The 104,629-nt window shown below is 41.7% G+C and overlaps 2 protein-coding genes and 4 long non-coding RNA genes across 6 annotated transcripts; all 6 read right to left on the minus strand.

Annotated features, from left to right (window-relative positions):
* Nucleotides 1–16,551: 16,551 nt before the first annotated feature.
* Nucleotides 16,552–33,086, minus strand: LOC124273743. Its single transcript, XR_006897727.1, has 4 exons — nt 33,042–33,086; nt 25,204–25,270; nt 17,474–17,752; nt 16,552–16,919 (listed from the first exon to the last, which is right to left on the minus strand). It is a non-coding gene; the product is annotated as an uncharacterized LOC124273743 (long non-coding RNA).
* Nucleotides 33,087–34,427: 1,341 nt separating this feature from the next.
* Nucleotides 34,428–36,435, minus strand: LOC124273745. Its single transcript, XR_006897728.1, has 3 exons — nt 36,327–36,435; nt 35,484–35,595; nt 34,428–34,896 (listed from the first exon to the last, which is right to left on the minus strand). It is a non-coding gene; the product is annotated as an uncharacterized LOC124273745 (long non-coding RNA).
* Nucleotides 36,436–45,257: 8,822 nt separating this feature from the next.
* Nucleotides 45,258–62,634, minus strand: LOC124273746 (multiple epidermal growth factor-like domains protein 11). Its single transcript, XM_046709047.1, has 5 exons — nt 62,453–62,634; nt 61,331–61,407; nt 46,881–47,885; nt 46,518–46,638; nt 45,258–45,426 (listed from the first exon to the last, which is right to left on the minus strand). The coding sequence occupies exons 1-5, from the start codon at nt 62,632–62,634 to the stop codon at nt 45,258–45,260; spliced, it is 1,554 nt and encodes a 517-aa protein (XP_046565003.1).
* Nucleotides 62,635–63,495: 861 nt separating this feature from the next.
* Nucleotides 63,496–63,947, minus strand: LOC124273748. The gene is made up of 2 exons (XR_006897729.1): nt 63,837–63,947; nt 63,496–63,529 (listed from the first exon to the last, which is right to left on the minus strand). It is a non-coding gene; the product is annotated as an uncharacterized LOC124273748 (long non-coding RNA).
* Nucleotides 63,948–78,548: 14,601 nt separating this feature from the next.
* Nucleotides 78,549–84,703, minus strand: LOC124273749. The gene is made up of 2 exons (XR_006897730.1): nt 84,476–84,703; nt 78,549–78,654 (listed from the first exon to the last, which is right to left on the minus strand). It is a non-coding gene; the product is annotated as an uncharacterized LOC124273749 (long non-coding RNA).
* Nucleotides 84,704–85,437: 734 nt separating this feature from the next.
* On the minus strand, nt 85,438–89,201 carry LOC124273747 (ankyrin repeat domain-containing protein 50-like). The gene is made up of 2 exons (XM_046709048.1): nt 89,096–89,201; nt 85,438–88,727 (listed from the first exon to the last, which is right to left on the minus strand). The coding sequence occupies exon 2, from the start codon at nt 88,645–88,647 to the stop codon at nt 87,853–87,855; it is 795 nt and encodes a 264-aa protein (XP_046565004.1). The 5' UTR covers nt 88,648–88,727; nt 89,096–89,201; the 3' UTR covers nt 85,438–87,852.
* Nucleotides 89,202–104,629: the final 15,428 nt, after the last annotated feature.

The raw sequence follows: 104,629 nt of genomic DNA on the forward strand, positions 1-104,629 counted from the left end.
GGTGTCTTCCTCACCAGTCTGATCAAATCCCTCCGTGTCCCTAAAGTCGTTAAAGCGTGGCGTTGAAGAGGTTAAACCAAGACATTGTTATAATACCATTACGATATAATTTCCAACTGGTTTTCTGATAATAGTTCAGGGTTCACTTCACCCCATGAAGTGTATGTTGTCGGGAATTTAGGAAGATCTTGATTAGTGATATCGTGTCTTCCACGATCGCGATGAAACCCTGCAGACTGGTTTTGGAGTCGACACCCACCCTTGCGTAAACGTTGCAAACGTGATACTGGTGTTGTTTCCCCACCGGAGTTTGACCCCCTTCACGATCTCGACATCATCCCGCGATGGTTCCCTAGGTAGACTTGGAGGATCAGTGTTGAGTTCGCCGGTAGACTCTCAGGATCTTGACAACGCCTTCGAATTCAGACACCAACTGCAATACCACGTTTTGCATGCCCGCTTTACTCGATAGCATGTGGGCTGCCATACTGACTAGTGGGCTGATGACTATGCTACGTCTCTGAGTCGGGATGTAAAGCCACGAGCAGGGTTCCGTTGTTCACGACTTTGTTTAGGTGGTTGTCTTTGTTATCCGTGAACACGTAGGGGAGCCGAGCCTAATGTTGAGAAACCAGTCGGCTTTATCGGGTAGCAACACCCACTTTGTCATCGTCAGTGAAGACGAGTGTATATGGCTTGTTTCGGGCGACGGTAGTGCTCTCAACATCGTCTAATTCGAACAGTTTGCCCCGAACGATGGGTATATTATCCAGTTATCATCACCGGTGTTGACAAGGGGTGTACTTAGTGTTGACTGCCGCTCTTGTGGTATCTACTATATCACTTAGGTTATAGTACCCACCGGAGGGGACTTCAACGCGTTTGTAAATGCTGTTTTCAGTTGCAAGGAGTACAATTTACCATCCACTCCGGGTCCTCGAATCCGCGTGTCCCCGAGGTCGGAGATCCCCACATTGATGCATTTTTCAACTTCATTCCAGGACCTTGTGCGTGGGTCATTTTATGTGCAGCATTATGCTGAGGTATCCTATATTCACGAGATTATGATTTATATCTAACACTGATATTATCAACTCAGGGATGTTGCCCTGGGTTAACCTCTCTTATACTGCCGCGGTGAAAACGACTCAGTTCTACTGTCGTTGTATTTCTCCGTTTTCACGGGTACGGCTCTCAGTATAGTGGAAGGGTGACCCCCTTGAATGTTGTCCGTTGTGATAACCTGGCTGAGATGAATGCACAGCTCTCGATACGGTACTAGGGTAACTTCGTGCCTGTGACGGTAGTCGTTGGTTTTATCTCGTCAGGCTGCATACCGAGTGTCCTCGTCAATGGTCGACTGAGCCTCAAGGAGTTTCTTCCGTTGTTGATTAACACCACTGTGCAGTTTGAGTCGTTCATCTTGAGTTCGGCTCCCAGGGTTTGAAGACCCGTCGCTTAGAGAGCGCACGCTGTAGTAGCCGTCAGTTATCTGGTTGCGAGTGGCACCCTACTGAACAGTTTATTGTTGCTAGCGTTGATGTTAGTCCATCGCGGTAGGTAGGTGATATCGCGCAGTGCGACTTCGAGTTGACCCGACGTGTTATCGATCGCGTGCGTCAGCTGAATGGCCTCGCCGCAAGTTATCCCTGGAAGTGTTATGTAGATGTTAGAGTATATAAACTCATTATATCATAGTTTTAAAATACGCCCCCACATGAAGATCGTGGTTGACGCTGCTGGGCGGTATTTCGACCCAGTTCATAGATGTGTTCGACCCGGAAGTTTTCAGTGACTAACGCTAAGGTAGTTCACGCTTGGTTCAACAACCCGATGCAGTTCTGGCAGAATCAACTCAACTTCGCCGTGTGGTGCGCTACAGCAGGGTGTGGTGTGACATTGACCGACACTTTCGGCGTGGACCGCTTGAGTCAGTCTGTGTTCACGTTTCACGGTAATGTACTACCAGGTCAGGCGTATCCTCAAAGAAATCAGCGCCCACTCCCACAGGAAAGGCGTGGAATGCAGTAAACAACCCAGTACGATAGACGGGCCTACGAACGTATTTGCAACGAATTCGAACTAAACACGAACACGGATTGGCGTTTGCCGGGACCGAACCACGGGTTGGGTATCCCCATCGTTCATAACATGCCCCTCGTGGATGCCAGCGAGAAGTTGAAAGAATGGGGATACGAGTCGTATCATCACCTCACAACCAACGAGTGGGATGACCGTTACATGGCATTCGATGACAGCAAGGATTACCGAGTCTGGAGGTTCGAGCAGGGGCAGCGGATGACTGGAAAAAGTTCATGCTGGACACGTCGAGAGGGTTCACTCGTGCTGGGGTAATCAGGTTAAACGACTCGATTAGAACGTACGTGTGGGCGCTGTTGGGTGCGCAGACGCAAACGCGTTCCAATATCCTAGGCAAGGGGACTGCTTACGACGCTCAGAAACAGTTCGTTGTTAACGTTGAGGATGCTATCAATGCTCCAGTTGATCTCCCGAGTGCCATCAAACACTACCAAGACGTGTTGGAATACGCCAGGTCGAAAGTCGACTACGTGTTCGACGTGGGGTTGTACATGGCTCCGAGCGATATGCAACTGAGAGTAAAAAAAGTGGTGGGCTACAACAACGAAATAGTCATAGCCACGGCGGACCAAAAGTTGGGTGTCAACCCCGATGTTAACATCCCCCACGTCCCACCACCCACGACTGGTGAAACGGGTATAGTGGCGCCACCCCCGAGCCTAGGGTTCAACCAACACCCCCTGTGGGGTCACCCCCACAGCCTGCACAGCAGCACATCGATCGTAAAACTGGCCATGGTGGTTGGTGGGATAGCTTTGGGACTTATTTGGTTAAAATTCCCTTAGCCACTACGTACACCAGACCCACCACACTGACGATGGCTGCCCACAGGTTTTGACTGAGCCCACGTGGCAGTTTTAGCCAGAGCGCTCAGCAACCACGAGACGATGCTACCCAGGATGCCGGGCAGGGCTTCGGCGGCCTTACCAGCCAGTTTAGCCAGGGCTTCCCCTAGTTTTTTTATCCAGTCTTTGACACCACCTGTTGGTGCAGGCATGGGGGTACCCCCACCGGCAGGCGTTAATGCCACCACCAGGGTTGATATGATGAAGCCCAATGCAGTCAGAATGCTGGCAATGGTGATCCCTTGCTCCCAGAACAGTATCCAAATCCTGTCAGCTAGCGTGGTGTCTTCATTTAGGACTCGATCGATGGTTTTCCGTGCACGCGGCTGATCTGTGATCGGAGGGCTTCCCTGATTGGAGGAAGCGGATTCCAACCGAGTCTGTCTCTCGTCTTCCAAGTTTTTATTCTCTCCTCGATACTGACGTTTCATATCATCGTCTTCAGTTTGGTGAGTTTTATTTTCTCGCGAGCGATGCGCTCGTCGACTTCGTTCAGTTTCCCCATGTTGTTCACTAGTTCTCAGCGTACACGTTTCAAGGCTTCGTCCTAGACCGTTACAGTTCCCTCATGGGAAATTCGAGCCTCGACAAAGGGTTTGTCATGGTACGTAGCCAATATTTTTCGATACTGTCTGATGTTTCTTTAGCATCCCCAGTATTGGCCCTGGCTGCTTGCAGATCTTGGACGACCTTCGGGGGAAGCTTAGATCGCGCGCCACCGTAATCTACGAAGCCTAGTTCATCACGGATCAGTTGGCCCCCACCAGGGCGACTGGTGAGTGTTGACAAAGCATATGGCTTCCCATCTTTTTTATGATATCGACCCCGGGTGAGCCTTCAATCGCAGCGTGCCCTTCTTATCGACTGGTAAACTTGGAATAGTCCCTCCCCACGGCTTGATCTTGTCTCTATTTTTCAGCTGCGTTGTAATAATCGTCGACAGCCAGCTGTATAAGTTCAGTACTTAAGGGGTTAGTGAATGAGGTCTCCTGCTCGTCGAATGCCTGGGCACTATCACCCCACATATCATCCATAGGGATGTACTCGGCCATTATTTAGTATTAAAATATATTTCATTTATATAACAATGTACGGTAGAAAACTAGATCCTTTCAGAAGATCGAGAGAGCCTCTAGGCATCAAAGCCGTGCGCCAGTCGGTGACCATCACCAACAATCCCAGCAAGATAGACCAGAATCAAACGCTGCTGGTTAGATTTCCAAACCTTGGCACTGTTCGACTGGCGTTCAACATCACGTTGACCTCCGACAATGACAAACGCGAGCTAGTGCGGAACGTAGGTCGAACCATCATCAAGAAAACCACCATCAAGATCACCGGCAATGAGGTGCTGAGCATCGACGACAGCGACGTCTTTCACTGCTACAGGGACCTCTGGAAAAGCGAGGGAGAACGCGTCAATGACGTGTACCAGGGCATCAGCAAATCGACCAGGTCGCGCATTGGGTATGCCTTCACGGCAGACCAGTTATCTAAGATCACGGACGGTGAAAAGGCCATCGCTCAAGCGTCACGGGAACAGGTTCTTCAGAGTTGCTCACGGAACCGCAGCGCCGTTTTACCAGGCCGCTGGGTGATGAAGGCTTGAATATCGAAGGCTAACGTTTAACGACTACAGCAAAGTAGGCGCGTCGCCCGAACGGCGATGAGGCTAGTTATACCATCGACAACATCTCTCTGAGTTCAACATGGTCACTAGCCCGGAGCTGGCAAGGCAGGTTCGAAGCCAGTACTCGGGGAATGTGGCCATCCTGTACGATCGCATACTGAGACATAGATCTATCGTGCGGGATAAGAGCGACACTGTGTGGAATATCAACCTGAACGTGCCGGCGCGATCCATGAAAGGCATCCTGGTCGTACCGTGTGGAGGATTACGAGCCGTTCAGGAGGGACAGCGAGAAGTTTTTCAACCCGAGATTGAAAGGTGGAAGTGACCATAGAGGGGCGTGCCCAACCAGCTGTTCAGTCATGGTATGAGGGCATACCAGCAGTGGTTGAAAGTTCTTCATGAGAAATTTAAAGGGGAGTCAGCACTGTTCATACTGGATGACTGCAGCACTAATCGCGAGATAACACACAAAAGAGAGACATGCTATCGTACCTGGCCTTCTCCGATTCGACGCGCCAAATCCAAAGCGTCTGGGTACTGACGCAGAAGTTCAACTCGGTGTTGAAAGACCTCAGGGAGCAGACGCGATGGGTGGCCTTATTTCACTGCAAGGACAGGGATTCGTTCGAGGAGTGTTTGAGAGAGAACGATGTGATGAGTAAATTAGAACGGGAACGTGTGAAGAAACAGCTCGCTGAAACTAAACACGCTAAGCTTGTGCTCAAGACCGACCAACCCGTGGTCTATAGGGTGTTTTAGCTTAGCAAAGCTTAGCAAATGCTTAGCAAATGCTTAGCATTTAGTTATAGCTATGGTATTTGAAGTGTTCGTCGTGTGCAACTTAACCTTCATTTCTCTGTGTTTCGCTTATATCGTATATTATATTGTTAAAACTAAAACTTACTTATCACATTATAAGATGGAGTGTGAGGAATTGCTAGAGCAACTGTTGGTACCCCAATCACCACAGGTGGACGATGATAAGCGAGAGAAACTGGTGGCGTTGGCTGTTGGTAGCAGAGCCAAACATTACTTTGGGGAGTACACTCGGATAAAATTCACAAAATGTCAGCCGAAGAAATTGATAAGCTGTACGCTAGATACGAGGCTAGACTAGGTGCAGAAATTACAAAACAATAGGATCGGCTATGACCCAGATATACACTCGGTATTGCGTCGTACTTCCTTCCCATTCCCCTGGAGCGTCGACTTTACCTGTGGGAAGACCTCGAAAGACCCTTTTATCGAACACGCCTTGAGCTCTATCAGCTGCGAAGCTGAGCTGTACCACAAATACAGTATGTTGTTAGCCCCGGTGACGGCAGCGATTATCCGCACAAAGCATTGTCAATTTGAGAGGAAAAATAATAATAATAGTATAAAGGATGGATGCTGCACAGGAGAGGAGACGGTGGAGACCCCAAAGTTGGGGAACCCCAACTGGAGTGAACCTCTCGAGGTGACAGTCACCAGGCAGAAGAATCCTAAAGAGTAGCTGCCGGTAAAAACGGTGGTGTAACCAACATAAAATTATCACGGTGACCCACCCGTCCTCGACTCTTGTTGGTTGTATGCGCAACTGCTGCCGTGGCTATCTCATGGTTATATACACGACACAGTGAGGGGAGACCCTCACAGGGAGCCCCACAATTAGAGGTCAACCCGCATAGCATGCAATAAAATATATATTTTTATATCATATACATAATGTCTGAGGGGAAAACGTTCGTCAACGATGCATACCACGCCACCGTGGTCGCCAGTCTAGCCGTAGGGTACGTTCGGTTGACCAAAATGGTGCTTAAACAACCTACTATCAAGCTAAGATTTCAACCTGCAGGATATGGGTATGCTCATAATGAACCTTGGTATGGCGATGGCCACAAAAGACATCCTAGTAAAACAAGGGATAATACCTGAAAATATTATGAAGTAAATATAGGATGGCCACGATAGCTATGATGGTCGGTGGTGCGTTAGTGAATGCCCTGGCATTTTTCGGGAATAATTTCCTCTTCTCGAAACTACGAGAGTCACACGCGGCTGAAATACAGGGAAGAAAGAAACGGCACGATCTCGCTATTGAGAAATTACAGGCCGCACAATCCGAGTACGCTAAAAACGCCTCCAGAGGATCGATTACATTAACGAACAACTCAGGCGTGAAAACCATGCTGTTCAAACATTCCACCGATGTCGACTGACGCAGCGAGAGAATACTACCTATTAACTGGTAAATGATTGGAACCACTCAATAAACCCTTACTCGCTCAGTACTACACACCATCCAAAGGGACAAATGGACCGTGAACTGGTCTTCATAGCGCTGGGTATAGCGGCGACTGCGTTGGTTGCAAAACAATTAGACTAAAGTACTAATATAAGTATGCTAAACATGAGACCTGCTCCATACCGATGCGAATACATACTTATGGGGAAGAAAGAACCCTGTGGTAAGAAATGTAGGACTGGGGATACTGTTGTTTCCACATGGGAAGCCCTAACTACTCGTGTTCTGTGTGTGGCATAGGGGTTAAAGGGCACTACTGTCTATGTAAAGCTCACGGAGCGAACGTAGTCAGACATCACCTCATCTACGAGAATAAAAAGGCCTACATAAAAGAACGTAGGCGACTTCTCAGGATAGACCCCAATTGAGGGGACATCACGACTCAACACCAGATACAGGAATACCTGCACAATTTCAAGGAATACTATATCCAACAGTGTAAGTACTGGATTGAAACAGCCTCACTATATTTTTTATCAAGGTTGGAGGAGTTACCTCCCTTTACTGTGGTCCAATTAGACATTGATTCTCTTAGGTGTGTACGCAATTATGACTACTATACGCGAGCTTAAGCATATCGCAAGACAGAGAGGTGTGATCGGGTATTCTCGAATGCGGAAGCCAGCCTTGTTGAGATTACTAGGTTTAGAAGCCCCTCCCACAGTAAAACAATTAAAAGCTCAAGCAAAACAGCTTGGGCTCACGGGTTATTCAAACCTGGGGAGAGCCGGGTTAGTCGCATTGTTATCACATGCCCCGTTCAGCTCCCCACTGTAAAACAATTGAAAGCCGAGGTTCGCGATTTGGGGTTAGGTGGGTATTCCCGTATGAGGAAACCACAGCTTGTAGAACTATTACAGCAGAATAGAGCTATCGACCTACAGTTCGTGCGCACTGAGCGCGCTGTAGGCAACTATTTGAGAGGCTTAAGCATGCATGTTGATAGGAACATAGACATTACAGATATCAAGCCTCTGATAGCTGATAAAATAAACCAGGAACTAAACAGTCTTGGAAGTATCAAGTTTCAGATCACAGTTAAAATGTCGCTCGATAAGAACGTGGGGAACCCCCACTGGGGTCACTGAGTACGTTCAGCCTTACTTCAGAGGTAAACAAGAAGTCGTGACCCATATAGAGACCATAGACGCATCAATCGATACCAGTTTTCAGCAGATACGAGAATACCTAGAACGCTACACACACTTGGGGTCCGGGTGGGCTGTAGATAAAATCGATAATGTCTATCTAGACATAGCTAACTACGATGCCGTTCAGAGGCGGGTCATACCTAGACTTGCCCCCCTACTATAGGAAAAAACAGGCCATGGTAAACGTTAAGAATAGAGGAGACGATTGCCTGAGGGTAGCTACCAGGTCAGCCTTGTTTCCAGCTGACACTCATTCAGACAGGCTTTCTAGCTATCCCCAAGATGATGGGCTCAACTGGGATGGTATAGATGAACCAACCCCCATATCCCAGATCACTAAAGTAGAAAAACAGAATAATCTAGCTTATAACGTCTTTGGGCATGAAGGCAACACAACAATAGTACACAGGGTCAGCCCAGTGTTGGGGGAGAAGGGTCGCCAAGTTATCAATATATTCATGATCCAACGAGGTGAAAAGTATCACTACACGTGGATAAAACATCTCAGCCGGTTGTTGCACGACCAGTCGAAACACGTTGGGAAAAAACACTTTTGTGTGCGATGCCTGCACGGTTTCAGCCGAGCTGATTTATTAGAATCCCACCGGGAGGATTGCCAAGGTGTGGGGCAGACGGCCATACGAGTTGACATGCCTAAGGAAGGTGACAATATCCTAAAATTCGACAACCACAAGAACCAAATGTCTGTGCCTTATGTCATCTACGCCGACTTTGAAGCCTTGGTCAAATCCCCAATGCTCTACCCACAGGTGAGAGCTGCACACTCAAAACACAGGAGCATGAAGCCTGTGGGTTTGGATACGTGGTCGTCCGATGTGACGGGGAAACGAAAGCTCCGGTAGTGTACAGGGGTCCCGACGCGGCTGAAAGGTTTCTTAAGTGTTTGCAGGAGGAAGAAAAAATTATTAGGAACGCACTGTATACAATCGCTCCCATGCGTATGACCCGAGCCGACCGGCTAGCTCACGCCTGTAGCACTAATTGTCACGTGTGCGACTCACCACTGAATGGTGATTCCGTGAGAGATCACTGTCACGTAACCGGTAAGTATAGAGGCGCCGCTCACAGCGCGTGTAACCTCAAGCTTAGAATCATCCCCAAGACAATAAACATCCCCGTTGTCTTTCACAACTTGAGAGGGTACGACTCTCACTTAATCATGCAGGCCATCGCGAAAATCGATGGCAATATAACGTGCATTCCCAACAACATGGAGAGATACATCTCCTTCAGCTTAAACGGCCTTAGGTTCATTGACTCGTTTCAATTTCTACTGTCGTCACTAGACAGTCTGGTCAAGGCCAACGATACCTTCCCTATTACCGATCGATACACAGACGCCGAGACTAGACCCCTGCTTATGAGGAAGGGTGTGTACCCCTATGAGTACATGGATAGTTGGCCCAAGTTCGCCGAGACCAGACTACCCCCCATCAGAGAATTTTACAGCAATCTGACCGACTCGGAAATATCCCAAGACGATTACTCGCACGCTATTAATGTATGGAATAAACTGGGTTGTGATAGTCACCCAGGTTCTTACGACCTGTACTTGAGGACAGATGTACTGCTGTTAGCCGACGTGTTTGAGACGTTTAGGCGGACATGTTTCAAGCAGTATAAACTCGACCCCGCATGGTATTACACCACCCCAGGTCTGTCGTGGGATGCCTTGCTTAAAAAGACCGGAGTTAAGTTGGAATTGCTTACGGATTATGACATGCACCTATTCATTGAGAAAGGCTTGCGAGGTGGGATCTCCATGGCAACCAAACGATACGCGAAGGCAAATAATCAATACGTGAAGGGCTACGACCCAAGCAAGCCAACCAATCACATTCTCTACCTCGACGCCAACAACCTGTACGGCTGGGCCATGAGCCAGTATCTACCCACAGGGGGATTCGAATGGGCGTCACAGGAGGTCGATGTTATGAGCATCGCACCAGATTCGAACAAAGGTTATATCCTCGAGGTTGACTTGGAGTACCCCAAGGCATTACACACATCACACAACAGTTACCCCCTGGCCCCCGAACGTATGAGGGTTAACCTAGACTGGATGTCTGAGTACCAACATAACTTGTTAGGTGGGCGTGTGACAGACGTTGAAAAACTCGTGCCCAACTTAATGAATAAGACCAAGTACATCGTTCACTATCGCAACCTACAGCTGTACCTGTCGTTGGGTATGAGGCTGACCAAAATACACAGGGTGCTCGTGTTCAACCAGAGCCCATGGATGGAGCCTTACATCAGAATGAACACAGACCTCCGAAAGCTTGCCACCAGTGACTTTGAGAAAAATCTCTACAAGCTCATGAACAACTCGGTGTTCGGTAAGACTATGGAGAACCTGAGGAAACGCGTGACCGTGAAGCTGGTTCGGTCGAATGAGGAAGACAAGCTCAGGAGACTGATAGCCAGTCCGGCATTCAACCGTAGCAAGATATTCACCGATGACCTAGTTGCCCTACACATGAAGAAAAGTCACATAAAATTCAACCGGCCTGTTTACGTGGGGATGAGCATCCTCGATTTATCCAAACACCTGATGTACGACTTTTACTACAACGAGCTCAAGAAACAGTACGACGACAGGTGTGAAGTGCTGTACACTGACACGGATTCCCTGCTGATGGAGATTCGAACCGAGGACGTGTACGATGACATGAAAAAACACCTCGATTTGTACGACACCAGCGACTACCCCAAGGACCATGCCATACACAGCACGGTAAATAAAAAGGTCCTAGGTAAGATGAAGGACGAGTGTGCTGGCACGCCCATAGCCGAGTACATAGGGTTGAGACCTAAGATGTACTCCATACTGAAAGCCGACAATAGTGAGATCCGGAAGGCTAAGGGTGTTAAGAAGTACGTGGTGAAACAACACATCAAACACGCCAGATTCAAGGAAGCCCTGTTCAAGACCCGTACCTTTAGACATAAAATGAACACACTTAGAAGTGATGGGCATAAGATATACGGACTGACTATAAACAAGACGTCCCTGTCGCCTATGGACACTAAACGTTGGATAGCTATTGATGGGATAAACACGTACGCGTATGGGCATGAGAAAATTGAACCAAGAACGGAACCAGAGAAAGTTTGAGGCTATTTACTATAGCCCGCGTGGGTACTGGAAAGGAGCTAGCGCTGTAGATAAGCTGGCTAAAATGGCGCGAGTACTGCTGCCGGAGGAGGCCAAAGCGTGGCTTGAAAACAAGCCCTATGGCAGATCTATTTGCCGCCACCACGCTACGTGCCTAGAAGGAAATTCGGTATTAACATACCTAATAGCGTTCACCAGGCAGACCTACTGTTCCTACCCACGACAAGAGGTACAAGTATGCCTTAACTGTCGTGGACGTAGCCAGTCGCTACAAGGAAGCCGAGCCCTTGACCGCGAAGATTCGGTCCAGGTAGCCAGAGGATTCGAACGCATATACAAACGCAGTCCGCTGACGTGGCCAACAGAGCTGCAAGTTGACCCCGGGCGGGAGTTCATGGGTGCCGTGTCACAACTGCTAGCCAAACACGATACAAAGGTCAGGCGTGGCACGGCCGGAGCCCATCGCAGCCAAGCCATAGTTGAGAGATTTAATAGGACTTTGGCTGAGCGCTTATTCGGCCATCAGTATGCGAGGGAGATGGCCAATCCGGGAAAACGATCGACTGAATGGGTCGTGAGGTTACCCAAGGTGGTCTCGGCAATCAACCATGAAGTCACCCGTCTCACCGGCAAGAAACCGGCAGACGCTATCAAACTAAAATCAATAGTGTCAGAGTCGGCTGCTCCATTGCGTGGGAAGGAGAAACAGATACCAGATAGGGCCCTAGTGAGGTATCTATACCAGCCTGGGGAACACGAGGGTGATAGTCGTAAGCGAGCCACCGATCCTATATGGTCAGTCAAAACTTACAACATAGATAAAGTGGACATCAAAGCAGACGAGCCGAACTTGTACTACTTGAGGGATGGGCCAGGCAGAGGGTTTGTAAGAGAAGAATTATTGATCGTACCGTACGGCACAGTGTTACCTCCTGTCAACACGGCATAGCGATGATGCAATGATGCAATACCCGTTAAACTGACCTACTTCAGCTAAGTCCGCAGTAGCTCAGTCGGTTGAGTGGTGCGACCCCATTATGTATAGTCTGCGCAAGCTGTACATGTGGGGTTCGTATCCCGCCGTCACAACTTTGTGTGATGTGAGGTTCTCTCACGGTGAGAGACACAATTCCCCTTGGGAGGAAGCGCAATACATTTCTATTTCTCCCTTTGGGGAATTGTGGCTGCCGGGGACATTTTACTACTTTTAAGTAGTAGGGGTAATGGTAGCAAGAGCTAAGGGTCCGACCAAAGCCTTATTTGGGGAATAAGGCTTTGTAGAGAACTTTGTTGGAACTGGTCCCGGACAATCATTATATCTACTACTCGTTTCGATTTATAATTAAATAAAAACGACAAAACCCTTCCACTTTCTTAAGAAAACTATGCTAAAATCAGAGTCTATTGTACAATTGTGACTATATCATGAGTATATCTAGTAGCGAGCAGAAAAATGCGACTTTTCACAAATGTAAATTTATAAATTGATGTGTTTATGAATTACTATGAAATAGTGCTGATACCAGTGGCCATATGCATATGTCGGGCGTAAATTCTAGTCCGGGTGTAAAGTAAAATGTGCGCCCGGGCGTAACGTTAAACCGGTATGCATATCATAGACGTAACTAAAGTTACGCCAGGCGTAGCGCTCTATATTTACGCCACCTACCCAGCAGGCGTAAGCCAGGCGTAGCCCTGTAATGGCGGCAGTCGTACACCGATATCGCAGACGACAGTTCTACAGAAACCGTATATTTAGAGATAGGTCAAACCCTTTAGAAATATACGACGACCTTGATCTGTACAGAAGATTTAGATTCAAGATAATTGACATTTTCAAGATAGTGGATACAATTAGAGGTGATCTACTTTCCCTACTACGAACTCGTAGCACTGAAAGACAGTTTTTACAATATGGCAGGGTTTCCAGGTGTAGTAGGGTGTGTGGACGGAACACATGTTAGGATCCAGGCTCCAAAAGAACAAGAATATAATTATGTCAACAGAAAAGGGTACCACTCTACAAATGTTCAAGGTGTATGTGATCCAAGCCTGAGAGTGTTAAACAGCGTTGTAAAGTGGCCCGGCTCTGTTCATGACTCTCGCAGATGCTAAGGGAGAGTCAAATGTTTGTTGATTTTGAAAACAGACAAAAGACGGCATCATTCTCGGGGACAGTGCCTACCCTCCTCGCACCCGGCTGATGACACCAGTCAGGAATCCAAGATCAAGACTTGAGGAACGTTATAACTATGCACAAGCATCAACAAGAAACTATATTGAGAGATGCTTCTGCGTGATAAAGCGTCGATTCCATTGCAACACTACACTGCAACACTATTGTTGAATATTACATAAAAGATATTTTACTGTAACTAACATTAATATACATAGTAATAACGTGACTGTAAAGTAAGGTATAAATGCAGTTGAAACATATCACTTTAAAGTTCAGTACAGTTGAGAATGCGCATGTTACTTAGTCTGCATATCTCAGTTCAACACTCAGGAAGAATAGGAAGAGTGTAAATGTCGGGCTGTTCAAGTCTTCTTTCCAGAAGCTTGATCTCCAGTTGAATCTTAATGGTCTCCGCCCTTGCTCTCTCAGTTTCAACATGTGCTCTCTTGGTCTGTGCTTTGGCCCTCTTGATCTCCTGAGCTAGCAGCTGCTGGTAGAGGTCATCATCAGTGGCCTTTCGCTTCGTGAGACGAGGCGTACTCTTGTCTAAAAGGACCGCCCCGTGGTGTAGTGGTTAGAGCGTCCGCCACAGCGGAAGGTCACAGGTTCGATCCCCGACCGCGTCATACCAAAAGCCGTTAAAATATGGTACTTGTTGGTCCCTGCCTGACGCTCGGCATTAATGGGTACAACAAGAACTGGTCGAGCTCGGAGTCAGTATACTGTGTCTGAGTGGGGTATTGATGCTTCACTGTGGCATTGTATCTCAGTGGGCTAGCACTATAAAACCAGCTTAAGTCTGGGCTAGTACAAGCAGCCGCACGTACACATACACACGCATGCACGTCGTCATATGAGCCAAATATTCTAAGCACGACGTTAAACCCAATTTCACCTCACCTCACCTTGTCTAAAAGGAGGGTGTTAAATTCATTAAAACATTCATGTCCTTGAAATTTATAGATCGACAAAATTTACGTTTTAAAACATATTACTACATAGTGTAAGTCAATGTAAAATTAATATCCAAAGAAGAAAATAAAATAGAAATGTTTGTTCTTCTGTAGGGTTTTGAACCAGGGTCACCAGTACAGAAGGCGACATAACTAACCGCTGGACCAATTATCTCCCTTGAATAGAGTGGACAAAGTTTATCTACAGTATTGTTGTTTTTTATATTTTATCGAGTTGTAACAATCTATATATTTGAGACAAACAAGGATATACTTTATGATGTAAAAACCCCATTCAACTAGACCTTTAGCCCTTGAGAAAATTTAATAAATCCAATAAATTTTACCATTTGAAGATATGATAGATATAAGTTTGCAATACTATGAACAAACTGGATTGATTAATGTTCCCCATACTGACAAGAGACGATGACTCTGTACCGATAATGTCTAAAACCCAGGACGTGTAAGCCGAGTCTTTGTGTTGAGGACCTCCTCCAGTTGTTTGGTTCTTATGAGTAGCAATGTCTTTCTTAGCTTTTTCAAAGATCCTTCCACTTTTTCTTTACTTCATCCAAATCCAGGTTATGCCAGACGATCTCGAGTTGATCAGATTTGTAATTTTTCCTAGAAACGTCTTGTTTACGCTGATTAGTTATATTGTTTGAAAGTTTGGAGCTGAGAAGACCCTTTTTGTCTCCGTACATCTCCAAAAGATATATCATTTCTCCATCTGCAAAGTTGGGTTTTCTCGGTTTTCTTTGTACTTCCATGATTACGACTGCAACGAATGTGCCGTGAAGTTGTTGTTTCGCGCCGTTTCCCGGCGGTGTAAAAACGTTCGAAAATCTAAGAATAGCACACTGCGCCTCGACGTAAATCCGTTCAGCCGGGCGAAGTAACGCCTGGGCTTAGACGATGTTGTGCATGACATGTAAGAGCATGGCGCTGCTAAGCCCGACGTAGTGTGTTACGCATGACGTTAGCTAAGCCCGACGTTAGCTACCCCGAAATGTGCATACGGCCACAGGGGTTCGCGAAAAGTTGGGCGTATCCTGCCCGTCGATAAAACAATACGTTTACCTAGAATGGTTGGTGTTACATGGTCGGTCGACCACATCTGATTAGGACATTTATTAACCCCTGCGTTTGACGAATCGTGTATAGATTCAACAACATCAGTCTGTCCATGACATGACTGCCTGGTTTCATGCAGCCGATGCATCGCGGGAATACACCCTATAGGAAGACAGTATGACAGGAAACACATACTAACCCTTTTAAAACACTGGGTGTCCTGTCCGCGAATGACCGCTATTTTACATTTCGCCTCGAGACGTTTCGTTTCATAGTATCAAGTGTTACAACCGTATGCTTTAATTGGAAAGTTTCACTATCAAAGAGTTCCGAAACAGCATCGTGCTTATTGATCTGACACATTAACAAGCAGGACGTTTCTAGGATACAAATGTCATTAATGTGACTAGAGTTTCTTACATAGAGCAAGAAAAGTGATCCAAGAATATCGTGTCTGTATCCTCTGACGGTGTTTGTAAACAAAAAGAGGAATATTTGTCATTCATATATATTCGTATCTCCAGAATATAACATTCATATAATGTTTTAGTGTCAGTGTGAATACTTTATCATGGGTTTTAATTCCGGACAGTGTGGTCACATTTGGCTTGAGGTTAGACAAATGAATAGACAAAAAGTAGTTAGCATTTACCTTCCAGGTTAAATAATATATCATTTAAACAAGTATTAATGTATGTCAATGTCACACTTACATTGTTTTGTCGACTGGAAAGGAAAGAAAAAAACTAATCAAACAAATTAAATACTTGTACTAGAAAATACTACATGCCACTGCACTATTCTGCTATTTTAAAGATAAGGTGAGTGAGTGAGTGAGTTTAGTTGTACGCCGCACTCAGCAATATTCCAGCTATATGGCGGCGGTCTGTAAATAATCGAGTCTGGAAAAGACAATCCAGTTATCAACAGCATGAGCAGAGATCTGCGCAATTGGGAACCGATGACATGTGTCAACCAAGTCAGCGAGCCTGACCACCCGATCCCGTTAGTCGCCTCTTACGACAAGCATAGTCGCCTTTTATGACAGGAATGGGTTGCTGAAGACCTATTCTACCCCGGATCTTCACAGGTCTTAAAGATAAGGAAATGTTTGCAATCATTTATATAAAAAGACCGATTTCCCAGAAAATACTTGAGACAGTCTAACACAATAATATTCGCTATTGCAACATATGTTTTGTTGACACATATTTCGGCACATGGTGTTTATAAAAAGCAATACGTTTGCAGATGCAGATGACGATTTGTGTTGTCTCTATACCAAATGCTAGACACCCAGCCTACACACAGGGTTTGACTTCAAAGGAACCCAGGCGCTCAGAGCATAAACTATTTTTGGCTAGGACTATCATTTGCCTGCTAATCAAACAGTCAGGAATATGTTAGTATATGCATTCTTACCGTTTATAACATACGCCCATTAGTATTGGTATTAATAATAGCAATACAACAGCAGTGACACCAGAACCAATTGTTGCCCAGTTTGGTGCTGAGCTGTCTTTTGCCTGTCTTGCGTGTCCATTCTCTGTAACTGTATACAGATAATCCTGGTAAAGTATTACTACTTTTGGCGGTTATTCTCAAAAATATAAAAAAGGTAGGTAATTTTCACAGTACTGAAAAAGACACTCATGTAGTTCGTTCAATTTATCTGAACTGCACTTCCCTTTTCGTTAATTCAACAATAAAAAGGATACTGACAAGCCTTTTCTGCACATCAACAAAACGTGCCAAGTCCATGACAGAGTGAGGTATAGATAAACAGATAAACTTTAACAGATTAACTTTTACATAACTACTCTATTTAAAGAAAAACGAACTGTAAATGGCAAGTGTATTGGCAAGTGTGTTGTACAGACAAATGAGTGAGTGAGTTTTGTTTTTACGCCGCCTCAGCGATATTCGAGCTTATATGGCGGCGGTCTATTAATAATCGAGTCTGGACCAGACAATCCAGTGATCTCTACAGAAAGAAAACAAAACAAAATGGATAACAAAAATATTCATACAGATACTTAGATATTTTGAGAATGGGGTACACATATTTCATATGTTCAGCTACATTTACCTTTGTTTTATTCATACCTTCACAAAGGTTCCTGTCTTGCCAGCTTTACATCCCAATGTGCACGCGCTCCATCTTGGTGATTACAGGTGTTGTTTACACAGTTCTTGCTGCACTGTTTGTTGCAAGTGTCACTCATACCAGCCTGGAATACATCCTTCAAGACAGTGTCCACTGGTCTTGCCACAGTATACAACGCCTTCAGCAGGATATATGTCGCAGTGTTTAGAAACAGTTTAAGTCACAATCGTCTCCGTATCTTCCCGGTGGACATAGTGGTTCACTTCCGGCACTCAGAACTGCAACATAGTATAAACAAATATGTAAGCCAGGAAACGTCATACATACGATCATTATTTTCCTCATTGATATTTCAAGAACTGGTGTAGTTATAATTACAAAAGTACATGTGTGGTGTTTTCAGAGTTTTATTCAGTTTTGGGAACTTCACAGAACCTCCGGAGAGGGTAATTTACTGTAAGAAACAAAAAATAAACATTAGAATGACTAGCAGCACACACATCCTCATGTTCCATGAACAATTTCTTTAAAAGGGGACATCTTTCTCAAATTTGGGATGTATTGGCAATTTTCTCAATATCCTGTCTTAGTTTCAACAGTTTATCACAATAGTACTGAACTCGAGCATCATATGCTGCCTGTCCCTTTTCTGTGAGCTTGACAAGATGTTTATTTGGCATAACTGCTGTATCTTCATTTGACTCTGTTTTGACATTGCTGGCCATGATTTCTGGCTTGTTTTCCAACAAAGCTTTTATCCTTAAATTACTGTGGAGTTTTATTCAGTTTTGGGAACTTCACAGAACCTCCGGAGAGGGTCATTTACTGTAAGAAACAAAATAAACATTAGAATGACTAGCAGCTCAAATGGTGAAAATATGGTTTATTGATAAAATAACAGATAATCTGACCTGATTTAGGCTTTAAATGATAGAAAATAACATTACATTGATGAGATGGGAAGAATAATTACTAACATGATAGTGATTGACTTGGATATAGCCAGATTGATGACCATGAAGAATTTCTGATGTTTTCACATGTGTTTTGTAAAGGGAGATAACTCTAAAACTACCAACTTGAGCTACCAGCTTGCTAAAACAAAGGGAAAGAGTGTGGGTTCAAATCTGCTGAACCCGCTTACTAGGAAAATATAGTTTTCTTTTCATTTTTTTAAAGTTTTGTTGTTTTTTTAAAGAGTTCCTTCACACTCCCCTCCTGATGTTGATGGATATCATCAAAATCACTATGGAACTTTACAGTTGTTGGATAACATCACAGGAGATTGAAGTGAGTATTACAGTCATTGGGTTGAAATGAGTAGCACGCAGTCTGTAATTGGTCTGATATACTTGATCCTCTTGCCCTTCGAGATGACGGCAACTTCGACCTTCCGCACCATACCATCGTCGCTTGGGAAAGTTTGATCAACCAATGCCATTGGCCAGGCGTATCTGGGGACTGGTTTCTTTCAACAAGACAAAGGTCTCCTTGCACGAGATTTGGTCTCTGTATTTGCCACTTTGGTCTTGTTTCGAGATTTAGAAGGAATTGTGATCTCCACTTACTCCAGAAGATTTCTGCCAGGTGCTGAACACATTTCCATTGGCTTCTGTAAGCTTCCTGGAGGGTCACCTCTGGCATAGGCATATGGAAGCTTGACGATTTCTGTGTGAGGAGTGCGGACGGAGTGAGGATTTCCGGTGCTACAGGGTCCGATGAAACTCCCTCGTTATTGGCCTGGAGTTAATTATTGCCGTGACTTCAGCCAGGAAGGTACTCAGGACCTCATGGGTGAGATGTTTGCTTGAAAGGTCCATCAACATTGAGTCCAAGATGCGTCGCGTGACTCCGATCATTCTTTGCCACACTCCACCCATGTGGCTGGGTGTGGCGCATTGAAAATCCAAGTTGACAAACTGTCACAAAGAAACGTTTTGAATGTAGGCTTTTCAACAAGCACTTCGTTGATTCCCAAGTTCGTTGCACTTCTCAAATAAAGTTGGTGCCGCGGTCAGATCTGTACTGAAGTACTGGTCCTCGCAATTAGATTAAATCTCCGCAGTGCATTGATGAATGAGGATGTGCTTAGTTCTTCCAAAATCTCAACATGTACCGCTCTGGAGACAAGACATGTGAACAGCACAGCCCATCGTTTGGCATTCGCAAGACCACCTCTTGTCCGTCGTGCAACTATCTCCCAGGGACCAAAGGCATCCACCCCAACGTACGAAAATGGTGGACAAACTTTCAGTCTGTCAGAGTGGCAAATTACTCATTTTCTGCCACTCAAGTTTTCCACGTAGTCTTCTACATGGTATGCATTTGCGAACAATAGAGGCTATCATCCTCTTGCCGCCTATGACCCAGAAACCTCCAGAACGGACTGCACCCTCTGTAAAGTGCCTACCTTGGTGTTTGACGTTGGCATGGTAGTGGCGAATGATGAGGGTTGTGACATGATGTCCTTTGGGCAGAGATGGTAGGGTTTGTCTCTGAAACATCCATCTTTAAGCATTTCCCGAGGCGTCCTCCAACGCGTAGCATATCATTCTCATCTAGTATTGGTGACAAGGCTCTGATCGGACTGGATTTTGGAAGATTCTTGCCAGCTTGGAGGCATTGGATTTCTGAAGCATGCATATCCATCTGTGCTTGACGAATAATAGTGTGTTCAGTTTCTTTGATGATTCCAGGGATTTGCCAGAGTTTACATGTGCCACCCACGACACTCTGTGGCACCAGAGAATGATCGTGCGACATGTTTGAGGTAGGCTACACTCCTAACGAGGCTGGTCCATGAGGAGAACTTCTCATAATGTTGAGAGAATGATGGATGGCTCACGGATGTGGAGAGCACAATGACCGGTTTTACCTCCTTGTCCTCCTCTGGCTGCACAAGTGGGTACTGTGATGTGTTCGTCAGTTTTACACTTTTTGGTCCATTTAACCACGCACTGCCTTGCATACTCCTTGGAATTACACCTCTGGTACCTTCATCAGCTGGGTTCATATCAGTTGAGACGTATGCCCACTGCCAGGGTTTTGTAAAGTCCATAATCTTGTCAACCCTGTTCGCCACGTAGACATAGAACCTTCGTGAATGATTATGGAGGTACCCAAGCACAACTTGACTGTCTGTGTAGAACCTCATGTCTGACGCAGGAATGTCTAACTCCTTCTCGATGATCTGTCCTATTTCTGTTGCCAATAAGGCGGCACAAAGTTCAAGTCTAGGTATCGTGTGTCCATGTTGCGGAGCTACCTTTGACTTTCCAAGAAGGAAAGTGTATCTGCTTTCACCAGCTACATTGTATATCTTGAGGTATGCCACAGCTGATATGGCACCTTTAGAGGCATCAGAGAAGATCTGTATCTCTCATTGGCTCTCCTGATGAGTCGAGATCTGCATACTTCCGTCCAATTGAGATGCTGTCTAGGGCTCTTAGTGAGTCTCTCCACTGCTCCCACTCCTGTCTTCGGTTTCGGGGAAGAGGATCATCCCATCCTGTTGTGGTAGTAAACAGGTCTCTGAGTAGAAGTCTACCCTTTCAGCAATGCAGGCGATGCAAAGCCAAATGGGTTGTACAAGCTGTTGATGGTGGAAAGTACCCCCCTCCGTGAGTATTGTCGGATTTCAGTATCTGCACGAAAAGTGAAAGAGTCTAAGCTGATGTCCCAGTATAGTCCAAGACTCTTCTGGAGAGGTGCTGATTCATTTTCCAGTTTGATATCCTTCAGATCCTGGGCCAGGTCTTCATTGTTGAATCGTTTGAGGAGTTCAGGTTTGTTTGATGCAATCTTGTGGAGTCGCAGATTCCTTCCTGTTTCAACTTCTGCTGAGTACGCTAGGAGAGAGGTCGCGGACTCAACATCTGGAAGAGACGTCAAACCATCGTCGACGTAAAGAGTTTGACAAACTGTTTGACGTCTGGCGCAGCATGCTCAACGGATTTTCTCAGACCATATGTGGCCACTGCAGGAGAGGGTGAATTCCCAAACACATGAGCAGTCATATGGTATTCGATGAGAGGTTTGGTAAAGTCGTTATCCTCATACCACAGAAACCTCAGGTACCTGCTATGTTCCTCGTCAATTTTGAAGGCGTAAAACATTTGTTCAATGTCTGCAGTGATTGCAACGTCATGGCGTAGAAACCTCATTAGGACTCCGAGGAGGTTGTTTGTTAAATCCGGGCCGGACATTAAGACGCTGTTCAACGATATGCCATCCTGTTTGGCAGAGGAGTCGAAAACACCTCGAATTTGGCCGGGTTTCCTCTGTATTGTACACGCCAAATAAGGGGAAGGTACCATGCCTCTTCACCTTTGACCCTAGATGGGGCTTTCTCAGCATGTCCACGTTTGATGATTTTCTCCATGAAGGTTAACATGTGTTCACGTTTTGTCTCATTCATCAACATGCTGTTGTGCAATGTCCTAGCTCTCCTCTCAGCTTGAGAGTGATTGTCAGGCAGTTTCTTTCGTCCCTCCCTGAAGGGAAGAGGGGCGGTCCAATTACCGGAGTCTGTTTTCTCATACCTTCTTCCATAAGCACCATGAATTCTCTGTCTTCTCGCGAGAGGCCTGGTTGATTATCTGCTGGGGTTTTCTTGAAGATTTCTAGAGTGTCCTGATCAGATATCTCCGAGACTGTGATGTCGTAGGGGCATGGATTCATCAGTGAAGGTCTACCCGTCTTTAAAGCGTAAATCTTGTTGACGTTCACTTTTGTCTGATGAACTGCACCAAGGCACACCTCACCTATAATAGTCCATCCTAATGTGAGCTTCTGTGCAAATGGGGAGTTCGCTTCACCGATTCGTTGATCAATCACATGATGTGCGCTAGGCGGATCTCGACCAATAAGGAGGAGGATTTCAGCGTCATTGTCTATAACTGGTATGTCCTGAGCAATGGACTTCATGTGGATGTGATGACGTGCGACATCAGGTGTAGGGATCTCGTTGCGGACATTCGGAATATCCTCACATTCTATGATGGTTGGTAGATCCAGCTGTGTGTTTCCATTCGCTGACTTGATTGCATACCCATGGGCTGACCTACCACAAACTGTGACGGATCCTGAACATGATGATAGTGTGTACTCGACATCGTTACCTCTCTCTCTCAAACATGTCAAAGAATTTTGATCGTGCGAGTGTCTGATTACTCTGATCGTCAATTATAGCATACATCCTGACACTTTTATCTGGCTGACCACATGGATGGATATTGACCAGTATTGTTTTGCCACAAGACTTGCTCGTAGAGTTTGCTTACCCACAGACCTGAGTACATTTGACTTCTGCTTGTTTAGCCTCTGTACTGTGTTTAGGTGGTGGGTTTCTCTGTGATCTGTCAATATGTGCACTACTGGCCTCACCCTGTTTAGTCCCACTTGATTTTTTTCTCTACGTGGAATGCCGTTGGATGAGCCGAGGTCCCACAGACATAGCACTTTACCTTTGCTGTACAAGTCTCATGCTTGAAAGGTCCACAGCACCTCATACACAGACCCTGGTTCTGAAAAAGTCTTTCCTTTCGACAAACGGCTTCGTCGAAATTCACGACAGGCGTTGAGGTAGTGCCTAGTTCCATGATACGGACACACTATTGTGTATTTGTAGGTGTCCTCCTCATCAGGTTTGTCCTGGTTACTTTTCAGCTCTGTCTTCACCGCTTTGACTTGACCGATCGGTCGACGAGGCGTGTACTGCTGTGCATTTGACCTGAGGGTTGAGTGGTGGTTACGAACCCTGGATCGTTCCTCATTTTGGCCATGTTCTTGATAAAGTTCACTAAGAATGAAAATGGGGAAACGCAACTTTATGGTTCTGCTTGTAGTTGAATGCCTGTGTTACCCATTTGTCCTTGATATTCCTAGGTAGTTTTTCCACTAAAGGGTTTATGCCTACTGAGCAGTTGTAGTAGGACAACAGGTTTGCATACCTTGTATCACACATGTATGACTCGATTTCCTGGACAATGTCAAGCAGATCATACAGCCTGTCATTCTCTCTATCGTTCAGTTCCCTGAAGTTCATTACCTTCTTATCAAGGGCAGCTTTATATTCTCTGGTGACCCATATATTTCATTGAGTCTCCCACACTTGATCGACTCCCCGCTGGGGGTCGCGAGCATTGGCACTCTTAATGCTCCGCGCATGAGTAGAGGATCTTGGACCCAGCCACTTAATGAGGAGATCAATCTCGTTGGGTGCTTCTATCTCTAGTTCCGTGATGATATTTGTGAACGTCGACTTCCAGGCATCGTAGTCTTCTGGACTGTCTGTGAACTTTACAACCCTCGAGATAGTAGATCTTTCCTAACCATGAACTTTTGAAAGTCCACACACATATTCATGTATGTTGGCTGTTGGGGGTGATATGGTTGGGCCAGTGGGTTTAGATTGAGAACGCGACTTGAGGTGGGAGTTTGGTGCAATGGTGTCGAAGCTTGGTATGATTGCATCGGAACTTCGCATGATGGAATCCGGGGTTCGCTCATCGGTTTCGTTGTGATAGAGTCAGTGTCTGAGAAGTCAAGACTGGATTCATCGATACTGGAGTCCATGATTTGTTCGATGGTCCTGGCTGCAGCCTCTTCCTCGTGGTACTGTCCCTTCAGGCTAAGCAACTCCAGCTTAGTCTGAAGAGCAGCCTGCTCTTGTTTGAGAATGGCTTCCTTCTCAGCATACTCTATTTTAACCTTTTAGCTGCTCTGCCTTGGTCTTGTGGCAGATTAAATCATCAGTTATGTCATGTCCTACTGAACAAAAAGCTTCTCTGCGATGATGTATCTGATTCATAGTTGCGCTGTGGCTGTGTATCTACTTGGGCAGACTTGACAGTTTGTATTATTTCTTACACAGTGTCGGTCAATTTCCTGGAGAATAGCCACTGTGTGGAAAGCTCATGTTCACTATCAATAGTTCTCATACCTTGCAGATAGTTTTCAAAGTCACACCACACATCCTCATGTTCCATGAACAATTTCTTTAAAAGGGGACATCTTTCTCAAATTCTGGGGATGTATTGGCAATTTTCTCAATATCCTGTCTTAGTTTCAACAGTTTATCACAATAGTACTGAACTCGAGCATCATATGCTGCCTGTCCCTTTCTGTGAGCTTGACAAGATGTTTATTTGGCATAACTGCTGTATCTTCATTTGACTCTGTTTTGACATTGCTGGCCATGATTTCTGGCTTGTTTTCCAACAAAGCTTTTATCCTTAAATTACTGTGGAGTTTTATTCAGTTTTGGGAACTTCACAGAACCTCCGGAGAGGGTCATTTACTGTAAGAAACAAAATAAACATTAGAATGACTAGCAGCTCAAATGGTGAAAAATATGGTTTTTATTGATAAAATAACAGATAATCTGACCTGATTTAGGCTTTAAATGATAGAAAATAACATTACATTGATGAGATGGGAAGAATAATTACTAACATGATAGTGATTGACTTGGATATAGCCAGATTGATGACCATGAAGAATTTCTGATGTTTTCACATGTGTTTTTGTAAAGGAGATAACTCTAAAACTACCAACTTGAGCTACCAGCTTGCTAAAAACAAAGGGAAAGAGTGTGGGTTCAAATCTGCTGAACCGCTAACTAGGAAAATATAGTTTTCTTTTCATTTTTAAAGTTTTTTTTTTTTTTAAAGAGTTCCTTCACAACATGTGACTGTTTAACAGATATATTTTCAACCGACAAACTCACTCAGGATAGTCGATAGCTGGCTCAGTATCAGCATATTGAAGTGGTATACTGCTCCTTCATCTTCCATCTGCAATGATATATTGCACGAGTTACAAAGTACGACATGACATTTTCAGGGTCGCAATAGGTTGCCTTGATATTGTGGACGCGTCTGTAAACAATTGTGCGCCTAAGCGACAATGTATATATCGATGATGTCACATTGTCGGTTCGATCAATGGGATTTTCGATTAGTCTATACACACGCAGAAATGGTTATACATCATTCAAACTTCTGTCTCCTGTAAGTTAAGATATTTCCACAACCCAAAGTAACAATTGCAAAGGCTGTTAGCGTATGAAAAGAATTTCTAAATAATATTTTAATAAAATATTTAGGGTTCAATGCTCAGGTTTTTTCCAAGTAGAACTCAAGAACCACTGGTCAGACGCCTTTAAAAAAATCATGAAGGAGGTGCCCCTGGCCATGAAGAAAGGGTGTCAGGGAAAATCTCAAGGGTCTAGACTCAAGGACTATGATAATTCAAAATTAATTCCAGAAAATCTACTTCAATACCAGTAATACCAAAAACTGCAATGGCTTCCAAATTGCTGTTGTTTTTCATCAGTTTTCTGATGGCTTGTCTCGCAAAATGTGCTGAACTCGCACTATCAGCTCCAGAGCTTACATACTTTGTATCCAGGAACTACTCTGCACACTGAGCACAAAAAGTGCCCACAAGTGCCTTCAATGGCCGCCATATTGTAGTCCTACTTCTGGGTCAAAGTTCTCTTCAAACCCTTTCAAAGACTTCCTCACGATTTGTTCCAAAGGAGACTTGACAGGTCAAAGACTGGAACAAGCTTGTTCTGATGTCGTCTTTGGATTCTTTGGATTCTGAACAGTTTCTGTTCTTGGTCGTATGCAAATTCACCTGATTTCGGGACCATATTGGATTGAAGGTGTTTAAAGACAATTTGACAGTTTGGAGGGATAGACATCTTCCACAATCAGTAACCCAGAAGGATCTGCCCTGGAAGTCTAAACAATAGCAATAAGCATCACTATCAGACCCTGAACATTTCATGCTCTTAGATGCTTATGAACAACTGCGTCGTTTGGCAACCACACTGGATTGAAACATGTAGAAACATAAAACAACATGTATCTCCGTAAGTGTTGACACAATAGCTTCCATATTTAGTGTGGCGAACAATTTCGATCAGGATACAAGAAGGATCGATCTATCCAACCGTTTGGCATCTTGGAATTAAGATGATCGTTTTCAGGTTGCCATAGGAGGTAATACTGAAAACACGTTGTCAAAAACGTGCTCTTGGTTGTGTATTGGGATCTGTACACGATTTCTAGCCCCACCCAAACACACTTCAGCCACCTGACTTTGACCAAATTTTGGATGTGCATGCAGATGATGATTGTCCAGTGTATGATCCTAAGTTGCTTGTGAGAAAAGGAAAACGTGATTCCTGGAAGTCAATCACTCACTGAAATACTTCAAGGCTCCGACTTATGAATGAGGGCACAATGTTACCCCTATCGCCTCAGGCGGTTCGCTGTTATCAACTACAGTAACTGCCCAATTTCAAGTTTAAAAAGATCGTATCATGATCTAAGATTATTGATGATCGAACAGTTTCACCACTCATACAAATGCGCCTTCACACGTCCGTACAGAAGGAGCTAAGTCTTTTGGATTAAGTGGTCGTTGGTTAACTGAGGTTTGATGTTTTCATGTCAAAATGCAACTCTCCCCGATACAAATTTCGCGAAACTTAACTAATGGAAATTGTGCAATTTTGTCACATTATCGCAATGGCTTCAAAAGCCCTGGATATCTATTGTCTATTGTCAAACTTGTTTCCTTTTCATCAGTAATATATTTCAGATGCATTATTATTGAGTGACAACAGTTTCGATTTCAAGGCAATTTCACTGTTTGTGAAATACCTTAAGTTCACAGGATTCATTTGGGGTTGGCTGGTTGGCAGGCTGTTGTTTCAGCAGTATTCCAGCTATATCATAGCGGTCTGTAAATAATCGAGTCTGGACCAGACAATCCAGTGATCAACATCATGAGCAACGATCTACGCAATTGAGATATATCAACCAAGACAGTGAGTCTGACTGCGTGATCCTGTTAGTCGCCTCACTCCTACCTTTAAGACAAAATCTGCATCAAATATTTCAATACTCAGTGATCTCTCTAAGCTAATGGATTTGTCAGAATGCTCAAACGAACACCTTCTAATAATTGGTGAGGTCAACATCCATGTTGGCAGACCTGAGGACATATAGTTGTTGTACACTTTATGTCTTCAATCGCATGTATTTCAAGCAATTCATAAATGCGGCTATACACTCGACCTTGGTACCAATGAAACCTCCAGTGATATCGTGTCGTCTCTGAAAGTGGAAGACCACGCTGTATCAGATCCAATCGATGTGTTTTGTGATCAAGTCAGGCCTAAACTAGACACATAGGGAAGACCATAGGTCCAGCATCCTTTAACAAAGATATCTTTGAAAGCAGTGTCTTCAACTACTTAACAAATCTGGACCTATCATGTACACAGTTACAAAATTCTAACGACACTTCATTATTGAGTAGAGCACACATCAAGTCTAAACCCTATAATAGGACTTTAACAGCCCTACTTGACAAGCATGCCTCCCACTCTTAAAAGCAAACATTATAGATGCTGCAGAGAGAGTAAATAGCTGAAAAAGATGGTCATTATTGGTTTGTTTGTTTTGTTTTTATGATACACTTGGCCTCTTATTCAAACACCTGTGTGACCTAATTATGTAGATGTGTGTGACTTCATTACACAGGCCACTGACCCTCATTACACTGGTGAAGAATGGTCCAGAAGCAATGACCTCATTACACAATGTGTGACATCACACCACATTAAGTCTGGTATACGTAAAGTCTTTCCTTCGGCAGCATTTGCAGAAACAACGAAACACAATAGAATGTGTATTATGTAGTAGTGCATAAATTAGCCGTGACAACCCAAATCTGTAGACATTTCTATCACAAATATATGATTCCTATATACAAAAATACTGATTGTCAGCTACTTCACGGTCAGTGAATTTCTATAGATGGTTGAACGGGTATTGGGATTTGTACAGCAGTGTAGTTAATATATATATAAAAGTGTGACATTACTTACACACACGTTCATCGTACTGTGTATACAAGTGTCACATTACTTACACACACGTTCATCGTACTGTGTATACAAGTGTCACGTTACTTACACGCACGTTCATCGTACTGTATATACAAGTGTCACGTTACTTACACACACGATCATCGTAATGTGTACACAAGTGTCACGTTACCTACCCACTTACATCGTACTGTATATACAAGTATCACTTTTACTTTACACACACGTTCATCGTACTGTATATACAAGTCTCACATTACTTACACACACGTTCATCGTACTGTATATACAAGTGTCACGTTACTTACACACACGTTCATCGTAATGTATATACAAGTGTCACATTACTTACACACTTACATCGTACTGTATATACAAGTGTCACGTTACTTACACACACGTTCATTGTACTGTGTATACAAGTGTCACATTACTTACACACTTACATCGTACTGTATATACAAGTGTCACGTTACTTACACACACGTTCATCGTACTGTATATACAAGTGTCACGTTACTTACACACACGTTCATCGTACTGTGTATACAAGTGTCACATTACTTACACACACGATCATCGTACTGTGTATACAAGTGTCACATTACTTACACACTTACATCGTACTGTGTATACAAGTGTCACATTACTCACACACTTACATCGTAATTGTATATACAAGTGTCACATTACTTACACACTTACATCGTACTGTATATACAAGTGTCACGTTACTTACACACACGTTCATCGTACTGTATATACAAGTGTCACGTTACTTACACACACGTTCATCGTACTGTATATACAAGTGTCACATTACTTACACGCACGTTCATCGTACTGTATATACAAGTGTCACGTTACTTACACACTTACATCGTACTGTGTATACAAGTGTCACATTACTCACACACTTACATCGTACTGTATATACAAGTGTCACATTACTTACACACTTACATCGTACTGTATATACAAGTGTCACGTTACTTACACACACGTTCATCGTACTGTATATACAAGTGTCACGTTACTTACACACACGTTCATCGTACTGTGTATACAAGTGTCACATTACTTACACACACGTTCATCGTACTGTGTATACAAGTGTCACTTCACTCACACACTTACATCGTACTGTGTATACTAGTGTCACATTACTCACACACTTACATCGTACTGTATATACAAGTGTCACATTACTCACTCACTTACATCGTACTGTATATACAAGTGTCACATTACTTACACACACGCTCATCGTACTGTGAATACAAGTGTCACATTACTTACAATCACGTTCATCGAACTGTGTATACAAGTGTCACATTACTTACACTCTCACACATCGTACTGTATATACTATATACAAGTGTCACGTTACTAACGCACGGTCAACCGAAATCTGACATTCATCATAGAGTTACGCGTTACTTACACACGTTGATTATACGGTACATTCAAACGCCACGTGTAATGATACACTCACATAGCATAAACCATGCCTCGTTAATTCTCACATATTACTGTAGTATGCTCTTCGATGTTACTTATATCATATACTTAAAGTGTGGGTGGCATATCTGTGTTGGGGCAACACCCTCTGTGTATTTGAAGGGAATATGAACAATGAGCGGTACACAGATATCTCTCGAGGGACATGTACTTCCATCTGCTCACGTGTTCTATGGAAATTTTGGATTTTCCAGCAGGACAACGACCCAAAACATCGTTCAAAGCATTCACAGGCCTGGTTTCTGGACCCAAAATATGACATTATTAGATTGGCTGCTTATAGCCCTGACCCAAATCCAATAGAAAAATGTTTAGGGACTTATGAAGAAAAGTGTCAATAAAAAATCTGACAAATATTGCTGAAATGAAAGAAGAGGTGGTCCGATATTGGGACAGCATGAACCACGACTTTCTAACTTTTGATCAGTAGTATGCCCCGCCGCATTGAAGCCTGCATTGCTTCCCATGGTTTCTTGACAAAATACTAACTGTTCACCTGTCTTTGAATCTGGAGTTATGTTCTGCTAATATTCACATTTAATACGTGAGTAATAAGTGAAAAAATATATATAAAATTACAATCTTTATATTCTCAATAATTTCTGGTTGTACTGTATGTTCAGGATAAGGTTAATGTTCATTCATTCTAGAATCTGCTTCACTAAGTTAGGTTTCCTACAGGAGGCTGGCCGTGACACGATCACGGTGAATGATCTTTCAAAGACTCGATAGCCCTTTCTGATGAATGTGGTTGCAGCTCGTTTAGATGGCGTGCAGGTGTGAGGAGACTTTTTTGGTGCCGACAGCTACTGGCAACTCAGCGCTGATGAAGGGGAGGGCCATGCAATGAGGAGGAGAGAGTTGTTGATGTTTCTGTCTCTGTGTACCAACGTATTGTCCTGGCAAAAGTCTGATAGCACACGGGGCATGTTATTGACTACATGATGGTTAGAGACAAAATGATGGCAAACCTGTCTACTAGTTGGTTTTATCTAAACATTCGTCTTCCGTTTCTTCATGTGACTCTGGGAGGAAATGATTTTTACGGCTTTAGATGCCTCTTTTATACCTTGCTCCCGCTTTTCCTGAATCATAGCCTGTACGACCACATGCTGGGTGGGGTAACAAAGTCAATTTTAGGTTCCTTGTATCAACAACAAAATATCCTTATTCTTCTTTCTCTTTGTCGTTCTTCCAAGATTTTAAGCCATTCCAGATCATACAGTTCCAGGATTCTATCGACAGATAACATACCTGTTCTTTACAACCTCTTATAACAGAATAATTGGGATCAACTTGACCATTGGTTTGTAACATATAATATCAAGTCCATTTTAACGTAATGAAAACCAGGATGTTTGAGATCATTTGAGATCATTATACACTTACCACGGAATGGCTAACTAAACCTGGGTTGTTAAGACGGGTGTATTTAGATCAAAATTTCTTAGCTTTATCCAACAATCAGGCATTTTGAATGGCATCATCTCCATGATCAAATGAATGTTACAATAGACATGTAACTGGCGAAAAGAGTCTTCCAAGTACCATCTGTAGTCCATAAGAGGTGAACTAATCTTCATAACACCGCTAGATCATTTTTCCTCAGGAAATTATGTCGTTCAAATCAAGTCACTGGTAATCTTCCCTTTAATTTTCTATTGATGATAATATTGATGGCAAGAATCTGTTCTCTGTTCATTTCTAAGTTGTCTTGTCGAATCTCCTCAATGTCTTGATACATTCACATGAACCTTCAAAACTCGTAATGTTTCAACACGTACCTAGCCATAAATCCTAGACAACAAATTCTTACTCCTATTGTGGTTGGAATCTCAATGAGATTAGTATTTGAGCAAACCTCTATTTATACATGAACAAAAGACTATACATAGACAATCAATGCAAATATACTCTCAAAAAAATATTGATTTATTGTCAATATTCACAAATAAAAATATGTAGTATTTTATATCACTTACTTAATTACAAATGTAAATCCACATGACTACCCAAGAGCACCACATCTTTAAGAGGTATTCCCACCAGGCCAAATACACACAGTCCGGAGACCAGCCTTCATGTTCGACCCAGGGGTCATCATCTACTTCCCAATTCTTGAGAACGAGACCACATTAAAACACTTGTACGCGTCACCTCTGATTAAGTATTACAAATCCTGCCTGGGCCATTTAACTAGGGAGTCTATTTCATCTGCACAGGCCAAGACTGAAAGGAATTCAACCGTTCTCGTTTGAGCTGTAATCAGATGAGGGGTACTGTCCATACTCAGGTCTTGGTGTCCACATACATCAGCTTCCAAGTCCAAATGACAACGAGGACCCTGTAGCTCCGGCTTGTCAGTAGGATCAGGAGGGTCGAGACACAACAATTTCATACCTTGTATCTCTCTGCATTCCTCAAAAGCTTTGCAGAAGGGAGTGTAAGCTTGGGACCACGTCTAGGCAAGATAGACAACCCAGTCACAAGAGGCGTGAGGTTTTCGAATAATTTCAGCCTTCATTGCCACTAATATTAAGACATTAGCTTTCACCAGTCCAGAGTGATTCTTCCTGAGAATATCACGATGAACTGCTTCTATTTTCTGTCTTCAAGGTAAGCAAGCAACAGAACCAGTAGAGCCAAGATCTGTGCGATCTTTCTGGCGACTGAGAGGAGAAAGAATTTCAAACACTTTGGGGACCTTATATTACCCACCTGAGTCTAGAAATAGTAATTTGAGTCACAGTCTGAATGTATCCTGTTACTATTCTAAAAACAGACTCAAACACGAGACAATGGATTGATGACGTCACAAAAAACAAAATGGACGTCTTTTTTTCGTGCTAATTACCTCTGGTTACAACACATATCCATAGAATTCTCCTCATTGATCATCACAACAACTTCTAAATGCTGCTCAAAGAAGTCACAGCGAGATGTTGGTACATGTTGAAGGGAGAAGTACATCTTCTGACATTCTTAACAGTTTAACTCGGGCCTGTAAAGGGTGATGTTATTAACGAAAGTGTGCCTTGGTGCAATTCAACTGCGGAGTTTAAACACACCACTGCACATAACACTTGCCACAATTTGGGTCACATTCTTACAAACACAATCTTAAACTAAATACTCACAGTGTTAAAGGAAACCCTGTCCTCACTACGTTCTGCAATCACACCCAGTCCACAATCAACCTAACCACCCATATGAAAACTAGCGTGTGTATTGTAGTGCCGGCCAGACACGATCTGAGAGGAAAGCTTGTCAGTAGGGTATTTTCAATCGATGTCAATACACCACTTCACTGGGGTCACCTTAACATGCTCAGTGCATTCTGAAATCTGTCTTTACATTGTGCTGTTATTTCACGGTGCAATACGTTGTGCAACAATGTTTCGACTGTTTGTTCAATGTGATATTCAGTGAGGGGAAAGTGGAGTTATATTTAGACTTAGCCTCACAGTCATCTCCGATAATCCGATACTGTGAAGCGTGATCAAGAAAGCTTATCATGGAAATGTCTTGACTTTTTCTTGGGTATATAAGGGGAGTCAGATATTGCCTTCCCCTCGCATTACATCACATGCAACGAGAAGACCATCAGTGTAAGTAAACTTTTGTTGTGATTTGTTTTGATCTGTAAACGTAGTCAATTCTAAAATACAATTGTTAACAACATCACATCACAATACATTTAGACGCAATAGCTGGCCTTGTGCGCTGGCTTGGTGAAGTTACAGAGTACCTCTTGCGAGTAAGGATGCATATGAGACTTTAACCGTTCTTAATAATATTTCCACTTTAGTAATAGATTTTACTTTGTTGAAATGATAACGCATCAAGGTTGCAACAAATGCCATTTTGAACGCAAAGTCAAGACTCAGTCCGTAGCAAGGACATATGTGAAAGTTTGACTAATAACTGACAGAAATAGATGGGGTTTTGAGAAAGAACATATGTGACAGTGAATTATGGCAAATTTACAGGTGAATCATTTCAGGTTTAAAAACAAAATTCAAGAGACCAACCGAAGCTGAACATTTCAATCCAAAACAGAAACAAAAAATAACAAAGGCCTAGTTTCTAAACACGAGCAAACAAAAATTGAAAATGCGTTGTGATAATTTTACAAGCTCATGCACTTAACACAAAACTCAGCTTACTCTTGCACTAAGCCATAAAATCTCCAACTATTTACAGGTCCGACAGGCATCAAGTAATACGTCAAGTTCACTTCTTAGTCCACCATGAAGAAATATTCGTTAGATTGCTCAATGGCTCAAAATATCACCGACAAAACCTCTTTCACAACTCGCATAAACTATGTGTTGTCTGACTTTATCATTAGCCTGTGTCCACGAATCACTATCAAATACTGCGATATGGCTGAAATATTGCCGGTGTGACGTTAAATGTTAACTCACACCACTCCACTATCAAATACCGATGATAGGAGGTGTTTACGTGAAGGTGACCCCAACATTATAAACCACTACAAAAGGTACTCGTTCTCCTGAGCATCGCTTTTGTCACTGATGATGCCTGTATAAGGGCAAAGTTTGTGGACATCTTTAAAGCAGGTACTATCCACAACCACACTGTAGACTACAAGCTATATAACTATAAATCGACCTTGCACCTCTTGAAAGTGGTAGTGAATGAGATTGCCTTCGATGTTACTGTTCACCGGACATCCGTTCCTCAGCTGGTGTGATATATTTCACATAAGTTGTCTGATCAACGACACAGTTATCCCTCTCTAGGTGTGTGTGTACGACTGGTTGTCTTCTGAAGTACCATCTGAAGATACGTCACTGTGTGTTCCACTGACGTCAGCTTCCTTAAGCAGTTCTGCCAACGGAGGAGTGACATCATTCGATTCAGGCTCAGTGGAGTCACATTCTTGGTCCACATCTTCATCTCGAATTTCGTAATATCTGTTTGACGGAGGCTGATACCCTACTATGTAGGTGTTCTGCTTCATCGTTCCTGTAGATTAATTGAACAAGTTGTTGTAATTAGTTTCAAAATACCTAACAATATGGAAACATGATGTGTAAATAGTTATATGGAACACTGGGTGTTCATCATTCTGTACTGTCATACGTGATAATCCGATTTGGAATTCTTCAACTGCTTTGGAGCTCATGCTTGTCGTAAGAGGTAGAGATAACGAAGAGAGATTGATTGGCTTGCAGACGTGGTTGATGTATGGCATCGCATTCCAACTGCTTAGCTCAGTGCTCATGACATCAACCACTAGATTATCTTCTCCAATCTGATTAAATGCAAACTGCCCTTATATAGCTGATATATTGCTGAGTGTTACGTAATAAACATAATACCGTGTGCTTTATGCATCGGAGTTAGTTATGTGTCCATTCTATGATATTACGAGAGACAGCAAACGCATGTCTGCAAATAGATTCATGCCATCTTAGATCAGTTGACAAAGTGTTCTCTCTCAAGCAAATTTTGTCCAACTACATATTGCCATATAAAAAGCAAACGTCATAACCTGAAAAGTAGAAATATCAATAATGTTATGAGCCGGAAAAGACACCTGCTCCACTCACCTTCTCCTTGACCAGTATCTTACAAAACAAACAGCACAAAGGATGCCAGTAAGAAACATCACTGCTGACAGTCCCATTGTCATGTACTTGATGTCAAGCTTCGGCTGACCACCTACAGAATAACAAAAATCAACCAGTCAGGTCAACTGTGACTCCGTCATATCCAGGGAATAGTGAGTGAGTGAGTTTAATTTTACGCCGCACTCCAGCAATATTCCAGCTACATGGCGGCGGTCTGTAAATAATCGAGTTTCGACAAGTCAACCCAGTGATCAACAGCATGAGCATCGATCTGCGCAATTGGGGAACCGATGACATGTGTTAACTAAGTCAGCGAGCCTGACCACCTTGATCCCGTTAGTCGCCTCTTACGACAAGCATGGGTTACTGAAGATCAATTCTAACCCGGACCTTCACGGGTGTCCAGCAAATAACAGAAGTTACCACATAACAACAGTCAAAGTACAGAGTACATATTTAACACCACACAACAACCTATGAATTGCAATATAACACACGTACGAAAGCCGCGTTGTATTTTCTGAAACACTCTTGTTTGAAGTATGCATGCTGATGGACGAATAACTTCTTTGATTTCATTATATTATGTATAAAACATTTTAGCAAAGAAACATGATGTAGATTTAAATGATTATCTGATTATATTAAACAGTATTATTACGTGCTCACCCGGAAGACATACAAGGTGAGCATCTGTGGAGACAACAATGTGGGCAGGTTGATTAACATCTGCATTCAGTATTATTTCATATTCTCATGCAGCCGTTTTTTGTTTTCATAAGTAAGAATTGTTTTCAGTAATTATGTGCTTAAATGTCTTACCTGAACATGTTCTGAGTTTAAGGCAGACCTCCGAAGGACAGTCTTTAGTACAGTTAGATGTGCATGTCTGGTCGGTATCATTACATCCTCTGACGCAAGTTCCATGCGTCCGACCACATAATCCCGTCAAGACAGACATCACACGAGATGTTACAAAATGCACCATAATATCCATTGATGCAACCTTTCACACAAGATCCGTTGTTCGGGTGACAAACTTCATGGATGCAGTTCTCAAAGCAGGAGCAGTCAGTCCCAGCATACCCTGGTGCACAACCAGCTGTACACGACCCTGAGTCAGTGCAGGACATACCTGCACACTTCCGGCTACATCGAGAGGAGCAGTTTGTACCATAACATCCGTCATTACAATCATGGACACAGTCTCCAGTGTTCTTATCAAACTTGGGGATGCAGTTAATGGATGCATTTTGGCCTCTCACTCCAAGTAAGAAACTGCGGGCCCAGGACGACAGTTTCCACTGCACACATTATCGCACCAATGACCGTAGAAGCCAGGTTTACAACCTTCCTCACATCCAGACACACAAGCTCCTACACAGTTCTCACATGACATCTCACAGTTGAGACCTTGGTATGGATCATGACAATCGTCACACAAGGCCATAGTAGGAGTCGACACATCCAGAAACACAGGATGTCGAACTGAGCCTACAGTATCCTTCATTACATCCACCTTCACACACCGTGCACTGTGACCAAGTGTTGTGACATGGTATTTTGCAGCGTGTACCTCTGAAGCCTGGAACACATCCCTCAGTGCAATACTCGATGCCCGTCTCTGAGAGTTCACACCTGATTTTTACATCCGCTGTTGCACACTGACGTGCACTTCCTACCATAGTATCCAACCTCGCATGGTGCCGAGCAGTCTCCATTACTGTCACAGTCGGTGCACTGCTGGTCATTGCCGCATGGGTTTGCTGGAAAAAAGAATAATACAATCAGTATTTAGATCGGTACGAGGCAAAAGATGGAGCGTAACATTGACACGATCAAGGTAGGACTGACCAGTTATGTTTGTCACATAACGTTTGAGTGAGATATGTAATTCTATGCTTCGTCATATCTACGCTTGATATGTTTTATGAAATCTTAACGAGCAAAATGAGTTGGTTAAACCGACTTGACAGCGCCACTGCACACGCTTGATCATTTGATGAAACAATGAAGACGTTGTGAACTTACCTCGTATAACCATTACAGTGAGTTCTGCACACACAGAGTCACCAAAGACGCCATGAAGTGTCTGAATACAGAAAACAATGTCAGCCGATATTCCATGTATGATCATATTTTAGAACTGATTCCTTATGCATTAAACCTACTCACTGGTGACGAGTGAGGAACATCTCCAGTGTGTGTGTATCCAGCTGACTGATGCAGCCTATTATTGTGACCACCAGTTGCGGGATCAGAGTTATACCGCCGGTTAACTGTAATCTTCCGTCTAAGGGGGAAGTATAAATTAACCATCCCATGAGGCATAATACGTGCGAGCTAATGAAAAACGCTTTATTTTATTAGTTTTGCTTGTACACTAAAACATCAATATTATTCGACTTTGTTGTAGCAGGTTCAAAATGGACATCCATACTGAGAGAGGTACTTCATTCGACCTGCATCATGTCGGGTTTTCCACCCTCACGAAGCTGTCAGTTGCTGGTCATTTATAGCCGTTTTTCATATTGTACTATTATTTCTAGAGATGTATATTTTATGATAGCGTATTGGTTTTTAAAGTTTTAAGAGCTGTGATAATCTAGTAGTTTTACCTTCCTTCGATTACAGGTTTTTACGCTCTAAATTATATTGATTTTACTTATTGATATAGATTAAATTGTTCTCGTCACGATAAAGCTGCAATGTTGCCGATGTGACGCTAAATATTAACTCACTCCGCTCACACTCACGAATCTGACACGCCCCATATAATACAGTAATGCTGCTCAAAAATGGTTATGGAACAAACTTTGACTTACAAATACAAACTTACTTATCGCAAATTAAACGTGAGAAGTACATAAATTGCGGATAACATTAAGACAGCTGTGAGTTCACTATGGTCAAGCTGCTTGGCTGTAATGATGTTTCTTCATCACAGGGGATAATTATTTTATAGCTTCATCTATGAAGGTTATTTCAATTACAGTTAGTTTTCGTTTTACTGTCCACATTCAAAACAAAAAGAATCAATTACAAATTTGATTGATATGTCTTGTAAATTAACATGTGTTATTATAAAATATATATACTGATGGGCAAAGAAACTTTCTCTTGCAATTTTTCAAAATATTAACATAAGAAAATATAATCAAATGCAAATTGCCCTATAGTTATTGCCAGCAACAAGGGTTCGATTCTGACCAACATCAGCGCTCAACTTGACAACTTTGCATCGAAAACAGCAAAATGCAAGTACGGGTAAAATTAACGTGCATGCACGGCATGAAACCACTTCACAGCACAAGAGCAAATCGTACTTCAGCAGAAAACCACTTCACAATGCCGAGGTTGACTGAAATGCCTGAAAGAGGATTACAGTATTGTAAAGTAATGTCCTGCTGAGAGTACATGTAACACCACATTATCCAACGTGAATTTAACGCTACCAGGTTTTAAATCGTAGACTATGTGTGATTTTAATTCGCGGCTAACTTTGTCCATGACTGCCTAAAGCTGAGGGGTGGCCTTGCAAGTATAATCTGGTGAAACCATAGACGAAAATTTGAACCCTGATTTGTCTGCAATATTTTTTCCATTTTTTCCAATGTTGCTATCGCCAACGCACGTGCGTTTTCATTCAGAATGGGGAGATGACATCCCATTCCCATCTCTCTTAGACCACGTTGAACTGTGTCGATCATCACTTGGTTGGAATACTTTACATGACAGTTTCGAGGTTAATCATCCTGAAAAACAAGCTCTTTTTGAATGTTTTTCGTGTCCTCTTACGAGGTGTGTGTATTTATGAATAGTGTAATAATTTTCAAGAGTGGGGCGGCGGCGTGGTAACCAAGTGGGTATAACGTTCGCTGGTCACGCCGAAGACTCGATTCGCGCTATAATGTGAAAAGACCATTTCATGTGTCTCCCGTCGTGATATTGCTGGGATAGTTCTAAAAGCGGTGTAAAACCATACCCACTATCTTCAGGTGGTGGGAAAGAGTTGTTGTAACACTAGCTAGTGTGGTATTTCCACTGTATTTCCGTAGCATGTAAAGCAGAGGGATTAGTGATATATTATATACACTAAACGCCAAAATAATTACTTAAAACTATCCAAAATATGTTAGAAGGCATTAGTCTACAAGAAAGCTTAACAACACAGCTTTATGCAAATCACGAAAAACAATTCTCAAATGCATTCATATTTAGGTGAAATGCATCTTTTCAGGTGAGTTAAAGTGTCCTGTTTTCGTCCATGCCGAAATAAACCAATAACAGTGATTTAGATGTCAAAAGAAAGGTTGAACTAAAAGTTGTCTTTGAGACATATATAAACCATTAAAATCACCCACTTATCAACTATTAAAACAAGAAACGAGTGTTGTAGAGTGTGTAAATTGTAAAATAATCATTCCTATGATTATAGCCTTTTAAAAATTTCTGCTGATATGCATTAGTGAAAACAATCAACGTGTCTTTGATGTTGTGAAACAAAGTTTAGGAACACGTAAAATTATCTTTGTTAAGCCTTTGTAAAACAGTTTTGCATGCAAAGTAACATGTTTCCATTTTCTGTTTACACACAGCAATATCAATCAAAACGCTGCAATATTCAAGCCGTAATTGCATCCATGTCACGTGTAGAATGATTCTATAGGGTACGAAGAGAGCCTAGAATACATGATATGATACACGAGTAAGAGAAATATGCCACGATTAACAGCTGATGAGAGAGAAATAGCCATTGGGATAGTGCAGATGGGGTCAACATACAATGCTGTTGCCCTCGGATGCCACCGTACCACGGTTATAAGACTTATTTAGGGCTTCAGACAGACTGTAGACAGACCATGAAGTGGACGTCCACGCATCACAATGGTACCTGAAGATAGGTACCTCCGTCTCTAAGAAGGGGAGTAACGTTTCTTTTGGCGTTTAGTGTACACCTAAAGTAGTTAGAGAGTGGGGTTTGCCGCAGATGCGGCTTAGAGGCTTGTTTAAGCCCCCCAGTCCCCTTAAAAATAGCGAGGATCATTCGATGTGCCAGTGGCCCGAACCCCAATCTTATTATTACTCTTTCTCTCACAGTCAGGGTGACCTACTCAGCTATCTATAGCTTGAATGTCACCTAGTCGGTTTGCTGGAGCGTATAACAATGGCGCTATGCATAGCTGTGCGCTGCCCTGAATAGACAGTCAGTATTTAAACTATTTAAACAGGCTTATAAAAACTTTAGTGAATATCGTACCGACAAGACTCGCTCTAAAATAGGGGCGGTGGGGTAGCCTAGTGGTTAAAGCGTTTGCTCATCACGCCGAAGACCCGGGTTCGATTCCCCACATGGGTACAAATGTGAAAACCCATTTCTGGAGTACCCCCCGTGATATTGCTGGAATATTGCTAAAAGCGGCATAAAACCAAGCTCGCTCACTCACTCACTCACTCGCCCTAAAAGAGCCACCCCATGCCTACACCCAAAGTTCCGAGCACTGGACTTTCAGCCGGCTCGCCAGTGGTTCGAGCGTTGGACTTGTAATCCAGCGTTTGTAGTTCGAGTCGGGGAAGCGGTGCAAACACTTTTGTGTGTTTGAGTCGAGTCAGGTCACGTGGGCACGCGAGGTTGGGGGTCATTCCTTCTCCGAGGAGGACTGACCTCGGAAATATGGGTCATTCCTTCTCGGAGGAGGAGTGGCCTGTCACGTGACTATGTTATGTTGATTGTGGTTTCTAAGCCAAACCAAGATGGCGACCGAGCTTAGCAACTGGGTATGGATTGGGTTTATCCTGACCAACAACCCATTTAAAACTTTTTTTCTTTTTTTTAAAACCTTTAATCTACGAAGCAGTTTAACGTGAATCTTTTACGAGGTCTTTGTTCTTGGTCAGGAAGGCTTGAATGATCTGTTGTAGGCCTTGTTCTATCAGCTGAAGTCGGCGGTTTTCCGAGTCTTGGTTCGAATCCCGGGGTCGTCGAAGCCGCGTGTGTCCCCGGGATCGCTGTGGTAGGGCATTTTCTAATTCGCATGACTGTTTCTGGACCTGAAGCTTGAGTCATGGTTGTTTGATGTGCAACGTGGCGCTGAGATAGCCGATATGCATGTGTTTATGTCTTATATCTAAAACGGATAGTTTGAGTTCCGTGATGTTGCCCCGCGTTAACTTTTTGTACTGCAAGGTCGAAAACGATTCCGTTCTACCGTCGTTGCAGCTTTCCCTTTAGACTGACATGGCTCTCAGCAGCGTGGAAGGAAGTTTGCCTTGAATATTAGCAGTCGTGCTTACCCGGTCGAGATGAACGAACAGTCGTGAGGCTTACCCGTGAGCGGGTGGGGGTGAGATGTTGTTCGGCGAACCCGAGCGTTCTCGCCAAGGGCCTTGTGTCATCGACTCGTTGAGTTTTAGGCTGGCTGGCTCATACGCTGTAATAATCGTCGGACAACTCATGGCGTTTGCCATCGATGAATAGGTTGTTGTTCCCTTGATGTTGGCTGATGTTCGTCCATTGCGGGCAGTAGGTGAGATCACAGAGCGCGACTCGAGGTCCCCGAGGTGTTATTGACCGCATGCTGCAGTAAAACGGGCTTGCTGTTCGTGATTCCGGGAGTGTGATGAACATCTTACACATATATGAGACACTACCATATACTTTCAATATGGCTACACCCAAGTACAAGCCGGGAGTGATTTATCCTAAAAGCGATACGAAGTCTCACCACTACCATCTTACACATATGAAGATCGTGGTGGATGCGAAGGAGTGTTTCCACTTTCGAGCTCGATTAATCAATGTCTTTGAAAAGTACAGGCTGACGGTCATGAACGTCAAGGCAGTCCACGCATGGTTTAACAACCCAATGCAATTCTGGCAGAATCAATTCAATTTCGCCGTATGGTGTGCGACGACGGGATGTGGTGTGTCGTTGAACGACACTCGTCTCGATGAACTGAGCCAAAGACGACGAACCGAATGTGTACTACTTGCAAAACGGACCGGGTAGGGATTCGTGCGAGAGGAATTGATGATCGTCCCTCATGACACGGTATTGCCCCTTATTAAAGATTCGTCTTATGTTTCTCATACATGTGGAGATTGATCGAGAAACGGTTGATCAGACGCGTCGGGGTGGACGTCCATGGCCTCGATATTTACACCGCCTGCGTCGAGTCATAAGTCGAGGGAAATTCACAAGCCTGTACGATAGTTTAGGTCTCGTGTGCACCGAACGGTTGCAACGCCTCATGGATACGTTAGCGGATTATAGCTTAGAGACCCGAGAATGTGATGTCCCGTATTCCTTAATCCACTTCGAGGAATTCATGTCAGACCCACACCATAAAGTCGTTGCCGAATATTACGGCTACATTTAAATCCAAACCCTGTTTGTTTTGCTGATGTAACCCGATTTAAAAATAATTTATTGTGGCTTCTAAAAATTGTTTTCAGCTATAAACTGGTTTTCGCTACAACCAGCCAGCAACCCTAATACGGGTGTGTGCCTTGCTTTGTATTCAATACTCTGACGTCAGCGTTGCTATGCTCGGCCGCCATCTTTCGCTTAGCAACGACGGACTTGTAGGGTGCCATTAGTATGCTCCGTCGCCATCTTGTTTAACCTAGCGACCATGGATCTACTAGGTAGGTTTGGCGGCCATAGAGGGCCACCGTTACTATGCTCCGTCGCCATCTTGTTTAGCTTAGCAACGACAGTCCTTGTTTCACTTGCAAAAGTTTCTGCCGATACCCCGACACGAACGTCACTGGATTTCAAGTCCTACGCTCTTCCATCAAACCACCGGGACTCCGGATCAGTTACATTTCGGAACTTTGGGTCTAGGCTGAAGGCACATCGAAGGATGGCTCGCGCTACACCCGCGTTTTTTTAAGGGGACTGGGGGCTTAGATCCCATAAATAAGCCTCCATGCCGCATCTGCGGCAAAACCCCACTCTCTAACTACTCCTTAACATAAGTTAGTCTGTATGATTATTTTGACTATTCGGGTACACCATACATTAAATATCGATATGAACGATTAATGGCGAGCATCACTTGCAATACGTGTACCCGCCATAAAGCAAATAGATCCATGAAGAACCGGTTAAGAATTGATCTTCATATGTCATCATATCCCAATTGCATAGATTGAAGTTCCTAGTGTTGATCACTGGACTGTCTGGCCCAGACTCAATCATTTACAAACCACCGCCATACATATGGAGTATTGCTGAGTGCGGCGTTAAACAACAATCAAACAAAGAAGCAAAGCTAACCTTTCTTCTGATATTATCAAATCTTGGTATATTTTGGATTCTTTTTCCTCTTAATTACATATATAAAAATATTAAGCTTCATACAAATTATCTATCTGAATATTCCAATTTCATGTCTATGATATAATACTCACACGCACACACACACGCCACACCACAATCGAATCATTCATAAACGTGTATTGCGTAGTCATAACACCTGGTCAAGATCTGTATCAATTATTTCACATCTATGGTAAGACATATGTAACGTCACGCGTAAAATTCACAAGAAGATGAAGTCAGTGAATGACACACTCGATCATAAACAGGTCTGACATAAGTTAATTATGACAGAAAATAGGCAAACATTTAACCAACACCCCATACGAACAGTGTTAAATGCTAAATCTTAACGCATAAAATGACAATTTAGATTGCATTTTATTCAGAGAAACAAACATGGAAAACAAAAAGTGATTTACATTCAGGCACACAATACTCAATAATTCACATACGTGTCAATATCTGGTGTAATCTCCACCAGCTACAATAATATCCCTGGCCCTCCTTCTCATAGGCTGCATCACACGCTGAATCTGACGTTGAGGTGTTGCTTTCCTTTCTTGGTGGATTCCTTGTTCTGGTTCACCACGATTTTCTACTGGAGAATCTCTCTGGCGTATTCTGCAACCCATAATATCTGAAGCACGCTCTACCTGATTGAGAAATAGATTCCTCGTGGGCAAAGGTAGGTATGCTACCGCCCCTTCACGTAAGAAATCACCAACAGCACGTGCACGATGTGGCCCAGCATTGTCGTCTATGATGACTGACCCTGTGTTCAGAGGTTGGTCATCGACATTTGGTTCAGCAATCTTGTCGAGTATGTCAGCGACGAAATCTTACAAGAAACACAGGAGAAAGGTTACCGACCAATGATAATGCATAATGATGATTGCGGGGAACAGGGGTTTGTACAGAAGAGAGAACCTCTTGTTCTGTTTGGTTTGCGCTCGCTCTCATCTTTCACTAAATGTCTTACTAAGAAACAAGCTGGAGGCACCAGGAATTTGACTGTGATTAAAGCTTTCATCAGCTTGTATTAAACCACTTGCTCAAAGTGTTTGTTTCCCATTTGGCAGGAAAAAACAAGGCAATGGATTGAGATATTTATTACATAATAGAATAAAATAAGTACTTTAGTGTCATGGCTATACTATGACAAGAAGTTGGAGATGTAGGGAATTATCAAAGATCCTCATGGTGTATACAAATGAAAATTGTGGTCGACGAGGCCACTAAAACATTTTGATTTTGCGTCCAACATCGCTTATATCGGGAAAAAACATGTTTATTGGTCAGACATGCATGGAGTCTTTGCAGCGATGCTTTTCATGTGTCTACCATTGTTATCTTGGCTTAATGACTGCAGAAGTGTTCAGTGGGTAAAGTCTGGACTGGGTGCTAGCCATGGCAGGACATCGATGTTTTACTGGAGGGCAGTTTGGCCAGTCAATGTATTGCATTGACTGAAGTGAACATCCACTAAAGAAAAACTATCACAGGGCCGGATTCGTTTCTCAACATCCACAAGCTCGTAGTCGTGTGTATCCTGCTGATCTGCTGGACATTCCACATCTCCATCATCAGCTTCATCCCTACAGCAGAAACCATATGTGTGTTTGTCAACATTGGAAGCACAAAACTGGCAATCTACTGCAAAACAGTGTAACTGTAAGACTTCGTTTCTCTTCAAGTTCACAACATTGCGTCTTAACAATAATAAGTCGAGATATATTACATTACGGAAGCAGTGGCTTCCTACTATTTGCTGTTTTAGAGTTAAGTTCTACTGCAATACAGTATAACTGTAAGACTTCGTTTCTCTTCAAGTTCACAACATTGCGTCTTAACAATAATAAGTCGAGATATATTACATTACGGAAGCAGTGGCTTCCTACTATTTGCTGTTTTAGAGTTAAGTGTAATGTCGGATCTTTTAGAGCTGTATAGTTTACTAAACATGGCGTTACTAAACACGTGGAACTCATGGTTCTCTCTCATCTCACAATACAGCAAGCTCAACAGTTGATCATCTTTTCAACGGATATCCACTCTAGGACTTTTTGGAAGCTTGGCAAACTTTTTTATTTGGTCGGTGTTAATATCTCTGACTTCACTGCTACTACTGCTATATTTGGTATTACCATTGTATTAGTACTGCAATGAGCTTTGTACTTCCACTATGCACTAGCATTGTATAGTCTGTTTGCAGTGAAAACTTACTGATGAATTTCACTTTAAACAAAAAAGTAAATCAAATTAAGTGAAATTAAGATTACGAATCCTCATAGATTTACCTTGCCTAATAGACATTTAAATCTCAGAATTTTATTCAACTTAGGATACAAGTTGTTTAACAAACGATCATAGATTCAAATCGACCTATTAAAGGATCCCTCCATTAAAGTTTATATGTTTCTTTGACATTGTTATCGTACTTATCAACTGGAATAATATTTTGACAATGCACAGTTTCTTTATGTGGCTAGTATATCAGCGTCATAAGCAACCACTTGGTGACTGGATATGGGGCGCTATAGAAATTATTGTTTATTATCATACAGCTGAAGATAAATACATATTCTGTGTTCAAGGCCATGGAAGCTATCAGGTGACTGTGCCATTTAGAATATAAGTTCAACAACATATTTAGACATTGATAAACATAAACAAAGTAATGTCAAACCTTTTAAAGCGTTCGAAGACAATAATACGAATTGCTACCATGATGCCAATTAAGCAAAGTAAACACGCTGCTAACGCCCCGGTGGTGATTGCGATCAGTGTAGAGCTCTCACTTTTGGTCTCTGAGGAAATACAAAATAACGATAACTTAATATAATATACTGTGAATAAATATGTAATATGTACACAAAAACCTTTATGGTATTTAGTATAGGAAGATGCAAATCAAATAAACTGTCTACTTTTACAAATTATTCAATAAACTTGAATGTGCTACCTCTGAAATCTACGTCCCATTTAAAGGAACTGAAACTGAAGATCATGGATGTGTACGAATTGTTGATTTTGCACTTCAAAGTCTTACCTGAACATGTTCTGACTTGAAGGCAGACCTCCAAAGGACAGTCTTTAGTACAGTTAGATGTGCATGTCTGGTTGGTATCATTACATCCTCTGGTGCAGGTTCCATGTGTCCGACCACATACTCCGTCAAGACAGACATCACACGAGATGTTACAAAATGCACCATAATATCCATTGATACAACCTTTCACACAAGATCCGTTCTTCGGGTGACAAACTTCATGGATGCAGTTTTCAATACAGGAGCAGTCAGTCCCAGCATACCCTGGTGCACAACCAGCTGCACACGACCCTGAATCCGTGCAGGACATATTTGCACACTTCCGGCTACATCGAGAGGAGCAGTTTGTACCATACCATCCGTCATTACAACCGTGGACACAGTCTCCAGTGTTGTTGTCACACTTGGGGATGCAGTTGATGGATGTATTTTGGTCACACTCCAAGACAGAAACTGCAGTTTTGTTGGGCCCAGGACGACAGTTTCCACTGCACACCTTATCACACCAATGACCATAGAAGCCAGGTTTACAGCCTTCGTCACATCCAGACACACAAGATCCTGCACAGTTCTCACATGACATCTCACAGTTCAGATCCCGGTATGGATCATGACAATCGTTACACATCCCTGTAGACCTGTTACATGACTTACATCTCTCAGAGCAGTCCTTACAGTCAAGACCATAGTAGGAGTCTACACATCCAGAAACAAAGGATGTAGAACCTTGTCTGCAGTATCCTCCATCACATCCAGCTTCACACACCGTACACTGTGTCCCAGGGTTGTGGCATGGTATGTTGCAGCTTGTACCTTTGAAGCCTGGAACACATCCCTCCGTGCAATACTCGATGCCCGTCTTTGTGAGTTCACACGACCGATGTTTGCATCCGCTGTTGCACACCAACATGCACGTCCTACCATAGAATCCAACCTCGCATGGTGCCGAGCAGTCTCCATTACTGTCACAGTCGGGACAATGCTGGCCATTGTCGCATGGTTTTGCTGAACACAAAGAATAATACAATCAGTATTTAGATAGGAACGAGGCAAAAGATGAAGCGTAACATTGACATGATCAAGGTAGGACTGATGCGTTATGTTTGTATCCGGTGACTTGTTATAGGATGTATATTTCATGATACATAGAAAACTTCGTAATACATACACTTCATATATTCTTTGAAATGTGAATGAGGAAATTGCGTTGGTAATAAGTAGTTCGTTAAACGTAAGTTAATTGTTAACATCCTGTGGACTCAATGGACAAATCACCAGGCATAACACAGGAGAAATTACAATTACACAATAGAGAATACAACTAGAATAACGACATCACACTCAAACACACACGGTGGTGCTTTTACTCAGTCAAATAATTTCCTTCTAGTTGGTATTTCAAGTCGATATTTGCTCTTTCGGAAACAGTTGAACTACAACGAATATACTGATGAAACAACAAAACATAGTAAACTTGCCTGGTGCAAACAGTACAGTGAGTGCTAAACACGGAATCGCCACAGACGTCAGGAAGTATCTGAAATAGAAAACAACGTATGCCCGTATTCCATGTATGATCATAACAAACATATTTTGGAAGTCAAACCTTCTACATTAAACCTACTCACTGGTGCCGAGAGAGGAACATCTCCAGTGTGTGTGTATCAAGCTGACTGATGCAGCCTAATGTGTGACCACCAGTTGCGGGATCAGAGTTATATTGTCAGTTAACTGTAATCTTCCGTTTAAGGGGAAGTATAAATTAACCATCCAAAGCATAATGCACGAAAGCTAATGGAAAACAGTTTTACAATAACGTTTGCTTTTATACTAAAGCATCAATATTATTCGACATTGTTGTAGCAGGTTCAAGATGGACATCCGTGGCACACTGATTATTTGCTTTCATTATCATTACAGGTTTGTAGTTACCTTTACTTGTACTGGGAGATGTTATATACTAAGCAGCAAAAGAAACGTCAGTTTGGAATTTTCCTTCGCAGAAACGGATAACTGTAAACTCCTTTTGATTGTATATTTTACAACATCTCCAACTTTACCTGTGCAAAGACATTCCTTCCCAAACTCAGAATGGAACCCAGGAAATGGTCTCAAAACACAACCTGTTCTCGGAGATGGTACTGTGTTCTCCATGTTTTTCATGCAACTCATGCTGCACGTACTGTTCCTGAGGACCAGCCCTATAAACGCACCTCCAAAACTTGTTGAAACATTCACATTACAACGTCAGCAGGGTGCCGCGACTCACGACAGCTCAGAGGAGTAACAAGGCGCTAGGAAGACTTGAAGCTGGCCACACTGCACAAGCTGTTACCCATCACTTCCACGTGAACGTTCAGACTATCTACAGGCTGCAGCAACGTTTCCGGGTCACTAACACCACACATGATCGCCCCTCGTCTTGGCAGACCAAGGGTGACCACAAGACGACAAGACCACCATGTCGTGCGACAGCATGTACACAATCCCTTCATGCAGGCATCCGAAACAGCACGCCAGACAGTGGGAACACACGGAAGACCAATCAGTACCTGATACAGTACACCGACGTCTTAACAGCAGGAACCTCCATTGCTGTAGACCTTTACTGTGGACCTATCCTCACCCCTCGTCATCAGCGTGAACGTCTACAGTTTGCCCTACAACACCACAACTGGCAATACAGGCAATGGAGAACTGTTCTGTTCTACAGATGGCAGAACAAAAATATGACGACGACGTGGCCAGCGTTACTCAGACCAATGTGTTATGGACTCATGGTGCAAGCATCATGGTATGGGGTGGAATAGACAGTGGGTCTATTGGTGTTCCAGAACCTTGGTCCAGGGAGAGGAGGCGACATCACAGCGGTGCGCTGCATCGACCAGGCTCTCAGACCCCACGTCATACATACATTTCGCACGTCACCGGAACAACGTTTTCCAGCATGATAACGCTCTGGGCCCATACTGCTACAAGGGACATCCTTTAGCAGAACGGTGTCAACATTATGCAGTGGCCAGTCCTTAGTCCTGATCTAAAACCCAACTGAACATCTTTGGGATGAAATTCAGAGGAGACTGAATAATGAAATACACAATTCCATTTTAGAAAGTGGTCAGATGTAACAGATGTTATATTTGGGGTTACACTTTCTTAGTAAAGTACAGATTCTAGTACTTTTGGGTTGCGTCCCATCCGTCTAAGCGTCTGACTTTGTGTGCTGGGGATTAGGTGCCTGACTCTAATGGTGTGGGCTCGAATCCCAGCTACCTGATTGGTCTTGAAGGGTCACGTGACCGTCGACAGAAAAGCACATTGACTCCAAACAAGGTCGGACCAAAAGTAATAGAATTATTGACTTAAGTTACTAAAAATAGATAATGGCGTCAAGCTATGATATCATTCTATTGTTTACATGTCACAGTATTGTTGATATAACGTTGTTGGTTTGTAGTGAAAATATAAATGCTTTTCTTTGACTAAATCGACATGTTTGGGTTTATAGAAGATTTTTCAGGAATTACATAATAAAACGCTTATGGACTGGTGAATTTGGTTCATAATAACAGGTGTTGACCTCATTACCAGTCTATAATTGTATAACATTGACGACTTCATATACTCATGTCTAGACAGGGCGGTCACTGTCTACAGTGTTATACTGACCAAAAGACACACTTAGCTCTAGTCAGGACTATCAGTGTACACAGTGTTGTATTGACCACTTCACACACTCAGCTCTAGTCAGGACTGTCAGTGTATACAGTGTTATATTGACCACCTGACACACTCAGCTCTAGTCAGGACTGTCAGTGTATACAGTGTTATATTGGCCACATTACACACTCAGCTCTAGTCAGGACTGTCAGTGTATACAGTGTTATATTGACCACTTGACACACTCAGCTCTAGTCAGGACTCTCAGTGTATACAGCTTTGTATTGACCACTTGACACACTCACTGCTGCTTAGCATATAACATCTCCCAGTACAACTAAGGTAACTGCAAACCTGCAATGATAATGAAAGCAAATAATGAGTGTGCCACGGATGTCTATTGAACCTGCTACAACAAAGTGTATAGAGTGTTATATTGACCACTTGACCCACTCATCTCTAGTCAGTGTTGTCAGTGTAAACACTCGCTGTATTGACCACTTAACACACTCAACTCTAGTCGGGGCTGTCAGTGTATACAGTGTTATATTGACCACTTGACACACTCACCTGTATAAAGAGCTATCAGTGTATACAGTGTTATATTGGGTACATTACACACTGAGCTCTAGTCAGGTCTGTCAGTGTAAACAGTGTTATATTGACCACGTGACAAACTCAGCTCTAGTTAGGACTGCCATTTTATACATTGTTATACTGACCACATGACACACTCAGCTCCAGTCAGGACTGTCAGTGTATACAGTGTAATATTGGCCACATGACACACTCCAGCTCTAGTCATGACCTTCTGTGTACACAGTGTTATATTGACCACTTGACACACTCAGCTATAGTCAGGACTGTCTGTGTATATCGTCAGAGTGACAACAGTATACACATTTTTTAAGTGGCAGTTTAGAAGTTTAGGCGTAGAATATTGAACAACTTTAAGGATAACAACTTAGTGTTGAGTGCGACGTTTCGATACACAATCTTTTACCTTGCCAAGCAGGATACAAAAAATCTGTATCGAAACGTCGCACTCACGAAATAATGAAGTCGTTATGCATATATTTTGTTCTATATACCATACACATCCGGATTTTCTGTCTAAACGCAACTCTCAACCCCTACCTATACACATTTCTAATGTGATCCCGCTGGGCTGCTTTGGGACAATGTATGTTTTTACACTGATTGAATTAAACGTGTTGTCGATTTGAAATCCTATTAGATTTTACTTTTATTTTCGTTTTTGTGTGTATGCCACTGCCATAAATTATCTGTAAGTCACATATTTTGCTAAGGAGTTTCAAGTCTCTTTGGCGGTCAGAAAGTCATAAGACGTTTTGAGAAGCAGATGATAGAAACTGTTTTTAAATATCACAGAATCATGCTTTTGATTTAATTGAATTTTGTAATGTGTATTCATGCCCATGTTTATTATATTTCCTGCTTAATACTTCCTTCCCTGGGAATGTGGTCCACAGCAATGATTTATTATGGATATGGCCAGGAGAGGGAATGCTCCCGTATCGAGCAATTGACAAGCCTGCGGTGTCGCCAAATCATTCAAATCACTGCATAACCTGCTCTGCCATTTTTATGTTTAACTTCCTGCTAGGGCTACGCTAACAAAATCAGCTGGGAATCTTTGTCAGCCTCATACGAGGTAATTCTCACGTATCGGGGTGGCATAACTGGCTGTTTCCAATTATTTCATATGGGGTCCAGTTTATGGACAAATACAATGTTGAATGAGGACATTGTTTTCTGTATAGGCGACGTTTTGACATAGATTCTAATGTCGTTGTCAAGCAAGTGGTGACTTGTATATCCATAAAAATCTTCCTAAATCTTCACCTCCCTCAACTTCAAGAATGTTTACCATATTAAGAGTAGGACAAAATACCACCCGGACAAAATACCACCCAGACAAACACCAACCCATAGGACAAAATGTCTGTACACTGCTGATAAAATACAAACAGTGTGAAACACGACATACAATTTATTTTGAAATAAATATTTCTATTTTTCCTCATAAATAAGCAGTATTGATTATAAACACTCATAACACGATTCAACATAATACATCATCGTGGTATATTTTCATGGTACATGCAATCATCTATAGCATCACTCTAGAACATCAGCATCTTTGTACATCTTAATTGATGCATGACTGATACTATATGATATGTAACAAGCACCAGATTCGCCATTGTCGACGATGTCTTCATGGACCCCATGACATTCTAATGCAATTTTTCTTGAAAATTCCCACCTAATACTGCTCTTTTATTTGTAACCTTCTTAGTGTACACAAAACATCTAAAACATTTTGTAACAGACACATTGCATCACAGACACATTTATACGATTTATCAATGCAGTCGCTGGCCTCTGTTACGAAAAACATGGTAAATCAACTTATGTATTTGTGCTATATGGCGGCAGCTGTAAATAATCGAGTATGCCATCATCTCAGTTTTTATTTAATTTGCTGTTTTATATTTTGGTGCATTAATTTTTGGGGAAAAAGGAGGAAAATGTGCTTAAATGTGAATTAATACCTATCTACTCTCGACGATTGTTTCCTTTGATTTGATTTTATCGAAAGCTTAGGTTAATTTGTATCCCGGGTCTACAGTTTACGTCTCCCTACAGTTGTGATCTGCCTACAGTTGTGATCTCCCTACAGGTGAGAACGCTAATAGTTGTCATCTCCCTATAGATGAGATCTACTAACAATTGTTATCTCCCTACAGGTGAGGTCTGCCTTCAGTCGAGATCTACTTAAAGTCCTGATTTCCCTACACTTGAGATCTCCCTACAGCTGAAGTCTCCCTACAGTTGTGATCTCCCTGCAGTTGAGATCTCCTTTCAGTTGTTAACCTCCCTGCAGTTGAGGTTTGTCTACAGTTATGGTCTCCCTACAGCAGAGATATCTCAACAGGTATGATCTATCTATAGCTGAGGTCTCCATACAGTTGTGATCGCCCTGCAGTTGAGATCTCCCTTCAGTTGTTAATCTCCCTGCAGTTGAGGTTTGTCTACAGTTATGATCTCCCCGCAGTTGATGTTTACCTACAATTATGATCTCCCTGCAGTTGAGGTTTACCTACAATTATGATCTCCCTGCAGCTGATGTTTACCTACAGTTATGATCTCCGCAGTTGAGGTTTGCCTACAATTATGATCTCCCCGCAGTTGAGGTTTGTCTACAATTATGATCTCCCCTGCAGTTGAGGTTTACCTGCAGTTATGATCTCCAGGCAGTTGAGGTTTACCTACAGTTATGATCTCCCGCAGTTGAAGTTTACATACAGTTATGATCTCCCTGCAGTTGAGGTTTGTCTACAGCTATGATCTCCCCTGCAATTTAGGTTTACCTACAGGCATAATCTCCCTGCAGTTGAGGTTTACCTACAATTATGACCTCCTGCAGCAGATGTTTACCTACAGTTATGATCTCCCTGCATTTGAGTTTACCTACAATTATGATCTCTTTGCAGTTGGGGTTTACCTACAGTTATGATCTCCTGCAGTTGAGGTTTGTCTATAATTATGATCTCCCTGCAGTTGACGTTTACCTACACTTATGATCTCCTGCAGTTGAGGTTTTGTCTACAATTATGATCTCCCCGCAGTTGATGTTTACCTACAATTATGATCTCCCTGTAGCTGAGGTTTGTCTACAGTTATAATCTCCCTGCAGTTTAGGTTTGTCTACAATTATGATCTCCCTGCAGTTGATGTTTACCTACAGTTATGATCTCCCTGCAGTTGAGGTTTGTCTACAATTATGATCTCCCCGCAGTTGAGGTTTACCTACAATTATGATCTCCCTGCAGTTGAGGTTTGTCTACAGTTATGATCTCCCCGCAGTTAATGTTTGTCTACAGTTATGATCTCCCCGCAGTTGAGGGTTTACCTACAGTTATGATCTTCCTGCAGTTGAGGTTTACCTACAGTTATGATCTCCCCTGCAGTTAATGTTTACCTACAGTTATGATCTCCCTGCAGTTGATGTTTCTACAATTATGATCTCCCCGCAGTTAATGTTTACCTACAGTTATGTTCTTCCCCCAGTTTAGGTTTACCTACAGTTCTGATCTCCCTGCAGTATGAGGTTTATCTACAATTATGATTCCCTGCAGTTGAAGGTTTTCCTACAGTTATGATCTCCTGCAGTTGAGGTTTACCTACAGTTATGATCTCCCTGCAGTTGAGGTTTACCTACAATTATGATCTCCCTGCAGTTGAGTTTATATCGTAATCCCAGTGATCTACTGCTGCAAATAGTTACCAGATCTGTTAACGTGATCACGCATGGGATGTTATGTGGTATGTGTGTTGTGTAATGAATCGCTATCGTGTTTACCTAAACGTTTTCGTATATGTGTACTTCTAAAAATGATTGTAACATGCTATTTCACTTGATTGTACGTATTCAGTTGCAGATTGATGATATGTAATGAATCCGGGTTTGTATAATAAACTGGGATTTATATCTTCAGGTCTTGTGTTTTGTGGGGTTGGCAGTATCTCTGCCAAGTCAGCTGATTCCCCACTCCTCGTTTTTTACAGATATACAAGCGTTGAAAGCCACTCTTTCAGCAATGTTTACACTGGGTCAAGTTTCTGTGTGACATTAACGATAGGAGGATCTAAACACAGTATAAGGCGTTTTTTCTGTGATATTCGTTCAAGCATTTCAACATTCAGTCGTAATGCTGCAGATCAGTATATCTACATAGGTCCATCAGCTACATGCCGAGGATGAAAATAAATGGCAAAGTGATTTGTGTTTCTCAAACTGAAGAAATTCTCATAATCGTATTCAGCTTTTTGAAATAGCATTATTCGAAGTTGATATTGTTAGACGCATGTATTTTTCAGTTTAGACTTCAATCTAATCATTTGTATACGCTGTAAACGCTGGCACACAGAGCGAAAATCAACACTATACATCTATATCTCCATAGACGCAAAACATATTGAAGTCATTGAACTTATATATGCATATAAATATTACACTTCCGAACATAATGCATACGCGAGGGCAAGTGCACCTGTACTTATTGCTAGTATAGCTGTATCACTGGTGACGCTATCTCTGCTGGCTGCTGCTGATTTGTCGGTTGAGTAAAGGCAGTCCTACAGTGGTCCAGTTGCTGCTGTTTCATCGTTCTGCTCACCGTGCTACCCTAGCGTATGTGGCTACTCTTTCAGTGTCCTACAGAAAAGATTAATCCTGGTGGGGTTATTGCTGATCTGTCAGGGCAGGAGTCTGAAATCATAAGTACGGCTAACAAGGCGGTTACACCAAGTGATGCCGATAATAACTGGTCAATTCTAATACAAGGCTCATGCATTCTGAATACACAAAGGTATTCAATGTATGCACAGGGTTAAGTAGCCATAGTGTAATTGGTTAATGATGTAAGCTTAAGAAGCCCCACGACACCTGCTGTCGCCTACGATATCCAGGACGTGATGACGGGGCGCTGCTTGATACTGTGTTACCAATTGGATCTATTTCATCGACTCTACAAACTGTCCACAGTTGCCCTCCAGAAGTGTTACTATGACCGGGCAGAAAATGGCAGCATACAGTGTCCTGTTTATTAGCCTTTAAACATGAAAGATCAGTCATTGTTCTTTAGCGTATTCATCCACAATCTCTCATGATTTGTCCTCAAGTTCAAGGCTGCTGTGTCCGGTGATCATTGTTGGCAGTGGTTACTGACAGCCCCTGGCCGACAGCTTGCGGCTTAAGTGACAAGCAGCAGGATGTTCGGCATCCAACAACAAAACAGCCTCCAATCGATATCACTTATGGTGGGCACAGCAGACAGCAGAGAAGGAAATTATTTGTGGTCTTAACTCCGGTGTTACACCCCTTGTCCTCAGAGTCATGGGGTATAACTTCTATACTGCCCAGATGACACTGTAGCGTTCTAGGCAAACTTCGCTGTGGTACACTTCCATTGGAAATAGAACGTGGTAGATTTTCTAGTCCTGCGACGCCACTTGCAGACAGGCTTTGTCGTCACTGTAGTAGTCAGGCTGTCGAAGACGAAGTCCATTTCTTAGTTAACTGTCCGTATGATGCTGATCTTCGGTATGATTTTTTTAGAAAATCTAGTAGCTTACACCCTAACCTTGCTCAGTTACCAAACACTGAACAAGCTACATTCCTGTTTCAAACAGAAAATATTGTTAAGCCACTGGCCGCTTTAGTAAGCTGTATGTATCGGCGTAAGCTATCATCCCAATAACTTGCTGTGTCTCTTATCGGCCATCTGGCAGTGTGTTTGTATTTTTGTATGCTCTTTTACCGCTACCATTTTGATATGTACATTCAAGTGACACATAAATAAACTATTTTGTCTGTCTGTCTGTGTAACTGGCGTCAAGGCGTCAAAAGCGGGGAACTTGCATCCTAAGCTGTGTTCCGGAGCTGTAACCTGTTTTGTATTCACAGTCTTCAAACCAAGACTAGATTTTTTTAATCAGATAAAGCTGTATCATTGCTACAAGTTTATGAGGCCTTTCAGATCTAGAAGTTGTTTCATTACTCAGTGTGTCTACACGTTATATCAGAATGATTCATGTTTAGACTGAATAAGAGTAAATGCTTTCACAAAAAAAAGACCAGATGTAAGTAATAATAAGAATGACTTTTCTGTTATAACGTAGTCAGTATGACCCTAACATAAACATGAAATAATGGGGCGGTGTGGTAGCCTAATGGTTAAAGCGTTGGCTCGTCACGCCGAAGACCCGGCTTCGAATCCCCACATGGGCACAATGTGTGAAGCCCATTTCTGTTGTCCCCCGCCGTGATGTTGCTGGAATATTGCTAAAAGCGGGGTAAAACCAAACTCAGTCAGTCAGTCATGAAATAATATTTCTCAGAACAGTCCGCTTTGGCAAATGTCTCTTTGAGCACAATCTTGATATGGTTAGAGCATAGACGAACGTTCTGTGGACTAGTTACTGCAGTTTCACAAGGATACCCCACACAGACATGGCATTGTAAACGGGAGCTGACCAGTACGTGTTTCAGTACCCTAATGCTGTATGCCTTAAAGGGTATGACATAACCGCTGATATTCTGTTTTTCGTATACTCGTTTTTCGTATGTCTGGAAATGTTTTAAAGTACTGAAAATAAAAATGACTCCGAACACAAGTGCAATGCGTTTTAGAATTCACACTGCTATGTAGTATTGGGCAGGTATTTATGTGTAGCAAGTTGCCCGACACGTCACATCGGCAATATTTCAGCCATATCCTGATGCGAACACATTCGACAAGGTGAGTGAGTGTGTTTAGTTTTGCTCAGCATTTTTCAAGCTATATGACTGTTGTCTGTAAATAATCTAATCTGGACCAGACAATCCAGCGATCAACATCATGAGCATCGATCTACGCAACTGGCATACAATGACATGTGTCAGTCATGTCAGCGAGCCTGACCACCCGATTCCGTTAGTCGCCTGTTACAACAAGCTTGGGTTACTGAAGGTCAATTCTAACCCGGATCTTCACGTGGGTTCGACATAAGGAATACATGTATACACATTACAAAGACCATGTGGACACATTAATAAATATTACTAATTACAGAATACATGGAGGTCCAATTGTTGAACTCAGTAACTATGTAAATCGAATCAGATTTCATCTAAACAGTTAACTATTAATAAGCTAAATACATAATACACAATATTAGCATAATCGTACATAACAGAATTAAGAAATGATGACAAATAAGGCAGGCCATGCATTAAGCCAGTGCATTTTTATTGTGATTGCTTTGAGAACATTACCAAGATGGTTAACACGTATATGCAGGTCTTGTCAGCATGTCAAATAACTTGACAGTGACAATAATATAACACAAATATTCATATTTACATGTAGACACCTTGTGTAGACAAGTCAAGTTGATATGTCAGTGAACAGAGTATAAACAAATATGTCAGAGGGTAGTTACAAGGTACAAAAATATGTCAAAGGACCATGGGGCATGGAGTCCATATGGCTGAATATGAACATCAGCACCACCATCAGACACTAAAAAATGAACTTAAATATTTGAAGACGTGTTTTGTAAACAACATGGTCAGCCGAATTCGCCACGTTATACCTCTTTGCATCAAGCGTAACGTTTGGTATATGATTAGTGTGGGTTCGTGAGTTGAGTTTTACGCTGCTTTAAGCAATATTCCAGCAATATCGGGGCGGGGGGGACACAAGAAATGGGCTTTACACATTGTACTCATGTGGGGAATCGAACGAGTGAACGCTTTAACCACTAGGCGACCCCACCGCCCCTGGTATATGATTTCAATTTCTATGTTATATTGACACTTGCACATAATCATCCTAGGTAACCTACATGATGTTTCTATGCAACTGATGAAATGTAGTTTGCATTACTCATGTTCAACTTGCATTAACATGTAATTGTTCTTCGTTTCATTGATCAATTTACGAAACACTGTTGAGAAAGCAAAAGACAAACATACTTCCCTGGTTTGTAAATCCTCAGGTCAAAATACTGCACGGGTTATCATATCAAACGAGACATTCCAATAAATCGTCTGAAACATGTTTATGCACGCGGCAAGGTGATAGAAACACTAATTAAAATACTCGCATAATTACGCTCTTTTACAACATGACGACAAGTACCCAGTTATATCACGGCGTGTCAGTTCAATGTGGAAGGAAAGTGGAAGTTTTGGTGATAACCAGGAGCACGGGTATGGATCTGACACAAAAGCCTGCATGCAGAAGCTCAAACACATTCATTTGACCTTTTTTTGGTCATTACATTACAGCTAAAGAAAAGAAAACACAAACATCAAGAAGCAACGAAACAAAGACTAATGAGAAGCTAATCATCTCACAATGGTGTTTTGTCTGTTTTCTATTACACAAGTTCCACATTTGCTACAATCTACTATAACACGGAATCTTGAGGCTGATGATTACGTTTCAGAGGCGACATGTAGATTGTGTAGATAGTGCTAGGCACTAATAATAATAATAATAATAATAATTGATTTATAGAGCGCCTATTTCCAAAAGATATTGCTCAATGGCGCTATAAAGAGAACAGATTATAGACAATGTCTATGGAAAAAGAGAGTTTGAAAAGATGAGTTTTGAGGGCAGTTTGGAAAGCGTCAGCAGATTCTATTTCTTTTAGGGCGAGTGGTAGAATGTTCCAGAGATAAGGGCTGCAGCAGAGAACGCTCTTGATCCCATGGATGTTTAACGTGAGGCTGTGTAAGCAGTAAGGAGTTTGACGAGCGGAGCAATCGGCTTGGAACATGGACATGAATGAGGCTTTTAAGATATTGAGAAAACATGTTTTCATAGATGCAGCTGTGTGTAAGAAGAAGAAGTTTGTGTTGAATTCTGCTTGATACAGGAAGCCAGTGATGAGTTTTGAGGACAGGTGTCACAATTTGGTAGATTGGTGGACGGGCAACAACACGGGCGGCTGAATTTTGAATCCGTTGAGTTGTGAAAGGAGCTGTTGAGGAATGTTGTAATAGAGGGAGTTGCAGATATCAAGTTTAGAGAGAACAAGGCTGGTCGTTAGAAGCTGGTTGGTGTTGAAGTCTAAGAGGGTTCGGATCTTGCTAATATTGAAGATATGGTAGAAGCATCCGTTGCTGAGTGATTTGATTTATTTTTTTTCTCATGACATTGTTGATTGAACGATGACACCAAGATTTTTTGCATACGGACTGCGGACTGCGTGATAACATCTTGTCCAATTTCAAGAGATAAACTGTCAGGCACTTTGGAAAGTTGATGCGTGGATCCGATGGTCGAGAACTCAGTCTTTGTGTCATTCAATTGCAGAAAGTTCAAGGTCATCCAGCCTCTTATTTCAGCAACACATTGTTGTATCTTCAGTGCACAATCTTCAGCAAGGTTAGGCTCCGCTGCCAGATATAACTAATTGTCAGCATAGAGATGAAATTTCAGTCAGTGCTTTGTCACCAATGGGAAGAATGTACAGACTAAACAGTAAAGGTCCAAGGACAGATCCTTGGGGAACGCCATATTGGAGTGGTGATGCAGTGGAGAGTACAGATTCCACTTTGATGGACTGAGACCTATCAGATAGCTAAGAACGTATCCAGTCAGGGACAATTCCATCAATACCGACTCTGACCTTCAGACGCGGCAGAATGATTTGGTGATCAACAGTATCAGAAGCACTGGAGAGATCCAAAAGAACAAGGAGAGTCACCTGACGCTGGTCCATGGCAGTCATGATGTCATTGTGTACTTGGACTAGCGCGGTCTCTGTACTGTTTTTTTACCTGTACGCTGATCGGTAGGGCTCCATCAAGTCATGTGCTGAAGGTGTTCCACAATTCTGTTTGCAACTATCTTCTCGAGACATTTAGACAGAAAGGACAAATTTGACCCTGTCCTGTAGTTTCTGGAATTGTCTGCATCAAGGGTTGGTTTGTTCAACAGTAGCGTGATCACAGCCTGCTTATAGACACTTGGTACTTCACCCCAACTGATAGAAGAGTTGAAAAATGTCGAATACAGCTGGTAGTAGATGAGAAAACGTGGATTTTGAGGGCCAAGTGGGCAGAACATCAAGAGATGATGTTTTCACTTTTGCTGCAAAAACGACAAGCTTGAAATCAGGACCTGTAAGAGTTCTAAATGTGGTGAGTGGTTGTCTGGTGAAAGGAACCTCAACAAAGACCATGGTGCACAGTTCCTGTCTACTTTGCAAATCACTGCGAATGTCTTCAATTTTCCTGGAGAAGAACGTCACAAACTCCTCTGCTAAGTTCTTCAGATCACTGTGTTCAGGAAGACAACAGTTAGAATTTTGCTGAGGAGGCTACTGAGGAGAGGGTGTAGTTGCTGGGGATTGTTTTACTCTCCCTAATGTTTTTCGAGATGAATGCCTGCTTTGTGGAACGTAATTCACTGTTCACCATATTGCGAGCATTACAATACATTTGACGATGAATTTCTAGTTGTGTTTTCGGCAATCTTTTCAGCGACACGGCGCTTCTTTTTCAAGTCACGGATATTGTCATTATGCCATCCTGTATTTGGGCATATAACAACCACTCTGGATTTCAGAGGTGCATGGCTGTCAAGAATCTGTTCAAGTGTTTCATCAAACTTGAGGACTTTGGCATTCACATCTGTTTCATTAGAAACTCGGTCAGACACTTCCGCGGTGTCAATAGCAAATGCAAAATCATCAATGTTAATGTTTCTAGTCTTTCGATATGAGAGTACCTGTGTGGTGGCATTGGCTCACTTAGATCAAAAATACATTTAATAACAAAGTGATCAGAAATATTCTCATCAGCAACTGTCACACTCTTCACTAATCCACAGTCTTCTTTGGTGAGAACCAAGTACAAGATGTGACCTGATTTATGGGTGACAGGGGAAACATGTTGTTTGACAGTAAAACTGTTCAAGAGATCACAGAACAATTTTGAATTGGAGTCTGAAAGTAAATCAACGTGGACATTGAAATCACCCAGAATTACAAGCTTTCCTGGTTCCACGATAATCCGCTCTAGTGAATCCGAGAATTGTATGCTTGTTTTTCTTTGATGTTGGGGGTCTATGCACAACCAAAAATCTGATTACCTGACTAGTTCCTCAGCAACACACACGCAATTAATGTTGTGTTCCATTTAACTTCGACTCTCAGAAAAAACACTTCAGTGTTGGTGATGAGGATTACTCAGTCCTTGACCTCATTGTGTCAGGAACAGTTCATGCAATTCCATTTGATGTAAACGTTTTGCAATCATAAGGGCTGATTCGTCATGATAGTTTCGTGCCTTGATGTCAAGCCTATTTTGTGATAGAACATACCGCATAATTTCCTTGTTTCCTGTTTTGCAGGCAATGTGAAGGATGTTGTTTCCGTCATTGTCCACATGCAATAAATCAGCACGTCGACTCACAAGTATCCGAATCACTTCATTTTGCTTCCGCTGTGCTGCCCATAACCGTGGCGTTCTTCCACATTGCCCACGGCCGTTGATGTCTACCATACGCGTAGACAGGATATGCTGCACCAAATCTACATGTCCTCCCATGCAAGCCTAGTGTATGATGTTGTTCCCGATATTACCTCGTTGTAATGCATTAGCTCCCTTACTCACAAGCAGTTTAAACACGCTCCTGTGTCCATTAAGTGCTGCGAACATTAAAGGTGTTGCCCCATACTTCCCCAGACAATTGATGTTAAAAACGTTTTGTGAGAGGACATACTCCACTATTTCAACATGTCCTCCATGACACGCTGCATGGAGCACATTGTTACCATCCTTATCTTTGTGTGATATGTCACTTCTATTCCCAACAAGTATGTGAAACATCTCTTTATGTACTTGCTTTGCTGCCAGCATTACTGCTGTCTTTCCATATATATTACTACTGTTAATATCAATCTCTTTCTCAGCGAGGACCTTCTCCGCGATTCCAGTGTGTCCTCCATGACAGGCATAATGAAGGATGGTGTTCCGATCATTATCCATTAACATACAGTCAGGACCATTATCCAACAGATACACAAGTATGGTTGCTCTTGAGCCATGCTGTCCACATCAAGGGGGGTTACTCCGTCGTTCCTCTTGCTGTTGATAAGGTTGGGTTCTTTTGAGAGCACATATTTTACAATGTCTATATGTCCCCTGATACAGGCAATGCTAAGAATGTGGTCACCATCAAGATCCGTTCCTGTCATACATGCTTCATGTGTGTGGAGATATTCAAATACGTCATGGTGACCTGACGTAGCAGCCAACATCAATGGTGTGGATCCATACAAATTACAATTGTTGACGTCTAGTTCACCATCACCCATGAGCTGTTTCACATCATCCAGATTCCCGTCAACAATGGCCTTGTGGAACAAGGAGTCCGTAGCTGACTGTCGATGTGAACCTGTGTTGAAATTCTGATACTGCAATTCTATATATGAATAGCCTATACTTTGATGTTACAAAGGTGAGTACCTCCGAGATTCCGTTAATGCTCCTTCAAACATAACTTCAGATATATCGTTTCGAGAAAACTTAATGTGCTCTAGGCGACCATCACTTTTATATTAGAATTTTAAGAACAACAAAGTTCACCGGAGACTTCACCTTTAGGGGATCCAACTACCTGACTTTCTAACCTCAATATAAAACCTTTTTCTTTTGTGCCTCTATCAATTAATTATCAGCTGTGTTTGATTCGTTCATCTTACCTCCATACATCTTGTCCGGATTCCATGAGTCTTCAGTGTTCACTGAGGAAAATAGTACATACATACAATAAATATGATTTCAGATGTGATATTGTCTTTATTTCTCTAAGGCGTTTTATTATAACTCTCGAACAATAACTTGGTAAATGCAGATTCTAGGCGAACATCACTTTTATATTAGAATTTTAAGAACAACAAAGTTCACTGGAGACTTTACCTTTAGGGGGTGCAACTACCTGACTTTCTAATCTCAATATAAAACCTTTTTCTTTTGTGCCCCTATCAAATAATTATCAGCTGTGTTTGATTCGTATATCTCACCTCTCTGAGTGAGTGAGTTAAAATTTAAAGTCACATCGGCAATATTTCAGCCATATCGTGACTTTTGGAATTCACCGTAAATACATGTAAATTATAACAACCTGTCATCGAAGGACAGTAAAATCGACTAGAACATCACAGTATAAAGAAATGAAACTAGCATCTCTTTCTAAATTTGGATTTTTAAATTAGGACAATACAGTATAAATATGGGCTATAACTCGCCAACAACTGAAGGTAGATCACCATACTAGTGGCCATGAGGACTTACAGTACATTTGCTCCCTGCATGGACCCTAGCTGGATTTATACCATCCCCCTCAGCCGTTAGCAACGTAGACAAATCTAGCCATACAATTAAAAACACATATTCTACGATTAAAAACAGCAGAGAGCTTCAATTTACTTTGAATGTTTGTGGACTTCAGTATCCTCTCAGGAGGCCAATAATTTTTACAGTACTTTAACCCCCCTTGAGGATACAGCCACTAACAATCTGAGTTATTAATTCAAACTTCCAATCATAAGATATTTATCTATTTACAAATCAGTTAACAAATTTAATTCTTTTAAAAATGCAATAAGTAAATGAGAACTTACATTACTAAAAACATGCATCATAGTTCGTGATTTGAAATAGATATCCCTTGTGATGGAATATTCAACACAGTCAAGCAAGACATGCTTGACCGAGGTTCCTTCATCACAAGGGATACAAAACGGAGGATCCTCTCCTTTTAATAGGTACTCATGAGTGTATCTTGTGCGCCCAATACGACATCGTCGTATGATGACCTCTTCAAATCTGGGGGGCGGTGGGGTAGCCTAGTGGTTAAAGCGTTGGCTCGTCACGGCGAAGACCCGGGTTCAAATCCCCACATGGATACAATGCGTGAAGCCCATTTCTGGTGTTCCCCGCCGTGATGTTGCTGGAATATTGCTAAAAGCGGCGTAAAACCAAACTCAGTCAGTCAGTCGGTCTTCAAATCTGGACTGACAACCCAAGTAGGTGTAACCGATAGCTGGTTTTATTGCATGGAATTTATTGATACCTACTTGGGTGTCCCACTTCTTCTGCATCAGATCACAGATATAAGATCTAATAGCAGCTTTGTAATCAGATTATGGGATAAGAAGTGGTGTCACAGATTTCTCTAGTGCTGCCTTAGCAGCAAGATCAGCCATTGTGTTCCCAGAAATGCCAACATGGCTGGGTAACCAACAAAAGACGATGTCGCATTGGCCAGTAGCAAGATCATTATACAATTCAATAATTTCTATTAAGAGTAGATGTTTACAAGAAAGGTTTTTTAATGGCCTGAAGACACGAAAGAGAATCGGAAAAGATTATGTATTGTTTATATTTACGGTGATAATTAATATTTTCAAGAGCTGTTAATATGACATTAGCTTCTGTTGTGAAAATAGAGCTGTTATCAGGCAATCGAGAAGAAATTTTCCTGGATGCAGTGACAGTGGCACAAGCCACTGCGCCACCATCCTTTGACCCATCAGTAAATAAGGATTTGTATGTATTATATTTACTTTTTAATTGATTATATTCTTGTTTATACTGTAATTCATTTGTTTCTGATTTTTTAAATGTTGTTAATGTTAGGTCAACTTGTGGCCTGACCAACTGCCAAGGAGGAGAAGAAAGAAGACGAGAAGGAGCTATATTCTCCAGCTCAGGGTCAGCAGCAGAAATGAATGGTAGAGAATTTTATGGATGTCAACTTCTTCATTATGAGCAACACAACGTTTTCACCTAATGAAGGAGTAAGGATATACTCCAAAACGTTATAATAAAGAAGTTGACATCCTAAAACAACTCTCTCTTCCTCACTCTTGGAATAACACAGGAGGTGAGGTGAAATTGGGCAAACCGTTACACGTACATAAGGACATACTTGCACGTGTGTACTTGGTCTGATCAGAACTACTGCCAGTTTTATAGAACCAGCAAGCGAAAAAGCAGTTTCACAATGACACCCCACACATACATGGGATAGGAACTCGGACAAGTCCGTGTTTCAGTCCCCTAATACCGATTGCCCGACAGGATAACAAGTACCAGTTTTGGGGGGTTTTTTTGGGTATGAAATAGATTTAAGTACTCAAATAAAACGACTCCTAACACAAGTACAATGTATTGCTTTAATGAACCTGTTATGTACTGTTATATGGTAAAAATGCATCCCTAAATCAGTAAGAGAATGACATCAGACTCCTTATGTAGATTTGGAGTTTGGCTCATGATTGATAACGGCTAGACACTGTTGGGAGACAGAAAGTCTAAAGAGAATGGCGTTTAGCCATAAGTTAGATAACAATAACAGATCAATAAATGGGGGAAGTTGCCGGACGATACTTACTGATAATTTCCAGTCATAATATTAATGAGTGCTGGGACATATATAGGATTAACGAATCAAATCGATGTGTTGAAACATGTGATCAAGATCAGGCCAGGCTCGAACCATATAACAATATAGGTTTGGCACTGAGCAGGTGGTGCGCGTGACGGAAGCCAGTCCACGCCACTCACTTGCCCGGTAGGGTACGAGCCTACCCGGTCTGTTGATGAAGTTGTATTTAGAGATGGACTAAGAGTAAAATCTATATGAGTATAGACTTGTTGTTGCGTTAATCTATGAATGTATTTGTGCCAGTACATGAATGCAATGTGTTTCGTTTGGAGTCCAGGTCTTCCGACTCCTCACTCCGGGACTAAGCATTCTGCAACGGAAGAAACGAGTGGAGCTCAAGAGCTCTGACAAAGGTTAGCGGCTACAAGTAGTAAGTAACTGCAGTAGGGTTTACTAACGCCCAAACACCAGTTACGACAACACCAACGAGATACAAACAAGCAGCTATCTACATGTAGCAAGTGACCTGACACGGAACTAATATTCCAAAAACACAATACATGGAGACCCAAATGTAAAACTAATTAAGTATGTGGAAAAATAAGATGCTGTGGAATTTGATTGTGAAACATTGGATAAGCTAAAACATAATACGTTGGGTTTTTTGTTTGTTTGTTTGTTTGTTTGTTTGTTTTATGTCAGTACACCAGGGTTACATGTTTGTACAGTAGCATACTAGTTCATACAGTTCAAACAGTGTAGCTATATTGATGGACAGACATGACCATACACGATCATACAGTACATACAAGGTGGCTGTACTGATGGACAGGGTATAATGTTTGCCTTCATAAAGAACATAATCCTGGGTAGAATGCTGTATTAATACGTAGTCCTGTTATAGTGCTTATCAATACAGAGGAAGAGAACATTCACCAAGCAATAAAAATTACAGGTGTCAGGTAGTGATATATCAATGTCTACGAGAGTTAATACCGTTGTGCCATTACGTGGTACATTCATGGTACTGTATAGGTACAAAGAGAAGATCAGCCGCATTGCAACGAGTATGACATATGACAAATAATGATAACGAAAATATTAAAAAGTTAATACCGTAATGGTTACCTGATGAAATTTCAGTGCTTTTCAAGAGCGGGAGAAAGAGATCACCTTGCAGCAAATATCGTAAGACATATAGTGGCAGTTGGTGTACCAATAATACATTGTTAGTGTAAACCAAATGTATTATGTTTTAGCTTATGAAATGTTTCACTTGTATAAGCCCAGATATTTTAATGATTGGCTAATATTGAATTAGGTGTCCCACTTTCAAACCCCGTATGCATTCTTGTCACTGGCACATACAACTTGCATTTGGACATAGGGCCAGAAATAATAAGGGTTAGTTACTATTATGTTTTTTTTATGCAACTTCATGTAAATATATCTATATCAGATTAATGTTATGTTTAAACATAACTCTCCTCTCTCTCTCTCTCTGTGTCTGTGTGTGCATGCATGTTGGGTGTATGTATATAAGAAATATTATATCTGATGCATGAGTGGTTTTGTTTATCTGGTAGTAATTTGTATTGTTTATTACTGAATTGATAATAGTTTAGATGAAATATTTAGATGTGTAAAAAGATGAGTTTTATATCATGAACAGGTTCATACAAGATGTATCTTGAGTACGAACAACAACACCCCCGTGGGAATCACAGGGTACATATGTTTATATATATTTGTATAGTATAATTAGTTGACTATAACATCATGCATGTCATGCCATATCCGTATTGCATGTGTAACTTCAACGACCGCATTATGTCAAGCTTATATCAAGTAGTGATGTCTGTATCACTTATGATTCTGAAGAAATGTTGCTTTTATATGTCAGATTGTGAGATGCACTGTATTCTTATTATCTCATTCCTTGTTACAGGGTGTCAGTTTGTTATCAGTTTGACGTCACCAGCAAATAAACAGTTCTCACACCCTAGCCTGTGTTATCGTGACTAATTCCACAAGAACACTTTGATGGCTATTACATTTGTGACCACAAGTTTGTTGGCACAGTCACAGGAACTAAGTCACCTGACTTGGCTCTACGGCTTGGTTCCACTCTCAGCTTAGGCTTGATGGCTATAGCATTTCTGGGTGGAGTCTCTGAGAGTGTCATATCTTTTGTAAATTCGGGATTTCACAAACACTTGATTGAGCGGAATTGGGCAAATTATGTCTTGATGGGATTGATTTATCAACAATTAGGATAGTTCAAAGAACTGCAAAACTATGATGAGGCCTTTGACAACCTCACAGCTGGCGTCATTAACTAGATTTGTTATTGTTACCTTGCACTCTTCTTGTAACAGATTGATTGTACATTTGCAGCGGGGTATCAATCATGTGCATACAAAACGACATATTGTCAAGGACATTCACCATTGATCAAGATGCAACATAACCTGAAAAGATCTCTCAGTTCTGTATCATGTTATGATTGCAAAGACAAATCGTTTGAGAAATGATTGATGTTATACGGATTGGATTGTGTACATCTTGAACAACTTATGTGAGAAACATTATATGTCAGTATGGATCTGAATCATGCTACATGTTGGCAACACTGTACCGATTGCAACATACTATAGTGACATCTGTCAATATCAATCAACTCAATATGGCATGTTAAACACTTATATCAATATGAAACACTGAGTCATATATTACACAGCTTGATTCTGTTTCAGGTTGATTCTCTGTTCTCTATCTCTATTCATTACAATGTGTTGAATGTAGTGACCTGAGAATGAAGTATATTCCTACTAGAATACATATGAATCATTTGAAAAGCGTGAACAACGCATCTGCATCCAACAACATCTACAGTCATCTGGGGCGGTGGGGTAGCCTAGTGGTTAAAGCGTTGGCTCGTCACGCCGAAGACCCGGGTTCGAGTCCCCACATGGGTACAATGTGTGAAGCCCATTTCTGGTGTCCCCCGCCGTGATGTTGCTGGAATATTGCTAAAAGCGGTGTAAAACCAAACTCAGTCAGTCAGTCAGTCTACAGTGATCTGGATGGAGAGACATAAACCACTTTATCCAGGACGTTAGTATACCTGTATGTCATAGTTTGTTGTGTTCTTCAACAAAACCTCATATAGATTGTGAGATCTGACATTTGAATGTTAGATGGGCAGAAGGACATACTACATGTTAGTCATCCTACGTTCAGTGGTATAAATTTCAGTGTTATAAGGATTCCGAAACAACTGCATGACTTAGTTTCAGAAGGTTTAATTGCGATGGATCGAGTGTTACAACTCGTTCATTTCTTCATGTATATTCTTCCTGCTCCTTCAGCTATGAATCTAGTGTATACATTGACTCAAGTCTCTTGTTACGACTATGCAGTGATGTTACTCGGCAGGTAACCCCTTTCAAGCCCTAGCCTAGCCGAAACGTTGTATTGAAATATATTTTTGTGACAGTCCCATTTACAATTTGCAAGCATGAATAAACACGGAAGTTATACTTGAACACGGGTGCAAACGTGATGCGGCTTTGTAGTTTCAATGCGTCAGGATATGTGACAATAGGCTTCGTCAGCATGGATAATGCATGGTCTGAATATTTATTAGCTATACATTTTCTTTTATCGGTACATATACTATTCTGAAGCATGCACACACGTAAGATAATCAGTGGAGTCTGCTATTCCTTTCGCTGCATCTTTGCAGTTCGTCCGATATTGCAATTTTGCTGTGATGTCATAATTGTTGAAATCAAGGATATATTTGTTTTGTAAGCGTAAACAGTCACTGGCCAAACATTTAAGATTTTGCCTTGTTTGTACGGCGGATATCGAAGACGAATATCATCTGTTATTTATGTGTGATGCTTATGCCGATTTAAGAAAGGAGTATATTCCACAGAAATACTTTGGTTCCCGTACAAGGGAAACACTTGTAAGAATTTTATCATCAGATGACGAATCTGTCCATGTAAAACTAGCCCTGTTTTTAACACATTCGCTGTCGTTAAGGAAGAGTCTGATATCTCCTGCGAACTAATTTCACAATGTTATGATGCCTTCCACTGTTTGCAATGTCCATACTTTGACTGTCATTATACGGGCCAGAGGCCTTATGTACAATAAACCATCTTGATCTTGATCTTGAAGAGTAGATTCAGTACCAATTCCATGATGATTGTAGCTTTGAAAAATATCGTGGTACAGGTCGTGAAAATGTGTGTCACGATACATATATATGTGAGCCGATCTTCAAACCTCCTCCCTCCATGTAAACAAGTCACCCGACATTCTAAATTGAACAGTTTCAGTGATCAACACACCCGAATGATATTCTTAGCATGAACTAGTTTCCAAAGCATTCAATTACAGGACATGCATCCATTCTGTATGTGTTCCCCGTTATTCAGATGGATCGTGACGGAAACATTTTGATGATCAAGATTGAAACTATTTTGTAACTTATATTTAACTTTCTGTGTAGACCTTGAGTAAAGGGGTCCTGGATACAACAGTGTATATTTCACTGGAGAATAGCCTGTGATAGTACATTCGTAAGACCTTGTGGCAATTGCTGAATCATAATCAAAGAGAAGTTTAACGATTTGTGGATATTTAATGATCGTAATGGTAAACGTGATATTTATCTTGATGTGGACACAACAATAAAACGGTCGCGAGCAATAGAATCACTGAATAGGTGTGGTAAAATATTACTATTAGTATTACAGTAATACCACTACTAGTAGCAGCAGTGTTGGTTGTTTTCAGGATGTGGACATAATTTCAACAATGTGGTAAATAACTCGATTATGGTATTGTATCATGGTGTATTCATTGTACAGTTGATAAATTGTCCATAAAAGGGTGTAGTAGTCTTAGTAGTAGTGGTGATAAAAGGATGTAGCAATAGTAGCAGTAGTAGTAGTAGTAGTAGTAGTAGTAGTAGTAGTAGTAGTAGTAGTAGTAGTAGTAGTAGTAGTAGTACACGAAACATTACGGTGAATGTGCAGTGACAGCTCGCTGGCTGCACGTGACACAGTGTTCTTCATGAACAGTGCAAGGGAGGTAACTCCGACAGGTCACGGTGCATGAGACAGGATGGTGAATGCGCACTGACAGCTCGTTTGCTGTTCTTCATGAACAGTGCAAGGGAGATACTCGGGCATGTCAAGGAACATGAGACAGGACAGTTTTAGTTCACTGACACCTACCAGGCTACAAGTGACACAGAGTTCTCCCTTGACGGTGGAAGGGAAGTAACTCCGACAAGTAAAGGTACACGAGACAATTCAGTAAATGTGCACTGACAGCCCGCTGGCTGCGCGTGACACAGTGTACGCCGTGAACAGTGCAAGGGAGGTAACTCCGACAGGTCAAGGTACAAGAGACAGGATGGTTAACGTGCACTGACAGCTCGGTGTGAAAGGAATGGTGACATGTTTTCACTGTTTTCATTGTCCTACTTACATGCGGATGATTTATTAATAAAGCTCGAAAATTTATCAATTGCTGTATGGTCCTAGTGAGGGGTTAAATGGAAACCAGCATGACGTCAGTCCTTGGTTGGTCAAGGCCATCCTCTCTCAATGATTCAAGATAAAATGTAATTATACACCACTGCATTTCAACACACCGTTTACCAGTGGAGGGTGTTCTTTAACTGAAGAGTAGTATGTGATATTATATGGCAAATACCGAGATGGTTTGACCCATAAATATTCATTTTGTCATTTGATTTATGATAGAACTCTTGCATGGTGTCTGTTGACGTGTGGAGATTATTCGTGTATATGTACTTGCAGTACAAGTGGCTTGATAAACGACAGTGTTGTTATTACAGTTTATACATGGGTACGTTAAGGAGACACACAGTTAACGTTGATAACGATATAAAGTCGACCGTCCAGTCTCTTGTTACTTCATCTGTCGGAGTTACCTCCCCTGCACCGTCAGGGGAGAACTCCTTGTCCCGTAGCCAGCGAGCTGTCAGTGCACATTCACCGGAATGATACGTGTACCTTGAACCGTTGGAGTTATACCTCTTGCACTGTTCATCGACCGCAAAACTTTGTGTGTGTACAAAGTGTACTCAGAACCTAATCGTCTATATCAATATGTAACATGAATGTGTGTGAGTGTATCGGTGACTCTGTGCCTCTGTGCTTTGTGTCCGTCTGTATTTGCTCTTTGTTCATACTGGATTGTAAATGTTCCCTGTCTGTCTATATGTATGTGGTTGGGATATATATGACACATATGAAAATGAAATACGCAATAACAACCACACAGTATAACAGACAGACAACCGTTACATAACAGTATTCCTGCTTTAACAATACGCTTATCTCTTAACCGGTCCAACTTATATCTAATATAGCCTGACGAGGAAGAACATTTACGTCAGGCAATCGTATATTTTACGAATATATTTGCATTGACTTTTACATTTGAACAGTCAGTTCGATCGAAAGGAGTTTTAGGGAATAATGATAATGTACATGTGTAAAATGTTCCTACATAGTACATTAACCATAATCCTTATATGTATTGAGCGTCAGGATGAAGTAGGCAAGATGACCCACAAACGCAAACAAAACAAATCCACTGTAAAATATATGTCTTGATATTTAAATATTGCTTTTATCCAATCTCTCTTTTTATTAAGTTTCGGTTATAACATTCATGGAAGCACGGGGTGGTACACACGTGCATACACACGTGCATACAAATAGAAACACACAGTGTTTAGTGTAAATTCATTTCGATGAGTTGACAGTGATGTCATGTTGAACTCCAAAGGCATGTCTCTGATGATAGGTCAACGAAGATGAAGAAAAGGTTTTAGGTGTCTGAATTGATGAGGCTATATGTAGTCGAGTAGCTTATGGGATTCCGTGAAAGATTTTTGATGAGAGCAAATAATATATTCTTTAGTGTTCATTGCGGGCAGGAGGTGTCGTTTTAACATAGATAAACCCGTCTTGAAACAGCGCTCACAACCGGAAATATTCCACGCTGTGTACGAGAGACGACCAGCAGTGTTACAACACTCTCATCAATATATCGAGCAGTGCGCAAAGGCTGCTGAGTCGGGTGTTTCCTCCTGCGTGGGCCTAGTCTAAGTTACGACCCCGCATTTACAGCTGTCTCAATCTCTTTCGAACCGTATGTATCCGGGTTAGAATTGGTCATGATTGTCGTAAGAGGCGACTAACGGGATCGAGTTGTTGCTGACTTGGTCGACACAAGTACCGCAAATGCGTAGATCAATGCCCTTGATGTTGATCACTGGATTGTCTGGTCGAGACTAGATTATTTACAGACCACCGCCATACAGCTGGAATATTGCTGGGTGTAGCTATAACAAAACGAACAAATAACCAAAAGATTTTTTACTCAACTTCACGGTCCTCACGGTAATATTGTGTTGCCTGCGTTTGTGCACCTGTACATCCCTTAGAAAGAAAAACATATGGACTCATTACACATAGTATTCGATACCTTTGTTGTTCTGATTAATCGGATTATAAATTCTATGGACATTCACAACACGGCTCTTCGTATTTTGGCAACCACACGTTGTCAGTTGCACTTGTAAAAATGTTTGTTGTGACATACAAGCGATATCCCCGTTTTACAGGTAAAATTATTCATCCCCTAGAGTTGTTATAGGCCACAGCTGTATAGGGTATATCTCGGTGGGACAGACGAGGCAGGTACCTCTCACGGCCTCCCTTACGTGAACTCACTGATCTTGTAGAAAAGCTGTCACTGCTACTGTAAGCTCTTTTACAATCCAGTTCTAAAACACGTTATTGTAGCAGTGCGAGAGAAATGACATGAAAAGACCAAATTCTATTGCAGTGAATGATGTGATAAAGAGGCGACAATTCCATTGTACGGTATAGTGATACAATGCCGATTTGTTTTCAAGAGAAATATACATGAGCTGTGCAGAATGACACACGAATAACGTTTGTTGATAACATAGGTCAATTTTCACGTGTAGTTATTTCACATTGCTGGTGTTACCAGCTGTCACCACTATGTGTTTGGAAGTGTCTTTTGTGTTTCAGTTGTGCAGATTAAATCCTATAAGCAAAGGATCACAAGTCATGTACCGCCTCACATTCACACCCAACCTGCTTTCCAGTGATACTAAAACCTGAATGTATGGGAGTGCGTAAACAAATCTACGGACGTGAGCTATTTATAGAACGGGGTGGTACACACGTGCATACACACATGCATACAAATAGAAACACACAGTGCTGTGACTTCACGTGATGACCGTTCTACTTCCATGTTACTGTTTAATACATGCATAGATCAAGCAGGATTACATCTGGCATGGCTACATCACAGTTCATTAGTGTAAATTCATTTTCGATGAGTTGATGGTGATCTTAAGTTGAACTCCAAAAGAATGTTCTGTGATTAGTCAACATAGATAAAGGAAATATTTTAGGTGCCTAAATTGATGAGGGTATGTGGCAGGCAGGAGGCTTCGTTTTGACATAGAAAAACCCGTCCTGAAACAGCGCTCACAACCGGAAATATTCCACGCTGTGTATGAGAGACGTTGTTTAAACACTCTCATCAATATATCGAGCAGTGCGCAAAGGATGCCGAGTCGGGTGTTTCCTCCTGTGTATTCCTAGTTACGGCCCAGCATTTACAGCTATCCCAAACTGTTTCAACTCGTGAGGATCCGGATTAGCACTGACTTATAAGCGACCCGTGTTTGTCTTAAGAGGCGACTAACAGGATCGGGTGGTCAGGCTCGCTGAGTTGGTCCACACATGTCATCGTATCCCTACAGCACACTTCGATGCTCATGATGCTGATCATTGGATTGATTATTTACAGACCGACACCATGTAGCTGGAGGCGTCGTTAAGCAACACACAAACAAACCAAGCTGTTTCACACCACATCAGGGTCCTCATGGTAAACTTGTGTTGACTGTGTGTGTGTGATCTGACATGGCGTCAGATATCGTACGGGCTGATTGCTCTCTTATAACCTTAACACGTGAATCCACCGGCTGATACAGTCATGACCCTGTACACCCTACAGAAAGAAATAACTGATGAACTCATTACACATATTAGCTGATACCTTTGTTGTTCTGATTAATCGGATTCTAAACCTATCTATGGTCATTCACAGCATGGCTCCTCGTATTATTTTGGCAACTGCATGTTAACTGTTTGCTCTTGTAACAGAGAGTTTTTGTGTGGCATACAATAGCGATCCCTGCTTTACAAGTAGATTGAATTCATCTCCTAGAGTTGTTATATGACATAGCTGTATAGGGTGTATCTCGGTGGGTCAGACAAGGCAGGTACCTCTCACGGCCTCCCTTACGTGAACTCACTGATCTTGTAGAAAAGCTATCACTGCTACTGTAAGCTCTTTTATAATCCAGTTCTAAAACGCAACAATGTGGCAGAAATGACATGAAAAGATTAAATGCCGTAAATGACGTGATGAAAAGAGTGACAAGAGTCTCGTTATGTTGAAAGGGAACATAATATTTCTGTATAGACCATTCGTACGAAAGCTTAATGCTGCCACTTTTGTAGCATAAATATTTTTTTTCTGCTACTATTCTCGTTGCTTCGAATATTTTTCTCGTTACTCCGAGTATTTTCTCGTTACTTCGATAAGTTTCTCGTTACTTCGAGTTCTTTTCTCGTAACTTCAAGTTTCTGTCAAAAACTTGAAATTTCTTTTTTCGTTGCTTCGATTAATTTCTCGTTGCTTCGAATATTTTCTCGTTGCTTCAAGTTTCTCTCAAAAACTTGAAATTTCGAATATTTACTCGTTGCTTCGAATATTTTCTCGTTATTTCAATTATTTTTTCGTTCCTTCGATTAATTTCTCGTTACTTCAAGTTTCTATCAAAAACTTGAAATTTCAAATATTTTCTCGTTACTTCAAGTTTCTGTCAAAAACTTGAAATTTCGAGTAAGGAAGGAACGAGAAAAATACTCGAAACAACGAGAAGGGGACGTCCTAAAACTCGGGCCTGGCCCAGCCGGGTCAAGGAGGGCCAAGTATATAATTGGCTACAACACTGATTATCGAAAACCATGTCTACAATTAATTAATCCAGCTTACACCCATGCCAATATGGGCACACGCGTGTGTCATAATAACCTTATTACGAGTAAATCGCTTAAAACTCAGGAAGACGAGTGGCCTGTGAAAGTGACTAAGCAAGGTTACGTCTAAAAGAGAAGTCATTAAATGAAACAGGATTCAAAACGTATAAATACTTCAGTCAATCCCTATATACATTTCTGTCGGCCCGGAAAGGATTTTACAAATACTACCTGAGTTCAGTGTTCATCGTATTTAAAGCATGCCCACAGGTACATGATACGATCTTTTCCCCACACTTTGACAATTGTTCGGTTTTGTTTGGCTCGGGCCGTCAAAAGCAGCATAGATCTCACACACATATGTCTTGAATTTTGTTTAGATCCACAGATCAGTATTATATCTACCTTAATATCATTTTCAATGTTACAAAATGCCACATGTAAAGATAACTGGTCCGTTAAAGTGAAGTCCGTTTCCCCCTCCATTCCAAACATATCCAACCTCTATCAAAAGTGTTAAGTCTTTGACTTGTCCCGGGCCATAATAAGAAACTTAAACATCACACATGGATCCTGAATTGTACATATATCTAGTTAGTAGTATATCTACCTAAAACCTCTTTATGAAGTCTCAGATTGAAGTAATTTGAACGATCGCGTTGCTCAAGCGGGGCCCTTAGCCTCATTCTCAACATGTCACAAGTCATATGAATCCCTGTTCTCATATTTGTTTGGTCTGTAGCGTTCCATGGCAAATATCAAACTGATACCCATCGAATGTTACCATTTAAAAAGTATGCCAGAAACACAGGCGAACAACCTGCCCAATATAGGTAGTATTGTTGTGTTGTGTTTTTTTTTAACCCCTTTCACGTACGAATCATAATACTATGTATCATTCACACTCCGATATGGTTGTCAACATATATTTGTAGTATGGATGCACCCAGTTCGTCCGTTGCGTCAGTTTTTAAAAGTAAAGAAAGAAAAGACATTGCCCACGCAAACGAACCACATGAAATAATAGCGACAAAGCCCCTTCCATATCCATAAGAAATTTCTTAGAAAAGCAGAGTCGATAGTAAACGTTCGGACTATATTATGAGCATTTGTAAATATCGAGTCTAGACCAGACAATCCATTGGTGGACATAATGACAGAGTATATGTTTATGAATCACTAGATACCAGGTGTTCTCGAAAAGGTGTGGGTATCCTGTCCCACTATATGGACATCCTAGGGAATTGTTCACCTAGGAACGATTAGGGAACGTATGGTACAAGTCTAAATAGGGAAGTGCAACGTCTACCATTTGTCACTGATGCAACACATTTTGAGAATGTTACTACCTTCTGTGTTGCAAGTATCTTACCTTCACCGACTGCTTAGTGGTGGCAAATAAGGTAGCTGTCAGTTGGGACAGGAAAGAAGAAGATATGGTTTTAAGAACAAATCAACATCTCGCAAGGGCAAATGGGAGTATTTCAGAGACTAGCCACTTTTGATTGACTCTGTTGGGAATGGAGAGGGAATAGGGCTTCATTTTAACGGACCAATCATCATTACATGTGGCATTTTGTAACAATACAAATTGATATTTAGGCAGATGCAATACCATTCTATAGATATAAATACAATGCTGGATACATGTGTTAGGTTTAAGGTGCTTTTGGGACCCCGGCCAAGACGGAACACATATAATATAGCAACTATTTTGAGGATATAGAAAAGAGGGCATCACTTTACGCAACGTGTTTGCTTCAAACACTATGCAGGAACTCTAGAAAATTAACATAGCTGTAAGAGCTTTAACCTGTATTTAAACATGTCACATTTACCCGCTGACATTAGCCAATATCCGCTTCGCATTAACATAAACGGCCTGTGTTGATTCAGCATGAGGTAATAAAGGTTAATTAGGGAACTTCAATATTTTAATTAAGTAAAGAAATGAAGTCAAAACACTGTCCCTACCTGCCCAGGGCGTCACACGCTAAGAGAAGTAAGTAACCTTCTCACATAGACATATCAAGGAAAACACATAACAACAAGACGGTGTCTTTTCTACGTGACTCTCAGTATGTAGTCATAGTTTTCTTTTTATTTCATCGTTAAACATACATTTTCAATCAAACCATACATTTGTGATGACAGGAAGTGTTTTAATTTTCTGCAATCCACTTTTAGTAGTACCCGGTGGCCCGACCCGGCCCGAGTTTTCTTGGCCCGAGCTTTAGGTACTCCCAACGAGAAGCAACAAAGAAATAATTGAAGTAACGAGTAAATACTCGAAATTTCAAGTTTTTGAGAGAAACTTGAAGCAACGAGAAAATATTCGAAGCAACGAGAAATTAATCGAAGCAACAAGAAAATAATTGAATTAACGAGAAAATACTCGAAGCAACGAGTAAATAACTTGTTTGAGTGGAATTTTAGAAGTTGAGACGTACAATATAGAACAAGTTTTATGGATAACAACTTCTTTATTTCGTGAGTGCGACGTTTCGATACAGATTCTTGTACCGTTGTCAAGCAAGTTTTTGAGAGAAACTTGAAGTAACGAGTACATAATCGAAGCAACAAGAATTGTAGCAGAAAAAAATATTTGTGCTACAAAAGTGGCAGCATTAGGCTTTCGTACATTCGTGCTCTGAACAACCACATGTATAAACAACCTTTGAGGCGACAATTCTATTGTACTGTATAGTGATCAAAATGTCGATTGATTTTCCCGAAGAAAAGTATGACCTGTGCAGAATGACATACGAATAAACAAAATGGCGTATGCTGATAAAATAGGTCAGTCGTCATGTGTAGCTACTATCCCAACCCTGCGCTTGGAAATGTCGTTTGTGTTTCAGTTGTATAGTTTAAATCCTGTAAGCAAAAGACCACGGGTTATTTACAGCCTTACATTATTATCCAACCTGCTTCCACAATGACGTTATAATGTAATATATGTTGTTCAGCAGGCAGGTGTTCACAAGATTCCAAGCTATGTATACTCAACTTAAACAGCGTCGCCAACGCCTGAATGTTTGACAATGAATAAACACATCGATGGACATGAGCTGTTTATACATAGTTCGGTTAGTATACCAAACCCGTAGGTGTTGCCCATGGGTCTTGTTGTAAAGACGTGAAAGATATGAGTTTAAGACTGTACACTTTATCATGTCAAATTCCTTACAATTAAAACTGTAAGTGCACATCATTATACCTAACGTGACAACGACTCAGGTTCTCTGGAAGCACAGTGGTATAATACAGCAGCACGACATTTGTTTGGTGATGTAAATAATGGATGAAGAAATAAAACGCGTTATAGTTTATATATGGTAGGCAGATTCGAATGCACATGAAAAGGTGAGAAGGTAGCTACAGTTGATCTTACTCTATATTACCTCTTATATATACATATATATATATATACTGAGTCAAAAAAGAAACTTCACAAAATGTTATTTGAAAAATAATAATTAAGTGTCTTTCTGATGATACATCTATGTATCCGAAATGGGATCCCTATCTTTCGACTCTAGAAAAACGTAAGCAAAACCCCCTCAAACTCATCCTTTCGTCATGCAAATGATGTTACTGCCAAATCAGGTTTTGCACGTGCAGTCGATCACGTGATCTTCGCATCTAAGTTTTCTTCATATGCACGTATTTGCATTGGCCTCAAGAATTGAAAAAAACCTTTTAAACCACAGTTCTAACGGTACTTGAAATGCCACGATTGTCAAATGTGCAACGTGAACGTGCCATTGGCCTGTTGCAAGCGGGAAGATCAGTTATTGACGTCGCAGGAGCAATGGGATGCAGCCGTCGTACTGTGTATGACTTGCGAAACTGGCACCACTTCTGATCGCCCAAGGTCGGGTCGTCCACGTGTGACGTCACGAGCAGAAGACCGTCAAATCGTCCTACGTCACCTACGTGACAGATTTCTGCCGGCTACACAAACCAGGGCTGAGATGTTTAGAGGTCGACTGTCCTCACAGAACATTCGAAATCGGTTTCGGGCTGCCAATTCTATTCACAACGTCTATATTGAGAGAGAGAGTTTTATTCAGTAAAGGGGCCACAGGCCCATTATACATCAGGTGTACAGAATATACAATTATTAGAGCACCGTACAACATCATGAGAGCTGCACAATTATACATTTGTGGGTACGAAGGCTGAAAGAAATTTATTTCTTTTTTTCATGGCAACAAATAGATATTTAGCAAGACAATTTATAGTATAGGTATTCTTTGATTTAAACAACTGGGCTAATTTCACTTCAGATGGATATACTTGTGTGATAATATTTAGGGAGGATATCATTTCTTAATTTCCCATAAAAAGGGCATTCCAGGCAAAAGTGATATTCATTTTCTATGTTAGGTATGATACAAAGCGGGCACAGGCGATCCTCCCTTTTAAGACCTAAATGTCTACCGTACTCTATCATCAAATTGTGGTTTGAGCAACGAAATCTACTTAAGAAGATTCGAAACTGTTTTACACTAACACTATCGATATAGAACTCGAAAGCTATACCTTCTTTGAGCCTGCGATAAAAATCCAATTTCGAGACAAGTATAATACGAGATGACCACAACTGGTTATCTATATCAATACATCTTTGCTCAAATAATGATATGAAGGTAGAGATATTTCCAACACTTTGACTGGCCCACACATTGCCAAAACCATAACTGTACAAAAGAGATTTCACCTTAAAAGCCCAACAATCTATACCTTTTTCAGCAAGACAATACTGATACTCATATACCTTATTAAAGATTACATTCTCAACTTGAGACAGGAGGCGAACCCAATATTTAACAATCTTAATGTACTGATTTACCTTTAATGAATGACGACCAATCTCAGCACGCGCTGCAATATTTGGCGTGTATCTTGAGAGACCCAAAACCTGTTCACAGAACCTATCGTGTACATTCAATACAGATGGCGACGGGTGGAAACCCCAGGCTTCACTTCCGTATAGTAACAATGGCAGAATCTTGACATCAAATATGTGGAGCAAAACATTAACTGGTAGATTATAAAAATTCTTAACCGATGATTTGAAAATATTCAACACCTTCCATGCTTGGTCAGCCAAAGTTTTCTGTGTAATATACCATGATCCAGAGGAAGAGAAGTGAACACCCAAGTATTTATATGATGCGACAATTTCAAGCAACTGTCCATTCAAATGGAACTTTTCATAATGTCTTAGTCGACCAGCCTTCCTGAATACCATAACTTTACTTTTATCAAGATTTATTTTCAATTTCCACTTGTTACAATACGAAACTAGCTTGTCTAGCCTCTTTTGCAGACCTATAACTGTAAAGTCAAAAAGCGCAATATCATCAGCAAACAATAGGATGAACAGCTCAACTAAGTCTAGATTGATACCCCTCTGACCATCAGCAGATAGACAATCAACAATATCGTTGACAAAGAAGGAAAAAAGAAAGGGAGATAACTGGCATCCCTGACGAACTCCTGATAAACAATCAAAAAACGGTGTGTAACCATCTCTCATCGACACACAAGCTTTAACATTTTGGTACATATTTTTCCATATCGTGGGCCAATATTGACACCGTTTCATCAACGTCAACGTCTGCTGTGGGCCCAACGTCACCTCTGATGGACCCAGAGAGACGAGAATCAAGTCGTCTTTAGCGATGAATCTAGGTTTACCCTCAGATTCGCGGGCGGAAGGCATAGAGTCTGGAGACGACGTCGTGAACGGTATGCCCATTGTTGTGTACAGGAAGTCGACAGATTCGGAAGTTGCATGGTGTGGGGTGCTTTCTGTGGGAACAACCGTTCCAGACTTCTGGTCATCCGTGGAAACCTCACAGCTGCTGCTTACCGCGACCAGGTGCTCACCCCTGAAATCGTTCCTTTCATTGCGGCTCATGGTCCAGGTCTACAGTTCCAGCATGATAATGCTCGGCCGCATACCGCGATGTTGGCACGAAATTCCCTTCAAAACGCTGGAATCAACGTCATGGACTGGCCATCGAGGTCCCCTGACCTTAATCCAATAGAGCACGTTTGGGATGCACTTGGGAGAAGGCTTCGTGGTCTTAGGAACCAACCTCAGAATTTGCAGGAACTTGGCGCTGTCTTGCAAGAGCAATGGCGCAGAATCCCCAACCACGTGTTCACAAGCATCAGGCAGTCGATGAGGAGACGGTGTTTGGCAGTGGTGAATGCGCGGGGCGGCCATACACGATATTGAACTGAGAAATTTCGCATTTTTATTCTTGTGACTTGACATTCTGTATACCCCTGTTTTTGAACGGTGGTGTAGCCTAATGGAACTGATTATGGCACTGTCAGTGTATCGAGTACATCACACAGATCTCAGCAATGAAATAATAACAATTTAACCATCTTACCATCTCTTGTTCTTTTATAGTGCCCTGTAGAAAGAATGTGAAGTTTCTTATTTGACTCAGTATATATAAAACAATATTTCTCAGAAAAAACTGAATCGACACATGTCTGATTAAGTAAAATCTGCGAATGGTATAGATGAGTATACAGTATAGATGAACGTCTACCGCCTCTAACCGGTGTGACGGTCATACCACTTCAGGTCTTTGAATTGCATTTAGAAGTGATACACATAAGGAAGAGAAAGTTTCACGTATGTCAACTTCATTATTATGAAGAACACAACGTTTTCACCTGATGAGAAGAAAGGATGTTCTCCGAAACGTTGTGTTCCTCATAATAAAGAAAAAAAATCTCTTCCTCGCTCTGGGAATGTGAATGAGTTCAGCTTTACGCCGCTTTTAGCAATATTCCAGCAACGTCACGGCGGAGGACACCAGAAATAGGCTTCACACATTGTACCCATGTGGGGAATTAAATCCGGGTAGTCGGCGTGACGCTTTAACCAGTAGGCTACTAAAAGACACACACACACACACACACACACACACACACACACACACACACACACACACACACACACACACACACACACACACACACACACACCACGCTCCACACTCTTGGAATAACAAAGGTGTGAAGTGAAATTGGACAGACCGTTACACGTATATAACGACATACACGCATGTGTGTGCCCGATTGGTCCGATCAGAACTACTGCCAGTATAGTACTAGCCAACGACGAAACAGTTTCACAAGGATACCTCACACAGACATGGGACAAGACGTCGGACCAGTCCGTGTTTCAGACCGTTCAATGCCGATTGCCCTAGAGGGTAACAGCAAGTACCAGGTTTTAACACCGTTTGGTATAAAATATATTTAAGTACTCAAGTAAAAATGACTCCTAACACAAGTACAATGTATTGTTTTAATCAACCTAAGTATGTACCAAGAAGATACAAATAGGCAGGTATCTACATGAAGCAATTGGCCTGATACAGAACGAATATTCCTAGAAACACAATACATGGAGATCCAAATATACAACTGATTAATTATGTAGAAAAATAAGGTGTTATGGAATGTGATTGTGAAACAAAAGTGAAGTATTGGATAAGCTAAAACATAATACATTGATTGTTGGTGTTGAAAGATAGTTCCATATTTTAACATAGTAAATCAAACATCTGGCTTTGTAGAGTTCACAAACCTACAAAGATGTGATCGCGACTCAGCGTCCGAATATTACACAAGCGGTGATAAACAAGCTCCTAATAACAACATAATATATATACTATAGGAGTTGTGTAACAAAGAAAACAATTGACAAGGCCTCTCGTTTGGTGAGTGTCATATTAACAACAACCAAAATAACATGTTAATAACCAGATGCAAAAGAAATAACAAATAAATACGAAGAAGTACACTAGAACATGAACATGTCGAGTATAGAAATATTTGCATATAACAGAATTAAGAAAATCTGAAACATAAGAATAGTTGTGCAATCAAGCCTGCACGTTGTTATTGTGATTGCTTGAAAACATTGCTAATGTTCTCGACACGTGTATGCAGGTGTTTGTTTAAGCACGTATGTTTTTGATAGTGAAAATGAAATGTCACAAACGGTCATATATACAGGTAGACATAGGTCAAGTTGAAATGTCAGTGAAGAGAGTACAAACAAATATCTCGAAGGACAGGTTCGAACTACAAAGTTACCAAACGTGTTACAAATATAACTAGTATTCCAGTGTGTCGGTTCAGTGTCGGAGGTGTGGTGAAATGAGGGTTAACGTCGTACTTAAGAATATTTCCCTCATATGATGACGTGCATGCGCGTGTAAGCTGGTTTTATAGTGCTGTGGCTGCTTGTACTACCCCACTCCCAGACTGACCAGTCCGTGTTGTACCCATTAATGCCGACGCCAGGCAGGGACCATCATGCACCATATTTTAACGTCTTTTGGTATGACATATTGTTATATTTAGGATTACACTTTCTTAGTAAAGTATATATTCTGGTACTTGTTTGGGTTGAGTCCCATCCGGGATTCCAACCCACACCCTCAGAGTCAGGCACCTAATCGCCAACACACAAAGTCTGCCACCGCGACTTCCATAAACATGAAAGTCGGACAACTGGTAGTCCACACTGCGCACTTTGTGTACCCCTCTGATAAGTGTGAATTGGCACGGCTCCCACAGCCGAAAGCTACGATTACATAATACCATTTAGAAAGTGGTCAAATGTAACATATGTTATATTTCTTAGAATCTGTACTTTACTAAGAAAGCGTAATCCCAAATATAACATTTGACTACTTTCTCAATGACGTTGTGTAATCGTCTTTTGTTATGACGCGGCCGGGGATCGAACCCGCTCTCCGGGCGGACGCTCTGACCACTACACCTCAGTCTCAATGTCGGAGGAAAGACCTCATTTTGGTATAATCCACTAGGACGGTTATGGAGTGAATGAGTGAGTTAAGGTCACATCGGCAATATTTCAGCCATATTGTGACTGCACGGGTATGGAGCTGACAAAGAAACATCAAATCTGGAAACGCAAACAAATACATGTGACCTTGTTGTTCATTAAATTACAGCTAAATCAAAATACGCAAACGACAAAAAAGTAATAATACAGAAATTCCTGTCCTAATGGGACGCTAATCATCGAACCATGAGTTCTGTTCTGTATTAAAATAAGTTCAATCCACATATAGTCATCTATGATACTATACTCTAGACAATTGCAGTGGTATACTCCCATTTGTCAGACGTGCCATTTGTCAGACGGCCCAATTATCAGACATACCAGTCAAGTGTGACCAGTGTAACTGCCTGGACTTACCCATTAGTTAATGGGCTGCTCCAAACTGTGAACAGAGTAGGCTACTCCCCGCTCTCAAGTTCGTTAAGTGATACAGATTAACCAGATTATGATTGTGCTTGTAAGTTGCCTTTCATCAGTGTGACGGGTTGCATGTGTTGTAGTAACGAAATTTGGAGTATTTTGTTCAACTGTATTGGATACAGGAAGTGCGTGAGGCTCAGTACAGATTAATCAATAGGTTTTAACTGAACTTATTTTGCATTATTTTATTACTTAAACTTCTCCAAAACATAAGCATAATCACACATGTACTATATAATATGAACTCTAAAGTCAGTAAGATATCGCTGCAATGGCTGGTATACGCAGATTTGAATTCATTGAGTCTCAGAGAGGAACCCCACACGTATTTCTTGATGGCTTCACCTACTCTAAGATTAGAACCAGAGGCCAGACCACACACTGGAGATGTATCATCAAGACATGCCGTGGGAAATGTTCCACTGTTGGGGACTTTCTGAAAGATTTCTCGCACTACTGCCATCCGCCTAGAGATCCGAATCAAGTCCAGTTTGTTAGCAGTTTGCGAAAACGGTTCAGAGAAGAAGCTACAGTTTGTTAGCAGTTTGTTAGCAGTTTGCGAAAACGGTTCAGAGAAGAAGAATAAGAAGAATACAAGACCCTGATCTTTTCTACAGATGAGCAGCTGATGTGTCTTTCCGAATCAGATACAATCAACATGGATGGTACCTTTTCCTGTTGCCCCAACCTTTGTCACTGTACATGCCCGCAGTGGATATACGACGGACACACTTGTCTTCGCCCTGCTGCCCAACCGACAACAGACAACATACGCCAGGCTGTACATAGAGTCTGAGGGGAGACTGCTCCGGTTGAAAGAGTAGCTGACACGTGGACAGAAGACATCTGTTCAATTCCTGGATGCTGTTGGACACCTATTGAAACTGGGCTGACAAAATTGAACTCTACTCTAATATAATCAGGCTGATTCATACTGATTTGCTTACTTGTACTGGATGCGATCATGATTGTTATTGTTATTGTCATTATTATTAAAAAGTCTTCCCTGATTTCTAACATTTCTGATTTCTGTTATTTGTTTTATGGGCCATTCCTTTTTCATTTAGAGGTAACAGGCAGAGGATTAGCTGTGCACTCAACCAGGTAGTTTGTTGTTTTAACCTGTCTGACAAATAGCACGTCTGACAAATGGGAGGATACCTTCGCAGTCACGTTATGTAGGTTGCCATTCTTGCCCGACCATACCATTGCCTGGACAGAAAGGTCACCTAATCTACCAGCACAACCTTTACCCCAACATTTGCTATGGAACAAGGAAACTATAACTTGCCTCTTGACTTTGTAATTTACTTTACAGAGGCGATATAGAGATTGTGTAGAGAAAGCTCCGCACTGGTTCCTCAACAACTAGCACGCATTGAATTCGTTCAATATAATGTGGACCTGATAAATATATTCGTACACATCGCCACATTTCCCTTAAACTCGCTTCGCGCTCAGGATCTACGCGTCAGTGTTGGTAGTGAGGATTTCCAAGTCCTTGACCTCATTGTGACATGAGCAGTTCATACAGTTCCATTTGATGTGTACGTTTTGCAATCATGGAGGCTGTTTCGTCACAATGATTTCCTGCATTGATGTCAAGCTCATTCTTTAACAGAACATCCTGCGCAATTCTCCCATTTGCTGTTTTACAGGCAATGTGAAGGATGTTGTTTCTCTCCCATCGTCCACTTGTAATAGATCAGCACCTTCACTCATAAGTAACCGAATCACTTCATTTTGGTTCCGCCACGCTGCCCATAACAGTGGCGTTCTTCCACGTTGCCCTCGGCTGTTGATGTTCACAAAATGCTGTGACAGGATATGCATCACATACTTTCATGCCCTTCCATGCTAGCCAAGTGTAGAATGTTGTTCTCCATGTTATCAAGTAGTGATGTATCAGCTCCCTTTCCCACAAGCAGGTCAAACACGCCTCTGTGTCCACACCGTGCTGCGATCATCAGAGGTGTTGCCCCATCCTTCCCCCGACAGTTGATGTCAAACTTTACCCGTGAGAGGATATGCTCCACCATCTCTACATGTCCTCCACCACACGCCACATGGAGCACATTGTTACCATCCTTATCTTCGTGTGATATGCTACTTCCTTTCCTGACAAGTATGTCAAACACCTGTTTATGTCCTTGATCTGCTGCCTCCATCAATGCTGTACGTCCCCATCTGTCAATACTGTGGATGTCAATCTCGGCCTCGGCGAGGATCTTCTCCACGATTCCAGTGTGTCCTCCATGAGAGGCATAATGAAGGATGTTGTCCCCATAATTATCCATTGATATATGGTCAGCTCCATTACGCAGCAGATAACCAAATATATTTTCCCTCCCATGCCATGCTGCCCACATCAAGGAAGTTCTTCCGTCGTTTCGATTTCTGTTTATAAGTTCAGGTTGTTTTGAGACCACATATTTTACAATGTCAATATTTCCCCCGATACAAGCAGTGCTAAGAATGTGGTCACCATCCCCATCCGTTAGTGTCATATCAGCTTCTTCCTTGTGAAGATGTTCAAAGACGTCATTCTGCCCTCTCACTGCAGCCAACATCAATGGTGTCAGTCGATACAAACCTCGGGTGTTGACGTCTATTGTATGCTCACTCATAACCTGTTTCACGGTATCGAGGTTCCCATCAATGACGGCCTTATGGAGCGGGGTGTCCACACATGTCCCTTGATGTAACCCTGTGTTGAAATTTGGATATTGTTCATTCTTTGTATGAACAGCTGATAACATATCAGGTGATATTTAAGGATGTTACAAAGGAAAGTAACTATGGGCTTAAGTTAATGCTCTTTCACACAATACTTCAATTGTATAGTGTAATGTCCACTTAATGTGTTGGGTAGGAAAGCACATGCACATTCTAGGCTGCGCCATTTATATATTAGAATGTGATGAACAACAAATAGGTCTGGAGACTTCACGACTAAGAGACGCAATTACATGACATTCCTTTCATGTCCTACTCTCAATAAAAACACATCTGTTTTCTTTGCACCTTTAACAAATAATCATCAGCTGTGATTATTTCGTTTTTTTTCCATCTCACCTCTATGATATTTGTCAGGTATCCACGAGTCTTCAGTGTTCGCTGAGGAGAATAGTATGACGTACAGTTAACTGTGATTGCAGGTGAACATTGCCATCAGCGTAACAATGTTTATAAATGTAGCTTTACTCTGGCGATGATCAAGGACAGGTGAAAACTATACTGAGTCAAAAAAGAAACTTCACAAAATGTAATTTGAAAAATAATGAATAATTTTTTTCTGATGATACATCTAAGTATCCGAAATGGGATCCCTATCTTTCGACTCTAGAAAAACGTTAGCAAAACCCACTCAAACCCATCCATTCGTCGTTCAAATGATGTTACTGTCAAATAAGGTTTTGCACGTGCAGTCGATCAAATGATCTTCGCGTCGACGTTTTCTTCATATGCACGTGTTTGCACTGGCCTCAAGAATTGAAAAAACACTTTTAAACCACAGTTCTAACGGTACTTGAAATGCCACGATTGTCAAATGTGCAACGTGAACGTGCCGTCGGCCTGTTGCAAGCCGGAAGATCAGTTATTGACGTCGCAAGACCAATGGGATGCAGCCGTCGTACTGTGTATGACTTGCGAGGTCGTCTACAACAAACTGGCACCACTTCAAATCGTCATACGTGGCGCTGCCTTGCAAGAGCAATGGCGCAGAATCCCCAACCACGTGTTCACAAGCATCAGGCAGTCGATGAGGAGATGGTGTTTGGCAGTGGTGAATGCTTGTGACTTGACATTCTGTATACCCCTGTTTTGGAACGGCGGTGTAGCCTAATGGAACTGATTATGGCACTATCAGTGTATCGAGCACATCACACAGGTCTAAGCAATGAAATAATAACAATTTAACCATCTTACCATCTCTTGTTCTTTTATAGTGCCCTGAAGAAGGAATGTGAAGTTTCTTTTTTGACTCAGTATATATTGAGGTGGCGGTCGGGGTTGGGGGATGGCAGGTGTCAATCGTTGAATCTGCCATGAGGTTAGGGGGTGGGATGTCACGAGTGATATCTATACATGTGACACATTTTCCGTAATCACGTCTATTCTGTTTATTATCTTATCCTTAACAAATTCATTTTTAATTTAACATTTTTAATTTCAAAACTTCAGTCCAGAAAAAAGACTCCAAATCCGCCAAAGGCGACCACACCCAAGCCAACCCTGACCATGCCATCCTTTGGGACAACATCCTAATAACCAACCGATCAAGACTACAAGATTAGGAAACTTCTTGAAGCCATAAAAATCCAACGCTTCAACCCCACCATGAACCGGGATCAAGGTTATTTTATCCCCTCAGCCTATCACCATCTAACTAAAGATCACCAGTAATCCACCCATACCTCGTCCAACTGGCTTCTGTGCTTCCTTTCTGTGTATTGTAATCACAACCAATTAAAGTGTACATCAACCGACTCTCCTCAACTCACGATTACCATCTCAGTGTACATCAACTCATCTATTGTATCAACTCATTCTCCATATTGTTTTAATCACTATCACTTCGTACATGAACCTACTCTGCTCAAATCACTAATTAGCATTCCAATGTGTATCAACCTTGTCAGTTGTATATACACACTATGCAGCTATGTATATATTCTCCATGTTACAACCTTTTGTATCACTTGCTTGATAACGATGTTTGTACCTACACCGAAACGTCGCACCCATTGCAATAAAGGAGTTGACTATCCATAGAACTTGGTTTTCCTTTATTTATACAACTTCTAAAATGCCTCTCAAAGAAAATTCATTTTTAGATATTTTTCTGGTCTCGTTATATATACTAGGCACATAAAGAAACTGTGCATACAAAAATTTAAAATCTAAATTTATCAAACCTGTGTGGACACATAAGGATTTAAACTCAGAGATTAGTGACATGTATCCAACATGCATGCACGTGCCACGTTCCGTGACGTCAGTGGGTTCGTCCTTGAGACGTGCAATACGTTGTTGCACGTGCAGTCCGGGAAAGAGAAACAGAGCAAATGAATGCCACACAATACTGTCACTTTGGAAAGTTCAACCCCTGCCCTTGCGATCGTTAAAAAAATTAAGCGGCTATTGAAACGCATAACATGCCAGGGCTCATGTCTGCACAACGTCATGAGGCCATTGGGATGGTCCGTGGGGGGAATGTCTCAGTGAGTGAGTGAGTTATTATTTAACGCCACATCGGCAATATTTCAGCCATATCGTGACGAGAACATATTTGATTTTGAAGTGGAATATATGTATAATATGAAAACCTATCGACGAAGGACAGTAAAACAACTAGAATATCACAATTAGAATTAAAACTAGCGTGGAAAGTTTAAAACTAATAGCACTATAGGGACAATACAATATAAAAACAGGCTATAGATCGCTCACAACAGAAGAGACATCACCATACTAGGGACCATGGGGGAGGGGGGGGGGGGATGTCTCAACGACAAGTGGCTGCACATTTCCACTGCCACCGGAACACCATTTCTGCACTGGTGAGACGCTACCAGAACACAAATGACGTCATCGATCGGCCACGTTCTGGACGTCCACGTGTAACAACGCCAAGACAGGACAGATGGATAAGGGTGACCCATTTTCGCCTCAGGTTTCAGATTGCAGTGATGACTGCCCGAACCATCCCAGGACTTCGCCGTATCCACCACAACACAGTTCGACAACGTTTACGTCATCACGGGATCAGACCACGACGTCCCGCCATACGGCCTATCCTGACACAACGTCATCGACAAGCTCGCCGAATGTGGTGCCGAAATCATGTCCGCAGACCCTTGTTTTGATGGAGAAATGTTGTTTTTACAGATGAGTCCAGGTTTAACATTTCCAATAGCGATGTACGTCAACGTGCCTATAGACGCGTGGGAGAACGTTATGCACAGGCCTGCGTCTTGGAGAGGAATCGCTTTGGTGGTGGTTCCGTGATGATTTGGGGTGGAATAACAGCATGCCAAGGAACTCCTTTGGTGATTGTTCAGGGCAACTTAACTGGGTGGGCTACAGGGATCAGATTCTTCGGCCTGTGGCGATTCCTTTTCTGCAACGTCATGGCCGTGGGTTAACATTCCAACAGGACAATGCCCGCCCTCATACGGCAAGGGTTGCTGAGGATTTCTTGCAACACCACAACGTTGACTTACTGCCTTGGCCTGCAAATTCACCGGATCTATCCCCGATAGAGCATGTTTGGGACGAGATGGATCGACGCCGTCTTCCTCATCCGCCAGATAACGTCCTTGACCTTACAACAGAACTTGAGAGAATCTGGCGTGACATCCCACAAGCCTTCCTTGCACGTTTGATAGGCCTTATGCGTCGTCGATGCACTGCTGTTCTCAATGCCGATGGTGGACATACCCGTTGTTGAGCTTGTGACATGGTCGTTTGACCCCTATCCCGCTTGTGGACTCGTGACGTTATTGTGATTGACTTTTCAATTGAAATTCTCCCGAGTTGTTATGGTCTCATGATCCCTCCATTAAAGTTTATATGTACCTTTGACATTGTTATCGTACTTATCAACTGGGATAATATTTTGACAATGCACAGTTTCTTTATGTGGCTAGTATATTTCACCAAACCGGTTTGCTTTTCCGCCGAACGTTACCCACCGTTCTATGACGACATTACATAACTAACGGGATTGCCAACTGAAAAAGGAATATTTTTCAAACTCTCGAACAATGACTTCGTAAATTTCAGTTTTTGACCCCAACCAACTGGATTTAAGACGGCATCAAAAGTGCGTTTAAACAACATTATCTTTAAATTAACACTGTGTCTACATCATTACCACTTTCTAGTGAACTTGCCGCTTTGAACTCATAAGTTTGTCTCCAAGAACGCTTCATACCCGCTTTAATTTCAGTATTAAAACTTACGCTACTGACAACAACGGAAGTGAAGACATGTGGAATAAATAATTTACCACAAAATACGCACTCTTCGTTCGTAGATACATATAGGTACGAAACAAGTTTTCTTACACCTTAAACGTTTGGGAGTGAGGTGAGGAAATCGTTTAAATCCGGGTTAGAATCGGTCTTAAACAAACCATGCTTGTCATGAAACGACCAACAGGATCAGGTGGTCAGTCTCACTGACTTGGTTGACACTTGCAATCGTATCACAATATCGTAGATCGACTCGATTATTCACAAAGTGCCGCCACATAGCCTTAATAGTGCTGTGCTCGTCATTAAACAAAAAATAAATCAAAGAGTAATTTGTAAGTGAGTTCTGTTCTTACCTCTCATCAAAGGTTCTCCCACTCCATCTGAGAAGACATAATATAGGATAACGTGTGACTCAGAATGATTTGTTCTTATCTTAATTACTTTTTTGAGTGACAGGTACACATTATATTCAAAACTGCTAATATAATGCTGCATGCTTGTCAAAGTGGATACAAAATGTAAATAATATATATATGATCACAGATAGTTTACTATTTATAACAAACAGAAGAACTATGAAATGGGCTGTAAATCTCATGGCACGCAATGGCATACTTTGATGAATTGATGAGATGAATCCACAACGCAACGATGTTCTTCCGGAGGACTAAAGGCTACGATTTATTTAGTTTTAAAATACAACTATGTCTACTAAAAATGATGACCCAAACATAAACTACATTTTACTGAGAGTCGGATGGACACTGTCACGTTTGGACTAAAATTAAATACAAATGACACAACCTTTTATAATAATAGTAATAATAATAATAATAATAAATGCATATTTATAATGCGCCCCTTCCACACCCTAAGGCATGCTCAAGGCGCTACAGAATATTTACACTGGAGTATTTACAGATGAAGTTAAACATAATATATACTGAGAAAAGGTGGGTTTTAAGTCTGGACTTAAAAATGTAAATTGTGGCAGAGCTTTTAAGGGCATATGGGAGAGAGTTCCAGAGCACAGGCGCGGAGTAAGAGAATGATCGGTGTCCGAAGGATTTCAGTTTGTAGGATGGGATGACGAGACGGTTTTGTGTGTTTGAGCGCAAGCTGCGTGCGGGGACATACGGATGTAGGAGTTCAGACAAACCATGCAGGCACTTGTATGTCAGACAGAGGATCTTAAAGTCAATTCTGGCCCTAACTGGTAGCCAATGCAGTTCTTTCAACACTGGTGTTATATAGGAACGTTTAGAAGTCTTGCTGATGATGCGGGCGGAAGTATTTTGGATCTTCTGAAGCTTATCAAGGAGTTTAGAACTGAGGCCTGAAAGGAAACTGTTATAGTAATTAAGCCTAGATGTAACAAGAGCTCGAACAAGGGCTTGAGTTGCAGCAGTTGTCAGGTATTGCCGAATGTTACCAATGGATCTTAGGTGAAAGCAGCAGGTCCTGCTCAGACGGTTAACATGAGCATCCAGAGTCAAGGAGGAGTCGATGTGGACACCCAAGTCCTTAACCACATCAGAGAATCTGACGTCAGAGTCTGCGACTGTAAGGGTGTCGGTTTTGACCTTGCTAAGTTGTTGCTTTGTACCAATGAGAACTGCTTCTATTTTTGTGTCATTAAGTTTAAGCATGTTTCCTGTCATCCAGCACTTGATGTCCTGCGTACATTCAGCGATGGACTGAAGAGACGTAGATAGATCTGACAGATGAAATGCGTTCAGGAGCTGGGTGTCATCAGCGTAGGCATGATGAGAAACTGTGTGGTCTGTAATAATCATTCCGACATATCCGGTATACAACACAAACAGGACTGGACCAAGGACTGGTCCTTGTGGCACCCCACATGTGATTACAGTGCCTTTTGATCTCTCAGTGCCAACAACAACAGATTGCCGTCGGTCAGACAGATAAGACGTCACCCATTGAAGGGCATGACCTTCAAGTCCGTACTGTTGTGTGAGCCTGGACAAGAGTCTATGGTGATCGATTGTGTCGAAGGCTGCAGAGAGGTCCAACAACACTACAGCAGCAATCCTACCATCATCGACAGCACAACGAAGCTCATTCGTCACTTGCAGTAAGGCAGTCTCCGTACTATAGTATTGCCGGTACGCTGACTGGAATTCATCAAGCAGAAGATGTTTAGAGAGATGGTCTTTGAGTCTGACATGCACGGCCTTCTCAATTATCTTGGAAATGAAGGATAAATTTGAGACGGGTCGAAAGTTCTGAAGATTCTGAGAGTCAAGATCAGGTTTCTTTAGCAGAGGTTTGACTACAGCATGTTTGAATCTGGATCGAAATACACTACTCTCTCTTGAAACAGAAGTTTAGTTGGTATGGGGTCGGAGTGGTAGGTGGTAGGCTTTGAAGAGCGGATAATTGATTCAATGTCCTTGGGGGTGAAAGGCGCAAACTGTGTTAGTGGATCGCCTGTGAAGAGAGGTTCACTGAAACACCTATCAACTTCCTTGTCGAATGGTATCAATCTTTGAAATAAAAAATGAGTTGAAGGAGTCTGCGAGTTCCATGTGACTTTGTCCGGAAGGTACTCTATCACCATCACCTCCTTTCCACTTTCTTTAGAAACATATGCTAAAATCAGAGTCACCCTTTCCACTTTCTTAAGAAATATATGCTAAAATTAGAGTCGATTGTACAATTGTGACTATATCATGAGTATTTATAGTACAGAGCAGAAAACTGAGACAGTTCACAGAAGTAAAAATATGTGTTTATGAATTACTATGAAATAGTGATGATACCAGGGGTTCGCGAAAACTTGGGAGTATCCTGCCCCTACGGTGGCACCCATCAATAAAACAATAGGTTTACCTAGAATAGTTGGTGTTACATGGTCGACCACATCTGATTTTTGCAATCATGACGACTGTTTTGATGTTAAGCCTATTTTGTGACAGAACGCACGGCACAATTTCCTCATTTCCTGTTTCACATGCTACATGAAGGATGGTGTTTCCGTCATCATCCACTTGTAATAGATCAGGACATTCACTCAACAGTAACCGAATCACTGCACTGTGTTTCCCAAATGCTGCCCACAACGATGGCGTTCTCCCATATTGCCTGCGTGTGTTGATGTCCACCAAATTCTGTGACAGGATATGCTCCACCATATCTACAAGTCCTTCCATGCAAGACAAGTGTAGGATGTTATCAATGTTATCAAGTAGTGATGCATCGGCTGCCTTTCACAGAAGCAGGTCAAACACGCCCCTGTGTCCACCATGTGATGCGAACATCAAAGGTGTTGCCCCATCCTCCCCACTACAGTTGATGCTAAAAACTCCCTGTGACAGGACATGCTGCACCATCTCTACATGTCCTCCACGACACGCTGCATGGAGTATATCGTTTCCATCCTTATCTTCTTGTGCTATGCCACAATCCTTCCCGTCAAGTATGTCAAACACCTGTTTGTGTCCTTGATCTGCTGCCTCCACCACTGCTGTCCTTCCATATCTCTTTCTACTGTTGATGTCAATCTCGGTCTCATTGAGGACCTTCTCCACGATTCCTGGGTGTCCTCCATGACAGGCATAATGAAGGATGCTGTGCCCATCATTATCCTTTAACTTATAGTCAGCCCCTTTAGCCAACAGATATTCGATCATGGTTTCCTTCCCGTGCGAAGCTGCCCACATCAAGGGGGCTCTTCCGTCGTTCTTCTTTTTGTTGATAAGATAATGTTGTTCCGAGACCACATCTTTTACAATGTCCATATTGCCCCCGAGACAGGCAATGCTAAGAATCTGGTCACCATTATAATCCATCAGTGCCATATTTGGTCTTTGTCCAAGAAGATATTTAAAGATGTGATGATGCCCTGACATTGCTGCCAACATCAATGGTGTGAGTCCATACAAACCGCGGCTATTGACGTCTATTTCCTCATCATGCATGAGCTGTTTCACGACATCCAGATTCCCATTAACGATTGCTTTGTGGAGCGGGGTATCCATAACTGTCCCTTGATATGCCCCTGTGTTGAAATTTGGATATTGTGCAATTTTATATGAATAGCTGATAATCCGTTTGAAACAGCTGAACTGATATTAATAATCTTGAAATAAAAATTGAACACGGGCTTATGTTTATGCTCTTTTAAACAATACGTCTGCAATATCGTAGACTGTAAAGTTCATGTTTCGGAAAGGGAAGCCTATGCACTTTCTATGCGTGTATCAGTTTATATAAGAATGTGATGAACAACAAAACTTCACCACTAGGGGACAATTACATGACGTTTCTTTCATGTTCTACCCTCAATGAAAAAGTCTTTGTTTTCTTTTGTGCCCTTAACAAATTACCATCAGCTGTGTTTGTTTGGCATTTTTCCATCTTACCTCTATGATCCTTGTGATGTCCTGACATACAGCTAATCAAATCAAATGTTCATTGTATGAAAGGCCATATGCCCATATACATGAAGTGTTCTTGGTACTGTATAGGATCTATTAAACAAAAGATTCATATTTAATTTCTACTCTTGAATGCATATTTGAAATAAAACATTACAAATTTTGAATCTTGATAGTGTGTAGTTGCCATAAGGCCAAAAGAAATGTTGTACTGAAGGGGGATTTAAATATTTAATTGGGATGTATTTCTTTCGAATTTTCTTTAAGGATCTTCGACGTTGTTTTAATTACAATATGTACATACCCTTTCAGACTTTGCAGTTATATTATGTCTCTCGGTATCAATATTTAACCGTGTACATCCAACTCGAGCACGAGCAAAGTCGGTTGCAAATGTACACAAGGTCGAATCTATTACATATTTCTCTGCTCTAAGGTTAATCTTAAAACTTGCATAACATTCATATCTAGTGCTAGATGCTAATATATTTGTCCTTTCTTAGAAGTACATATCTTTTACTCTGGTTTGGAAACTGCTGAGAAAAATAGTTATACATCTAACGTCTTGTTAGACCGAAGCATAACCAAGACCTGAACTAAATAAGAGATGTCTAACATTACTTGCCCATTTCGTACGCCTTACGTGGAAGTTGTCCAGGTGGCATGTGAAGTAGGTTTAGCCAATATTTGATGACTTCACTGAACTGTCTATCAACAATGGGTAACGACCACATTCCCCAAGAGCCAACACATTAGGAGAGTTAATGCCTGTACCAAGATAGTGTTTACATGCGAGAAACTGGACCCTCTCTGCCACCTTTAGTCCTTGATGTCCCCATATTTCGCCTCCGTAAAGAAGGATGGGTTTAATTTTTTAATCAAATATTTTGTAAAATGTTCTGAGTGGGACTTTTCCATATGTCCCAACTAATTTTAAAACATTCATAAGTGCCCTTTTCTCGTTTCCTTGTTAAATTTAATGATGGAGTCATCAGTAGCCCAAGGTATTCTGAGACAACTTCTACAATTTCATTGCGATAATACCATTTTTCACATTGTTTAAGATTTCCACCCTAACGAAAAAAAAAAGATTTTTGCTTTTGAAATGTTGAAAATTAATTTTCATGTTGAACAGTAGTCATCTAGAATATTCAGTTGCTCTTGTAGCCGACCTAACTCAGTAGAAACAGTTCATGTAAATCAGGGTATAATTGTACTCCCTTACGACAAGTATCATTCATATCGGCAGCCAACTCATTAATAAAAAGAGTAAATAGAATTGGGCTTAATATACAGCCCTCTTATAGTCCGATAGGACAATCAAAACACTCGGTAAAACCAGCGTTACACCGTACGCATGCTGTTACAGACGAATACATAGACTGAATCACAGTCAACATTTTAACAGGTAGACCACATTTTTGGAGGACATACATGAGTTTATTTCTATCTGTAGAGTGAAATGTTTTCTGAAAGTGTACAAAGGCAACATAGAATCGACCTCTATGTTTACTTAAATATTTCTGTATACAAGCTGTTAGCGTGAACAAGTTGTCCGTTGTTGCGTATCCAGGTCTAAAGCCTGCTTGTTCTTCGCATATCTCATTATTAATTTCTGCCCATGTTTTTAATCTGCGGTTAATTTTTGTTGAAAATATCTTTCAGAATATACTATTTACCCCTGTATTTATTAGGATCATCTCGAGGGCCATTTTTGTAGATAGGTACTATGGTACCTTTGCTCCAGGAGGGGGAAAATTCGCCTGTGGAATATATTCTTTTATATAAAACCTGCAGGTAAGGGCATCGTTAGGTCAAATGATGATTTGAACATTTCCAGTAATAACATATCTAAACCCGATGATTTCCCACCCATTAATAATTTTATCCCATTCAGTGTTTTGTAATCGTTTACTCCATCTCATGATCAATTTCTGTTTGAGTGAGTGAGTGAGTTAATATTTAACGTCACATCGGCAATATCTCAGCCATATCGTGACGAAAACAATTTATACAATAAAAGTGAAAATATTTTGAAGATAAAACCTGACGACAATGGACAGTAAAAATACTAGATAATCACAGATGTAATATAAAACTAGTGAACAAAGCTAAAACATTCCAATTAAAGAAGACAATACACTTTAAAACACAGGCTATAGATCGCCACCAACTGAAGGTAGATCACCACACCAGGGACCATGGGGACTTACATTACTTTTGCTACCTGCATGGAGCCTAGCTGGATTTACAACATCCCTTCAGCCGCTGGCGATTGTAGGATAATTTAGACGAAATTTAAAAAAACAAAAATACTACGTTTAAAAACTTGGTACTAGAAAATCTTACGTACCCTTTCAGGAGGACAAAAAATTCTGTTTGATCGTGAGCATCATCAACACTAATTGAATGTAAGATGGAACTCGAAACAGATCCTTAAAATATCCGTACCAAATATCTGTACTAATATCTTTTTGGACTGACTGACAGTATAGTTTTACACCGTTTTTAGCAATATTCCAGCAATATCACGGCGGGGGACACCAGAAATGGGCTTCACAAATTGTACCCACGTGGGGAATCGAAGCCGGGCCTTCGGCGTGACGAGCGAACACTTTAACCACTATGCTACCCCACCGCACCCTATTTATTTGGAACGGTTTATTGCAACGCATGATTTAACGGGCTTCCAAAACGATTTACTGTCATGAAGAGATCCCTCTAGGATATTTACCTGTTCTTTTTGTAATGAAGTAAACTTACGTCAAGTGGTTGACTTATATCTATTACGAAGCTGCCTAAATGACACTTGACCCTTACAGCTCCTTTACCGTCTAAGTGCTCGCCCGGACTCTATCTTACTATAGTGATATTCTGCATCTTACCATTTGCCTGTGAAGAGTCTCTTAATTGTCCTAGCATTCCGCTTAAATATAGAGGCAGTATGTAGCAAGGCACGTGAAACTATAGCAACAGAAGTATCAATACTGCTATATAACAAGTCAGTGGCACGGCTCAGCTCTTGCTTACAACAATCCGTTAGCTATCTATTACGGAATGTATATTCCCCAACGTTACTATCATCACCACAGCGACCATTTATAATATGGATATCTGATGAAATACGTAAGTCAATGTGGGTTTGATCAAATCTGTTTACAACAGTATCTTTTGAGCTACATGGAAGATCGAAAGGATCTTCATTTTCACCAGCAACGTCATCACTCGAGTAATCAGACACCTTGCCAGTTCGCGCATTTAAGTCTCTCCCTATTACAATACAAGGATTCTTCCTACAGTTTGGCAATAAATCTAGAATAATAGTTCCTAGAAGATTTATGCCATTTCTGTCTGGTTGTTTGTCATAAAATGTCAAAAACTGGGGAGGTATATATACACACGCGTACAATGTATCGGCATTTAAGTAGGATAGTGATTTATCAAGCTTCAAACATACACCTAGAGCTCATGTATACAGTTGGGTAATAAGATGACTTATTGTTTTCCCCACTAACACTGTGACACCACCCGAACTACGCCCAACATGACTAAATCTTGACGCTTGGACTTGATGAATGTCAAAGGCGGGGAAACACCCGAACAGTCTAAATCCTGAGCCCATGTTTCTACAAATCCAACTAAATCATAGTCAGACTGACTGACTGACTGAGTATGGTTTTACGCCGCTTTTAGCAATATTCCGGCAACACCACGGCGGGGGACACCAGAAATGGGTTTCACACATTGCACACATGTGGGGATTCGAACTCGGGTTTCGGCGTGACGAGCCAACGCTTTAACCACTTGGCTACCCCTCATAGTCAGAGATGTAGGCTATGAAATCTATGTCATCAAGTTTCGAACTGAGTCCTTCAAAGTTCCACAACAGGAAGGAGATATCACTTTTCGAGCCTCGGCTTAACCGTAATTCTTCCTGACGCGTGTTACTGGGAGCCAGGTTTACACCAGATGGTGACAGGCGTTTATCTTGGGGAGGGGGTGGGGGTGACGTGTATGTGTGTGTGTGTGTGTGTGTGTGTGTGTGTGTGTGTTGGGGGGAACCTTTTCACAAAATGGAATGTTTCCCTTGTTTAAGTACCTACGTTTATGATCGGCTTGAAATCCCCGAAGAACAGCTCTTTGTCTCCGGGTGAGATCGCTGGACACACCAATACCAACCTTTTCATAGTCCTTGCGGTGGTTCAACACGTTTAGTTTGTAGTGCTCGTGGGCGAATCGTACTAAAAAAAAGGTCTTCGTCGATCTCTTGATCTTTGGCCTAGGCTAAATGTTCTCTCCAAATCCCGAGGAAGCCACTCAAGATGTCCCTGGGTTTGATTTAGAGTATTCATAAACGTCTCGCCGTCGTTTTCAGGAACTCCATAAAATATGACGTTGTTTTTTCGTGTGAAGGTGATATTTCTATTTCGATGTGTGTCATCTTGCTTTCTACTGCCTCGTTAATACGACACTCCAGATCGCCAATATTAGAATGAACAGTATCAATGTCTAATTGTAGTACATGTTGATTTTTCCTTAAGGCTGTTCAGCTCTGTTCCAATGGAGACAACAGATGCTTTGAGGTTGTTGGTATCTGCTCGGATTAATTTGATATCTTCTTTCACCTCTCTCATATCCCGACTGAATACTGTTTTCATATCCTTTCACTCTCTGAGAATCTTGGCCATGTCAGGTCCTAGACTATCTAGTGCAGTTGGTCCAGGATTTACTTCAACGTCTCCAGACATTAGTAAAAGGGAGTGTGAGTCAACAATGTAGATCACCAGGACAGACGTTAATTGTCCGTGTTTGTCGGTGTTGTGTATGTATATATCTGCATTTTACATATTTGTATATACTTAATCTGGTAATGCAAAAATGTACTAAGTTTAACTGTAAAGTACAGCATAAAATAACCTTGCATTCTATTTAGCTCCTGGTTGACTTAATTGGTTGTCTTTAATTCAGCTTTAATATTATTTAACTGCCTTTGGGTAGCTGTGGGGTAAGATTGCATGGGTCACTCCTTTGTTAAAGACAGGTAAGTTATGCATTTTGTATGTTTTTACAATTACGTTATTGTATATAGTGCTTAATCACTATCGTATGTATGTATGTTCTGTCGACCGAGGGACGTATAAAACCCCATATGCAATGAATCATAATGCTACAACAAATATATTTTACCGAATATTTAAATCTCTCATCATGGAAATACAACATTAAGACAAACTGAAAGTCAATTATATATTTTACTGACATGGTACTAACTAGTCGATCCGAACCACAGGTTCACGGTTTACTGACTGCCGTGGATGCATGCTTTTTCCATGGGGCGGGGTATAAATGATTTATTCTCCCTCGCAAAGATTTACACCCTGCTTGGGCGGTATACGGCATATGTGCTAATTTGTTCAGCTTCACCTGGTCTTATCAGAGATCAAGGTTCTTACATGAGGTAGGATAAACGGGATTGCCAACTGAAGGGATGTTTTTCAAACAGTGACTTGGTGAGTTTCAGTGTTTGTCCCTAAGCAACTGGTTTTAAAATGGTACCAAAAGTGCAACATAGTATCGAATTAACACTGTGTCTACATCATGACTACTTTCTAGTGAACTTGACGCTTTGGCTTTTTAACAGAGTCTCCAAGAGCGCTGCATATCTGCTTTAAAGTCTTGCTATTGACAACAACTCATGTTGTTGACAAGAACGGCACTGAAAATATTTGAAATAAATCATTGACAACAAAATAATTTCTTTATTTTTAGATACATATAGTTACGAAGAAGTTGTTTTTTAATAAATATACTTTAAATGTTTGGGAGTAGGGAGTTTTGGGAAGAGAGGTCAGATTGGGATATCGGTGGTCGTGGTCGTGGTCTTGGTCGTGTAAAATTGCTGTGTTCAGCATCAAACAACAAACAACAAATAACACTTCATAGATCAAAGATCAATTTGTAAGTGAGTTCTGCTCTTGCCTCTTATCAGCGGTTCTCCTACTCCATCTGAGAAGACATAATATAAGATGGCATATGGCTCTGAATAATTTGTTTTCTTTTTGGGTGAGAGGTACATGTTACATGAAGCGTTGAGAAGCACAACGACCTAATTAACTTTTTGTAGGTTTTCGGGAGAGACGAAAAACTGGTATCTTGAAAACTACTGGGAAAAAGATTTCTTTATTAGACTTGCGTGGTGACATACAATGCATCATGCTCTACTTTGATGCTGTTTCATTAATAAACATTTTCAGATGGAGGCAAAACTGATTATTGATTCTTTTACATGAGAGATCTCCCTTGGGGTACATCTAAGCATAAGAATCTCCATTTTAATCCCTACGACTGCTGTAACTATATTTTGAATAAAATATTTACCAAACAAAAACAACGTTTTTGTCTGCAGGAGGAACTGGTACATCAGGGAGCGTCATCTCCCTCGTTGGCGAAGTAGTTGACAGACGTCCATTCACATCTTGCACGTGACAATATTCACTGTGCTAGCATGATGATGGGCTCTGTCATTGGCCTGCGCAGTTTGTGGCTGTCGGTGGCGTGCTATTCACGAGCCACTCAGCAGGCACTATTTTCTGTGCCTCATACTATAGGTGCAAAACCCTCTTCCCTGGGGCACTGAAAGTAGTTCGCGAGGCCGCCAAAACAATAAGCGCTTTAAGAACTCCAGGCCCTACTAGAGCAACCCCTCACATCTCTCCAGTGACCTGCGCCTCCTGTTGCTTCTACCCTTCTGTGCCGGAGAAGGAGCCTGCAAAGTGGACTGCTCCACTGCAGGTTAAGAAGAGCAGGAGGACAGGAGGAAAGGGAAAGGTTGCACCTACGCAGCAACCTCTTCAGGGAAAAGGGAAGCCAGCCTCGGCTTCCTGTTAAGTCTCCCTCGGACGCCCTTGTTGCCTCCAACACGCAAGTGGAGACTTGCCGACTGTGGGAGTGCACTGCCTTGTGCCACACGTCCCTGTAGGCGGCCGGCTTACACTCTTCCTTCCGAAACAGGTAAAAGCCACTTCAAATCCCTGTGTCCTGTCCACACTCAGGGATGGCCATATGCCACAGGGGAAACGAGGTCCGCCACCATTCACTGAGGTGCATCACATTCCTGTTCCCACCTCCAAGGAAAACACACACATTCTCCGTGCCGAGGCCCCAGTCTCTACTGGACAAGGCAGAAATCGAGGTGGTTCCAGAAGGTCCCCAAAACGAGGGATTTT

This window comes from Haliotis rubra, unplaced genomic scaffold (assembly GCF_003918875.1).
Source record: "Haliotis rubra isolate DU_JTF1 unplaced genomic scaffold, ASM391887v1 Scf1836, whole genome shotgun sequence".
Classification (NCBI taxonomy): Eukaryota; Metazoa; Mollusca; class Gastropoda; order Lepetellida; family Haliotidae; genus Haliotis; species Haliotis rubra.

Coding starts and splice junctions, on each gene's coding strand:
- LOC124273747 (XM_046709048.1), bottom strand. CDS start 88,647: ATGAGTGAGCATACAATAGACGTCAACACCCGAGGTTTGTATCGACTG.
- LOC124273746 (XM_046709047.1), bottom strand. CDS start 62,634: ATGGTAGACATCAACGGCCGTGGGCAATGTGGAAGAACGCCACGGTTA. Junction 61,408..62,452: donor GGAAACAAGGAAATTATGCG/GTATGTTCTATC, acceptor TCCTGAACACAG/TGATCTGAAGAACTTAGCAG. Junction 46,639..46,880: donor TCAAGTCAGAACATGTTCAG/GTAAGACTTTGA, acceptor GTATTTCCTCAG/AGACCAAAAGTGAGAGCTCT.